At 41.7% G+C, this 143,416-nt stretch overlaps 2 protein-coding genes and 1 long non-coding RNA gene across 6 annotated transcripts; 2 read left to right on the top strand and 1 right to left on the bottom strand.

Moving 5' to 3' along the window:
• The first annotated feature begins 19,404 nt into the window (after window positions 1-19,404).
• Window positions 19,405-20,753, top strand: LOC115056773 (coxsackievirus and adenovirus receptor homolog). Its single transcript, XM_029523482.1, has one exon. The coding sequence runs from the start codon at window positions 19,584-19,586 to the stop codon at window positions 20,607-20,609; it is 1,026 nt and encodes a 341-aa protein (XP_029379342.1). The 5' UTR covers window positions 19,405-19,583; the 3' UTR covers window positions 20,610-20,753.
• Window positions 20,754-36,010: 15,257 nt separating this feature from the next.
• LOC115056047 (A disintegrin and metalloproteinase with thrombospondin motifs 20) lies at window positions 36,011-112,159 on the bottom strand. 3 transcript variants are annotated; one of them, XM_029522288.1, is made up of 39 exons: window positions 112,067-112,159; window positions 111,560-111,924; window positions 108,027-108,195; window positions 98,070-98,323; window positions 95,818-95,901; window positions 95,108-95,232; window positions 94,974-95,014; window positions 94,573-94,678; window positions 90,956-91,102; window positions 87,680-87,821; window positions 87,160-87,264; window positions 77,974-78,119; window positions 77,532-77,713; window positions 76,754-76,890; window positions 76,360-76,477; window positions 72,773-72,868; window positions 70,249-70,415; window positions 69,979-70,108; window positions 69,218-69,344; window positions 68,917-69,127; window positions 68,379-68,543; window positions 67,306-67,476; window positions 66,232-66,351; window positions 64,768-64,875; window positions 62,839-63,003; window positions 61,883-62,152; window positions 60,266-60,427; window positions 59,739-59,915; window positions 48,376-48,543; window positions 44,686-44,859; window positions 43,721-43,891; window positions 43,108-43,314; window positions 42,797-42,926; window positions 42,079-42,173; window positions 41,886-41,980; window positions 41,589-41,722; window positions 39,187-39,278; window positions 38,759-38,863; window positions 36,011-38,493 (listed from the first exon to the last, which is right to left on the bottom strand). In XM_029522288.1, exons 1-39 carry the CDS (start codon window positions 112,155-112,157, stop codon window positions 38,404-38,406), a joined length of 5,742 nt encoding a protein of 1,913 aa, XP_029378148.1. In that variant the 5' UTR covers window positions 112,158-112,159; the 3' UTR covers window positions 36,011-38,403. The 3 variants fall into 3 exon arrangements, with proteins under 3 accessions (XP_029378148.1, XP_029378150.1, XP_029378149.1); XM_029522290.1 differs by lacking the exons at window positions 108,027-108,195; window positions 111,560-111,924; window positions 112,067-112,159 and adding an exon at window positions 97,079-97,113 and having other exon boundaries at window positions 98,077-98,099; XM_029522289.1 differs by lacking the exons at window positions 108,027-108,195; window positions 111,560-111,924; window positions 112,067-112,159 and having other exon boundaries at window positions 98,077-98,114.
• Window positions 50,076-53,666, top strand: LOC115056049 (uncharacterized). 2 transcript variants are annotated; one of them, XR_003841756.1, is made up of 3 exons: window positions 50,076-50,363; window positions 50,654-50,704; window positions 51,176-53,666. It is a non-coding gene; the product is annotated as an uncharacterized LOC115056049 (long non-coding RNA). The 2 variants fall into 2 exon arrangements; XR_003841755.1 differs by having other exon boundaries at window positions 50,654-53,666.
• Window positions 112,160-143,416: the final 31,257 nt, after the last annotated feature.

Raw genomic sequence — 143,416 nt, forward strand, 5'->3', positions numbered from 1 at the left:
TACCTGCCTGAGGCAAAGTGTGGTCTATATCTAATGAGGAAAACTAACTAAAATGTTTCTTTGCCTGTGATATCTATCCCGCTCGCTTACCTTCCTCTCTTTGTATCTGACCTGGTCTTAGCTCACTTATTAATTTACATCAGTTGAAGTAATGGTGGATACTGCAGTACTGATTTGCTGTACTGTCCTATCATTTTTCACATGGTCCTTGAATACTAGCTGCGAACCCACTCTCTAAAAATTACAACCATGTTAATTTGTTTCTATTCATTTCTTTATCCATTGCAAGGTTGTTCTGAGTGGTTGCACTACAACAATTTGTACTTAGGTGGCTGGTGGCAGTACATTGTTTGTCGAGTATAAATCATGTTTTGACTCCAACAGGGGGGTATTGTATTACAGGCGCAGATATTGTAAGGAAACATAACCGTCATTGTCATCAGGCGATATGTTAGCCATGAACATCCTGTGACTCAGAAGAAAATAATTCACGAAAGGAGTACTTTTCTTTCTGCTGTTTTAGGTACATAAGCACAATTTGTATGAGGAGCTCAATCAAAATTAACTTCAACTGATTACTTTACCTCGGAAGTTTTAGAGTAATACATAAATGAGAAAGTCAGTTGATAGCTTTCCAGCATAAAGCCCTGTCCTGCCCTGAAGTCGTGATTTGCACAGCAAGAGGCCCCTCAGTAAACAGAGGGAGCAGACGTACAGCTCAAGGGCTCCTCATTCATCTCGTCATCCCAAGGACACTGACAGCTGGCCTCCGTGACGGGACAATGAGTCCGTGAGGAGCTCCAGCAGAGAGACGCTGGCCAAGGGCCCTTTCTGCTGCAGAATGGGACTCTCTCTCTGAAGGAGTTAAAGTCTTAATCCTCTTCTATTCTCTATGGCATAAGGATTAGCCAGACAAAGTTAATACGCACACCTTCAGGTTAGGGACCGGAGGAAGATCCCTGCTCTGTGGCTGCTCAGTCTGTCCACTGTTTGCAAATACCATGTGGCCCTCACTGACCAAAGCAAATACAAGAGAGTGACCACCCCTATTTCAAAGCTCTTTATGCAGATTGTTTGGTGTTTCCCTCTGCATTTTATGCATATGCATTTTGTCACCACTTAACCCCAAACTGAGGTCATATTTGAGATAGAATTTGCATTCATTTGCCATGAAAATATTGTAAGAGTTGTGTAAGCAAGTGCATAAATAGAGCGATTTCACAGCTCACACTGCTGACCCTCAAAAGGGGAGGTGGTTTGTTTGCGGCTGCTCAGCAGTATATAAATATTCAATTGCCTGTTAGCCACGGCTGCTGCTAATCCTCAGCAGAAGTAGCTGCCAAGCTGGAACATATTTGAGGGCAGCTGGATAATAAATCACGAGAACTCAAACACAGAAATATACCAAAGAGCTTGCTGTTTACGCCTTTTGTTCTGGAGCGATGATGGTTGTGACAGCAGGCTCATGAAACAGAAACAGAAACCTATCGTGAACCTCAGGCCCTGTGGAGACTGTCCATACTTTGAGGCAAGCAAGATGAAAGAAGAGCATCAAGCGCAGTCCAAAAAAACGACAGTTTTAAAATAATCTAAATTAGCTGGCTGATGCAGGCACTTCCACCCTACTACTGCTTTATCAGTTTCGTTCTGTTCTTTAAATCTATTAATCACGTTGTTCCTGCTGAAAACCACTTTCTAAGAGGTGTTGGCTATTTAGCAGATGCCCCCACTCAATTTAAATACACATTCAAAAACACTTTAGTATGCACATGCCTACATTGGTCTTGAAGAGCTTTAGGAAATAAATTTGGACTCCAGCGCTCAAAGCAGAGATGTTGAAAATTATTCCTACTCTCAGATGCTGAAGGGAAAATTTTAACAGTGCAATAATTCACTCAAACTGTTTATTGGCATAAGAAGGCTGATGCTGGTATGTTGTGTAAGTGAAAACAGGTGTCCAGTGCTGTGGCTGGTATGGAGACATTGTACGTCTACAGTAAGCCTGTATCTATACAAATGGTGTATTTCACATATCATCTCTTTGTCACTCTTTCCATCTATTGCTGCTAAGGTTCCTGTTCACATGCATACTTGAACAATAAAGCTTTTGAAATCGTTTGATGGCCCATAATCATAACCAGAGGTGGTGGCCTGTAGGTATCACAGGATATTTACAATGTCCCATTTGGTTTATGCAACAGACAGGCCAGATATTCCAGAGAAACACTGTGGCGACACTCAGAATTTTGTGACATACTTGTGTGATGTTCAGAGTTGTATCTTGGCGCCTGTGCTCACACCACCGCTGTCAATCACGTCGGATGGCCAGTGGGTGAATATGTGTTTGCCAAAGCGTTGTCTGCCACAAGAACATGTATACACCGATGAAAGGAAAATAAACCAGGGTTCTACAGAAACAAAAAAGCAACAAAAATAAATAAATACATGGGTCCTTTAAAAGGAAATGGTTTGTGGATGAATGTTAATGTGGCTTGTCGGTGCTGCTCTATTCATAATGTTGTATTACTCTGCTGAGGACACCTAATACTATGAGGACGGTGAGGGGTTAGAATAACACATAATTACAAACACTGCCAGCCATTGCCAAGCATGGAGCGAAAAGTCTAAGAGCAACAGTTAGAGTGCTCTTTAGTAGCTTTGGATTAATTTTTTGACTGCCCACTAGTTCTGGACGTAGGAAAATAGTTTGTTTAATAGATCCGCTTAATGGCAAAAGAAAGAAAACGAGCTCAGTCACTTGATCATAAACCAAGAGTTCTTACCCAAACTAATGAAAAAAAAAAATTCAGAGATTGAAATAATTAGGCTTTCCTCGTAGTTGGCGGTTTAAGCTGGAGCTGTAGATTTGCCAGCTTTGAATCCAGCTCAGCACCCTTCTAACATGTCAGTTCCCAAGCCTCTCCCTAGAGTTTCAATGAAAAAGCCATTGTTTCAGAAAGCCTCAATTATATCTTGTCAACTTGCACACGGACAGCTGTGGACACCAGGGCCGGTTCGGTCTGGTTATACTTTCCCGTCCACATAGATCTGGCCTTGAGTAAAAATGTACATTTGTTGCCCTTGTGGAGTGGTAACACAACAGTGAAGACAAAATAGATATCCTTTTGATAGACTCACCTCTCTCGGCCCTGTTTTTTGATGTTCTGCTTTTACCACCATTAACAAAAGCTGGTGCAGTGATTAAGGCATAATGCTGACATACTGCATGCCTGAAGACATGCAGTATAATGCTGGAAGTACAATAGAAGTGTGGTGACTGCAGAATACCTTGGTTTTCATTTTGGTGCCCATGTTAGCAGATTAAAGCAGGAGACTCGCATGTCACATCGGGGCTGTGTCAGGAGAGATTTGATGTCTGATCTATTTATTTTATACTTTTGACATCTTGATTTGCAGAAAAAATACAAAGAAAGGACCTGTTGACAGCAAATTATGTAAACAGGTCGAGCTAGCAGTAGAAGCAGCGACACAACCGAATGTGTCTCTGCCATGATGTTGATTGTGTGTGTTCAACAGCCAGACAACAAAAGTGGCTGCCAAGTTGAAAAAAGCCAGGTCCTGATTTTACCGATCACACTTCCCTAAATATCACTGCATTTGTCAGTACCCATAATTCCAACCAGACCGCTATTAAACACTTAGTTCAAAACGCCGGTTGTCTTTAAATAGACACAAGTCAGCATGAACATATTACTCCCATTTTCGCCGCAATCCTCCAGCTCCCTGACCATTTTAGAATCAATTTTAAGATTTTACTTTTTGTTTGGTCCTTAAAGTCGCTGGCACTTCAGTACATGTCAGATCTTATACATGTTTATACCCCTTCAAAGTCGCTGAGGTCAGCTGATCACCTGCGTCTTACTGTCACAGTAACAAGGATAAAACCGGGGGGGGGGGCGGGGGCGGGGGCTTTTCAGTAGTGAGCCCCACTCTTCCATCAAAAAAACAATTATATTCCTTGGCTTTCAATCTAGCGTGAAAGTTTTTTGGTCTCTGTCTGTCTTTTATTGTTTCTGAATCACCGATTTTATTTTGTCCAAGTTTTTTATGGGTTTTGTAGAGCTTTTATTTTTCAAATATATTGTGCTTTTATAGTTCCCTCCCCGACTTCTTCCAGCTCTGTGACTTGTGTGATTGATTTGGCCACAGTTTTTACACCGGATGCCCTTCCTGATGCAACCCTCCCAATTTATGTGGGCTTGGGGCTGGCACCAGCCTACCACTGGTTTCCCTTGTGGCTGGTTGAACCCGGGACCTCAACATCCAAAGCATGCGCTTTACCACTGAGCTACATCACCGGGCGTGCTTTTGTAGTTTCTATTACACGTTATTTATTCTTTCTGACGCTAGTTTGCAATCTTGCTGTTTTTAAATGTGATATAAATAAAGTGGATTGGATTGGATAATTCCTTGTAAATTAGGAGACATGAAGCAACATTTCAAAATAAAACCACTGAACTCCGAGCAATCAAAATACAGGGGTGCGTGCCTGACAAGAAAGAGCTGTGAATCAAAGCAAAGCAGAGTGTTTTTCTCTGGAAAAACATCTCTACATGCTGTACCTTTGATTTTACATGAGCGTGTTCCTCCAGGTATCGGTGGTATCTGTGGAATGGCTAAATGGCTTGTTGAAGATTTTATGAGACCAATCCGTAATCCTGCTCAGATAAGACATGCCCCACTATATCTCTGGTGATATAAGGAGCAGCACCACTGATCTCGCAGAAGAGCAGGATTCTGTATGAAAGCTCATCTAGTGAACAGAGGATTCACGACCACTCTTGAGTGGACGTGAATGGCAAACCATCAGCGCCAACATGGCTGTGATCCAGGTGGGACCGGTTTGTCGACTGGGTTAAGCAACTTAACCCTTAATTCCAGTGTTTGGTCCATTTAAAAGGCACAACACAGGATATAAATAAAAGAGGCTGGAGTTTTGGAGGGCTGCTTTAATCCGGAGTGAAACCAAAGCAGCCTCTGTCACCGAGCCTTGTTTATTACCAAGGGGATAAAGGTATTGCTAGGTTAAGAACGACTTTGATCATGACTGCTGGCTCCTGGAAAACACAAAGGCTTGAGCATAAGCCAAGGCAACAATTACCAGCCAACAGAGGGTCATTAGACAGAGGGTTGCTGCCCAAGCTCCAGACACCCTGACCCCCCCCCCCCCCCCAACCAACTAGGATCTTTGATAGCATCAAATTCACATCCAGTGCTTCACGTTTTGCCATAATCACACCAAGCAGAGCTGTGTAATGCCATCTACGCTGCCAGACCTCACTGAGCTCCCTCATTCCCCACGGCTGAAAAAAGAGGAGTGGCCCTACAGGAAGTGACCAGGGTGGGCCAAAGTGGGAGGCTGCAAGCCTCTGGGTGGTTAGCGCCATGGAGAGCTGCTCAAATCTGGTTCTAATGTGATACTATCGCTGCTGCGTTTTGCTTGATTTTTTTGCTCTTATTGATTCCCCCAGAGGACAGTCAGTTAACGTCCAATAGGTACAGACTGAGTTGGGCTTATTCTTTATGGGAGCTTATTGCTTTTCTACTGTAAATGTAAAAAATATACATATCCCTTCACATGCCAGAAATAATTATATAATTGAACTCTAATTGCATAATGGGCCACGGTCAACATTTGAGGGCTAAACCACATTACTGAAGCTAAACTAATACTTCACCCGAGGGAGGCCATGCAACTATAGCGCAATACGCTATACAATTTTTCATGTACACTTCAGTGTCCCATTTTCCCAGGTTAAAGCACATCACAAATTTATTGTATATATTGTCAATCTTCAAGTTGCTGATGCTCAGTTGTGACGGTGCAATACAAACAGAAGCTTTGCAGCGGGAATGGCTCCCTTTCTTCACCTTATTATTACTCTATTCAATATTGTATATACCTTAGAAAAGGTAGAAAACTCAAGCTGACCAATCACAGCTCCACCTACCCCAACATGTACCATTACTATCTTATAACCTTATAACCTTATAACCACTTAATTCACTGTTCATATCCAGAGAGAATATAATTTAAGTAATGTTACATGTACATACGCATGGACCAGTCGTCCCAGTTCAATGTACAGCTTGAAAGGTAAATGATCTAATATATCAAAAAACTTTCTGAAATGTGTGTAAAGTTTTAATTTAGCTCTTTTTCAGTGGTATTCTGCTGCAGCACCTTGGATGACTTGGTTGTTTTGCTCTTTTGTAAGCTTCAGTTACATGTATGATGACTTCACTTAAGGTCACAGGTAATGCTTTGATATTGAATAAGCCTTAAAGAATTAAAAAAAAAAAAAAAAATTCTGTCTCCAGTTGTAATGTGTGTGTGTATGTGTGTGTGTGTGTGACAGCCCAAATTAGAGCGTGAAATCAACAGGCTGACCTTTGACCCATCTGTTCCTTTTTGCCCTCCTGACCTCTTATCCGGAGGTGAACTAGGGTTATTTCAGCAAATGTCTGCAATGTCAGAGCAGGGTCAGTGTACCTGCAAACAGGGAAGTGAAAAGAACTCAGGGCAGAGCTTCTGTTAAGAGTCTGATAATATTTGGCATCTATCAGAGCAGTGACAATCAAAGTTGCTTCTAGACTCTTAATTGACTTGGTCAGGACAGTGAAAAGAGAAAATGAAAGCTCTGCTATCGGTTATGTCTATGGCTTTTAATTTAGTTTGTAAAAAGTAAACTGGATTGTAAACTGTCACCGGCTGTGTGGAGCTCCAGACATCCAGTCAATTTTGCTTGCTAGTCAACCAGCTCATAGCGCAAGCCTCTTCTGGCAAATATGCTTGTGTAAGATATATTTTCTCTCTTAAATCTGTAAGTCCTCTAGCAAACTTCAAACTCAGCAGTGTTTGTCAGTGAATAAGCAATACTGACATAATCAACAACACGCCTTTGGGTCTGATTTTGCCACAAAATTATTTAGTCCCAAAAATGTTTTCCACTCGCTCTGGAGTTATTACTTTCAGCTGGTTGAGCCTCATTGATCCCCGTCCTAAGCACTTCTATAGTGCATATCAACAGGATACAAATTGGCAGCAGGGGGACCCACAGTGTTGTGGTTAAACGCGCAACTGTGAGATGACTGGCAGGAAAAAATGTAAATAATAGCTTTATTTTTCCTGGGTCTTCCACAGAAGCCACAAAAAATGACAGACTGACAAAAGCGGATGTAAATAAATAAAATGTCATGTGACAGCAGTTTATCAGCAACTTCATGAGTCAACAGTCATATCTGAGGAAAGATGGGCAATTTTAAGTGTAACAACCCGACTTTCAATCACCCTGTGACAGGAGTCAACTTCCCTTTTATTTAGTGTGAATACTTTTATTAAAAGACGCCTATTATCCTCCTTTTGCACCCTTTTATTAGGATCCACCTTAAAGTGTGGCCGTGTCAGGCAGACACATCGACTGGAAACTTCCAAGTCCAACAGTGTGAACTTTGATGCTGCATCTCAAAGGCACTTCTGAGAAATTGTATTTCCAATTCCCTCCACTAACATTTTCTTGCAAAAAGGTTGATGTGCTTTTTGGAACTGGAGCAATTCCAAGTTATAAGTATTTTCAGGAATTCAAGTATTATCCTTTTTCTACTACCATATCTTGCAATCTCCCATGGTCAAAGTCAGTGAGTACAGAGGCATTTGCTTGCAGAACTAACAACAGATTGCAAGTCTTTTAAAACAAGCCAGATATGACTGCATTTTAGGATCCTGAGAGCTCAACTCTTTTACACCGTGCAAAGAAAAACACCAATTTCTTTCAATTACTTTACTTTCAATTGTTCAAGGCTGAACTGGAACTATTGACAATATTGTGCCAAGACTTTTGAGAATGTTATCACAAATACAGCAAGCTGAGAGTTTTTAAAACCTCTGGTATCCCCAGATTTTTCTTGAACTCTAAATTACCTGTGGATGGTAAGATGTGCTTTGTGAGAATGGCTGACGATGTGACAGGTCACATGACAGACATTGCTGGCCTCTCTTTCATTATTATTCCAGATTAGAGTGGGATTTTCATTCATTTACTATAATTTATTAGTTTTCACTATAAATGGCACGGAGATTTCCCATCCACGTTCTCATTTTAGATTCACGGCAGTGCTCTTGTGAATTGAATCCAAAATCTATTCCAAAATAAACTGAGGATCCTTCTGTAACTGTCTGAAACTATGCTACAATAACTCTGATGCCTTTAGGCATTTATTCTGTGTTGCTGTACTGCTGTTTCTCAATAACACTTCTCCAAAGTTTCTCTTTCACACATCCCTCCTCTCCCTTTCGTTCTTTCTTTCTTGGCAGACAAGCAAAGTAAAAGTGTAGCATATCATTAGACCAGCAGCGGTTCCAAGGCCTCTGCCCCCATGGCATGTTCGGGCTCTGCAGACAGACCTCACTCTTATCGGAGACAACGCTGCATTCCACCGCAGGGAGACAGAGTCACATTTTTCAGTTCTCCATCAACAAAGATTTACTATTGCGCCCGCTATCTCTGTGATTTCTGGTACAACCTGCCTTGAAATTTACCCAGTCTCCCTCTGGCATGAAATATGTTTAGGAATACATTTAGTGTTTACTCTTGCTCATCCCGCTCAGTAAAAATGTATTTGCCTTTGTCTTATAGACTGTCAGAGTCAAAGTTGTTATTCTTATACAAGAAGACAAATATTGAAGTAGACAATCCTCAGACAATTGACAGAGTAACATTTTCAAATTGTAATAAACCAGTCCATCCAACAGTCATCATATCATCATCATAATCATGATGAAATAGTGGCCGCACGTCAATTGATTGATCAGCATTAGTGACACCACTGACATCGGCAATATAGCGGACATAAGACGTATGGACAAAACATAATGGAGTTCTGAGCATAAAGTAGAGAAAGCCATCATTCTTTCATTGATCATCAATCTTTATGTAATTGTTATCAATGCCATTTTCTGTCATCAGTATCATCAATGATGCCATCATTCTGATGAATGTTTTAAAATCATATTTACAGTATAAGGAATATCTATATCACTATAATGATCATCTGAATATGACTATCTCTGTATTTTCATCCATTGATGTCCATCTACCAGCCCCAGTAGAATTCCTCATGGCAGTGTATCGGGTCATTGGATAATCAAAGGGAAACAGGAGATTCATAGAAGCTCCAGTATTTGAGTAATGCTTGGCAAATTAGTTGCTGCGGCCTGATTACAAGCCTTGAGCTGAGGAGCACAAGGATTATACGGAAATGACAGAATGGCCGTCTTCCTGCATTAAATTAAACCCCCTTTCTTTCCTTCTTTGTGTGCGCAGACAGCCAAGTCTGCGGTGTCGGGGGCAGAGCACCATACCAGGGTGCTGTAATGTGTTTAACCTGCATGAAAGTGTCGCAGCTGAATGGAGAAGATGACGCCTCCTTGCTGGTCACCATATCCTTCACAAAAATTATTTGAACTTAAGCTCTGCTCAATGGATCTCTGGTCCACAAAGATAAGACTTACACCACAGGAGACCTTTTGAAGACCTCTTTTTGCAACTTTGGTGATAAAAAAATGTAATGGAATATAACTATATTTAAAGCCAGAGCAGCTTTTACAGGAATATGCAGCATTGGAGAGTCATTTTTTTTGGAGGTTTGTGTGTATATTCAGGAGAAAGTACATAAAGGAAGATATCTTTTTCAACCAAGGTTACACAATGTCAGGCAGTAGTCAATTCATCTAAAATTTGTGAATATGTCAACTTTTAATGCCATCAGTCAGTTATAAAAAGTAATTTAAAATTTCAACCTAGTTAAATGACTCATTCTTGATAATGTGTTATCCAGTCAAGGTATTTTTCTCATTTTCTATATATACATAAATGCCTTGGGTGGAACGTAAAAACTAAATGTCCTTGAAAAGCTGCTGTGTTTCTCATCTTGATATTACATGGAAATGGATTAAAATATTAAATTTGTTTCTTGTCCGTTTGCCAGAAGATAAAGGGGGAAAAAAAGGCTCGGTGTGCTAAATCAGTACAACTGAGAAGGTCAGATGATGTTGAATCTGATACGGGCTAATCCCTGAAAGGCTCCATCCTCATACTGAATACATGAGACTGGCTGAACACTTCAAAGCACTGGGAGGAGAAGAGTCACTTTCACAATTATTGGTTTCCTCATAGCCTCTCTCTTTTGCGGAGGAATTCATCATATATAAATATCTGTTTGCACGTTCGTACGGTTTTCACCCACCCCCGATTGGTGGGCGTCCAGGCTCCTAGCAGCCCAGCCCTCAGCTCACCTGGGCTCCTGACTGGTTTCAACCTGTATGCAGCTGGCCAATCCCAGCCGCCCAATCAAGAGCCAGCAGCTACAAAACCCCTGCCAGCTGACTGTTAGTGGCAGCCCGCCTCTGTGATGTTAACTATGAGCATTCATTGCGAAGGCCATATTGTAGCTCCTGGCAGGTGGTTTCTTTATTAAATACAGGGGTGCTGATTCTGTTGTATTTTGGTTTTTAGTAAGCTTAGGTAGCCAGCATTTGTTTTCCATTTAATTTGAACTAGTTAGACTGTAAAAATGTTTAGCTCCATTTTTGGTTTGAACAGCACCCACTTCCTTATTTTGTTAACTATTACTGTCACTGTTTACCATTACTCAAAAAAATGTAAGTAACAATAAACTGCCATACTTTTAACAACTGTTTTCTCTGTGTCTTTTCCCTTGTGAACTGAGTTGTAACACACTGCTCAAACTAAACTGTCTATTCACACTTGCTGAGCGCATTGCCAACTTATCATCCAATCAAGAACGCAGCCTTTCTGTTGTGCCGTTAGACAGCTTTATCTCTTTTGGCTGTGAGTACATTTTTGATCTCTTGATCTTTTCTCACATTTGAACCCACATCAAAGGCTTTGAGATATATTCAAAGAAGGAGAATATAGCATCCTGTCTTCATATGAGCTAATACAAGCCAGGAGGAAGCAGGAGACCGAGGAATGGAGAATGATGGATGGCCCGATGTATATAGGTAGCTCGTGGCATTGCCAGACATAAAGCCTACTTAAGCCCTGCTCTCAGGGCCGTTGTTTAAGAATCTGTCACTGCGCTGCATTACAGCTACTTTTATGTTTGTCTTATGCCCCAAGTGTGCTGTTGTTAATTTGTGCATATCTAAGGTTTAAATAAATATTTGCCATTCTGTAAATTTGCCCTCTTTAGTTTACTGTTGGTTTACAGTGATTCAAAGCTCATAGATTTCCAAGTTTTATATTTATGAGTTAAAAAAGCAACTATAATCTGCAGCTCTATTGAGGTCAGGGAGATATTGGTGCTTGTAATAACCGTATCAACAGAATGCTGTCATCTGAATGACCACTGAGGCTGACTTTTAAATCACTACAAAGTTGACAACTCCACAACAAGGTGAGGGTTGGTCAGTGCCTGGCTGCCATTTGCCATTAAATGGTCAATGTAAGTGCAAGTTTTAACTTTATTTTTTCATTTTTTTTATGGATTAAAAAACACGAGTAGAAAGTGTTCATTATTTATTTTTCTTTATAGGAACAGTGCCAGCTCTCGTGCATATGTGCACAGTGATTGTCAAATCTTATTTATCATTTCTTGGTTTAGCTGGCATTTACCCAAAGTCCTTTTCTCCCTTACCCCTGACCCCATGAATAGGATAAATGCTGGCTTTATTTTCAGGCTGGTGCATGTTTTAACTGCAACACATGACAGACAGATCTGATACACTGTCAGGAATCATTAAGGTGGCCTTGGGTTTGGTTGTGGGTTGCTAATGTGTGCTGCATTGGTTTAGGAGTCTGTAGGCAACACAGTCAAACTATAGAGCAACCTGAGACTGAAACTGAGATCCCTAACAAATTCTTACAAACTTCTACCTCAGAGGCCTAAAATCCTCCTTCAAACAGCAACATCGTCGGACCTTTAGTCTTTCAGAAGTGAGGCTTGTGCTCTCAGAGCTCCTCCACAAAAGACAAGGCACCATCAAACTACCCTCTTTTATAAACTTGGCTTGTAATTAGTGGGCAGGTGTTGAAACGGCGCCATCAGGTGTGACTCATCACGTCAGTTTTTGCTCAATAGGAAACACAACATTTTTCTTATTGTTGCCTCTTAAAAATAAGGGAAAAGTCACAGGAGCCATAAACGTAAAGAAAATCAATTTTAACAATGAATCATTTCAAAGAATAAAAGGTTTCACAGGGTGTACACTTGAGCCCATCTAAATCACTTCAGCCTTTAATTACCTTACACTTTTAAAGAGCACTGACACCTGGACACAACTGTTTATAGAAATATCAACAGATGATATCATATTTCTAAACTTAACCACAATGGTATAAACTGTGCAAAGAAAGCTACTTAAATTTTGATGAGCTTTCTAAACTTGTCTGCCTGACAAAAAACTAGCCCCAGACTCTTGGACCAGTTCAATTATCAGCAAAAATGGTTTTAACAAAAGAAGTTATGGGGGAAATAAAGGCCCTTGAATGGATTGAATAAACTTAAAGAAAAAAAAAAAGGACTGAGGAATCTTTTCAAAGTTGAAGCAAAAAAAGGATAACGTATGTATCCGACATTAAAATCACTCCACAAAAGCATCTCCTTTGTTATGACAGTCACATTCACAGAGAAAAGAAAATGGAGAGGCCCTAAAACGAATGCAATGCTTCACCTGTGGATGATTAGCTGTTCATTAGTCATAAAAGCAGCATGCAGACCACAGGATTACTGTCAGGCAAGTACAAATGACATAATCTGTGGTGAAATCTCAGACAACAAGTGTTTGCTCATTCTTGCCAGCTGTCCAACAAACTTTGATTTAAACATAATCTCTTGAGTCGGCTTTGAAGCTAAGAATCTTGATTTGGTAAAAACAGACCTATCTATGGACAACTACAACCACTTAATAGGGAAGTGTCCATGTCCGGTGCCTGCGGTCAGTTACAAAACATCTGACTTAAAAATACCTCTCAGTTTTCATTGGCTAGTAAGGCAAGACAACAGAGAGCAGACGCCCTGGAGCCATTAGAAAAAAAAAAGGAAAAGGGGAACAAAAACAGTTCTTTTCAGTTGTTTAAACTTGAACTCCAGCAAGCTGACAGGAGGTGAGATTCGGGGTCATCGGTGCAAGAACGAGTCCTGCCAATGCAGTGCCTCCTTGTGCACATCAAAGATCCTCAGCATCAGGAGATAGATGGTCAACCAAATGAGCAAAAACAGCCGGGTCAGAGCAAAACAAAGATGATATAAGGAGCTTCCTCCTCAGTGGTGGCATCGGAGGAGTCAACAATGATAAGCTGCAGCCCATTTTTGTTTGAAGAGCAGTACCCCCCCGACCCCCCCAGTATCACCACCAGAATCTCAGAAACCATACAATTTACAGAGCCATGTAATGCAAAAGGAAATATAAACTCTGATCTATTGAACTCTGTCAAAGGAAAAGGTCTGGATTATGTCTATTCAACCATTTTGGGAAAGTAGTGGGAGTGACTTTAACTTTGTGGGACTGTGATTTGTGAAACCATTCGAACATGCCTTGGTGTCAGCGGAGGGGAATGAGAGAAGAATAGATGACTTACACGGGATATTATTGGACATAGAAATGATGTTCATGTGAAAAGGTTCCTCTCCAGTTAAAAGTCTGACAAATTGTTTCCCCATTCTTCTGTTGCACATGTGGAAGCTGTGGAGAGCTCCTTTAAAAATCAAACACAGTGACAATATTCTTGTGTCAATGAAAAACAGGTTTACAATGCAATAAGTACTTCCTAAAACAAATAAAACTCAACTGAGCTCTTAACATTTTGTCCCATTTTTAAATGCTCAACAGATTTGTCTAACACTGCTTAAAGCCTGAATGACTGAGTGTCAAAAAGACAGGAACAAAAGCTCTGATTTCTAAAGCTTTGGTAGCAAAGGGGGATGTTTACCTCTTCCAAACTGGACAAATATAAGTTCACCTTGTTCCCTGAAGTCAACACTCCTACACAAAAGACAAGGCACCATCAAACTTCCCTCTTTTATAAACTTGTAATTAGTGGGCAGGTGTTGCGTCAGTTTTTGCTGAAGGGAAAGCACAATATTTTTCTTATTGCCGCCTCTCAACTGAGTGTGCACATGGGAGATTTTTACTTCTTCCAAACTGGACAAATCTAAGTTTACCTTGTTCCCTGAAGTCAACACTTTCAGTCACAACAACCAGAATTCCAAGTAAATATAAAGTTTATGTCTCAAGAATAAAAAAAAAAAAAAAAACGCAACAAAGAAAATAGCAAGGTTAACAGGAGAAAGCAGTGGAAGGGATTATGCAGCATTATGTAAAAAGAGGGACTAATATGATTATTGTAGGCACATGCTGTTGGCTGATGAGATTACATTTGGTGCAGAATGGTGAATTAGTTTAACATTATGTAAATGTGTGTGTGTCAGTTAACTCGGGACCTTTGCCTAATGATTAATAACTCCCTCTACATTCAGAGTACTCCCTTCATACTATAAGACAAACCAAAGCAGTTATCTGTCAGGTTTTAGTCAGCCAGAGAGCATACACATTGCCTTTGCAGATAGCTGATGTCCAGTTACACCCTATACTTGCACAACATTATAGTTGAATAAATAAATGTGATGCGGTTGTTCTGTGAGCTGGAGTCAAACCATCAGCCTTTACGGCAAATAACGGCAAATAACCACCTGCCAGCAGAGTGGGCACTTTTAGATCCTACTGCTCACCAAGGAGGGTTGTAATACGACAAGCTGCAAAGGTTACATACTAGATAGCTAGCTGGTTTGCTTGGCTGCTAACTAGACAATACGATGAAAGGGGCCAGCTTGTTCTCCGCAGACAAGGGTTAACATGGGATAGTGTGACACACGTGATGTATGACTTTCATTCTTTAACCCTCTGGCTCTCAGAGCCCCAGATGTCCCCACTGCCAAGAGGGCTTGAAGTCAGCCACACAAATTTGTATGTCAAAGTTCACTAACATTACCCAAAAGCTCCCTGTGGATTTATATTTTTTTTATCTACTCATCACAGCAGTTCTTTTGCAATGAGCTGATTTTGGTCCAATATGAAATGTTCATGTGATGAAGGCCTCTTTGCCTCCTGTTCAAAGTACCAACACTTGCCTTGAAGTGACATCACTGTAGCTTAGATTACACAGATTTTTAAGAGTAGGAGGGGTCAATCAGACAACCCACCCCCCCCCACACACACACTTCCCAAGGCCATGGAGAGCCTCCCCCGCGTCTGGTGAAAGTGTGAATCAGGATCTCACAGCCAGGCTGTTATACCTCCATCTGGGCCTCTGAATTAAACATCAGCAGGGCAGACGGACTCCCTGCCTCAAAGCTTGAGGGACCAGGAACCGAGTCCAATTAACCCATGCCCAGTCTATTCAAACCTTACTTTGTAGGCAATTAAGAGGGCATATTACAGAGCAGGATCAAAAGGCGTGATAAAAAAGTGTTTGGTTTGATTTGACAGGCACGTAGAGGACTGTTTGCATAAAACAATCAAGACTAAAAGGAGCACTTTGTCTTTGGCATAAATTAAAAAGTAAACATCAAGAATGCTCCAGTCAATCATCAATAATAATCACTGGATCTATTGAATTTTTTTCCAGCCAAACTTCCAAGACCAATAACAGTATTTGCTTCCAGTAATTACAGAGCCTTTTTTTGTCAAGCAGTTGAATAATGGACTTGAAAGTATTGCCTTGGCTTAAGACATATGATGTCACTGTGCCACGAGACACTGTTTTGTCCTCACCGCAGCTCAGTTCCTCTTTTCTAAGTTTGGCATCCATCTAGTGTGAGGAAATACTGCGGATGACACAATGACATGAAACAGAGTTAATGTCAAGGGCAGAAGGGAAAAGAAATAGGACGGTTGTATTCTTCTACCATTGCACCAGATGGAAGTCATCACAGATGTGACGCGTTGTAACATCATTGTTACAGTGCGCAGTAAAAGAGGCAAAAATGAACAAATCATGTCGCTAAGGGAGCCTTATTATTTGGGAAGCAGACATGACTGTTAAGTCACTTGCTGTTAATGATTTAAATTTGACTTACATAAAGGAGCTATAGACCGATTTGGTCACTACATTGTGGTTGGCTATAAAAAAAAAATGCCCTTGTTGCTTAACAGGACACAGGCACAGCTTGGAACAATCCTATGAGTGTCCCAGCATAATACGTTGAAGATTTATCTTGACCCCGTGCAGATTGTAAGTATTAGGACAGTGATATGTTTTTTATTGTTCTGGCTCTGCTCCAACACAATGGATATGAAATGAAACACTTTCTTTTGGGTTAATGACGATTTTTATTTCTAAAGGGTGTTCATGGACGTTCGCATTGGTATCGGATGATGATGAGTGTTGGACCTTTTACCTTTGGTGGGAGGGGAGCAGGTTGAACTTTGTGAGACCAGATACAATTTTTAGATGGTTTCTCAAATGTGTACGTCATTTAAGAGTAGAGGTGACAATGCAATGCACTAAATCACAGACGCACAACTAGACTGTCCTGATACTAAAACTGCACCACATGTAAAACATTTAAGGGTGTGTTCAATTTCAACGGTCACAGTTAAGGATCTGAAAATGTCTACATGCCCATTAACAGGAACCAGATGGAATGATTTTTATTTAAAACTCCTTTTTTTGGGAGAAAATAAAAACAGATAAATGCTTAATTTTCCCTTTGCGCTGGTATTTTGCTGGTGATGCTGACAAATGGATTGAGTGCTGAAATGAGGAATGCAAAACCTTATGTGCATTTCTGTGGACGTTTGTTCTGCTGGATGGCAAGACTCATGTCACATACACATCACATGTCTGCTCACTTCTTCTTAACTGTGAACCTGCTGCCTATCAACTCTCACACACACACACACACGCACGCACACACACGCACGTACACACAAACAGCATGCACATATTCCTTTTTGAGCTAGCAGGGAATTTTCTCGAATAAAATAATCTTTAAAACATTTGAACCGAGGAATTCATTGCATTCAGCTCTGCGTACGCCCACTCTGAATAGCTAACGTTTTACATCAATATGTTCCCCCAGGAAAGGAAAACGTGTAATGATGGTGAAACCAAAAGAAACAGGTGTTCTTCTTGCGCTGAGCCCCTTTGAAGGTGTTGAGAGTTACAGAAAGATTGTGAATCACTGCTAATTGCATGAAATTATAGTCATGGGCTGCAAATTGAATCTGGTGGAGTTTTTCTTTTTTTTTTTTTTTTGCCAGAAACATTACAGTTGTACCTTGAAGGGTATGAATTATAGAATGATCCCCTCTGAAACGTGACTGTCTGGCTGGGAATGCAGTTGGGGGATTTGCAGGAAGATTTATTCGATTATGATGTTTCAGGTAAATTCAAAAGCAATTTATTCACTTAAAACAAGAAAGAAATCTCACCTCAGGTTCAAACCCACCAAATTAAAAACCAGAGGAAGATGAAAATTAACTAAAAAAATTTCCCACTTGGAGACTTTTCGGATTGAAACCACTGATCCAGATGGGGTCAGGATACAACTGGATTTGGCAGGAACCTCTGTTATTGTTTGCTGTGCAACTTTCTTTACAGGAAATCATTTAGTTGAAGTTTTAATTGACAGCATAGCCACAATCTCTAATTGTTAAATACACACACTTTACAGCTGCTCAGCCGAAGCCAGCAAAACGAAAACATTTGCGGCAGATATTCACATGGGCAGTGGCCTCTCATTATTCAGCTGCTTTATCATAAAATGCAGCTGTAACTAAACCAATTTACAGTCAACAAATACAAGTCATTTGTATTCTTTGGCAGACAAAAACCAATAACCAGGATAACGGAAAAGCCAACAGGGAAATATATGACTGCTAATACATCTCGGAACGTCTTTCATATTATTTCAATAATTTAATATACAATACTGTGTATATTGAATTGTTTGAAATATTGTTCTGAGAATTGCTGGCTGTGTCATTTTTGCAGAACACATATCAGACCAGTTATAACGTGACTGGGTTGCTCATGTTGCCTCTTTCCAATTTACATGTATTTAAAATACAGCACGTGAGTCATCTAAGCAGTTGGATGATAGATTTTTGGAAGAGAACAGGCTAAAAAGACACATCAAAGACTCAACACTGTATTAAAATTCAGGAATTAAAGCTACATTAAAAAAAGAGAACCAACAGTAACTTCTTTAAAACACCCAGCAGTTACAGAGCATCATGAGCTTGTGTTTTCTGTCCATCTGACAAATCTGCAACACTGACTTTTAATGTCCTTGCTTTGTTTTTTGGCTCTCCTTCAGCTCATGTTTGAATGACTAATTAATGAGTATAATATCTGTGTTTTGGCTGCCGGACTCCATCTGCCATTTACTTACTTTGGCTTCATTTCAACCTGGGCCCCACAGCACGTTGGAGCTGGTTTGATGGTTTTCGTTGGATATACTGGTGACATTTTCACAATACACTGATTTGATTGAAATGTAGCATCACGTCTTTAAGAGTCAACAGCCTTTTTATGGGCAGTGATTTCAGTTAAGGGTCTTTAGTTACTGATTAATTAAAGTCAACAGAAGGACAGGTAGGACTTTGGGGCCTGCCAGGAGTTAAAGGTTTGACTGGATCTGACAACAAAGCAGAAAGAATCATCAAGATTGATTTCAAAGAGTAATATTGTTTGATAAATATTTTTACTGGTTTGCTCTTAGTCATTAGTTACTTTGCAGACTATTAGGAAATATATTAAGACGTGATGTTTCATTATAGATTAGGAATCTGTTTGATCCAGTCCAGACCACACCAGAACAGAGATGCATGAGAATATGAGGTTGTTTTCCATATTTGTAATTTAAATAAATCAGTTATTATAAAAGGATACTGTATCTCTGGAGGGCAAAAGAGTTGTCACGCAACATAATTAATACTAAACTTAAGTGACTATACTTAAATTTGGTACTTGTGTGTGCTTCTAGTCTGTGATATTGCAACTTTTACCGAGGAAATGAAAGATTCATCCACTGCTGATGGATTGTAACAATTAATGGCCATGTAGGGCTAAAATCAGAGGTTTTCACTTTCTAAGTCATGAAACTCAATGTAGCTTTTAATAATTTGCTTAGCTATACTAAACTGCATTTGTTTTGTCATCAGGTCACACTTTGAATGGTTTCAGTGAATAACGTACATAATGCATCTTTCTAACATATTTTTCTGTGACACATTTGCAGGGGAGGAAAATGTGGTCTCCACATGACTGTGACAAAACATGTCAGCGTCTGAGAACTGAAAGTAGACTCTTGGCTAATAGTTTCCTTCTTACTGAGAACCCACTTCTCTTGAGGGGCTTGAACTTTGCTATTTAACTGGAGCTTAGCCGCATGTCAGATATAAGGACATATCTGCATCACAGCTTTAATAGATTACGTTTAGAGTAGATAATGAAATCTTCAAGTGATTACTGATTTGTTTTCGTCATCTTTCTTTACAAATTCAAAAGGGATAATCTTATCTCTACTTGTACACCATGGCGTGTTTTGCAGTAACACTCTGTGTCATCATTCTGTCAGGATTCATCAATCAGCTCTCAGCAGCAAACAAGGACACCTGCGACCTCTATTCTGCAGTTGGACAGAGTCTGATGCTGCCGTTCGTCTATGAGACACTTGGAAACACACATGTGCTGAAATGGACCCACAACAACACGCTCATTTTTTACAGACATCAAGGCAAAGTGTCTGTTGGGAAAGCGGAGGATGTTTCTGCATCCGGATCTCTTTTGTTGAAGAACCTACAATTCTCAAGCGCTGGGGCTTACCAAGCAAATGTGCTGCATCCGAACAATACGTTGGCTAAAACATGGAATGGTCAAGTCTGTGTGATGGACAAGGTACCGAAACCTCAAATCACCTATGTCTGTGATTTCAAATCTGGTGCTGTTAAACTAGATTGCAAAGTAGCCAAACCACAGGATTTGGCGTTCTCATGGACACTTGATGAAAAGACACTGACAAGTGAAACAAGTCAAACACTGAGCATATCTCTGGCACAGCTGAAAGGTGAGAGGAGCTTTGCATGTAGTGCCACAAACAAAGCTGGCAAGGAGAGGAGCGACACTGTTCGTCCAATCTGTAAAAGCCCGTCACCGTCACCACCTCCTTTGCTTTGTTTTACATCCAAAACAGTCGTGGCAGTGGCAGCAGGGGGAATAAGTCTGATTTTGTTTTTACTCATCTGTACCATCGTAATATGTTGCTGCCACCGACGGAGCAAAAGACAAGAGAGACTCAGAGAAAAAGGAGAACTCAGAATGATTTCACTAAACAAACGAGAGCCAGACTCCACCGGCCCAGTGTATGAGACTATGAAAAGCGAAGACTCTCCGCCGCCAAGTCCAAAGCCTTCGACCAGGGCCTGTTACCTGAATGTATCTGAGCCGGAAGATGAGATGGGAAACAGGCCTCCACAGCTAACTTTAGCCTCTGCTGAGGGACAACAGCCTTCACCTGTGCCGAAGCCGAGGACCAAGAATCCCCAGACGCCAAACATCTGAACCTGCCATTCTCTTCTGCCATCATAAGAACTTTACAAAAACAAATCAACGAATCAAACGAATCAAAAAAAAAAAAAAAAAAAAAAAACTTCCCAAGCGGACAGGTAAACCTACATAAAGTTGTCACTGTCACAGTTTGGTTTATGCAGTGTACTGACAATAGAAGAGCTAAGCAATCTTGTGTGCTGTGGAAGCGCTGGCTGGAAGGGGAAAACTTATGACAGCAAAGCTTTTCTCCCTGCTCATAAACAGTCACAACTTGGCTCATCTGTGTCGAACTTTTGTTTTGACTGTTTTAAAGTCAGCCTTTACAGGCTTGTGGCTTGGTAGAAGTATAAAGGAAGTGCCGTCTGAAGGTTAAGGCTACATGTTAGGGCAGCCAACTGCGCAGTTCACTTTTGATGCATCATTAAAATGTGTAAATGTTACTGATGAGCTGGTGTGTTTTATGATTAATTCCAAAACAATTGGAAGCAACATGGAAATAACAATTAAATATCAAGAAATGCCAGAGATGAACAGATATTTTTCTAAGAAATAGTTTGTGTGGAAGATTAAAGGGCGGTATTATTCAGCATTATTCCAAAAACAGTCAACAAATGCCAAAACCAACATTTATATATTCATATGCATGTATATTCAGATTCTATCAAAATCTCAAACTTTTCCACGTTGTCTGTGGCACTCAGCTGATTCAAACTGAAGATATCATTTAAAATGGGTCATAGACATAAATTCTGAAACTTACAAAAAGGCCAGAAAAATCTACTAAAACAGCAGAGCACTGTATTTTTTTAGCAACTGTACCTCAAACAAAAGTTCATAGTGTGGGACTATTTGCAGCGACGGCACTGTTGTTGCTTCAGTGTTTGTTTCAAACTGCAGGCCTGTGAATGTGGGACTGACTTAAAATAACCAACAGTTCATTGTAGTGAAGGGATATTTCACTCAAAGATTCTGAACTCACAGTGAGATAAATATTATATTATATATATTATAGCAGGAATTCTACTAACACTGATATTAGCTCACAGTGTTAGTTAATTCTTAGTTTTCATAGAACTTTACAATTAGAAGAATATGATTTGTTAGTTTTTTAAATTTTTCATAGTATCCCCCCCCAAATGCACAAAAAAATACCCAACAACATAGACATTAATCTGAGAAAAATAAAATAAAATAAACATGTCCACAACTGTTCTGTCTAACATTCAGCACTATATTAAGTAATCATTCATCGTTACATGTACTACAGTCACAGTGTATGTTTACTTTTATGGTTTGGAATAAAGATTGTTGTCAAGAAGGATCTTTTTATCTTGTGTGTATGGAAAACTACATTAAGCAGCTTATCTGTGCCAAATATGGCCCTTTGTTCAAGCTTCTTACATGTCAGCATTCTTGCACTTATTAAAATTTGCTTGTTTGCAAGAAGTTATTAAAGGGGAAAAAAATCAATAGAGGAATGGATTAGCTAAGGCAAATATCTATTATCTCCGATGGATGAATCGTAATCCACACATTAAAGTGTTTGCTGTCTCGCCTAATGCTGTGTGACAGCCACATAATGGAATCCCCTGGAGCATCATAGCCTAAAACTTACAAGCCAATGTCATCTTTTGTCAGGCCCTGCTCCACTACTGCTCTCTTTACATGGCTGAAACTTCAGTGCAGGCACCAGGGATTTGGCAGCAAAGCTGGCATCTGCTTATGGAACAATGTCATTTGTCTTTCTTGAGAAGCACTAAGACTTGGCTGGCAACACGCCACGTCACTTCCCCTCACTGGCTAAAATTGTACAGGATATACATAGACCGGCAGAGCAACAACACACACACACAAAGGCACGCAGTATTCTCACACACTGTTCGCACATAAAAGAGAGTGCATTTCATGATACAACTTAATGAAACACATCTTGTATGTCTTTGCCAGATCTGCACTGGAAATGGAAGGGAAATACTTCTGAAATGTGTTTAATCAGTGGCTGTTGGAGTCTAGAGGATACACCCTTTTGATCTCGGAGTGTGTGTGTCCAGGAAAAGGGTCAATTACCCATGGAAAGTATTTATACTCATGTCAGATCATTCTTATTGCAGTTCTCTAGATGTCACGGGCTGCCAAGTTTCGGGAAAGCACAAACCAAATCAGAAAATCAGAGTTCAGCCAGCGCAGTGGCCTTTTTCATCAGATTTGTCTGAAAATACAGAGATGATTATGACTCATTAGCATTCTTGAGCTAACATAACACTCCTTGACCTCAGCCTCTTTTTTTCTGAAACTTACAGCATACACCAATGTAAGATGAAGCCACAATCTCTCAATCAATTCCCAAATTATTGAAAGAGTAATATAGCCCACAACCCTTTAATGTCAAACAGAGACATTATTACTTGAAATACAGCACTGTTTGAAGTAATGGCCTTTAAAGTTATTACATGTGGAAAATGAGTAGAAGGCGTATGCTGTGGTCCTACTGAACAAATTGTAGGACCGCAGTAAAAGAGTGTTAAGTGTCTTTTCAAAAGTCTAATGAAGCACTAAGTACCCAGGACCTGTCTATACACCAGTCCTGTTTATTTTTTCTGTTCTTTCTACACCTCACGATTTTTCAGACGGTTCATAGTTGTCAGCCACGTGACTCGCGCTGAGCCTTGGAGGACAAAAAACCGGGTCCAAGATGTCGGCTAACATTAGAAACGCCGGAGAACAACAACGCAAACGGTTTCAAGCCATGAATATTTAGATCGTCTCTCTAAAGAAGAAAACACAAGATACAAGATTAAACTGCAGGTTTTGGGCACTTGCGATCCACATATGGCACCCGCCGCCGAAGTCCCTTCCGGTGATGTTTCCATTAATCTTGTGGAGAATCCCTCTCCTTACACTGCTGCCAGGATGGCAGACCACAAAAGTACGGACAGTTTTGAGTATTGGATGGGTCAATAATGCTGCCGTTTGGGAGGTGAAGGACAAGAAATTCTTAATTGTCAAAGCAAAGATGACTGCTAGAGTTAACTAATGCTGATATCGTTAGTATCAGTTCGCTTCTCGGGCAGTAGTGACAAAGCATGAATATTTTGGTCAAGTGGTCCCTTATAAATTAAATCTAATCCAAACTTTCTCCCTCCAACATGACAGGTAAACCGTTCCTACAGTTTAAATGACCCACAGCTGACAGCTTGAGTCGCTGTGGAGAAAGAAGGATTGGTGCGATTTGGCCACTGCACCTGTATGGCAGGTTTGGGGGAAGTGTGTTCACATGTAGGTGCCATATTCTTCGCTTTGCTAGCAGCTGTGAACAAACCTTACCTTTGATGAAATGTTCGCTGCGAAGACGTGCATACTTCGATGGTTGCCATTCTTTGCCCTTCCCGGGGATGGAGGCACGTCTTAAGGCACATATCCTCTCTGGGGTTTCTTCCTCAGGCGGGATTCTGTCAAAGCACAATCCAGGCTTGTCTCCTTGTCGATTTGTGTCTAATCTGGCATTTTGATAAAAGCTGAGCCAAAGCTAGTAAAACAAACAAAAAAAGGGCGGGCAGTGGCCAGGCAGAGGAAGTACAGTCTTTTGCCCTCCAGGGGGGCGCTCCCACAATGGGGTGACGTTACATGAAAACTGAATTTGTGGACTGGCTCGGCACAGGGTCTGCTGCTTCCTGCAACATACCAAATCAATTTCATAAATTTGCAAAGGAATCAGTCTGCACTGATTTTTAATGAAGGCAGAATGCTATCCAGACCTCACCAAGAATTAGCACCTCACAGACAATATAGGTTTGGGGCCAATGCTGAGCTGAGCTTTGTCCGTCAGTCCAGCTGATTAATCACATGGCAGTTAATAATGAATCATTTTTTTCTCAAGATCTGGTGAAATTGACATTTGAGATTTTTAGTATTTCTTTGATTCAGTTATCCTCTGGTATAAACTGTCAAATTAAACTAAATAGTCAAGGTCAGAGCTTGAGCAGATCCTTCGTGTTACATTACAGTAAAAATAAAAGTGCCAAGTAAAAAAAAAATACTACTGAGGACAGCTGTACCTTGTCTTCAACAGGCCAGACCTGTGGAATCACGGTAGATTATAGCCTGGCCCATCTGACTAGAGGACTTTTGGTATGAGTCCTGTAAGAACCTGAAAAAAAATTATATATTGCAGAAAAAAAAAATAAAAAATCAGGCATAGACTGATAATCTTCCCTCCATGACAGCATGTCCTTTCCTAGGAAACTTTGCTATGTGTGGTTCTTTATCATGATTACACAAGGATAGCATTTTGAATCTATTTAGAAATTTCTATTTACCAGATTTCCCAAGCAGAGTAGTTCCTCAGTCATTTCTGCCAAATACTCCTTCCTCATGTCCTGTGACACGGTGGAACAGACTCCGCAGGATATGATTGATTCCCTGGAAAGCTACGTTCAACTTCCAGCACATCTCTGATCTGCAGCCTAACAATTTTTCATGGATAATGTAAAGTTGCAACGGTACACAGTTTCAACAGGATGCTGGACGAGAATTAGGTTGGATTCCCTCCCTGCTCTCTTTTTTCCGCGGGGGCAAATTCACAGCAGTCACCTCAGAAGCAATGTCGTATGGGCCTAATGAGAAATTTCTGGTTCAGTCTCAAATTTGGCATCTGCAGCATTACATTTTTTTTTTTTTTCTATCTAGCCTATCACATCTCCAGGAAATACGTACGGGACAAAGATATGGACAGAATCGATGTTCAGACCATATCAGCGGCGAGTAGAGCAAATATTCGCATAATGTCATTGCACTGCCTCAGCAGCTGCTCTGAGCCAAAGGGCTTGGCGTGTGAAAAGAGAAAAGGCTGGGAAAACAACAGCCCTTTGTCAAGCTCAGACTTCAACAGGAGTGCTGCTGCCATATGAAGCCAGTGAAGGAATGTGACAGCACCAAGGTCTGCGGACATGAAGCAGAGCATCACTGCTCTCAGCAGATACTTTAAAAATAGTTCAGCACAACAAAGAGCCTCTGTAACATGGCGGACTGTTACACTGGTTACAGCACTTGAAATGCATGGGAATTCTGAACAATGCACTATTTTATTATTATTTTTTTTTTTTTGTCTCTTATTTCACACCATTAACTCCACTCTTGGTACGATGAGCATATAGAAAGCCATGTGCCCCGTCCAACACTGACGCCATCTTTCCACTTGTCAGCAAGGAGCTTCTTCGGGAGTTCGCACTGTAGGGGTGATTTATTTTATTTACCCCACATTCCAAACCACAGTGCTACAGCGAAAACGGACATGCAGTTTTCAATTGCCGGTGTATCATGGAAGTCACAAAGAAGCTGGAAAGCTCTCCAGCACTCATACAAAGACATTCAAAACAAGTCATTCTTGGAGTGAAATAACAACGCTCTTCTTTGAGGCAACATTTTGGGAAAAGTCATAACTATTCAGTCTATACCACAACTATAAATAATTCAGTGGTTGAGATAACAAGCAGCAAATCCAGAGGTGCTGCAACATGATAGGCCTGTCACTTTCCCAAAAAGTCAAGTTTGACTGAATTCTAATGAATTCAGGATTCACAAAGGCTGCATGCGGTGAAGAGCAGGCAGTCACCTGAGGTTGTATCATAGACTTTGCTCAAGTTGCTCCAGCAACTCACACAACGAACTGATGGCAAAGAGCTCTATCTTCGTTTGTAATTTTACCATCTACTTCCGCGCAATGCTTTTTCAAATTCTTTGCCGCCGTTGTTATCTGATCAGTACAGCTTTGCTCTATAGTCCTGCACAATTATTGTCTTATCTCACTTCATACAGTCATCTGTGCTTATATTTTGAATATGTACACTTCATTACAATATTCCATAGATTACGATTTCCCCGCTTTTGAATTTGAAATAAATAATGAGAGCCCCACAATTGGACTCACCTGAAATCATCCAGACGACTGCAATCCATTCTTCTCAGAGTCTATCTGTTCTACTTTTAATGATTGTAATCCGATATCTGAAACATTTGGTTGCAATTCAAGGCAGAAATAAACAGATTATTGGCAAACTCAAAATCTTGTGCGCACTGCCAGGTAAGAATGTGAAGAAATCCCACACAGTTATTTTTGCCTGATCTAAATCCTGTTGGTGTCACTTTCCCATTCATTCCTAAGTGTTTAATTGACTGTAAATGTTGTAATTGACATCCCCTCAAACACTGTCCAATCCGTCTTGTCTAATTATATTCATTTTGGGTTTATTTTAGAACAAGCACCAACTGGAAACTGCTGCCATTAGAAATCTCTTGTTTTATCATTTTCCACAAGATTAAAATGGGTTTACACAGCCAGACCAACTCAGGTTCTTCCCAGGTTCCCACAGTTTGTCTTTTAAGATTAACTCCTCATCCTTTATTTTATAATCAGGCTTAGGTATAGGATAACACAATCACGTCACTTTTAAGAAAACAAAGTCTCTTCTTTCACTTGTTGTAATGGTTTTTCTTCCAGTGCTCCCCTTAATGCTTCACTAGGAGTGATTGTGTTTAGATCATGTGGGAGATGTCTGCAGCGGTTGAAGGATGCGTTACAGGATGGTTAATCTCGTGTTGTCTGTTTGTTATCCCTCACCAGGTGCATTTTGCAGCTTGTCTCCATCTCGGGCGCTGCAGGAGATTCCAGGTGAAGCTCTGTACAGGGGATGAGTCTAAACAAACATTCCATCAGAATCAGCTGTAGACAAAAGAAAGGTGGTAAACTCCAGTCCGCAACTTCTGTCAAGCAGGCCTATCATTCTACCGCAACCACAGCTCTGTAATAAAAATGCTTCCATCAGCCAAATTGCCCATCCACAGTCTTGTACCTGATATAAATCAGATGGAGGAAAAATTCCATCTCCAGCTCTAATAAGCATCTTGTGTCCAATAAACTCAATGTTCATGTGGAGATCAAACATATCTATATAATGTATGTGTCTGTGTGTGCCAACACAAAATTACAACCTGACAAAAACCAAAAAAGGAAAAAAAAAAAAGACTCAACACCCTGCCTGCCACTTGTGAGGTAGATTTTGCACAATAAGACTTTTTTTTTTTTTTGCTTTGACATGGAGGGCAAGGACATTTAAGATGATTCACCCAGATAGCTAGAATACCTTTTGAGGAGAGCCAAGAAGAGATAATTTGGTTAGTTTGAAGGCATTGTCTCGGTCTACAGGTGTATCTCATCTGAGAGAAAATGATCCCCTCAGCCTTATTGTGTGTGTGTGGATCCATGCAGGGACGACAGCATGTCAGTGAAGGGCCGTGATACAATGGGTCAAGATGAGAGAGGTGTAAAGATGCGACAAAGGGGGCTAACAACACAAAGTTTTGCTTTGGCTATACCGTGTCTATCTAACAAAGCATCAACACAACACTCCAGTGGTCTCTCTGTGTGGCCTCGGTTTGTTCAAACATCTGAGTGGTACTCCGCTCTTTGCAGTGGCCTCGTAGTGCAAAAGTACTTTATCACCCAAATAGATAAGAGCTTTGGGAAAAATTAATGTTTGCAGGTTATTTATTGATGCCATGGAGAAATTGAGCCAGACAGGAATTAACTGCCGTCGCATGGGACATGTGCTGTTGTTAATCATTTTTATTCAGCCTTGAAAACAGCAATAACAGGAACAGCAGCAGAAGACTGGGCACAAAGTATAAGTCAAAGTGTAATTTAGCTGTCTGAAGTGAGAGTGGCCACAGAGAGTGAACTGCACAATAGAAGCGTAATAAATAAATAAATAATAAGAGAGTTTTATAAGGTAGCTATCTACTCTATCAGGATGAGTGATTGCCAGAAAGAAGCAGTACAAAGCTCCCTTACAAATGAGTAAATGGAAGAGTTAATCCTGACACATGACTCTCTAATTGGAATATATCTAATCATGTGTCTAACAAGTCTTCTGGGCCAATTAATCAGAGTCACATCCTTATGCCAACTGACAGACAGTCAGTCTGGTCAAAAATGGTCACTGATTGCTGCCAATAAATGTGTCACAAGCAGCTGGGCGGAGCACGTCGTTGACACAGAGTACCATATGGGGTGTTAAAATGGAATCAGAAATCCCCCTGCCAGCATGGCACGTGAAAAGTGAAAGGTTTTGTTTTGTTTTTTTATTCTCTTTGTATCTTGGTTCTTCATACTCAACTCAACAATGGACAATCCACGTGCAAAGCAGCGAGTGGAAGCCATGTGGCTGAAGAATTTTGGTGCGTTTGAAAACAACGCAGAGATGCATCAGCACAGAAAGTAGCCGCATGCCCATCAGCGCTGTTCTGAAATAACAATGAAGAGACCTCACTGATTACACTGCATATATGATGGCAGCCGCAAGTTTGATTTATTCCTTGTTTACACGGTAAACTATTTGCTTCTTTTTCCCTTAAGGAAAGATCCTATACCTCTCCCAGTCAACAGAGAGCATCAGCTTTTTTAGGGCGCCGATGATAATCATCTCAAAATGCGGGAGCAGCCAGAAGGTTGATACAGCAACCGATTCTGGGCCCTGGTCCATGCTCTACATCTTACTTTGTTTAATGTAGGACAAACCTTCACATATCCAGACATGCATTTAATCACATGTAAAACACATCCCCAGTTGAAATTACAGGTTTGAAGGCTATTTTTTTTCTTGTCTTAACAAGTAAAACTTGTCTCAAACTGTTTCATAAACATGAATTCATCCATCATCCCAGCGGGGGTGGTGTCCTATCCCAGCGCCTGTTAGGTAGGAGGCCAACAGGACACACCCTGGACTGGTTGCCAATCTATTGGATTGATAACACATACTAGACATAGTTGGATATCAATTCTCAGTCGCTCCTACGGGAGTCTGACCTAAACCAGACCATGAGCACATGTAAAATAAAGGTGGATCTTTTTTCACAGGCCATAGTGGTACAGATACTCCACGTCTAAAGTTTTAATATGTTTAGAGTATATTTGAATGTAGGTGTATTATGAAGCGGCCCAAATAGGGGCCTGAGAGTTCTTTTGAGAATATAATGTAATAATAGCTTGCCATTGGCTATTGTAATATCCTTATGAAGTGGCTTTGTGTTTGAGTAGCACTTCGTGGCCCACTGGGATGAGTGCTCTTCTTGCTAACACACTAGGAGTGGTGTGTAAGTGACCGAGAGAGTGTGTGTGTGAGAAAGAGAGAGAAGCAGGTTGTGGGCACAGAGTACAACACAAATACACAGAATAAAATGAACTTGAACAAAGAATTTAGACCGGCTCTTAATGCGAGCAGGTAGTCTGAGCGGTGGAGGTGTTTTGTGTAGGTGGGGTTGTTGGGGCCTTTTGTGGGATGCATAGCTTGACGTTGGAGCTTTCCTGTGTGTTAAATATGATCACCACCTTACACAAAGAAACAATGACTGACAATCATAACACAGGTTGTGTTAAACGAGTCTTGGTGACAGAATGCGCAAACAAATACTTAAGTGTTTAGGAATTTCCCATTTCTATTCCATCCTGAGATTTTATCATCTTTTTGACAGAGGAGGGCTAGCCTACATGTCTCTTGGTTACAAGAAACCAGAACCTATTATTTAGTCAGACATGGAGGAAAAAGTGGCTTATAAGAGCAGGGGACCTTCAGAGAAGTGATTGATATGAGTTAACCCTGTCAAACGTGGGGTTATGGATCAGTGCAAAATGAGACATAAATCATTTCCAAATGGTTTTAACTACCACTGTTAGATCAGACTGATACACTCTCCGCCATGCCATGTGAACGCCCTTGTGTCACTGTATTCAGCCATCTATGATATTTTTTAAGAGATTTTTTTTTTTATCAAATCTCATGAAATAAGAAAAACAGCAAAAGGAATCCAGATGATAAAATCAGTAAAGTGTAAGGCAGCCCAGGGTCTCAGGACCCCTAACAAAACATTTGTCTTCGGCTGTGTCTGCATCCTCTATAGTCTGCAAAAAAAATGTACTCTTCTTCAGCTGGAAAACAATTGAGGATGGAAAAACGGACATAATCTGTTCCTTGACAAGAATTCCCTCAAGACCACTAACCTCTTTTTCATAAGCTTTGCAAATGTTTCCACTGAATGCATGCAACATGTTGCTTCTTTTTCGCACTAGGTACAAAACCCCCAAAACGCTGAGGCTACAAGAAAGAAAATGTAGGGTGCTTTTTTTTTTTTTTTCAGGGGCTGGGGGAAGATTTCACTGTTGTCTGTGTCGTCACATGACAGGGACAGGATATATGAGAGTGACTGGGTTCTAGCACATAGGCCTCTTGATGTTTAAAAAAAAAAAAACAGAGAACAAAGCTGGCATTCTGTGAAGAGGTTTAATATGCCCAAGTGATGTAAGCCACAACAGTGTGTAAAAATCTCTAGAAAAGCTCATTTGATTGGAGTGCTAAGCTGTTAAAAATAATAAGCTTGCCCCCCCTCCCCGTTATCGGCCACGTCTGGCCTTTGCCTCATTGATTGTAACTACGATGACATGGGGCAAGATTTTCCAGGCTGCTTAACAGCCTTAAATTTTTACAGTGGGAAAGTATTTTCCTGCAATGAAAGCACTGCCACTGGTCATGATGCCTGCATTTCCTAAATGACTGTCAGCAGACCTCCATTGCTATTTTCACTTTGAGAAGCAAAGCTTGTGCAACAAATCAGAGCACTTAAAACTCAAGAAGGACAACAAAGCATGACTCATCAAACAATACCTTGCTGTAACTGCATGGAGTTTTCACAAAGATCCCTGAGCACTTCTGAAAATCCTCCAGTGTGTTCTGCTCTCTGCTCCCCTTAATGTGTGATTCACACCAGAGTCTCACATTCAGGGATCAAACAATGCAAGCCCATTTTTCACCACACAACATGTGCACATGGGCTATTGGCACATACTTGCGGGCCCCAGAGGTCTAACACCAACCCCTCACCCCCTTCATACCTCCTCCAGTTGCACGGTGCCCGTCTCTGACAGCATACCACCCAGCCCTGTGCAGCGAATAGGTGGTCAGCTTTGGACCAAGGCAGGCTACGGTCCCCCCACACATCGCATATGCAGCTGTTACAAAATGGACACTCTGGTCCTGTAACACAATACCTAAAAATGACCTCATTCAGTCTCAGCCAGTTAAAGTCAAAGCTGACACTGTTTCTTTCAAAAGTGCTGGCAGCCAAACTGACAGTGCAGACTGACATGCCTGTGAGGAAAAGTGCCAGCAGCTCCTATCCCCAAAACTACTGATAGCCCGGTTGGCAGTTGGCAGTAATCGTGTGTGGTTTTCATGGATTTTGCAGCAGACATGGTGCATCAAAAGATGAAACCGATACTATTCATGCCCAACTGTTCCACTATGGGATATAATGCGTGTGTGAGTGAGGTCTGGGAGGGGGTTATATGAGAGCATGTGTGAGGTATACAAGGGTTTGAGTTTGGTCTAGCAACCTCCTCCTACTGCAACAACTTCCAGTGTGAAATTCATTTCAAGGACAGCTGAGCTGCATTCCCGACACAAAACACGGTGATGCAACGGACAGCTTGGAGTGCATACTGGAAAAAACAAAAGCTCGCAAAGACCACAAATTGGATTCATATGTGACTCAATGCACAGCACGGACAATATCAAAAACATTTGTAGGAACATTTGTAAAAAGAGGAAGAAAAAAAGATGAGAAGATGAAAAATCCATGTCTGTGCTCACAGTTAACCTTCCTCAACTCCGTACAATCTTGTGACAATAACGGGGAGAGGCGGTATCTAATGTTTTACCACCATCTACTGGTCAATAATGAAGGTGCTTTATAATGAGCTTCACCACATTTCCCCACCAGTTCAGTTCCGATGAAGAGAAAGGTCAATGCTCGTGTTGAATTGTAAAGCATAGTAACAAAAAATCTGTGATACTGTGAACTATTATCATCCTAGATAACAGCCCACCCGTAAGATATCTCCCTGAAGAGATTTTAAAGCAAAAGGAATTTAAAACAATGATCTTTCCTTTAGCCCTTTAGCTGTCCTGCTTTCAGGCTCCTGGTCTCACTAGGCACGTTTACACGACACAGTTAGGTCTTCAGATGGCTCCAGGAGTGCACATGTACGCACTTGGGATGTGTGAACCTAAATTTATGGAAGCAGATAAATCGCCCAAAGTGCTGCATGGTTCTAAAAAAAAAAGCATATACCGTATTTTTCGCACTATAAGTCCCACTTAAAATCCTCAAATTTTCTCAAAAAGCGGCAGTGCGCCTTATGTATGAATTCTTGTTGTGCTTACTGACCTCGAACCAATTTTATGCTGTACACTCAAATCAAATCAGATTTATTTGTATCGCGCCAAGTCATAACAGAGTTACACCAAGGCACTTTACATATAGAGCAGGTCGAGAGCAAACTCTTCATAAAATTACACTGCGCTCAAAAATCTGTCTTGATGGATGGTCTGAGCATTTCCAGCTGACACAGGGGCGCTGTGTTAACGTTGGTCCTCGGTTGGATATGGGTTGCCAACATCACACAACGTTAGATAGCTAATTGTGTAGTGCTGGCAACCAACCACCATCCAACATTTAGTCAGCGTTACCTTACTATAATTAGACGTCAAGCCAACATTAGGTTTTTAACGTAAACCCAATTTTCAAATCCAAATCATAATCTAATTATAAGCAAATGTTGGGATACAACGTTGTTCCAACGTCACGCTAACTTCAGCTGTTTGCGATCGCTGGCAACGATAAACCAATCAGATAACAGCACGCGGCACACTTAACCTCCGCCACTTTTTGGAATTCCGGTACGTACTGTGCTTCATTTTATATGTTTTATCATGCGCCTTATGTATGAAAATAGACCCGTTCGTTGATATTGCGCCTTATAGTGCGGTGGGCCTTATGGTCTGCAAAATACGGTATATATAACACAACAACATATAACACACGCATACCATTCATGTACACATTAACGCAGCTCTATCAAGAAGAATATAAAACGTGTATGGCAATAAAACACTTCTAAAGAAATAAACTTGAACCATATTCAAAAATAAAAACACTATCAAATAAAAGCTCAAACTAAAAACTCAATGGCAGTTTTGCACAAGGCCACTCGAACATGGACTGCATAAGAAATAGCATTTATAATCATATCACAGATATTTACAGTTACAATTGCCCTGCAGTCCTGCGGCCCAACACCAGGACCTGTCGGTAGATGTTTGAAGCTTCCAGGAAGCATACCCGTCCCCCTGACCTGAGCGTTCTGGTGCTAATGGTGGTCCACCACATGCTTGCATTTACAAAAGAAAGGTGGCTAATTGTAGGCAGTTGAGTTGTAATATTTAAGCCAGCAGCCTTTTGGCTGTCCTCTGGGCATTATGGCAGGAATAAGAAAACTCTGGGTACAGTACAGTTTATGTCAACAAGCGCAGGTGTAGGGTCTAATTTGGTCCACTAGGGGTCAGTGTTTTCTCGTTTAATTTTTCTTTGGGCCACTTGGCAGACATTGTGGCAAATAAATCAGAAATACAATTAGAGTTTACAGTAAGTGTGTTTTAAATTATGCTGAATATTCATTAGTTTACTTATCGCTAATGTATTTTAGAGGCACATATGGCTACAATCTAATAGCACTAGTTAAATAACAGATATTTATACTGTAGATTCTACGGCACAGATAAAATATTGCATTGTTACCCAGATGGCTGTGCAAAACAGGGTGAGTTGTGAGATGAACGCTGCTCAGAGCAGGTTGCAGCTGCGTATTGTGAATGGATGTGCGTGTTGTTACCTCAAAGCAGAGTCTGCTACACGGTAAAGATCAATCATTAGTGTCTTTTATGAGTATTCTCTGTGCATGTTTGTGCTTTCCAGTCATTAAAGCCGTCTGGTTTATGCTCACAGCAGGCAGGCCGGGGAAACTTTTTCCTAACTTGTCCATATTCTGGAGAGCCCTGAAGGACCTCGGCACAGCTTGATTTGACTGGAAAACTACTTGCGAGGGGAGGTTGCTGTCGTGCTTCAGGACTCTTCCAAATCCTGAGATTAGATTTTAGGGACCAAGGCAGGCTTCTGGCGAGGAATCAAAGCAACTCTTGAGGGACCGCAGTATCTGTTTTCATTTACTGTACAAAGCTATCTCAGTGCAATGAGCCCTGGAAAAGTGGCTTGTACATAAACAGTTTGCCTGCACCTTTTTATTACAGCCAATTTGGTGACACAATTCCTCAAAAATTGTACTTTCCAGCACTCAGTAAAGTTTTCAAAGCTTAGCATTCTTTAATTTATCCAAACAATTTGATGAGTCAGGCAGTTGACAGTCTCAGCTCTTTGCAGAACTCAATAAGCGCATTTCAGTGGGAAGTGGATTTGCAGGTACTGGCTTTGTTTATGTGTCTCTTGAGTGGAACTGAACTCAGAAAGTCATGTAGTGGAAATGCAACATGCACCACTAAGTGAATCCGCATGGAGCCACAATCTGGCAAGCAGAAGAGCCGACATGCTGCCTTTCTTTATTGGTCTCTCTGTGGCCAAAAGAACAAATAAACAACAAAAAAAACAAACCTTCTTTTAATGGTGATTTGTGAAACTTTGGTTTGCTGTCACTGCATTTATTTGAAAATGTGTACAGCTATTGTTAATGTCTTGTAAATGCTTGACCTTCACTGCCCAGAGTGATGTATGTGCACAGTGAAAATGATCAGTGCTCACCCAGAGTCTGTATTTAAGAGCCACAAATTCACAACAAACAAGGAGACCAAATGAAAAATCATTTTTAAATGTTGATGTCATTAATTTTACTGAAGAGGTAATACTCAAATTTGAGGTGAAACATGTATAATCAACAGTTTGATGAGTCCATGGATGCATGAAAATGTCAATTGTTAGAGTGAAAAAACTAAAGCTAAACCAAAAGTGTATTTCAGTGTGGCACTTCCCTATGTCAGCCTCCCTTACAGAAGGAAAGAGGAACAAGAAACCCTCCTAGTACTCCAACTTCCTCCCACAGCCCACAGACATGACTCTAAGACAGTGAGTGTGAGCCTGAATGCTAGTTTGCCATTACCCAACGTCAGCCGGGATCGGCTCCAGCCTCCCAGCACTGATAAGGAGCTTAGATGATGGGTGGATGGTTTTACTGTGCTTATTCCAATTAGAGTGAAAGATTAGATATATTATTACATTTTTAATGAACATATTTGTGGAAAAGTCACATCATGGGGCCAAATTTTCATTCCAAGTAGCAAATTCTCATATGTACGTTCAGAGGGGATCTTTGTAGATTACTCAAGTGCAGGAATTCTGTTAGAAAGTCCCAAAAAATAAATATTTTTTGAACAAAAAAAAGAAAAAACAAAAAAAAAAAACATAATGAGTCAGCTGAAAAGCATGCTTTATTAATACTTACTTACTTTTTTTTTTTTTTCTTTTTTTTTACAGCGTTAGTATAATAGCATGACAGTATTGGTACGATTAGTAACCATAGCACCAGGATCAATCATTCATTTCTTTTATACAGGCTACATCCATACTGTAGGTACACATGATTCTCAAAAACATCTTTGGATAAAGCATGGCAAATAAGCACACTATTTCTCTATTCAGTACCAATGCCCATTAAATATTTAGCACGCTGTTTACAATTCAAGTATGAATATTAAAAATACACATATATCATAAGTTACAAATCTTAATGGTTATTACAAAAACAAACAAACAAACAAATACAACAAACAGGATTACATTTCTACAAATTTTATGGCACATAGTGCATCAAGTATTCTTTAAATTTCTGATACAGACCTCATAGAACAATTGACCATCATAAATATGAATAATAGTCAAAGGTTTTCTAGCTGCTCATTGACTTATTTTTCATTTATTTTTCAGCCATTCTTTAAATCAAAAGAAGCTGCATTGTCTGAGAAGAAAAACAAAAATACCTGCATCTATCTTCTAACTTTGGTTAAAGCTTAACATCAGAGTACCAGCATGTTAGGTTGCTTATAGTAGTGGTGATGGTGAAAGTCATTTGTGATGAGTTAAGTACAACTCGAGGCCCCGATTCCCTCATGCACTCTGGTATATCTGGCAACGTTGCAGCTAGTCAAGGGCATGCATTTCTGGATCATGCTACACCTGCTGAAGAGACGTTTGAGCCAAACCCTGTCAGTCAAAGTGAACTGAAGCTCTGCCACAGCAAAGTATTACTCCCAAATCCAGTGATTTCCTTCTCAGGATCAGAGGTAATTCCAGTAGTTCAAAGCACCATTCAAAAGATCCTCATTTAAGGTTACTGGTTATACACTACAAAGAGCAGGCTAATATCTTTTTTTTTTTTTGTTGTTGCTGTTTTTTAACAAAGCAAATGAAGGACAAACACATCAGACAATGGCTTCTCCGTCGGTAGTAGTCATTGTACCTTTAAACACAGACTCTATCTACAAGTCAATACAGTACAATAAATACGGTCAGACATAAATATATTACAACACATATCTCAGTAGAGTATGGGTGTTGGTGAGAGGTAGGGGTTGCAGGTACCTACAGCAGGCCCAACGGAGGGTGTGATGTGAGACATCGCACCTGATACTGTGTCACGCCGTAACAGACGAGAACTGATCAGTGTGACACAAATAATAATACTAATTTCTAAAATCACAGCAATGGGCTAAAAAAGCCATGGGACTTTTATACTGTTCTTATAGACTAGAAGATATTTGAAATCTTTCAGTTCTTTCCTCGCAGCACTGGCATTTCTTTTGCCTCTATGAGAGTTAGTGGTTTGACTACCCCGGTTTCAGCAGATTCACGTTATGACGCAAAGCAGACGACAGCAGACTGGGCCATACACCAATTAATTAATATTGAAATGAATGAAAATGAATTTTCTCTAGTGGCGTTCTCCTCAAGTTTCACCTCTGACATAAGGCAGGTCTGGAACTCTATCAGTAGTCATTACATTTGCTACATAACTTTTTTTCTTGAAACGCTTGCACACTAAAGGAACAATTACACATTTAGGGCAACAACTTAAGCCCCTGTGTTTGTGCTAAGCTAAGCTAACTAGGTGCAGCTGGTAACTTCATATTCAGCAGAGACAAGACTGGTATTGAACGTCTGAACTATCTAACTTTCATTTACAGAGTTAAAAAAAAAAAAATCATGCCAAAATGATGAATATGAAGGCCAAGATAGCCACAAAAAAGAATAATAATAATAATAATAATCCATGTTTTTTTTATGTTAGGCTAATACTGTGGATGTCATGCTGTAACACAATAACACAACCATCCCTCACATACTACCCCAATGTTTGTCTGTCACACTTCTTCATCATTAGTGATTGCAGTAATTATAACAAATATACAGTATACAAATTTTTTTTACACTATCCCACTGATTTAAAGTTAGATCAGTCTAAACTGGGGATGTCAAATTCTGGTAAATGCTCTTTAAGGCAAATTTCTTTTAGCTATATGCCTCTCTATGATCAGAACAAAGAGCATTTTAGGTTTTAAAGCGTCGATGTGTGTGATAGCCGTTATTACACCGAGAGCAATCAGATATACTGTAGCTGGCTCCTGTTCAGAGTTAGCAGTCTGGATGACAGACTTGCCTGCAGGACTGTACTGTAGTTAGTGTCTTGTATGTTTTAGCTGCCATTTGGGAACTGGGGATGTTACTATAGAAGCATTACTGTTAAATGTTTCACCACCACACTCACAGATCACTACAGACATAGACAAATCACTGCGGCTGCATGTTCCTGGGCCACTGACTTCAGGAGAGATTTAGGGTTTTGGTCGCTGCAAGAACCTCAGTGGACTTCAAGCAGTAGGCCATTGTGAGCCTGGGGAATGCACTTCCCACAGAAACCACCACAGCGACCGTAGATTCTTGTCCCATCCTACGGAGAGAAACAGATGAGGGAGAGAGGAGTGGGCAAAGGGCAGATTTTCACGCAGAGAATAAGAGCTTTAGAAATGTCAGTGGGGATTCCTCGTCAATTAATCAGACAGAAATACAACACGGGAATTCAGATGACATTTCAGAGCCGGTGCAAGACACAACATAATCATCCCAGTAAACTGACAACAATCCATTCAGTGGAAAACCCATCACACAAGTGTCAGAGAGAAATATAACATGAATCTTCTTCTTAAGCTTCTTACCTCTGATCTGTGGACTTTAACAGAAACATAGTTGCCCTGAGACGTCCACTTGGTGGCCTTAGTCACTTTGAGGCCAGTGCCAATCAGGTTGATACTGAACTGTCCCTGTGAGCATACACACACCAGAATAATCTCAGAGTTAGTGACCACTGAAGGTGAAGTGCTCTCATATTTGCAAAGATCTTCCAGACACACATTACTTGCACAGCATCCTGATGAACCCTTTAATTACTCCATCAGAGAAGCAGAAAGTTATAACCTGCTTCAAGTGCATACTCACCAAAACAGAATTATAGGAACACATTTGCAAAAAAACGTCCTTCCTTGACTTTTAAGTAGTTAACACATATGGCACAAAAAAAAAAAAAAAAACCCAAAAGACTAATGAAACACTGCTATGAGGCCATAGTGTACACTGTTTCACTAACCTGTGGGCACTTGGCTGCACTATAACAATCTCCTGCTGTAGCAAAGGGCACAGGTCGACCAAGAAGAGTCTGGGAAAACTGGAGGTCTGTGACTGGTAAATAGAAAAAGATACAGATCTAGAGTCATAGGGTCTGACAGCCAAGGTAAACATGGAGTGGAGCCAGCTGCTGTGGAGTAAATAACCGCACGGATAGTCACAGAATATCAGCAACTACAGTTTATGCAATTAAACTTCATTGCAGTGTTGAGGTCACTTTCCTATTCATATTGATAGATGTCTTCATTTAAAAAAAAAAAAAAAAAACTAACTAAAACAAACCTTAAAATACAGTCCTCATGAAATCTAATTTGATGAATTTAATTCTTTTTCAGGTCCCTTTAAACTCAGTGTTTTAAACCCCCAATAATTTTTAAGAATTAAAACCCAAATTATGACCTTCAAAGAACTGTTGTTGCTGTGCTATGCTATGCTAACTGGTCCTGGAATGACTGCATGTATGGTCTGACCATTGATGAAAAAAGAGACTTGATAAGAGTCTTATTATTTTGGAAAACCTTTGAATCCAAATAATTAGCTACAGGTAACCAGATTGACAATCAAAGTGGTCATGTGTCCCCTGCATGAATGAATTTATCTTTATCGTCAAATGTACCCTACACGCTCACACATTACAGACAACATGACTGCTTTATCCTGCCCTCCCTTCGCAGTGCCTCTATAAAATGATGATCAAGCTCCTGAGATGCGTGAGGCCTCGTTATAATCTTCTCTTCATCTTGAACTGATTAACCCCCTCCAGCTTTCTTCAAGCTGCCTGAGAGCCAAATGAGTACCATGCAGAGGGAGGGCTGGGGACATGTGCTGTCAGGACCTGGTCTAGATGAAGAGGATGGGAGGATGGCTGCGTAAATTCTAATCCAACTTCCCCTCTAAGAACACGCCCTTACAGACACACACGCTACGCTAATCCACACACCTTAATCAAAGGCATACTTGGACACAACAGGGAAGGTGGAGCTGGCCTTTATAATGAGCCGAGGAAGATGGCCTGAAGGTTTGTGTGTGACTAAGTGTTTGATATTGATGCAACTGCACGCATGGGTGTGTTCTTCTTGTATCTTCACATCTCCTTGTGCGTGCTCACTGCAATAAGGCTGTACGAGGCGCAGCATCCGATATTGTGCGTCTGTACTTGAAAGCAGACACGCACACATTCCCTTCCTCTCACGCTCATGTGTCGTGTGTGCTGAGAGGCCCGGTGATGCGAACGTGGAGTGCTGAAAGGTCATTATTTTGATTTCAGAGGAGAGATTGTACTCCCAGCAGCACTTACACACAGACAAACTCCACATGTGTTTTTCTTACACATCTGATCTGTTATTGAGTCGCTGTTATGGTCCAAGTTCCATCTGGGAGAACGACCGGCTAGTCTCCCTCCTGTGTTTGCGGATATTTCTGCTTACCTACACTGTTTCCTTGCACTTTGCTGCGGAAAAAGGATCGCAAAAAACGCTTCAGAAAATGAGGAAAGCGAGGTGGCGTGCTTGTGAAACTCAAGGCCGAGTTTCGGGCCTCTCCCGGTGTATTGGATTCTCACTTCCTCTACAATAGTCTCAGTTTCCCAGCAGTGAAGCGCTCACTGCACCTCAGGAGCTGCTGGATCCGACCTGCCTTCTCTGAGCCATTGCCTCTGCTGTTGGGTTCAATTCCCGAGGACCTGACGCCGCCCAATCTGGGCCCTGAATTGCTGTTGGTTCCCGCTGTTCCCTTGGCCACAAAAGATCCATACTGACGCCTCAAGCTCCAGGCCCACAGATGGAGCATTAACAACTGACCTGCCCAGGCCACTGGGTTGTGCTGTGCCACCGGATAGTGTGGAACTGGCTCTTTGCGTCACGTTACTAAAAGCTAGGTCGCTAACAAATGTTTTTACTGAATGACGTTTTAACCACTCGGGATCTGGACTCCTTGTTACTGACAGAAACTTTGGGAGAGTCTGCTATAGCACATCAGATCGGCTGACTCCATAAAGGTTTTTAAATCCTCTTTAAAAACGCACCTCCTCTCTGTGGCTTTTAACTGAGCTGGGACTTTCTTTGTTTTATCTGAATATTTATTCCATATTTGTGTTTTATTGCACTACACTTTGTTTTATGTATGCATTTCATGGCAAGTTCAGTATTTTATTACTCTTACCTTAGGTTGACCTTATTTTTTTTACACTATTTCCTAGTTCTTTACTGTTTTACTGACCTGTGCAGCACCTTTGTCAGCTTCAGTGGTTTTTAAGGGGCTTTACAAATAAAGTTTGCACTGAGTTGAGTGTGGGGGTTAAAACAGCACTGATGTATGGCCTCAATAGAGTAGACAGTGGAAGACAATCACACAGTAATTACGCACTCATTATCCTCAGGGAGCTCAGGTCCAGCCGAACTTTGTGGAAGAGTGTGTATCCTGCTGCTGAGTAGTCATTCCTACAGTCGCAGTCTTGTCTTCGGCTGCCATTATACGGACATTCAAACGGGTTCAGCAGCCTTTGCATTAAGGACAATGAGTGTTAGGTTTAATTTCAGACAAACACAGATATATTAAAATGCTTAATAAATGCCACATCTCCTACGTTTCTCCTACAATAATTCTGGCTGATATGTAACATGATACTATACAAAGCTACTCGGACCAGGGCTTTATACCCACCTGTGTCCATAAACCTCCGAGAAGTTATCGGTCTGACCGCTGCGTAAGGTCACATACTCCTTAGGGAAATCCGTCTGCATCTCGGCACAGTAAATCTGAAGGCAACATATTGAGACGACACATGAGGGCCTGTGAGGAAGCTGCTGGTTGAGTCCTCATGTGTCTGACACCAATTCTGACAGAGCAGACACACCTGCAGGATCCGGGACTTGACTTTGAGATAGTATTCCCCATCTATCCTCACACCCTGCCGCATCTGGACTTCTCGACAGGAAGAGAACAACTGGCCTGAAAGAAGAAGGCGGCAGGAAACCTTGACATGAAACACTGCCGCAGTTCTTGAAAGTCTTCATATTAAGCCTCTCCGATTTTAAAAGTCCATCAATTCAAAGAGAAAGCAAAAGATGCTAAAAAAAAATTGCAACCTTGTTTTATTAATTGAGAGCTCTTGCAAACGTCTCATTCTTTGGGTGGCCTCCTCTGTTGTCCCAGAGTGCAGTTGAGTTCGTATCATGCTGATTAGCTGATTAGCATTAATACTTGACCGCGAGGCTGGCTGTCACTCGAGCATATCATTTTAATTTCACGAGTGCCTGGCTTGGCAGAAGCCAAGCAGGGAATGAACGGCCCAGCACGCCATTATTGAAAAGTCTAAAATTCTATTCTGAGCTGTGGCTGTTCTGACTAATGTGTTAAAACAAAGCAAAAAGCCGAGTTTGTATGAACACCATCAGATACAGGGCTGGCTGCCATGAACAGTAAAGTCAGTTTAATACCATCACTCTGCACATGCCAAGTTTGTTGGCAGCAAAGCTCTGCATGGATCACAGAAGTTCAATGAGATGGTATAGCAATTATGTACTTATCAGATAAACCAACTAGAAGAGAAGAGACAAGAAGAGAAGACTCACATTCTCTGTCTTGACATGTGGCTTGAGACTCAGGTCTTTCTGATGTACGGCAATGTTTGGACAGTTGACCTTTGGAGGTCATACACTCCACTCTGCGCTCAATCACTCCCGCGCCGCAGGTCTGCGAGCACTGGCACACAGACAAATACACACACACAGAAAGTAATTCCCATAAGCAGCAAGAAAGCATTCAACAAACAAGTTGCAACTAAATCCAAATCCACAAACGAGCTTGATCAGCATGGCTGTGAAATGCAACAGTCATCAAAATATTTCGTGAAAAAGGCAATTAACTGGAAATTCTGTTTCACCTTGCTCCACGGGCCAACTTTCCAGTAGGTTGTGTGTGGGCAGTCCCTGAGGAGGCACGGCTGGGTGCCAGGCGGGTGAGGCTCAGGGCAGTGGGTGCTGGCAGAGGAGGACTGCGCAGCAGTGTATGGGCGCAGAGCCTGGGAGGAGGGAATCACGGAGCAGGAGACAATACGCTGCTGGTAGCCAACACCACAGCTGGCAGAGCACTGAGCCACACAGATAGAGACACAGACATGCTGACTGTTACTAATACTGACACGACTAAGTGTTTGCACAAAGCAGCAACATCAAATACAGAAGTCCCCTTCTGCATCTGGGCCCCTGCAGCACTAATAAAAACCGAGTCACTGTACACGCCTTCTTCCTTTTATTAAGCATTTTCCATTTAAAAATAGACCGAAATTAGTTAATTAAATAAAATGTAGTTGTATATTTAACTTATATATGAAGTACATTAGTGGACGTGTTTTTAACCTCTTTGAGAGCTTTTTTCAACATTTTTTTTTTTTTGTGGGAAAGCAATTTCAATCAAAAAATAGTCATAGCCGAGCATTTTTACACATTTTATATTTTTGGGTCAGGGGGTCTTTAAATCTGTAAATGTATCCCTACCTGTGACCATTCCCCTGTGATCCATGAATAGTGGCAGGGAGTGGCCTTGCAGTGCTGGTGTGACACAGGCTGCGTCGATGGCTCACAGTAATCCACCTGGACGGGTGTCATTCCTGGGCCAATACAACCCACCTTCCTCCTCCTCATGCCCTCTCCACAGGTTACGTTACACTGCAAGATTAAAAAAAAAATGCTGATAAGAATGGAGAAGAGCTGGCAGAGGGGGGGCAGTGTTGTACTTTCAGCAACCGCACCAATGACTTCACAGACTGCGGCCTGACTTTTTAGCTGCGCAGGTGGCCAGATGCATTTATTATGTAAAGGTTTGCAATGTGACAATGGTCGCACATGCTCTGAAGAAACACAATGTCAAACATTTCCTCCAACGTTACTATTAGAAAGAAGAAGTAAGATGGTTTCTCTCAGGCCAGGTGATGATATGGACAAGAATCTTAAAATGAATGTACTCACATGAAAAGTAGGTTATTAATATTTTATTTGCATTGCAGTAGAACTGAGAAAGTTTCAGGGGCCTAACGGTGAAAGAAAGGACTCTGTAAGTTCGCAGGGCAACACAGACAGGAATCTGCACACTGCAAACATTCCAGCAGTAGGAAGATACACAGGGCTATGTCCCCACATGGTGCCCCGCTTTTATGCTTCGCTTTCAAGGATAAAGCAAGGGACATTAAAGAGAGATCCAAGAAAAGCCAGCATGACAGAGAACACTAATATTCAACAGGGCCATTGCTACTTTGACGTCTGATACCGTATGATGGCCTGACTTATTTCCAGACTGACACAAGATAGCACGGGTGCCTGCACGTCAGCTATTTAATGATGCGGAGAAAGAAAGAACAAAGAGATCTGAGCAAATAAAAACCTTAAAAAGATGGTTAAACATCTGCACATCTGTCTCATACTGAGAGAAAGGAGGAGCGGAAAGAAAGAACGCCTCTACTTACCTCTTCCCATTCACCAGCAACCCAGGAATAATGTGTGCATTCTGCAGTTTGGCATGGACGAGCAGCAGCAGGTCGCTGGTGAGCATCACAGAGATCCTCTCGGATCCATCCCGTGCCTTTTAGTCTGCAGTAAACATCTCGTTTCTGAACTCCAACTCCACAGGTGACAGAGCACTGATGACATAGAAACCGAGAAAGGGTTAGGGTTAGGGTTAGGGTTGTGAAAAAGCAGAAAATCGACTTATAGCCTGTTGGTTCTTTGTTTTCACATAAAGTAAAGCTGTAATGGTATAATACAGTCTGAGTGTGACACTCATTTTCAGTACATTCCAGCCTAATTTCCCTGATTGAGTTGACTTTGAAGATTTTAAATGGAAAGTTCAAATTTCTTGTCAGGAGTTGTCTGGTAAGCTTGTAAAGTATGCATGATATTGTCTGTGTCTATGGAGGAGAAGCAATAACCCTTACGATGCCACTGGGGTAACTCTGGACACGTGAAGAATTTTAATCTGCAATAAAAGTGGTTTTAAGAAAAGAAGAGCCTTTAGGGGGCTCTACTGAGAGCAACTGGAGGTAATTCACTTCCTATAAATGTATTCCAATGGGCAAATTTGGTACTCCAATTACTTATGCACCCCTGAGTAAGAAACTTCATTCCTATACAACCCTTATCAAGACATTTTATGACAGTAAAACTGTTTAAAGGGCACCTCAAACTATAAAATTTCAATGGTGTCATCTCAATGTGGATTTAGGGCCTAAGAGGATCAGTAAAAAAGATGTGACGCTCCATTTGCACTCAGGGCACGAAGCAGAAACAAATCAAGGGGGGAAACTGTTTTGGCCTATTCATGGAGTGAGCAACTGCTTTCGCAATTCCTGGGTGACATCTTAACACACGTGGCGTTCAGCTCACTTAACACACACACACAGCAAGTCCAGTCTTCTGTTTTTATTTTTGTAATGTTTCAAATTTCTACCTGTGAGTAGGGCAACATTGGATGCACTGTGGAAGCTGCAAAGACAGCTCGTTGATCCAAATAATCTGAAAATTAATTAAGAAATATTTACTAACTGTTGCTAACGCTCGACAACTTGTCACCACACAGTAAAACTCCCATCTGATGATTATATATATGATATAAGATATAAGATGCACGCAGCTCCTTGAAAGTGAAAACAAATCTGGACTGCCTCTGCTGTTGTATCGATTATAAACACCTCTTCTAGCTCAGCTACTGGGCTGCTTCACAAGATGATCACTGCTCCACAGACTCTGGCTCAAAATGACATCACCACCTTGATCCAAAATCCAAAATGTTTGGGTTTGTCGTCATTCGGCCGGAGGAACGTGTGTCATCCATCTTTACGGGCAGTCACCGGTCAAACCAGACCGACATCATTAGGTTGTTATTTGCATAGGGAAGATTTAGGTATTTCTTCTTTAAAAAGTTTATTAGACTTTAGTTAATGTGGAAATGTTTGTTTGGTCTGTGTGCAAAGCTGCTGCTTTGATGCTCCTGTGCAATGCACTTAATTAATCCAAAACCAGTTTGTCGCCTCTTTGTGAGCTGTATATCTTGGGTCACACAAAGGTCTATCTCGCACATCTCTTTGATGCGCTTTGAGAGGCATACCTGCATACTGAGGCGTACTGAGGAAGCACTCTGTCGGGCTTGAGCTGATCAGGCTGATTTCTTTGTAACCCCCCGCACCCCAAGCCTCAAAGAACAGTGCCAGGCTCCAGCAATTTCACACAGTCAGAAAATCTGCACATTATACAGCTGGTATCAAATTTCCCAAAAACTTCCAGATGTATTGGTGTTGTTCTTTTCTCACAGCAATTGTGTGTTATCATAGCAGAGAGCGTGGTTAAAATGTGAAGGGTCAAGTCCCTGAGTCTGGAAAGGGAACAAAAAGCACCCTAGGAAATCTGACCTTCAAATCAAAAGAATGGCTTTTTAAAAATCTTCCAAAGCATGAAAATAGAACCTGCTGTCAATGTGATTTTAGTCACTGTTAACTGCTTCAGCTACAGAAAGCCTTTCTGCATTCAGCACGTCATGAAACTATAGACGAAAAATGAGGAGATTGTTTTGTGATTTCATGATAGCATTGAGTGAGCAGCTCCAGACTTAAAAGGACCATTTCACCCAAATTACAAAACATATTGTCTCACTTATCTGTAGGGGCCACGCAGATAATTTTAGTTTGCCCAAACTGTGAGACGTCACCCCTGAGATTCCTACCACTGCTATAGTACAAATGAATTTAAAGGAATTTAATTTATTTGCGAAAAGATAAAAGCATAACTCAAACACTAAAGATATATGTACACAGTATTATAAATAGGAAGCTAAAAAATGACAACAATTCTTGTGTCTTTGGAAAGTGGTAAAAGGCCAAAAGGGCAGCCCACACCTCCTCAGCTCCGCTCTCATGCTGCCCATTATACACCCCCAGTCAGAGTTGACTGAGAGGGCTGGGCATCTGTGGAAAAACTCAAACAGTGGGCGCTGAGGTTTCAAAGTTGTCACAGGCATGGATATTAAGATATAAAACATGTCTTTATGCTCTAGTTGAGGATTTCATGGTTACTGGTGGTATGTGGAGGAAGATGATTGCTTCCAGACACCAGTGCGGGAGAGAGTGAGTGGGGAGGAGGACACCCTCAAAGAGTGGGGAGTGGCGGGGGGGGAGGCAGACATGGGCCCTTGTGGACTTTTTGTGATTTTACACTAAATGCGGAAAGCAGTTAGATTCCCATTAGATTCGGGGAAAAGGGGAGATTTGTAACAATATATAAAACAAACAGTGTCAGAAGACCAGCGGGACAAGCGTGTAAGGGGCCGACGAATGGTGATCTGACAAAGAGTATGACTCGTTTCAGTGAGGGCTATGACTTGAGATAAATTTGGCTTTGAACATTTTCCTCCCTCTCCAGGAGCTCTGCATGAGGAAAACGCTGCTCAAAGTGCCCTTCGGTAGCAGATACTAGGCCGTGGGGTCGGGCCCACGATAAGCGTGACCTAAACATCACACCCCAGTCCGCTATGCACTGGCCATCCAGGCGTTTGATACGTTACAGAAACCAGCAGCGCTTCAGGATGTCATTCTGAACACAACGCTTTCATCTGCATGGGAGGCCCAGTTAGGTTGCATCAGCTGCACCTCTGGGTATCCACGTTTATGGCTTTAGTGAGATAGCTCATTATGTATTTCAGCCACAAACAAATCTTTAAAAAGATTTAGTGTATAGGTTGGAATTTGCATGAACAAGCTTTAGTCAGTCGTGCAACACTGGCGCAGACGAGTGTGTGGTCTGAAGCTTCCAAAGAAAAAGCTGCTCTGCGTAAAGCTGCACACTGCACTGCACAGCCTTTTCAACATTTCTTTTGAATGTTTTAACATGAAATATACATTTCCACTGGACTAGATAAACAGTTTTGCAAATCCACCCTGTGGTGGTTAGTCCCCACTTACAGGAAATGACACATTACATTGGAGAAGAACAAACGGAGCGGTGATTGGACAGGTGCTCTGTGTGTACATGTCCTACATCTGCAACCTCTGGGAAGCCCTCAGCTGTGTTTGTGCTTGTGTCTCAGCCACGAGAAGCAGTCGCGGTTATCGGGCTTCCTTAGACACTAGTTTGTGAGCCAGAGGAGAGAGCGAATAGAGCTAACATACCTCCCTCCACCTGTTGGCTTTCCAGCTGGGGCAACCCCGCGCTCGGCAGGCCTTCTGTGTTCGTGGCCGTGGAAGATGACTGCAGTGTTCCTCCTCTATTTTGGTTTGGTTCTGGAGAACGCAGGCTATTTCCCGCTTCTTGGTCCCCGGACCACAAGTCACTGAACACTGTGGAGCAAAAAGGAAAGAAAGAGAGAAGAAGGGCATATTAGAAAAAGCTGCATATCTCACGCTCATGGTTACAGAAGTAAGAACAATGTAGTCAACAACAAATCAAATTGTATTCTGTAGCATTGATTTTGAGTTAATATTGTATCATCCTATTTAATTTCCCAGCCAGTTTCATTGAGTGTTTAATGCAAAAGGTACATTATATAGTGGCTCCAATGACAGGTGTTTAAGCTGTGACACTTTTTGGAGTTTTTTTCATTTGAATGAACTAAGAGACCCAAAATTGACAGAACCATGAATGTAAACATTGGCATACAACAAAATGTTCCTGTCAGCGCTACTTACACAGGATTTAGGCCTCAACACAAAGTGCCAAACTTCCTTGTAGCATATCAAGGCCAAGTGAACACTCTGCAAACACATTTCAGCTCAACAACCCAAATGGAGTGCAGCCAGCTATTTAACCTGTAAACAGCGGAATTACTTTTAGAGCTGCTGCAGATGGCAGAGTTCGGGTCAAGAGGAAGACAAGATGCAGAGTGAAACATGGATGCACGCACTTGTGCTGTGACAATCACCTGGTACCAACAAGGAACCTAGATATTATTCAGAAAAGCTACAGATATTAAAACGGAGAAAAAGTCAAAGAAAATATTTACGATGAATAAAAAGCAGACACCCTGATGAAAGCCCTGAAAAAGGCCTGAGATAATAGTTGAAAATATTCTACAGTCTTCGGTCCCCGTGAGGCCAGACAGCAATTAGGGTGCCGCAATTTCTGCTTGATGAGTGAGCCCCTATACAAAGCCACTCCAAAAATGGGGTGCTGGAATCAAATACACAAGACAAGGAGAGTTTAGAGCGTATTTTCCAGTCCAGAAAATAAACATAATATTGCATTGTTCTCTAATTATGATCTCAGAATGTTGCATAACATTGAATGCATGATTCCCCCCCCCCGTACTCATGGCACTGATCATACTACAGAAGATGCACCACAAAAAGAAGCATCTCAATCATATCTTTACATGAATTGAATAACTTGTTTCTGCCTGAAGACTTTATTTGTTTTTTTTTTAACCCCTCATGTTAAAAAAAAAAAAATCAACTAAAGTTTGGAATATCTATTTGAAGCCAGCAAACAAATCCACCTCCTTCTTTTTTGTTCCCAAGTGTGGTGTGGGCAGCGGTTGACACTGCACACACATGCATCATACACATTGTAATTACCGAGGCATTTTAAACACAGGGCAGGCTCAGCTGACAGAGAACATCAAAGCCCAGGCCAAAGCTTGAGTGACTAGTCCTGAGCACGGCTGATCCACATACCCTGCTGCACGCTCACTCAAAAATGATAACAGAACTCCCTCCACCTTAGACAAGCGCAGAGACAGGCAAACATGTTGGAGGGGGGAGGGTGAACGGGTGAGTTTGGGGAGGCAGTGGGGGTGGTAGCCCCTCCTTTCTGCTGTAAAAGCAGGAGGGGAAGAAAAAGAGAAAGAAAAAAAAAAAAAGTAAGAGAGGAAGAAAGGAAATCGTAGCCATACGGGCTACGCTCGCCCAGCTGAACTCTATCCGCATTTTAACGGTGGGAGAAAAAGACACTGTATGGCGACGTGCTCCTCCCTCCATCCCCGCCAACCTCATCTGTCAGCCATTAGTTAATCAGGGCTGGTAACACAGAGCACAGAGAGCTGGCACAACGCGTGGGACCGGAGGATAGCTTCACCTCTGAGAGTAAGAAGAGGGCAAGGACTCAGGGACCTCTGTTTCTCTGATCTACAGCTGGGCTGCTTCACTCACCAGGACCCACTCAGGTAAGACCAGTCCACTTATCACCGCGTCTCAGCTGTAACAAGTGTGACAAGTCCTTCTCTGGCTGCTATTCTTCATTTTACTTGAGACTATACTTGTGCCAATCTTTGGAAAAGCGTCAGATTAGAATACGGATGCAACGTTTTTTTTTTTAAAAGTTGCGCATTATGACAGTATTTGGCACTTTCTACTTTATATTAATAAATATATAAATATTGCAGGTACTTTATATTATGTTGGATTTAAACAAGTTGGTGCCCTGGTATTATCTGAATGTCTGTCTTTGCTCCAGGTCTTTCTGCCCTAAAGGAGAAAAACAGCACATAAATGAAGGGGTCACATGGTAAATCAAACACTCTTGCGACAGACTTGCCCTCCCACGTTGTCCAAGCAATTAATTTCACATGATTAGGTGGGTTAAATCTAGTATAATCCAGTGAGGTTCATCTGGGCATAATGGGGATTATTATAGACTGTTTGGCACAACGCTGAAAACCAGCCAAGTAAAACAGCTTTTGTATTAAAAAAATAAATAAATAAATAAAAACGACAAGCTTTTTAAGCAGAAAAGCGCTTTTGGCGACTACACAGTAGGATTCTTGAGTTGAGACTTTCAGAGTTCTGTCGAAAGCTAAACCAATCACAAATTCATGCCTTTTCGGTCGAACATGAAACTATAAACCAGCCCGAGGAGTTTTGATCATCAATGTTTGAGTTTGACTGAATTTCGGAATTACGATTTCTTACGTGTATACCTCTTACAAATAGCTTCTGATATTACGAATGCTTTCTGGGCACCTATTTCTTTGTCTAGGGCTGGCAGGCAGCAACCTCAAGATGACCCCACCCACTGCTCTACTGTGAACAGGTAAGCCAAGAGGACACATGGAAACTGTTAGCCATCAAAAAGGAACTCACCCAGAGTTTAAATATCTGTCACTCAGCCAATATGGCAATCAAAGCAGCTAATACTGCACGGTACCTCACAGAGAGAAGATGGCTTCCACAAAACCAACAGCCCACTGTGGCTCAAATCAAACCTGATTTGCATGTGAATGTGCTCAGTGATCAGTGTGTGTGATCAAAGAGTGCATAAAAATATTTATTACTCTGACAACTATAATTACACTATAAACATCACATAAACAGCAGTGTTCTGAAAAGAATAATTTATGTTGCTGTTTTAACATCCTAATGGGGGATTTGAGATCAGAGGAAAACCAACAAGCTTATTTGTTCATCTTATTTTTTCTTTAACCACAATCATGTATCAAAATGTAATGACTCATAAGTACTATTAATATAAGAGTAGTGTAAGAATGGTGAATATAGCTTCAAAGTTTCAAGATTATGAGAGCTTTTATACATAAATCTCAAAAGAAGTAATGAATAATTCAGTTTGGAGGAAAAACTGCTGCAGGGCATTTTAAACCACAAATGAGAGCTTCTTTTTTTTTTCTTGTTATATGTTTAGTGTTTCTAAACAAGACCATATCTTTAAATGGAAGAGCCAAGGTTGCATTCCAATCACATTGCAGCACACTCGCAATGCAAGAGGATGGTAATACCAAGCATATGGTAACTGCAGTTACATGGTCTCTTCAAAGGAGTTCAGTGCTGACCTGGAGCAAGAACAAACTTGCAAGTGTAGACTGCATGACGGGGGTGTAGGATTATACCGTAGGCTACATGTTGTCAAGGTCGCGAGATACAGTATTGTCAAACAAAATGTGTCTGCTCTGCATGGTTGACAACGTCTGTGCAAAGCCGCAACCAAAACCGCCATCAGCATGGCAAATCAAGCAAAGGGCAAATGATTGTTGGGAACTGAGTGTACTTCAAGATAATCATGTGGTGTCTCTTGTTACAGCTTTATCAGTATTGCTGTGTCCTCCGCTGCAGAGATGAAACTGCAGATGAGAGGGAGCAAGACTGACAGTCCTGAAACATTCAGGCGGCTCTCCTGCTCATGTTCTCGGTTAGCAGGGTGGTTTCAAAGACAGAAGTCAAAACAACATATGTTGTCAAAAGCGGCAACAGCTGGTAAGAGCGGCGTCATGGGGCAGAGGAATGTCAAAAGTCATAGATCTTTTATTCACCAGGCCAAATTTGTTTGAAGCTACGAACAGACACAGTGTGAAATCCCAGCATTGATGTGCGTGTGCGACCCCGTCTCTTTGCTCGTAATCAATCCAATGAGACTTTTTTGAGCTTCAGGAAGCACACGAGCAAATCCAACAAAAACAATTATATGCAAATGCATCCAAATGCAAAATACTGGCATATTGTGTTTCAGAGTAAAAATACACTAACGCAATGCATTTCAGATGTTATCATTAGCACATTATTCATTCCAATATGCAGTTGATTATATGATGTGGAAATAATTTCCTTCCTGTGTCTGCAGCTCCTGACAGACTGTCAGCTTCTAGAGCTGCAGTTACATTTGATGAGCTAAAAGTAAACAGCGTATTCTGTTCTCCATGCCCAAGTATGACTTTGCCATCTCCAAAGACTTAAATAAACACCCAGTTGAGGAGGTATATACAATTTCTTCAACACAGTTTCCTTTTTAAGTCAGCACCACTCAGAGAAGATACACCAAGCAACCATAAGTCAAATCGAAATGACAAAACAGCCGAAGTTTTCCGTTTGTCTAAACATTCCACGGGGAGCTTTTTCCATTACCAAACATCCAGTAGTGCTCAGATGAAAACTTAGCTGCAGATGGCCGAAAAAATGACAAATGAGCACGTATAAGATGAAAAAACAGACCAGCCGTAAAATTATAAAGCATTGACCTTTGACACAGGACATCCAAGTCTAACTCTCCCTTCCTGTTAAATGTTAAGCAGCTGCTTTTCTAATCTGTCATAGCGACCGGTTTACCACGGCTTGCAAACAGAGAAGTATGGAAAAGCTCAGAAAAGTGGAAGATTCTGACTTTGGATTTACATTTAGGGGAAAAAGGGGGCGGAAAAAGCCCAGCAAGTTATGCCAGTCAAAGAGAGTAGCATAGTTTTACAATGGCTTACTAATGGAAAAGAATCTACAGGGAATGAAGGAAAATGTCCCCATTTGCTTTGTGGGTGTGTGTGTGTTATAACGCCATATGCACAAGCAGAACAATATTTTGCAGGATTATAGAAGTGACTGAGAGTTTTGGTATTTACATGCAAATCACAGTGTTCCCCAAAATGGCTGCTGAAGCTCTGCAAACCTTCTGGCTGTTCTTAGCCAAGTACATGGGGGGCAGCAAGTCTTAGCAAAGGAAATATGCCTCAATTAGAGGAACCCCCCCCCCCCCCCCCCCCCCCGAGAAAAAAAAAAAAAAAAAAAAACAAGACATTATATCAAAACAACTGTCTGCAACAACAAAACTGAACATCAGGATTTGGTTTTAAGCTGTCAGTTTCAACAAATTGGGTCCTCTTGTAGATTCGCCATTTTCCAGCAATTTGCCTCGGCAGAGCCAATGCAGAGGTCACCTCTTTTTAACACCTCTTTTTTTAACTAAAAGAGTAACTTCCCACACCAAATTATGAATTATTACTGTGCACAATTACTGGAGAGCAGATTCATTCTCTCAATATTTGAGTCGTTTTGAAACAAAAATCAGAAGGCACAGGCGAAATCATTTCGACGACTCATGCACCAGGACGCCCACACTGGAATTTCCTTACATCTGTGGACCAGTGGCCCTGCTAGCACAGACGAATAGAAACAGACAAGTAGAAGACAAGTAGAAACAGACCGGACAAGTATCAAAATCATGCAAAGAGCCCAGAACACATGGTCAAATAGTATATTACAAGTAGAGCTAAGTCTTTACGAAAATCACTCTCTCTCTGTCTCTGTCATCAGAAATAAAAAGCTTTTTGAAAGAGATGTTAAGTCCCACAAAACTCAGTTCAGGCCCAAAACAGGACCGGACCCAGTCAGGTCCGAGATGGTGTCCTAGAGTTGTGTGTCCACGAGGCTTAAAACTACTTCATAATCCTTGACAAACAAAGTTGAGGGAAAGCAGACACTCTCTACCTGTGTCAAAGCCTGGCCATGTTCCATGTCATTCAATGGGCTCGGCGTAGACCACCTTAAATGCTTCCAGACCTTCACGCCCCGTCTGCTCTCATTTCATCTCACTGCATCTCCGACAGCTCAAATCACCCACTCAATAACATCGACCCTTCCTACATGGGCTCCTCTCATAATGTCTTCCAATGACTTTTACGAATGCATTGCAGTTAAGAGTCGGCTCTCATTTCATCAGATGGAGCTTTGCTCCTGCATGGACACCATCACTTGACTGCCGTCTAAGATACGATGGACTGTGATTGTGTTTACGCAAATTCTATGTTGCATTGCGCAGTATGTTTATCACCCATTACCAATATAAGAAGCCTGGCTGTGATCCAAATGTTTAAAATCTTCGGGTAACGTCTCAGCCTTTGGTTTTCTGTTTCAAAATCTTTAACAGTTTGTGGGCACTTGTCTTGTGAGCCATTTTGCTTTCTTTCAAAGACTGACATGAAACATAATCTCCTGACTGAGATTTAGCCACCGCTTCAACTGCTCACCCTAGACTGAAGCATGGGCAGGCTCAGGAAACACAAGCTCAATGATGTCATGACCGACTGACCCCAGGGTGACAGGTTAGGGGAATGTTCCTGCCCAGCACCCTCAGGCCAAAGTCAAGTATTTCAATGTTGTGCATGTGGATTTCATCTGAAGCGGCATGATTAGTTCGCAGATGCTCAACCCATAACCCTCCACCCCCTCCATGGGAAACCCACTCTTGACAGGAAACAGTATGTTTTTGTTAGCAACAACATAAATTACTAAAAATGATGCCTTGGTCCCCAATTCATCACACACAGCCTTATTGTTATTCCTCGAACGCACTGGACTTCAACATTGCTTTTAAGGTAATTACAATTAGTTAATGACATTTATATTTGTGGTAGTTTATGTTAAACTATGTCACTGCTATTCTAACTTTGTGCAATAAATACGATAATTGTTTTGTGTCGTTTCTTTTTTCTACATGATATTTGTGCACTGATGACCTGCATTTATGAGCGTAGATTTAGTTAAGTTACAAATGGTTTCAGAAATTTGAGAGCATCAAACGTTGAGGTAGAAAAAAAGGAAGATTATTTGGGGGTGATAATTTCAAGAAACAGAAGCAAAGATTAGAAAGCTTGGAAAACTGTCCAAATGTAGGAGTGCTTCTCTTTGATTAAATGTTATTCAGAAATTTTGGCATATTTATGAATATAAAACGATAAATTGACCATCATTTAAAATCTTTCTATGTATTGTTTTATATTTAGGCTTATATTATTTACATAGAGATATATCGTTTTAATCATAAAATTTAAATATTAAATAAATGTCTTGACTACAATCCCTTTACAGTTGGTGCTAATTCTTATTAGATCTAATTACATATTTGCTTTACATTGATTTATTTACAAGTCAAAATATACATGGATTTTATTTATGAGCTACTTTTAATGACACTTTTGTTTAGCATTGAAAAATATTTTGGGGATCCAACCGACAATGGAGGCCATTACAGGTAAGACGCTCTTTAAAGCCACAAGAAATATTTTTGACAATGTTATGTAATACAGACAACCCGCTAGTTTACAAGCCATGTTGTTTTTTCTCCCACCAGCCTCTAAAAAAATAATAACTCCTATAAATTTTACTGGGATATTTGATTTTTGGTTTCTATACCAACTGACAGAAGTCAAACAGCAGACATTTTATATTTGATGTCAGGCTGGTATTTATTTTAACACTGGCTGCTGCAGGCAGGCTACAGTATTGTTTAGTTTCAACATGTTTTCCATCGATGAATAACGGCTTCTTATGAAAACAATATTATAATGTAGAATACATAATTTAATCAGCAACATTCTGTAAACGCTGACTTTTTCTAGGTCTTTCCTTTGGATTTTTCCAACTACACAACCCTTGCCAGCATAAATTAATACCAATTATTGTTGTAGTAAAAGTAATATACAGTCAAGCTCCTGCCAAATGCATTACAGAGAGCTCCATTAATACAATGGTAAACAGATGTACCACCCAGTGCCAGAATTTGATTTGGCCTGTGCATGTTTTCACAGGGGAGATTACAAAATAAAATGTTAAAACACACACAAGGGAAAACGCCTGCAGTTTTTTTTTTTACACTACATTATACCAAGGTATGTGAAATACTACAGATACAGGTTTCAAATCCCAAAGGCTGACTTATTACAAGGATTACTTAAAAAGACCACTAACAGGACAAAGTCAATTGAAGGTCAAAAACCATAATACCACATAATGGCCTACGAGTCAAGTCTTTTGGGTGAGCTGTTTACAATAACTCACCTACGCACTGCATGATGTGCATGAATACACTTTACATGTACGGAATCCACATTGTTTATTAGAGGATCTAAATGTACAAGGAAGTTTATGTCTGAACTGATGAAAAACTGTTTCCTTGTTAATAAGTAATAAGTAATAAACCATACATTTCAAATACTACAATGTTGCATTATACTATGTCTGTGTATTTTATCTTCCCACCCTGATGCAGCTCCTTAGTAAGAGTTTTGTTGTTGATAAATTACGCTGTAACAAAAGCTCAGTCCTCTGTTCTGCTTTACGGTAAAATGTTGCATTGAGAAACAACACAAATTTCACAGTTATGTTTCTTTAATATTCTTTACAGTGGGCAAAAAGCTAATTCAACATATATAACTTTGCATGAGAATGAAATAAATAGCAAAAAGAACAAAAACAAACCAAAACAGGCTAAATAAAATAGCGTTGCCCCTGCCTCCCATGAGTTTGGTAACTTTGCACCACAGGTTAAAAAAACTGAGTTGCGGTGAAATTGTGGCGGCTGAGGAGTCTTGGTTGTGAATGACATAGTAAGAGGGGAGCAAAGAAACAAAAGGGGAGTTCAGACATCCTCTTTGCGAAGGTTACCAACATAAATCCCGACACGTGCAATACTTCACCTGAAATATGCGTCATGATCATTTTATGTTGCCTTAACCAAAAAGTCATTCAGATTGCTCACGTGTCACATTTTAAAACTGGACAAAAATTGTTTGCAGGAGCCTGAAGCTGCTAAGCTGCACAACCACAAGACTCACAAGACTGTCTAAATCCCTGACTCAAAGCCAAACACATGCTCAGACTGTAAACTGCACCAGTACAGTGGATCCTGCACTGAGTGAGTTATTGAATAGCTTCCAAACATACTGAAGTTAGAAAGCAACCTCTGCTCTCACTGTGTCTGTGTCTGTGATGCACATCTTCAGGTTGGGTGTGGTGCCCAACGGTGATGTTACTACTGACTACTGCCACAACTTTGAGTATACCTCGACACAACGGCAGCAAACCATTGAAAAAACAAGATTCCTAGCTTTTGTTTCGTTTTCTTTTGAGGCTATAGCAAAATAATTATATTATATTATATTGATGGGCCCTATTGGAAGCCACAGAGATTTATTTGATGAAGCGATGTGGCAGACTAGTAAAAAAAAAAAAAAAAAAAAAGCCTGAAATTCTGGATGCTGGAAGCACGAGAAAGATGAATAAAACTTGCTGATACTGCTCACTGAGTTTTATCGCCCCTGAGTTGCCATCAGAGCAGCAGCGTGGATCCTGCATCACCAGTCCGGTCACCTGACTGCAAAGAAGGCTACCGGACTGGAATTGTTCAGGTGGCGTGTATATCATGACAAATAATTCAAGTGTTACATCACTCTAAAGTGGGATAAAACATTAAAGCTGCAACAACTAATAAGCTATTGTAAGCTATTAAAATAAATAAGATTCATTTGAAAAAAAAAAATCCTTCAGAAATAAACAAACAAACAAAAAAAAAAAAAAATGGCCAAAGGAATGAAGAAACCTGGCAGCACCAGACCATAATGATATAAAGAGGAGGTATCTGTGTTTGCTTTATGGATACTGATGAAAGCTGAGGAAGAACGGCTCAAAGTCAGTCTCCATTCACTGCACTTTTTTGTTCATTTTTATATTCTGCACTGCTGCTGCCATCTCTGGATTCACCCGAAGCCGAAAGATATGATAAACCTCTATCTCCCAGCAGTGCATCAGTATGTAAAGTAAGATGTAATAGTGCCTTATCATGACACTGACTTTCTTTTACAGATAGGAAGAGTCCAAAGTGCCCACTGTTTCATCAACACAAAGGATGAATCATTTACCCAAGCGCTTCATTGCATTTAAAGTAAAACTCAAGTGAAGACAAATGTTTAAATGTTAATTACAGTGTAGTTTATCAGCATCTATGCCTGTTTTCTTATGTGATATAGACTACATCATATACCAGACGATATACTTCCTTTTAACTAAAATAACAATTAATACTCTATCAGAAAAATCTTTCCTACACTGTTTATTTCGTTTTTGCAATTCAAGGCACTTTTAAAATAGCTAGATATTATTTGTAAGTTTAATTAGTATTTTTTTTGTTTCATAGTTCAAAGATGGCACCAGTCTAATCAGTATTAAGATGTTTGTAAAAACAAAAAAAAAAAAAAAAAAAAAACAGCTGAAAAAAAGCCAACAAACCCCCCCCCCACACACACACACACACAAAAAAAAAAAAAACACATTATCAAAAATAATGAAACATGATTTGAAAATATTTTCCTCTGTACAAACCGTATTTACTCATAGAGAGATACGAGGGGTCTGAACAAGAGCACCAGCAAAAATATTAAATATAATAATCAGCAATGAAAACTAAATAATTGGAAAACAAAATCGTACTGTACAAAGATACATATACAAAACACAGTCACAGTCATCTGTTGCTGTTCGATAAAAGTCATAATATTACTCTTATACACAAATATACACTTGTGTACTTCAGATACAGGGTGAAGACAGCAATAACAACAAAGAACATTTACTTCACGCCTCATATATGAAATAAATATTTTCTTGAGTTATACCTCCACAAATATATGGCAATGTTGGGCAACACTGTCCTGACTTATAGGTTTTAATTTGGAGCCTTAGCTCAAAAAGAGATCCATGTGTTTTTCATGATCCCCCTAAGTGGAGCAGCATTGTGTTTTTGTGTATTTATCCCTTTTTTTTTTTATGTATTTATTTATTTTTTTATTTTTATTCTAATCAGCACCATGCCACTGCAGGGCACATCTGGGTGGGCTGGAGCAGCCCAGCCAACAGTAGCGTTCAGTACTCAGACCTCACCTCAGACTCTCCTACAGTCTTAGGCATAAAAAGAACTCCTCACTCATGTACACTGAAGCACACGCAATGAGGAAGGTAAGCGTTGGAGAAAGACAAAGTTAGTGCTATCATACCGGCTTCCATGGTCGGCGGTGCCAGGAGGCAGAGCCTGGGCAGGGCTGCAGGTTGCATTGCTCCATGTCGGGCGGTTTGTCCAGGATGTCACAGTTGTATTCGTTGAGTCTCTGACCATTGGGTCTTTGACACACCACCAGGCGAGTCTTCCTTCCTCCACCGCAGGTCTGGGTGCACTAGATTGGCAAAAAAAAAAGAAAGAAAGAAATATATATATATATAGTTATATAAACACACAACAAATTAATTATATAAAAATGAATCCTATATTTCTTCAGGTGGACATATCTCTGTAAATGACCAAAAGCTTTAGACCTCACTAATTCAGTTTCTTTGAGGCTGAGGCTGGACAAACATGTGTAAAGTAACTGCTAAGAGAGAGTCTCAACAGAGTCTGAGAAGACATAACACGTGATAAGGATGAAACACGAATTGTGTGTGGGAAAAGTAATAATGTTTACATTGTCAGTAGAAGTAAGTAGAAAATTAAATAGAAATTGTGGTTGGACTCCAAATGTAACCTCACCTCTCCCCAGACGCCGTAGTTCCACAGCGGACAGGGCCCAGAGTCGCAGCTCTTGGACTCGGCAGGTTTGACTCTCTCATCACAGTAGCTGTTGCTGCGTCCGTCAGCGTCCTGACAGACCACCACTCGCCTCTGGAAGCCTCCTGCACACGTACTGGAACACTGCAGGGCACACGTGGTTTTGCCATTAAAGACTACAGCACAAGTACACGCAAAATGGGACTGAAACGTAGAAAATTACTGGGAAACAATCAGCCTCCAATAAACAGTCCAAGCAATTGATGCGCTAACCAGCTAGAGAGGCTTCTAGGGGCCTATTGACACAACACACAAGATGTGATGCAGAACTTATCTTAGTCTAATAAAGACCAGCTGAACAACTCCAAAATGGTCTCTTAAGGTGGAAAACATCAGCCCGTGAAGTCTAAGAGACTTAATAACAACCTTGAATGGAGAAGCGGATACACTCTGCATCCAATTAACATGACACATCTCCCCGCTGTCAATAGCAGTGAGTACATTCAGAGCTCTCTTTTATATGTGAGGGAGGACAGCACAGGGTGAGCCTGGACAACAGTGTTTCCAGTCCCAAATGAACTGAGTCCTCGGATGAATTCCTCAGCTGTGAGGGGCAGGGGTTGGCTTAGCGTTTGTGAAAACAACCCACACAAAATGCCAATTTCCCTCATAAAACCATCAAAGCGATCTCTGAAGTTTCACAGTAAAACAACTGAGTCTATTGGAAACCTTTAAGCAGCCATAATTCAAGTGTTAATTGATATGGGTTAATTTGATAAAACTCGGAAAACTGTTAAACTGGGCTCACTAGTAAACAACACATTGCACTCTGTTTTCATGCAAATGGGGATATGCTCAAGTGAAAGCCCAAACACGCATTCAAACTTGCCAGATAATGGCCGCAGGAATTAATCAACCAAACTGAGGTTTGTGGGCGACGTTGCAAGTACAACTCTGCCATCAATCTAACCCTTGCTTTTAAAGTCTGTTTTCCAGCCAAACAAAAATAAATTGACAAAAATAGCTCTTGTGATAATGATGAGGTCGGCCTGGGTGCACAAGACCAATTTCAAAACTGATTCCAAAACAGAGCTATGCAAACTAAACGACACATATGACACATAAACACAACTGTTCCAGACTAAAGTCTGCACAGCTCCAATCCCTCTGGGGTTTGTTTGTGCCCAATCGATTTCAGCCTTTGAATTAAGTCTCTACCAAGAGGAAACCTGCTAATTTTCCTGGTTTCATGGCCATAGTATAGAAGACTGATGCCTATATTTACACTGACCCCCATTTGTATACCATATATACACTCTGCAGTCCGTAAGATATATTACAATCTGTCCCTTGGTGCAGGTTGTAAGGCCCTTTACCATGTACGGCTCTCTGGCATCTACTACTTAAGGACATGTTTACAGACAACCAACACAGGCCTTCATAGCTATACGCTACACTACAACATATCAGACATTTATAAAATAATGGCTTCTTTTTTTTTTTCTTTTTTTTTCCCTCTATGTGGCAAGAAAATTGTGCAAATTCTTGCTGAACTAAATTGTGTTAATTCGCCAAAGATCACATGCTGAGCGAACATACTGCGCCCCACGGTCCCGTCCTCCACTGGTTGTCTGCTGAGGGCACATTCCAGCTGCTGTGCCCAGGATGGCGGCCCGGGTCCTGGGGGTAACCATAGGGCTGGTCGTTGATGCGCTGGCGGTGGTAGATGGATGAACAGGGTGTCGCGGTACACTCCTGTTCTGTTGCAGGCTTTTCATCTTGGTCACAGAAAGACTGGTCCACGGTCTGGTGGTAGTTAGAGCAAACCACCTGTCTCGTGGTTCTTCCCACGCCGCATGTTACCGAACACTGCAGCAGGAAGCGAGAGAGTGAAGTGGTGTTAAAATGCATGCAAATTTGAAGTGAAATACACATTCACAGACAATGAAAACATTCACTTCATTAAGACATCTCGACTTGAATACATAGTCCACACGTTTTGAGAGCCCTGTGTATGTAACGACATGATGTGGCCTGGTGACTTAAGGCAAAAAAAAAAAAAATTATCGCTTTGCAGTTCCTGACTAACCCAACCTGACCTTTTCCACTCATTTTTTCCATTTGCTTCTCTATTAAGACTGTTGCTGGAGATTTTCCATCTTCTAAATCTGCCTTGAGTTTGGGAAGTGTTTTCATTTATTGTTATAATGTATTGCTTCATGATGTGAAGCTCTGGCATGTAACTGAGAGTACGACAAAAGCAGAAATCAGCTTAATATAATGAACTTAAGACTTTGTCCTCAGAGAAATTTAATTTGGGTTTTTATATCTTAAAGGATTTTCATTTCACATGACCAGATGATGAAAAGATCAGGAGGGAATCACTGTAAACCATCTCTGGCTCCATTAGTCCCATTTAAAGACACAGACAAATCAGGGCTTCAGTGTCATAGATCACAGCTGCACCAAATGCCCCGAGTGATAAAATAATTACGGCACCGAAAAATATCTGTATTGACGGGACTCATTCAATGGTGGTGGATGTTGTTACTCACAGGAGACCACTCTCCGGCACGCCATTGACCGCAGGGGCTGAAGCAGGCGGAGGACTCCGGGGGTCGCGGCAGGTGGGCGCAGTATGATTCGTCTGCCACTCCTCCCTGGGCATCTCTGCAGCTGACATAGCGCTCCCGCTTCCCTTTGCCACAGGACACAGAGCACTGGAGGACATGCAGATACAGACGGAGCTGAGATAAATATTTATCTTTTGGGGGGAATTCCAAAAATGTTCAAAAACTGTATTGTGGGTTTTAAAGTGATGTTGTTAACTTTATTATACTTTAACCATCCCAAAAGGGCCATAAGGTACCACGCTGTTTAGATGACGCACCACAAAACTGGCTGGTTTAAAGTGATACGCGAGCTGCGCTATACAAGCTTTACAAACTGACAGCCACAAATGGTCATGACAACACAATATATACTGCATACAATACATTTCATGGAAGTCCACATCTACAGATATAATGACTCAGTGATTACATAGTGTGACACAGGCGGGCTGCAATCATGCTCAATTTGAGGAAAATGAAAGGACACAAAAATGGGTTTAGATTTTCAATCACGAACTGTGAGATAAAGCTCCTTGGAGAGGATTTTCAATTTACTGTTTAAATCTAAAATTCTTGATGATGCAATATAAAAAGTTACATTGTGACACTTGCTTCAAAGTAGAGTTTTGATCTTTCTTGTCTTTTTCTATCTTAGGCTGATAAGTGCGTGAGAACTGGGTTCAAGTTAGTTTCTTTGATAATACTGAATTTCTTGTGTATATGTTTTTTTTTTTTGTTTTGTTTTTTTACAATATGTGAATGTGTAATTGCACACAAATAGCTGTTCTAAAGACATTTCTTCGATGTGTATTTCCTACATTATAAATGACACATCAACATTTTTTTCATGAAAATGATATATAGTGGATACTTCACCTGTTGCTTGAAAAAAAAAAAAAAGCAAAAAAAAAAACCCCAAAAAAAACAAAATTTTATGTGGAGTTTGTTTTTTTTTTTTTGTATTGCTGGTGTCCTGACATGACTCCCTGGTCAGCTTTCACCTGCTTAAAATCTATAGCTACACCCAGGTCATCTCCACAAGACATCATAGTGAACATTTTTGAGGTGGTGAATAGCTAATGCAATCAAATGGCTCCAGCTCAAATAGGCACGCTAACAGCCTGAGCATATCAATGACACGGGAGACGATGGCAGTTCCGCTGCACAGGGGAATTTTTGTGTGCGGATGTATACGTGCATGTGTGTGCATATGTGCATGAGTGCGTCTGTGTATGCGTGTGTGTCTGAAGGACCACACTGGTGCTGGTAACTTTAACATGTGAGCTCCCAGCAACGCTCAGATTGACAGACAGGGTTCAATCTTCGAAACCGTAGACTTGTGGTTAGATGAAATCTGGTTTTCATTTGCAACCAGTAACAATGCAAAGTATCAGAGAGACGGGGGCCTCTGAGCCCAGACAGTGGAGCCTGTGTGTGTGTGTGTGTGTGCGTAAATGCAGCAGGAGGTAAAATAGACAATGCCAAAGAAGATCATGGTCCTGTACAGTATGTACTATCTGAAGGAATGTTGGGATATACAATAAAATTTAATATGTCATTCTAATATTTGTACACACATAGAGGAGATCTGTCATTACTGGAGTGTGGTTTCTTTATATCCAACACACACAAACACACACGGACACAAACTACTTCATCAAAATTCCCATAGGTCATTCTTTGTCAAAGACAGAGGTAAGCCTGATTTTAGAGCCCAGCAGATCATTTTCCCTCGAGCGACAGGGAGCGAGAGAGTCTGTTTACCATTTAACAAAAACCACATTGCTTTGGTATATTCTCTGGACCATAGAAGGTAAACCTACAGACTGTAATGTGCTCTGATGCATCCAGTAAATCCTGTTTGCCCCTTACCGCAGTCCAGGAGCCGAATCTCCACTGAGTCAGCAGCTGAGCTGAACTGTTGGGACGGGGTGTGCTTTGTGCCGGAGAGGCCCAGGGACACGCTGGCATCTCACAGTCCTAAACGTGCAAACATGCACACATAGTACAATGAGCTATTAGTCATCAGACAACAGATTGACGTTTTGCCACAGAAATATAATTCTGCATGCTTTAAACTGGAGGTTGTTTACACATCGGTTCCAATAGTCATTTCCTATTCCCCACAGCTTGATGAGCTGCCTGACACATTGCCTGGCCTGGTGCACGCAAATTCAGGAGCCGAAGCAGAACAGCTATCTGGAGACTGAGAGGTCATCAGTTCAACACTCGGTCTTCAGTGTCTAAGAGCCCTTAAGCAGTACACTTATAGTAAACGCTGCAGCCTTATGTTCTGTGTCCACCTTGACACTAACTTGGACTTTTTTGGGGTAAAGCATAGAAGAGCAGGTAAACATTGAAAAAACGCTGCCGACGTTAACTGGGTCATAACCTTTGCTTCGGTGGGGTCTGTAGTAAAGCTGATGGAGCATCTTACAAAAATGAAGACTTTGTCTTGAAGACCTCCGGTGGCTGGGTCATCTCAGCATGATTGCACTTGGTTTAAGAGGCGGAGATGGCACCACATGTTCCTCTCCCAAATAGCTATACACTTCCCAACCCCTGTCTGCGGTAAAGCCTTGCTGGGATGATTGTTTGTGTTCTCTAAATTTGTTGGGCTATTTTTTGCGACTTTCCTAGTTTGTGTCTTGTTTGTTGTTTGCTCCTTGCCAGTGCTGAGGTTACCACCAGCTCCATGCTTATTTGTCTATATCACACCATGCCAGTCATGGAAATCTCACTCTGTGGTTGCTTTGGACTTTGATGTCTCGAGCACCACGAGTTGCATAACACTCTGGCAAATTTCTGACAGACTGACAAAAGTTCTGCAACTCGCTGAGGACAATAGCAGAAAGTATAACTACAGTAAAGTACAGTAAATGGATGCTTCCGTTAATCCGTTTATCTGTTTGTCAATGCCTAAGGTCTGGACTCAAAGATTAAAATAACACAGGTAGCATTAGAGCCTGACTCCTGACACAAAGCCTGGTTGAAAGATTCACAATAATAATCAGCAGACTTTCCAAAGGAGAGGTGGTTAACATAAACTGCAGCCTCTGAACTTACTGGAAACATTAAGTCAGGGTAAAAACCACTTTAAACCAATATTCTTCTAAAAAGCATTTTGTATTACTGTTTTTTTCGTTGTCCTCAGATCATGCATAAAACATCTGCTAAGTATTGCCCACATTATTTAATTCTGGTGTACTTTTATGAGTTGGATTTTACAGTAAACCATCAACTCTAGGACAAATAAGGGTCAACCCTGTTCATCAAGTAGTATTTTTGGCGGTGTGAGATCAAATATTGCGAGTTTCTTTTTTTATTTTTTATTACCTGACTGTCTCTGGGCCTTGCTGCAGCATTGCACTCTCTGTCATCTACTGTCTCACCGTAGCCCCCTGACACACACCTCACAGCTCTCATCTGGTAGCCATGACCACAGGTCACCGCACACTGAAAGACAAAATCACACACTTAGATTTACACAAGCACATAAACAAAGACGAGTGAAGCCGTCCGCAACTTATCTCAAACTCTATCTTAGTATGTTAAAGTTGATATCTTAGAAGGGGCCTCAGTCAAGGTCCAGCTCAGCAGAGCCAGGAGAAGACCCTGACATGTACACACATACACACCCAACACATATATAAGGACACATGCATCCACATACACACCCACAGTCTCAACTTGACCCTTTACCTAATTCTAAACTCACATACGAGGCGATCCGACCACGTTTAGTAACAAGACGAGAGCGGAGGAAGCACCAAAGGATACGTTTATTTGAGCAGCAAATTATAATTACACGGACATTAACAAGACGATTTATTCCAGCTCTGTAAATACAACTATCTGACTTCACACAAACACGTGTGGGAGGCCATTTAAGCTGAGTGTAGAAACCAAATCATGAATGGCCAAAGACGCCCATTCATAGGTTTTCATTCAGGCAGTGCTTTATCCTAACAAAGCTGTGAAAAAGTTGACTACCTATAAATTTAAATGCATAGGGAGATTTGGGTTTGTGTATGTGATTGTGTGTGTGTATGCATGCATGAGTGCACTGTGGGTCAGGTTTAGTCTGACAGGATATGAGGGCAAAGTGAAAGCACCTAGGAGGAAATGGCAGCTGGAGTCGGAGCACACTCCTCCATAACTCGCTGGTTTATCAGGTTACACACAATCACACACACAAACCTGAAATGTACAACTCTCCTACACACCACATTCTCTCTCTGTGACCACTCACACATGCGTGCGCACATACACAGTGTAAAAGCTATGAGTCAACAGTCCGAGACAACAAGCCACACACATGAAACCTATTTGCTCAGTCAAACACTGCACAAGTCACTTCGCCCCATTGCCTCTATGTCTTATCAGCATGTGTGTGTCTGCAGTGCTCACCGCTCCCCAGACGCCGACCTGCCAAGATGCACATTCAGGCAGCTCACAATTCCCCACTGTTTGAGGTTTGCCGGACGGGTCACAGAAGTGCTCGCTCAGCTTTTCCTCCCCGGCTCCTGTGCTGCAGGACACTTGCCTGTGTCTCATCCCTTTACCACAAGTCACCAGGCACTGGCAGTGGGAAGTGAGAAAAAAAGAAAGGGCTCACATGCTAACATCCAAAAGACATTCCACGTGACACAAAGAAGTTCATTTCTACCATAATTTGTCCCCCCACCTTTGGCCCATCGGAGTGGTTGGAGATACCTCTCAGTTTTACGCAATAAAATTCAACAGCTTCAACGGATTCTCTCCGTTACATCTGTCTATGACTCACTCTTGACGCATGTCAAGACGTCTCGGTCACATGATACGTTACTGCTAAAATTAATCCCACAAGTTAGCGAAATTATTAAAAAAGGAAAGTTTCTTTGTGAAGGGGAAAAGGCCCGGTGAGGAGACACAAGAAGCCCCTGCGACTTCCATGAAAAAGAAAGCTGCATTTCGGTTCGGGGTTAGGGGGCAGATAGGATGTTACTCAAGTTATGTTACGAGGACGCTGCTAATAAAGTTGCATACGAGTGCACAGTGAATTCACGTTTATTATGAAATTTAGAAAATAGCACAATTTTTATGCCGATGATATCATTTTATTTTGTTGCATTTATCCGCCATACCTTAAAGGCCGGTCCATGGAAATATTGTCTGACATTAAGCCTGTCCGTGGCGCAAAAAAGTTTGGGGACAGCTGGTCTACAGCCTCTGAAATGACCTTAACAAAGCATTCAGTACCTCATTTCAAGAAAACCTGAATGTGAGCTTCCTGACTTACTGCTGATTTGTCTTTCTGCATTCAACAGCAGCAATTTGTTCCAATGCCTGTATTATATTACATTACATACACACCCATTAACCTCTGTAAGCAGGTGGCTGCGACACACTGTTTTTAGTGTTTGGGGAGTCAAGTATTTATACTGTCTGGCTGCATTTGTTAGTCTGCATGTGGCCTTGTCTTGGTGTGTGATGAGGCCCACCTCACTCCACTCGCTAACGGTCCACTTTGGACACAGCTGGTCGTTACAGCTCTCAGTCACCACCCTCTGGTATTCGCTGCATTCCCTGTCGATCAGCCGTCTGCCCAGGTTGTTCATGCAGTATGACTCCCTGTTACGGCTGCCGCGTCCACATGTCTTAGAGCACTGTGAGAAAAAAAAATAATAAAAAATCAACCATGTTTAAGTCTGTGTAGGTCCTTGGTCATCCAGGTCATGATCGTCTTAAATACTCAGAACTGAAGAGGCGCTCCAGATGAGAGGTGAAACGTCTACTAAAAGAAGTCCAGTTGTGACCATGTTTAACTCATTAATATGTTTTCATCTCTTTCATATCCCTTCATGTATGAAAAAAAATTATGGGAATTAAATCGTAGCACAAATCTGTATTGTCAGTGTTAAATTATATGGAAGGGAAGAACGTTTTTTTGGTTTTGATTAAAGTGAAAAAGCACCATAGATTTCTTGAAAAATATTTCAATGAATCGGAACAAGGTCTCCTCTTTTCATTTGGCTGTACCTGCGACCAGGCGCTGTACTGCCAGTTCTTCAGCAGACAGTCCCCGTGGCAGGGCTCTCTGGTCTGAGGTTTTGCAATATCTCCACACATGCTGGCCTCCATCCTCTCACTCTGTCTCTTCATCAGGTTGTACTTCATGCACTGGACATCCAGGCTGCGGTAGCCTGGACCACATTTAGCTGAGCATTCGCTCTTTCCAGCAACATGCCACCTGTTTGAGAGGAGTTGGAGGAAATTGTCTGGCGCTCTGCAGGAATTCATACTGTGGGTGATGTATGTTTGTGTGTGTCTCAATGCACACCTGACTTCACATTCTGTGTTGCAGGGCTCAGTGACAGCAACAGGACGAGGTAAATGTTCACAGCGTTGGTCAGATACCTCAAGATGGTCGCTCTTACGCACGCATATTGACTTCCGCCTCCTTTCTCCTACAGAGACACACATGAGGAGAAGCTTGGTTCAAATCAGACATCAGACGTATATCACAATTCTACACCTTTAACTTGTCCTTTATCTTACAGCCGTAGGGGCTTCATGTTGGGCCAAAACTCCAAAGGCACATCTCTTTACTGGATCCCATTGTGCACTCTGACTCAAAGCCTTACTGGTTTGCTTCTAAAAAGGGAATTTTGAGGGGTTACTTCAGTTGAGGGCCAGGCCAAAGGAAGGTGTTGGTGGGTGTGTTTGGCTGTGGCCACAATAGAGTTGCCAGGAGGGAGATTTATGGAAGAATGGATTGAAAAACTACGATTGTTTCTGTGGGCGATGCAAAAGAAAGTGGGGTTCTGATGCATACTGACATTTAATAAGAGCTGTAAGATGCATCATGGTTCCTATATACTTCACACACTTAAAGATCTTCAGTGGTATATTAAGTAAGCCATGAAATTTGACTCCCACTTAGACCACCTGGCTTTACCGCGATAAACTTTTTTTTCCCAACTGCACAAGCGGTCTCTGATACCTTGAGTAATAGCAAAGCCTTTTAGGATTCACAGAAGCCAAAGACAAGGAATGATATTCTTCACATGTGGAAATTTAGGAGTCAAGCTGAAACCTTACCCTGACAGATTCGGTTGCATTCGAGCCAGGAGCCCGAAGGATCCCACACAAACTGTTCCCTGTGTTCCTCGATGGGTATGTTAAAGGAGTAACGGACATCTGGGTTGTACAGATTTCCTACACACAAGACCTGCAGAGGAAAAAAATGGTGGGAAGAGTAGGAGCACTTAACAGTGTTTTCTGTACTCAGTATTTTAAGTGGTGAGGAAGAAGGAGATGCAGAGAAAAAGACTAACGACAACTGACACAGATATTAGATTTGACATGAACCTGCAGAACGAGCTCCTCCTCGATGCGGTCAGTGCAGTTGATACGCTCTACTTTTGTATCCGAGCCGCTGTACTCAATGACAGTCCCCTTGAAGGTGATCTCCCTTTTGAACATGGCCACTACAAAGTTCCCATTTAAAAGGAAGTTGGACTGGCTGTCAGATAATGCTGGAATGACAAACAAACAAGACCAGATAAGAACAACACATTCAAACTCTCAACAATGCAAAACTCCAAATGTGAAATCATTTCAGCTCAAGTGAAGGAATGCTTGCCTACTAAAATGAGCATGTCTCTTGTGGAATTGATGTTTTGGAAACATTTCCACCACGTGCCATTTATCATTTTGGCCAACATGTTAACTAAACAGTCTTTGCCCACCCAACTTATTGTTCTGTAAAGCTGATGGGGGGTTCTGAAACACTGGTAACACTAAATTGCAGCTATTTGAAGTCAAACTGCATGACTTTTCTTAATGGCTGACATTGTAATGCAAACAAAAGTGGCTGCTAATACAAATAAGCACATAAACACACACACTCAAATGGCACACACAGGAATGTCTGGATAGGCACTCACACTTGGCAAAATAACATATAAACACAAAATACACACCCACCATGTTTGCGTGTTTGTTTTTCATGACCTAAACACTATGGTTCCAATAAACACACAATCAATTCCAATCTAAAAGTTCATTGTGAAACAAGTTGATCAAGACGAGAAGAAACTTTGTTTGTACTTAAGTCTGCCCATTGTTGGATGCCAGATGTCATCTCTTTAGCCTAAAGATAACTCTGAGATCTGTGGGGTCTTGACTGTAGTCTACTGACTCATCACTGATGCTTTGCATCAATGGAAATGAAAAAACAAAACCCTAACCCTGCTTAGAGCATCTCTCCAGCCAGTACACATTATCTTAATAAATACCTGAATGTTTCCATATAAACAGTTCAGATAAATAAGAAATCAATATGAGGAGCAGTCAAGGACATTATTTTGAATAAATGCGTATACATACTGTACCTGAAACCAAACTCATTCACATATACTGAAAATCTCACAGATAGAAGTGAAAAGCTTTTACACAAACTAGTGTGTGTAAAAACCTCTCACTTGCGTGTATGTGGGATTTATAGTATTTTATGTGTGATATATATGCATGGTAATTCTAAACAATGTCCCTTATGGTTCGTTGTAAACCAACATGAAGTGCCCCAATGAGGAAAAGCTTCAGATTCTCTGAGTCGACAGGAGGAATGTCACACCCAATTGTTTTGGTCTGAGCATGGTGTCGGGGTGTGGAACCAATTTCTCTCTAGAAAGATAATCATGAAATAATCACAAACTGCTTTTCTTGTATGACAAAGCACAGGTGTGCTCTGGTTGATGTCTATATAAGATCAAAGATTCTCCTTGGTGAGGCATTTTCTGAAGCTTGAGACTGAAAAGCATATGCACTGTGGCTTTTATTTGATTTTTTTTTTTTCTCGTCAATTCCCACCAAAGCATTATAAGAAGGTAAATCGAATATATTTCTTTTTTTGTTGCTCAGAACCCACAAAGCACCTGATATTGGGAGACAAAAAAACTGTACTGCTGAGCCCTGATTTGTCCTAAAGTCAAGTCCTACAGAAAAAGAGCCATGATCCCTGTCCTCAGAAGCATTTCTATCTGACGAGTACAGTGATCCTCTCAAAACAATTTTAATGTACTGCAGTGGGCCAGTGGCAACATTGGCAGGGCAAATATAGACCATGTTTAACACAGCAGGACTGTGGCAGGCAGCAGCAGTTGGGGGCAACCTTCCAGCCTTCTAACAGCAGCATAGCAATGTGGCGAGATGGCAGAATAGTTTGACTGAAAATGTCTTGAGCCTGACGTGAACCATCAGACAATTTGCAGCCACCCGTACGACATCGGGAAAATTAATTTTTCCAGTTTTTTTTTTTTTTTTTTTTTATACTTTTTTTTCCTCTGGGTCTCTGTCTCACTTGCAAGCACACACACACATAGACTCTGAGCCCAGTGGGTCCATCTAACCCGAAACGCCTATATCTACTTTCATGCTGCCTGTGCTCCACATGCGTCTAATTAGCACCTATTGCTGCCTCATTTATCTTTTTTGGGGCCTGACACTCCATTTGCTTTCCAAACTAACCGTCTTTGCCTTGACCAGATGGGCCAACGCCCTTACACATTTCCTCAATAAATACACTCAGTATTATTGACAGTTTCCTTTCCTTGGTGAAAACAGTTTGACAACAGTTTAGCCCATGTCTCTTTACGCTCCTTCACTGAACGCCCGCCTGTGCAGCTGTGGGTCACCAAGTCTGGGTGGTTTATAGTCATGTTAGGGGATAATGGCATTGACCTACCAGATGAGAAGTGAAGGGGTGCCGTAAATACATCTTATTAGGTTGGACTGCTTCCATTTTGGACCGTTTCTCCCAAGTAAAACAGCAATTCAATACGACGTTTATTCAAACCCCATCCTTGAACTGACACACTTGCAGCACACTCACCGAGGTAGTTGTCGTCTTCTGGCTTTCCAGAATAGCTGACTTGTTTGATATCAATGTTGGTGGCTCCAGCCGGGATCCGGACCACTGTGTTGTAACCTGAAGATGATGGGGGGGCGAACAAAACAAGTGAATGAGACAGAACACATGGAAAGTTACACAATTTTTAAAAAGACCTTAAGGGAACACAGTGGCTATAATAACAGCAGTGAGGAGTCCCACCTTGAATTTCATAATAGCTTCACTATGCTACAGCAACACCCTGGTCAAGGAAGTCCGGTTCCAACCACTGGGGATTTAAATGTCACACTTGGAATAATAAAAAAAAAAGGTCTAGTCCTCTCAAATAACCTGCAGAAGGCCTTGTTTTAGTCTCAGAGGCCTGACCGTGAAATGATATGTAATTATTCCCTGGACCTACCTTTGACCTGTAATTACTACACCAGGACTGTTGTCCCATGATAAACTAACATAGACACTGAGTGAGAGAGAGAAAGAGGGAGAGAGAGTATGTGAGAGTCAAGAGGTGATGACAAAAAGGTACAACTGGAGAATTAAATATGCACAATATAAATAAAAGGGAGCAATTAGAGGAAAACAGAGAAGAAACCATTTTTTAAATCGACATATCGCTTGTAATATGCTGCTAACTCTGTAGGTTTTGATCTGTCCTCCCCTATATCACCCATTTTGGCTGCTTGTATTTCAGAAATTGTGTTTGGGGTTTTTTATTGACTAAACACAAAAAGAGTTTGGCACAAAATAAATATATATTACAGAAACTGATGTTAATTGTCAATACAGGCTTTTTTTTTTGTTTGTTTGTTTGTTTTTTGCTGTTTTAAAACAGACTTATTGTATTGGTATTCTTAACAATTCCACATTGTTCCAGCTTCCAGCTTCCTATTTTTGAAAGAAGACTCTACAGATAACAAGGACCTTGTGAGCAATAAATGTTACCTTGGACTGTCCAACATAAGGCAGAGCAGTTGAGAAAAAGCTCAAACACACTGGTATTTTCTCAGCTCTTATCTAATCACTCGGCTAGGAACAAGTTCTTGCAACTGTAGGTTGAAAAAACAGCTTTATACTTTTGGTGACGAAACTTCCTAGAAGATGGAAGTGATCAGAGTGTGATAATGGCCAATAGATGCTGTCTTGTACAGCAAGGGACTGATAGATTTGGTCAGCTGTCATCCAGCCTTAGTGTAGCCTTCAAAATAAAGTAAACTTGGACAGAATGAGAGGAAAGGCATGAGCTGGTGTCACATGATGCCACTCGGGGGCAGCACTTCATCTCATCAGCCATGTGGTTTTTAATACATCCACAAATGCGCACAAACAAACACACATATCCAGCGGGTTGCCCACGCAAACCATTACCGAAAAATGTTTCCACTTCTGATTCATCAACATCAATGTGGAACGAACTCAATGTTGTATATTTCTTCACAATAAAACCCAAGCTTTCATCCAGCCGCTCTGCTACTATAGTTCCATTTAATCGTTTTTTAAGTTTTATGTCAAATTCTCTCCCCTAACCACTGGGGACAGGATAAGCTTCTGAAAATACAGGGGTGGAAGAACTTTAGAAACCACCAGCACAGTCCCCCTTTGGGGGAAACACTGTATCCACAAACCAACGGAGGCCTCGGAGATCTCGGAGCTTAGCGACTGACCGTGCACACAATCCACCACCACCACAGTGTGACCCAGAAATGAACAGTAAACACAATTCATTTCTCCCTGGGATGAAAAACAAAACAAAAAAAAAAAATACATCACACACACAACCATGCTACACTTAGGGAATGCTAGGGTTAGCCTCAAACATGCTTCTCCCTGTCAGTGAGAAAGAAAACGATGTTGTATTTATGCAGAAAATTAGAAGGCATCCCAAGCTGATTCTGGTACAAAATCTCAGAGGATACAGGCTGATGTGTGGGCAAAAATGTGCTTGTTTTGTAAATACAGTCATGATTTTATTTCTCCATTTTAAGACAGAACACATTCAATCTTCACTGTAGTCTTTCAGCCATTTCCCATTTTCCTGATTCATCCCGCTTCGACATCTTATATCCACCGTTGAGGCCCATTTATTCATTGTAACTGTTAATCAGATGGCTTGTCTTGACACTTGGATTCAAGTCTCTAGTCAGACTTAATTTAGATGACCTTAGACAATATTTCAGTCGAATTCAATGATTACTGAGTCATACACTTTTTTAAGTCACTTGTTTGACATGGAAGCAGACACCAACCCTCTACAGAGCTATTTTTTACGAGTAGGATAGGTCACCAATAAGGTGCCAGAGACCAACTTTACTGTTCCATCAAGAACAAATGTTTATATATGTAAAATTTTATGACTGAAAGTGAACCTAGAAACTCACATCCCCATCTTGAGACAATCTAGATCCCACAAAACAAGGAACTGTTGAGACCAACGGTCCTTTTCATTTTGAACGTCACAAATCTGCCAGGCCCAGCCACTGAATTGATATTGTGAAGTTTGAACAAGGAGTTAAACTTACTTACTTGAGATTTGACAGTCATACCAAATATATGCAAAAGGCGCATGCACTAAAGGGACTTGGTCTCGCTTATGTTAAAAGAAAGAAAGAAAGAATTAACTTGTTTAAATGTTATGACATCTCGGCGGTCAACACTAAGAAACTTAACCTGCAATTTGCTTTCCCCACAAGACCATAAGAAGGTTCTGGTTTTACCTCAGAATTGACTTTGTCTGCTCTCACAGAGGAATGAAAGATAGATTAACACAAGGGAAAGACTGAAAAGAAGAAGAAGAAGCAAAAAAGGACAAAAGGGGGGAAGACAGACAGACAGGCCCAGACTTAGGAGCAGGAGGATATCCGGCCTAGGCTGCACTTCTTCTTGTGTTCTCTTTCTTAAGTTTAAGCCAAATTTTCAGGGCTGGGCTCAGTGTGTGGTTTGGTTCAATACAGTCCTCAAAATCTTTACTATTTACAGCCAACAGCCTTGAGAAAGAAAGTAGATGGATAGAGACGCTAAAGTTTAGCGCCAAACTGATACAGGGTAAACATGATGGAGGCCACACCCAGAGCTTTTATGCTAATGTTTCTGCTGTTTTGCTGCGCTGAAGAAAAAAAAATAAAAGGGGAGTTTTGGATAAAGTCAACAGTTGGCATGCAATGAAACACTGCATTAAGCAGAACGGTTCAAAAGGGGTGATGTCAGGTTTGTGTTTGCCATCGCATGACCTGACAGAGTGCGATCACTATGTTATTCAGTTTCTAAAGCTTTAGAGAAGATTACTGTTCGGCATTTTTTCCAAATGTTGCAGAGGCACATTTTGTTTGTATATCAGGCTTAATAAGTTTAAACATAACCAGACATGACATCAGTCCCTAATATGAGCATAAAGCATGTCAGCGTTGCAGCAATGTGAAACTTAAGTCTTTCTTAGCTGCTCTATGCTTACGGCGTATCAGATATGTCATACCTAATCTGCAGGGGCGGCTGATATGCAGCACGTTCACTAGCAACAACTTTTTGTGGCCAGGCAGCTATTAGCGTACTATGTGTATATTCGGAGCAGCAGGACTCACCATACTGTGCATCATTGAAGGTGCCTGCCAGGGTTTTACATGACGAGTTGTCGCCACCACACACGCCGCACTTGTCATTCCTAGCCTTTGAGTTGAGTACATGGTCGCAACCTGCTTGCTGAAAGGGTAAAAATGAAGTGAAGGTCGAAATATATGGCTTAGAATGATTTGAGAGTTATGAAGAATGCAGCTGTTTCAGCAAACATTTCCCTCACAATTCAATATATAGCTTTTCCAATAATTACAAAATATGAATCAAGTCAAAATATGTTGATGAAGTTTTTAAGTTAGCACCTCTAACCCATTATCAACTCTCATCAGCAAAAATAAAGTTTAGATGCAGATAAACAATATTGGAGCACATTGGAAAAAAAGAGGATAAAGACAATTATACCCTGCAGAGGCCTTGGACACAGATGTCGTAAGTGTCTGGCCCACACGGTGTGCCATCGATGACGCGGTCTTTCAGCTGATAATATGCCATAGTCCCAGCAACACGGCAAAACAGTTTACAGCGGTCCTTCATCAGTACTGGATGGAAAGAGAACTTATTTACATTACATCTTGTTGCCAAAACTGCCTTCCTTTGAGAAATAGACCTTGATATCGTAGTGCCTGCAGGGTTTGGCCTGTTTGTTTGTGAAGCATCAATTTAATGAACGAATCACTTGCAGTAACTTAGACATGGTGGTCCTTGCCAGATGGTAATCTTGTGTAGCTGGGCAAGGAATGAGATGTGGCTGCAGGCTGCCAGGAGATTCATATGGAGGAGCTGCATGCTGTTTTAATGTTGCTGTTGTTTAGTGTTGACTAAATGTTTACCCCAGGGTATCGCCTGTCATTTATGTTAACGATGATAAAGACTCACACACAGATGTGCACTCTGCCTTACATACCCACCTATTTGCCAACAAGCATTTTCTGTCTTCTCACTCCGTGTGCTAATGCTTTTACATTAGATTGGAAATGCCTTAGATACCAAGATGTCTTAAAGAATGTTTTGGATTTCACCAATAATAACACCTCACACCAGCATTTGGGTGCAGACAATGTGGCGACACTGGCGTTAGACTACACTGTATAGTTGGATGTAAATAGTATCCATCTCTCATGTAGCAGCCCGACAGTGGGCAGTGGGATGACATTCTTTAGGATGGCACTGGTGTACTCACTGCCACTGTACTTGGGCACCCAGCGGACAGTTGGAGGTAGACCGTTGATGTTGAAGTGCTTGCCATCAAACTGCGAGCATTGCTCCTCGCGGAAATCTTTCCGCCCTCGTGGGCATGGCTCAGTGTTGCAAGAGCGAAACTTCATCCTGCGCCCCACACAGAATTTACCCCCATTCCTGGGCCTGGTGGAAGAGAAGATCACTGTCACTCACTCTTTCATTCACTATAATCCAAACATTCTGTTTGCTTTCAACTGTTGCTTTCTGACTTTAAACATAATGTACACTGAGGTTCACACCAAGGAATTTTTTTGTGCTTAAAATCAAACTGGGACTCACTGAGTCTGACCCAGGCTTGTTACTCACTTGAGCTTCTTTGCAGCTCTCTACTACTACAGCTCTTTACAGCCTGTAATGATTTTAAGTAAGGTCTTCTTCCTTACTCAGGTTTGTTGCAGTCTCGCATGGTGCTCCGTGTTCCTCCACCACAGGACCTGGAGCAAACACTGTAGGGCCCCCAGGGACCCCACTCCCCATGAACCGGCTGCAGGTCCAACTCCTTGTTTACACACATGCCATGTCTGCAATACTGCATGTGAGCACACAAACAAACACACACAGATAAATAGATCCTGTTAAAACCAATGACTACAACTCCTGCGGTCCAGAGGACAAACTGTGTGGAGCTGGAGTACAGGCACTTTGCACGCACAGCTGGGTGTGGGGATCTTCTTTGCCTTCTTAAGCCTCGGTTTAGATCAATGGCTATATTTTAAAAGAAATTCTGATTCAGCTTTTGTTTACCCTCAGGGAATGTGTCCAACTCCTCCAGCTGTCAAAAGAGAAAAGGGAGCACGGGAGAATCATGGATACAGTCAGAAACAGACAAAGAGGAAGACAAGAAAAGACGTGTCAATGAGAGAAACCTGAAACTGATATATAACCTACCATTTTGTCTTTCTTGGTCACATTTCAAATGCATTTGTGGTGTGGGGTGTGATTTAGACTATCTACACTGCTGTCACTACCTTAAGTCTCAAACTGACTCAAGGAATTGCATTTGATCAATACAATATATCTACAGTGCATTTAATCAAAAAATGGTAGCTTGAGACTCACAGAAGTATTCATCTGTACAGTATTGCTACCTGGCAAAACATTGTCATTCTGTTGAATATTACTGTTGAATTTCACACAGTCTCTTTGTTTTCACCCAAACCTGATTCAAAAGAATAGCAAAGTGAAAGTATACGAAAATATAAAAACTAATTCTTATGCTTCTTATTTCTTATTAAGAGGATGGAGCAGTACAGCAACACAAAATTATGCAGCAGGGATCTTTCATACAGGTGACCCAATGTGACATAGAAAATAGGGTGCCTGGCATCAGTAGAACACTTTTTACCCACTAGCCAACCTTTGCCAAGAAGCGCTAACACTAGTTTCATAAGAAAAACACGGCAGGCCCATTTCCCTTTGTGCGTAACCAAATCCCCTTCCCAGTGACTAAGATATCGGAGGGTCCTGTTCACTGAAAGAATGCAGGACAAGATGGCATCTGCCTAGGTAACCCATCATCCGGGAACACAGGGACAGGGGGAGCAGTGGCACCATGATAATGAAACTCTAGAGTCATGATAACAAGAGGAACCAAGTTCATTATGGACCTAAAATCAGGGAACACATATCTTTACTCCCAATACATGCATAGGAGGCTGCTCTCATCTCACTCCTACTGTGTCTCAGAGTTTGGTTTGTGAGGTTGATGTGCAAATTGTTATTCCTTCAGAATACAAGAAACACAACTGATATAATTTCAACTGGTACAACGCCGACATATTCAATCCCTGAATTCAAATTAAAAAAAAAAAGAAAAGAAAAAAAAAACTTAATCTCTTGGGAGTCTTGAGAACAGGACCATATGAGCTTCAGTGGACTTTCATAATCACAGTAACGAACTAGAGGATATCAATCAAAGTCATCTCCTGGACCATAGCTAATCTGGCCTGTATCTGCTTTGTAATATATTCTTATATTTTCAGTCATCACCTCAGGTGAACACCTGCAAAAAATGCAAAGTCATACAAACACGTGCAAACGTACACAGAATTTGGCACAGTTGTTTCCATTACCCTGGGCTAGTTCGCATTTAATGATGGAGTGTAAAGCGTGTGGACAATAACAGACAGGTGTTAACAGCTGCAGGATCTGGGCTGAACAGGCCACAAACATTTCCATAATCCAGACCTGGTGTGAGTAATGGCCTGGATCTGTCTTCCTGTCTGAGTCCAAAGTAAATTTAAAGTGAAGACACTGATAAATTTGTTTCTCTGGAGCGCTAACAGTGGATTCAAAAAAAGGCAGTCAAAAATGTGATAAAACATCCGTGAGTGGAAATCTCTTCCACACTGTGAAAAAGCAAACAGGGTTTGGTTGGTTAAACAATTTCCTAAAGTGAAAGAAAAGCTAAACAATTGAAATTCACGGAAATGAAACACACAAAGTAAATTTGCAACAAAGTTTTCCTTTGTTGCAACAAAGAGTTTCCCTCTCTTTATAGCAATCACATCCCCTTCCCCCATTTCAACTCAAGGACTGACAAGACAGACCTGGGCATCCCCTCCATACGTCCTCTGCACCGCCACCCATCCCCCTTATCCCCTTATGGGAAATTGCAAGGGCCACGCAGGGACCACCACAGTGCAACCAGGAGGCGGGACCCAAGGAGCTGTCAAGCACAAGGCGGACTGTCTGTCAGAGAGGACCAAAGCCTGTGTAAGCCTCTGAGGCATTCCACTCCTCCCGCTGGCACTCTGTGTTTACAACCGTTTTGTTTGGCTTGAAAAGGTGATGTGGGTGAAAAGAAGAAAGAAGGAAAGGGGGGCAGTGCAAGGAAAAAAAAAAACATCTGTGTGAGATGATGTGTGTGTGTGTGTGTGTCCAAATCTGAGCATGCTCATGACTGTGTATGCATTTGTGTGTCTGTGTGCACATATGTGAATGTGTGTTAGTGGGAGAGTGATAGCTCAGAGAGCATCTGGGAGCCATGCTCATTTCCAATTAGCCCCCTTTCCCAAAGGGCACAAACACCCCCTTAGAAATCACTGAGGTGAAAAGTAGTCTTGGCAAATCTCAAACAAGCAATAAGGACACCATAAGACCCTCTCCGGAAAGACTGACAAAATCTGCCCTCAGTTGGGAATGTGGTGAGAGATTTGAAGCTCTTGTGAGAGAAACCTGTCCAGCTGTGACCAGCACGTGTTTCAAATTAGGAATTTCACAAAGACACACGCTGACTCACTAAGCCGCATCACGACATACATACTGGTATCGCGCACACAAATACGCAAAATGCATTTGACTTTTTGCTCTCTACAACAACATACTAAGTTGAGATTCCCGAACTCCACACAATCACAGATAGTAGTCACAAGCCAGCTAACCCCCGGCAGTGGTTAGCTCAGGACAGCAGCATCTGCTCTGAGCTCTTAGGCTGGCTGCTTTAGAGGTTAGCACCCTGTAATTGCGGGGGAACTGTTGCACAGAGCACCTCATTTCTGAACCCAAGCCATACATCACTGCAGGAATGAGAAGGCAGAGGACTGATTTAAAAAGCCCCCCGCTCTTTCATTTTAACGCGGCCATTTCCAAAAGGAATCACCTTTCATGTTGTGGTATCTTTCTCATGGCTCTGGCTTCGGAGTTTGGCCTTGGCCAATATGGGGCCTGTGTCTTTTTCTCTGACGCATTGTAGAAAAGCACGCTCTCTATAAAACGCATGCACAAAACAGACAGCAATCCAGAACCTGTTGGTTTTCGACTAGTCATTATTATCTATAACTTGATAATTTGACATGGAGGGGTGTGGTGAAAAACAGCTGATGAAGCTACACAAGTTATCAGTTGTAGTCTTTGCAGAGATCTCTGTGCTGGTAAGTGACTGCAATATAAATCAAGTAATTTCAGGAGCTCCATATTTCTTTTTTTCCATTGTGTTGCAAGGATGTGGAGACAGGAGGACGAAAATTATGAGAGGGCGGAGAAGGTGTGAAAGAGAGACCACATGATGCAACTGTGACCCCAACCAACTTCTCCTTTCACTGTATATCCTCTCTGTGCTTCCCAAACTGTTTATCCTCTCTATGATCGCTCTTTTCCTCACACCGTTCCCAGAAGAGTAAGGGCTGTCATTAAAGTGAATGACTAGTTTGGCCCCCTCAGCTGTTCCATTCACCTGCACTTCTGCACTTAATGCTGCTCTTTCTCACTTATGAACATCTCTATAGGGTCACACCTATAGAGCAGTCGGGATATTACTAGTACTGCTACAACTAATACTAATAAATTCACGCTACACTCCTTTGCGTTATTAATATTATTCTTAATGAAATATTGTCTTTTACCTCGATGTTGATGCACCATGTGGAAAATGGCGGCTGATTCAATCGTTGCGCAAACACAAGGATCAATACGTTGTTTGTGTCAAACTGATGAGTGTATGTCCAATATACACTCACTTGTGTATACACCACTATGTTCACCAACGTATTATCAGCCTTTGCAATCTTGCGCAGGTGTAGCAAAGTGGCTTTTGTCGATGGCAGCAATAAATCAAAGCAGTAAAGCAGCAGGTCCTATATTAAAGGGTGATGGCTGTGTCAGTTTAGTACCTTTCATGCTATTTGCACAGCAGTTATTTCAACCATTGTTAACCTAAAAATATTAATTATAATAGTTACCCGAAAGAGTCCTCCCCATCAGCAGGATGTTCCCAGAGACTTCTTTAATACCTAAGTTACCAACCTGTTGCTAAGCTGGTTGTCAGATTAGATGAAAGAGTCAGATGGACTTTTCTCTCTCTAAGAAATGGACTCTATTACACATGAATGTTATTGTTGTTTCTTGTGTGTTCTATGTGTAATTGTTAACTAACACATTAGCCCTAATTTCCCATGGTACTGTAAATGATTGTCATTAGTGCTCATTCATTTATGCTTTGAAACCACCCTACAATCATGCAAATGCATCCTCTTCCCTCTGCACAGCCAGCGATGACAGGCCTCTCAGGCGACCGGACGCAGTAATTCCACCAGCAAACTACATGAATACTAAAACAACAATCCTCTTGTTAGCCCAAATCCACAGATATGTCTGCGACGATGGCAAATCAAAGTGGCAACATCCTGCAAATATCCAGAGATTAGCTGGGCCTGACACTGATACCAGTCGCACAATCCCAAGCTCCGATGCAGACACATGCACCCACAAACACACACACACACACACCCCGGCCCAGCATCGTACGACAAGTCTGTCAGGCTGCCAGCGAGCTCCAGCCAACACTCACCGCCTCAGCCAGCAGACTCCATTCTGCCTTGCCTTCACTTTTCAAGACCTCACTATCTCAATCTAATTGGCTGAAACCAGAGCAGGTCGTCATTCTTTTCTGAGGAATGTTCTGGAAATCGAAAACAACTTCCCGTTTTTTCACTTACACTAACCACTCAATTAAGTCCCAACTAAGAGTACCTGAGGGAGCCTTTTGTGTTTTACACGTATTCAAAGAAAAGCTAAGCAACCAGTCATTGTGCTGAAAATGCGTCTTCTTGCAACCAATTCCCTTGAAAACTCCTCTAGACAATACTGAGGTTGATGATAAAATAAACAAAAGTGAGGAACTAAAAAAACTTCAACAACAAAACCTCACAGTTTATTCAAGCCCAGTCAGATGTCTCCGCCACCCACTGAGCAATGACATGGTGAGAAGCTGCACACATGGATTCGGGGATGTGGACAGAGGGCCAAGCGGTCCCTAACATTGGCTTGACAGGCCCTTATTGATCATGCTAGCTGGCAACTAACTACACACACTCATGCATGCACACAAATATTTGTGTGTGTGTGTGTGTGCATGTTTAAAGGTTAGGGTTAGGGTAGTCCTGAAAGATAATAAATGAGACACATGCAAAAGAATCCACATTGTGTTCTTGCACACAAAATCAAAGTGCGCACCCGCAAACAGTCACACTACAAACGGACACAGGCAGGGTCCTTTTGAAGAAACAGAGGGACCGAAAAGGGGCGGGAGGGAAAGGGAGGGTTAAGGGGGAAAAGAGCAGGAGAAGAGAGGATGGAGGGGGGTGGTGGCAGCATGGGGGGTGGGGTTGGTGGTGGCAGTATTTATAGACAACAAGTGATGGGATGCCCTCATTAGTGCATGGCCCACTGAGCTAGATGACATACGCCGCCAAGAGGTCATGTGACCGCATTACTCACTCTGGCACCCTGTGAGAGGGCCCGTTGAGCAACAGAGAGGGAGCGAGGGAGCAAGGGGAGGAAAAAAGAGGTGGAGAGGCAGAGGAAGTCAGAGGAGAAGGGAACACAGGGGGAGAAAACTACCCTTGAACCCTGCAGTGCCCGTTGTCCTATTTCAACTGGGCTGTATACAAACAAACATTTTTTCTCTCTTGATTTGGGGGACGTGCCTCGATCCCACTTTCTGTGCGCTGACCTCAATTAGCCAATGTGGTCACAGCTTTGTTTCATAACCTAATTGAACAAAAACCTCCTCCCAAACGCACAGACAATAGGTGACGGCAGTTCAGAAAGTGTGTTTTTATGAAGTATGACGCTTCCTCTGTAGTCCTTTCAAATGGCGCGGCATGCTATGTGCTAATGATTAACCTAGAAAAAGACCTTTAAAAGTGAGCTTTGGTTGTTGGAACAATACCTGCTGCTAGTTTTTCCCCAAAGAGGACATAGCTGTAATCCTCCCCATTTTAGACTCCCCTTCCCCCCCGACACACACACACACACACACAAACATATATATGTACACACACACGCCCTCTCATTGGTCTGCAGTCATCTCAGAGCCAGGAGTTTGACCCAAGAGCTTGTAACCTCAAACCTGAACCTCACGACTTCTTTGAGAAAAGAATGAAAAAAGGGTCAGCAGAAGTGGCGGGAAGATGTAATCGATGTGTTGCATTGAGAAAATGCAGAAGGAGAGGCAGGGCGAGAGAGACAGTGGTAGGGAGGTACTAAGAGATAGATGGAGCAGAACAACAATGACACCAGAGGGTCAAGAAGAATCATCTGGGTTTGCAGATTAGCAGACGTTTTTAGGCCAGCATAATAATGAACACACACAGAGACACACAACACAGAAATACCACATAAAAGCAGTCTTGTATGGACAGGTGAGGGTTAGCGCAGGGTCCCCCTCTCTTTCAACTCACACTACTTCAAATAGCCCCCTTGCACGAAGATGAAACCGGTGCCTCGTCACCACAAACAAAGGTGGTGCCACAACTCATGCACACAAAGAAATGAAAGAAAACTGTTTGTGTATTTGCTCAGGCTGAAAATAACTGCCACCTCTGAGACATCAGACATGGTTTTTAGCCCTGCTGGTGAAGTAGCTTTAGGGTCGCGACCCACTATGTCCCTCTTTCAGATCCCAACTATAATATCTCAACAGCTATTGGATGCAATGGCATGAATTTTGAGAACATTTATTAAAGTTAATAATAAATTAAGAGTTCCTTTAACAACCATGAGGTTGACATTTGTATTTCTGACTGATACCAATCAAAAGTTATTAGATGCAACCCCTGCAATAATCTGGAGGAGAAATCCAAGTGTCTTCTAATAAATTCACTTATAGTTTGATTTCTCATTTTGTTCAGGTCAAAATTTTCCATCCCACCAGCCTCATCTAAACTTTTTGTTCACTGTCCACTTGCAATATTACGATGCTAATGCTAACACAATCACCTATGATCACAGTAAAAACCAGTAAGTGTAACATAACTTCATAGTCAGCACGTTAGCATGCTTATGTTATCATTTAGCTAAAAAACACACAAACTAAAAAAAAAAGAAGTATATAATTTGTGGATTGAAATGAAGAAGCTAATATTCGCTACACTGTTCACATTATTTCAGTGCGTGAAGCAGGTTCTGATTATAAATGTCCCTTTTAAATGTCTCGGCCTCCTTTCAACCTGCAAATTACCAAATGAGTGTTTACATAGTCCCAATGGAGAGCATCCATGGGGATCAGTATTAGTTGGGTTAAGGGTTTGGAGCTTATTAAAGCAAACCACTTGCTGTGATTAAACTGAGACCTTGTCTCCTTAACCGTTTCTCCCACATAAGGGCTGGGAGCGGTGTGGGAGTCCCAGTCCCAGGACCATTACTTTTTAGTCCAGTTGTTGTAGTTGGATTAAGACGTTTGCTATCCCCTGTTAACCTCTCTTTGCTAGACGGAGCAGATCCAGGACCCAACATGATGAGGTGGGTGATGGAGTCAGATGAAAGGATATAAGGGATATAAGACTTACTTGGGCCCACACCGTAAAGGACTTCTGGAGGGCAGGAGGTTAAGGAAAGAAGAGAACCCTCCTTCTCTCTCTCCCTCTTTTTCTCATGCATGTTCCGAATGTTAAACACCAGCCCACCACATCCTCTTCCCCCTGTACCTCCTCCTTGCTCTCCTCCTCCTCCCTCCTCCTCTCCCGCCTCCTGCTCTTCAGAATCACTGATGTGAGGTCTTTTGTGAGAGCGCTGGCTGGCCTCAGCCTGGGCTCTGTTACGGCCTGATCACTGACCCACTCACCCGCCTTTTAAAGAGGTTTTGGGGTCATGGGTTCACAACAAGGTGACTCAACTGTGAACGGCAGGCGGCATCCCCTTTCAAAGGGACTACGTCTTCACCTTTCCCTCCTAAGACTCCCTCTCCCTCTTTTCTTCAAGCTCTGTCTCTCTTTGCTTTCCTCTTTCTCTTTCTGCCCCCCCCAGCACTTCTTTCCACGTATCCTCAGAGAATGACCCGCCGTCTCAGCCCTAATTAGCATAGCATCCCAGAGCGAGGAGAACATGAAGGCTAATGGGGGTTGGGGCCCCGGAACAACATTGAGGGTAAAGCTTCAAGTTTCTACATAGGACCATCACCTGACCACATTTACTTGGCGTTCTGCAACTAGAATGCAGGCAGGAGAGTAATGCATGATAAATTATTCCCTTTTCTTGGTAGAGGAAGTGAACTCGAAGGAAAAGGCATCAGGATTCAAAGCAGAGCTGCATGCATAAAAGGCGTATTTTTGCCTAAAATGCAATAACAGTGCAGATTAAGGAACAGACTGAAGCACATTCAGTGTTGGAACATGATCTGAGACAAACATTTAAAATCAACTCCTTTTTGGGTTCAGCAGTTATCAAACTAGTTTCATGGTTGCTGAATTTACATAATTTAGATAGTTACACAGCCTAAGATATCATATGGGTGGGCTTTACTGCATCAATATATTTAATTGCATCAATTTACTCCATAAAAAGGAGAATAAGGAGTTTCTTTTGTGAGACACATATGCACTTTAAAGGGATCTGTTTTTTATATGAACCACAACAGCTTCGCATTATCATCATACAAAATGGGATTTGGCCACTCAGTGTCGTGAAGCTGTATCGACACCCACAGGTGCACTCCCCCACCCCAGACCTCATACATCAATCTACTGTCAGCCTACTTAATTAAACATGTCAATAAAAAGGAGTTAGCAAATGAGATTAGTGCGATCTGTTCATTAAGCAACACAATTCGACATGAGGACTCGGCAGCTCACCATTCCATGTCCACAATCAGTCCCATCGGCCAGTGGCATGTGCTGTGTGCGGCATCCTTTGTGGTCCCCCTCTGCACTTGTACACCACAACCTCTTGCACTGTTTCTGTGTGTGGGGGGAGGGGAGAATGCACTTGGAGTTAATAATTTTATCTGAAAAAAGGTAGGGAAAAGAGTTTGTCATTGCAAACTATACCGTAATTATAGATAGTAGCTGCACATTCAACTATAGGCCAATAAAAATATAATCTATAATAATAGTATAATCTGCCCCCTTTGTGTCTGCAGGAATCAGACATGGGAATGTACAGATTAAACTACTACGCTTCACTTTACAATAACAAGACTAAATATAATCAACCAACTTCAGTGTTGTATTTGCTGACATACAGTACATAAATGACTGCTCTGCTCAACTTCATAATGATTTCTGGAAACAATGTTCTTCACACCTGAGAGCAAGAAATAAATGGCACACCTACTTCCACCCGCTCTTTGGCTTTGATAACAAGCCAACTTACCATGTAGGGGCAAATTTGGGATCCAGGTCCAAACATCAGTTCACACTGTCTGTTAGCATTGTAGATTTGACCAGGGAGGAGGGTGGGAAGCTCATATGTCCTGCCCACAGGCTCATCAAGGAGGCACTCTCCATAACCAGTGCTAGGGGAAAAAAAGAGTAGATGTGTACAGTAAATACAAAGTAAGTATAAAACCATATGCGTCTGTTTACAAACAGATAAATGCTCAAATGCGCACGCATTTCCTTGTGTTATGAACATTTTCAGCATGAGCCAATATTTTCTGACCCTAAAAAGCATCAACATGTGCCATTTCTTTCATAAGAGCAAAGTAAACATCTCTGCGTTGTTGCGTTTGATCATCTTCAGATGTGTTTTCCCCTGTGGGTGGTCTGTAAAGTTACCTAACATAGAGACTGATACCACTTCCCCCTCAATGGCCTGTTAGGAAGTGCTGTGCTGTTTCATCCTATGAAACTGGAGTCAGGCGCCAGTGAATAAAATGGCATTTTGAGTCAGACTGAGGAGGATCTGCAGGCTGACCACATTTTTATCCGAGGTGTATTCCCCTGTGCTTAATGCAAACAAGATCATTTGGAATCATAAAGCACCTTGATTATATTACACGTTGGAGGCAGCACCAGCACTGCAGTATAATGAAAGATTTTGCTGTACATCAGCCACACCCTGACTCACAACACAATAACAGAGACAACAAAAGCACAGCTGGACTGAACATATGCACCACACAAAAAACACACCAGCAGTCTGCATTTAAATTCATCAACCTTTACATTCGTTAAAAGGTGCCAGACAAACATGTCAGCTGGATGTCCTGAGGCTCAAAGGAGCTCTTCTTCTTTGTTTACTTTTTAAAACAGGAGAGGCAGATGAAGCAGGAATGTATAGATGTGTCATTGCACAACACGTCTGCACCGCACCGACAGATTTTGTCCTGGATCGAGCTGCCGAGGCACCTGCTCCATACAGCACCAGCTGATGGTGCAGGCCAATAATTACAAAGGATTATCCCGAGTTACCATCACTTTGTTTCTCCCCTCTTTCATTTCCAGCCATAATGGAAGAAACGGGAGCAAGCAGAGCTGGGTGGCAGGGGAATGATTGCACAAACCGCACATATCAGCTGAGAATGAAAACTAAAGAGAAACCTGCCAAGGAAATCATGCAGACACAGTCCCATATAACAGCGTCTTTCAGCAGTTGGCCATCTGTCTAATCAGCGTCCTGAAACCAATGGAATGATTATTAAGACCTAGACGGTCATATGTAGGGGGAGGGCGGGGGGGTCACTGCGGTCATTTTTTAAATGAAATGTCTAGTTTGAAAAAATAAATATATACGTATATCAGCTGTGTGAGTTAACAAAGCAGCTCCTCTCTGGCACCACACGAGAATGCACACCTGGCAGGCGTTGGGAGGCTTGAAAGTGAGTTTATATTAATATGATGGCTTATAGTTGGCTGTTGAGTGCTTGTCATGAGAGACTTCCATGTACACCATGACACACCGGGCTTCCCTCAGAAGATCCAGTTTAAGGACCCTACACAGATATCACACTTGTGGTTTTTGCAGAATGCTGAATGACATGGAGCATCACAGCATTATGTCTGATCAAACAGCATCAGCTAAACTGCAACAACGCTGAGTTTGTCCCTGACAGCTTGTACTGATTACCGTACATGGAGAAACAGAAGAAGATTATGATGGAGGGTTTATTTCAATGCGGAGAAACTAGCAGATCTACGTTAATCCAGCTTAATGTCATACACAACAAACGTCTGTATTCAAAAAATGATTATAAATGATTTTTTTAAGAATGACTGCAAGTATTTAAGATGTTTAAAGGAAAATGTTAATGTGTATTCAAAACCCCAGCAAACACAACCATTAGTGGATGGCAACAGTCACAAAATTAGCATTTCACTTTTAGATTTGGATTTTGAGGCTTAAATCAAATGGGCTCAAAGCCAGGGAGGGAATGAATGGTTGCTTTATGTTGCAGTTGACACATAATAATGCTACACAACAGCAGGACGCTTTTCATCAGCCCTCAGGTGCGGGAGTTCAGCACACATTATTGCAACGACAGTGAGATAAAGGGGGAGAAGGAGGGGAATCTTTCACCTTTGTTTTTTTTTTTAAACTGCTAGAAGAGTGGTGCAGATTGAATTTGCTCTTCAGGGAAAATAGGCAGTCAAAACACTGATGTACTTGACCAGGGCAGTCCACTGAGCAGGAGTGGTATTGTAAAAGTGCTACTTTGAATCAATGCTCCTCATTGTTGGCTGGAGACAAACTTCAAAAGTACTTGGACTATGGTCTCAAGGGCCTTTCCCACCGCTCTGGCTCCCACACTTGAACCAAGTGCTGTTTTGCTCTCCATACCTGCATTGTTGGTTAAATATCCCATATGATTAACAAATGGTAAAATCCTATAGCAGACGCGTTTGGTATTTACATCACACTCTTCCTGGTTTTTGTGCAGGAATAAGCCATATACACCAACACAAGAGATGACATGGCCCAGTCCAAATAATAAAGAGATTCATGAAGATCCTCCTCGTCTCCAACTCAATGTTCTGATTGTTCGATGTTGAGGTCAACGCTGACTGGAAACTATGTGAAGCACAACCTTAAAACTCCATACGAGGCGTCGCCCAACACTGAGCTCTCGAGATGCATCTGGTCAACAAGGGGGCCCTTTGTGAAGGCCCCCACAATTAACAGAGGAAAGGAGGCAAAGATTAAAGGGTCATGTCCAGGGAAGATCTAATTATAACTGACATTTCCCATTTTGAAGGAAAGCCCTTCACCGGCGATCAGTGGCCGCGGTGTGGGTTAGGTGGTGGTGAATGAGCTGTTGCCCCGCGTTACTAGTTCTAATGTAAAGAGCAGACAAGTGACGAGATTACAATTTGCGCAGCAGCCTGAGAGCAGGAGTCTCGCAGCAGAAGATCCATCACTCAGGTCATGGGGAAGACCCCCGGAACAGGAAATACTCTTTCAACGCCAGGCAATAACAGTTCCTACATAGTTTACATTGTGCTGAGCTGTCTACAGAACCCCGCGAGACATGCAAAAAACAGCTTGTTTAACTGGCCATGTCACAACAAGTAAAAGTTACATGTGGATGTGATAATATGAGAGCGGAAAAGAACAGAAAGCAGAGAGGTATTGTTTTCCCTTTCAGGTAATCACTGATTTACTTTGATTATAAATCAGTAGAGAATTGCAAAGAGTAGTGGTGAGACTCACTCTAAAAACTCAGTGATGTACTTGCGACTGCACTTAGACCAAGACCAGGGATTGGTGTCATAATTGAGAGTGGGAGCCATGACGTGATACTGGTGCTTCATGCCTGCCTCACGACACTTTGGGTTGTCATCGTGAGGCATGTTGAACCTGCAGCAGAAAAGGAGAAAAAAAGATGAGAGACCAATATGAGAAAAACCAAACACACACAGTGTGATGAATAGTCCCGTCACAGCAAGAAGGATAAATATCACAAGATTCAGCCACTTTTAACAGGGAATCTCCACTCACCGTCACTGTTGGCTGCCACACATAGATGCAGCTCCAGAGACATCTGAGATTGAGACCGCACACCTTTATATCCACTTATATGTTTCTGTTTGCATCTCTTTTCACATGCACCTACCTCCTCTAAATATTTATTCAGGGAAATCTTCAAAAGGCTTCAATAAACCTCCTACTGGTGAGATTGTTGTTTGGCTGTCTCTATCTGTAAGCATCTCTCCTTTCCACCATCACGGCCAAAAAAACGGTGAGAATCATCTCCAGCTCACCACTTAGACGGCAAAGGGTCACAGTCTCACATTCTCAAAGAGCTTAAAGCTGAGGGAGACGTGGGGACAGCAACACCACACACACAAGTATGTACACCTTTGGATGTTGCTCCAGTGTTAAACACGTGAGAAAATAATTGTCTTTAAAGTTGCAACAGATGATTATTCCAATTATCATTTATCAAGATGACATCTACTTATCCTTTGTGCCATCTAAGAAAACTGCGAAACTTTCAACTGAGCAGAAACTGTAATGAAAGATTAGCATTTTTGCTTTATAAATGGTGAAGAGCTTAAATGTTTGTCAAAATAATGTTTTGGAATTGGTCAGAGTAAAGGGAATGTTTTCATCAGAGAACATCTGTATAAAGTGACGCGCACAGCGTGGCATCTGCACAGTCATGTGCATTCATTCACATTCTGTCTGCGGTTGGCAGTCTCATAAAGCACTTTTCTTGATCATGTCCGATGGGGATGTCCTGTTTTGTGCCGCGGCTTGGCACGTGTTCATTAATACTGTTAGAGCATGCACAAATGCAAGCAAAAGTATTTATACACACAGGAACTCATGCAGCTGTATCATGTCCTAGATGTTTATAACAGGAAATGAACCAGAGCTGGACTCCTGGCTGTGGTTAAGGGTCAATTCATACCGCCACAAAAAAAAAAAAAAAAAGACCTAAGACCTAACACGACTGGCATGAGGCCGAGGGCCTGAAGAAAAAACTCCCAGGGGATAATTAAGGTTCTGGCACAGTAATACACAGACACACAAATTCAAGCTGCTGACTAATGCTGACAGCATTGAATATGGTGCATTGAGTTGATGCAGATATAAATGGAAACTGCAGCAAAGAAGATTTTTTATATTCAAAGTTATGGATTTTTGTATGAAGCCCAAATTATTGGAACTCTTAAAACATTATGCTGCATTAGTTCAGGTTTAAAGACCACCGATGAGAGCGCTGACTCAAAATCTTGAGATGAGAGCCTTTTAGTATAATTAGGTCATAAATCAGGCCGTTTTTTGGATCTTCGTAACTGAGTCGAATCAATGGACGAGTCAATGCTTGAGGGAGGGTACCACGTGCAGCACTAAATTATAAGAGACAAGAAGGTCATATATTTTGAAATGTACCTTCTTCATCATCACACCCCCATACTGCCACGCTGCCATCACTGAACTGATCTTTAGCAAGGCTGATAACTACGAGGAAGACATACATGCGGGAACGATGACTGCCTGAATTCCTGCAGATTGACTAGACGTAAACAAGAATCACAGCAAACAGAGCAGTCTGCAGAAACTGGGAAGCTCAACTGGGACCGAGTTCGACGATGTCAGTGAGCACCAAAAATTAAGAAGTGGATTCCTCCACTGTGATTAGCTCACACACCGTGTATTTCCCCACAAACTGCGTCATTTTATCCACTTAGCCAGCTGGCTGAGATTATGTCATCCTTAAAGTCTAGAAGTGTAGCTTTTCATATTCTTTGAGATGATGAAGTCCATTGGCAGCTAAATACCAATCAAAATGACAGGAAGATCAATTTGGGATTCAAGACATTTGCAGCCTTGGAAACTAATGCTGAGCTTGACAAATCCTTGTATGTGTCTTCTTTCAACAGATATCAAGTGATACTGCTTTGCCTGAAAATCCCCATTTTGGCTATTAGCAATCACACATCCTCCCAGTCATCCGAGAAAGGCCTGCTAGCCATTAGTCTAAGTCTTTCTTTAATCTGTAATGATCCTGAGTGGCTCCCACTACCTGACACTGCCTTTCCCAGAGCTCTAAACACTCTGGAGTGCTCGTGCCTGCGAACACAGCGATTAACCACGCCAAGAGGTAGAGCCAACTGGGCCCCCAGCTGCTTAAACTTTAGCATAAACATATCCACACGAGATGCAAGGCAAAGAAAGGAGGGGGAGCGTAGACTCGTCCATCTGGCTGCAGCGCTGGTCCGATCTCACCAATGGAAGAATGTGTGACAGGGACAGAGGAGGTTGAAGAATATCGTTCATTCTTACCCCGTGGCTCATAAGCTCAGACTGACACTGGTCCTTCTTACTCAAAAGGACACACAAAAATGGACAGGCAGACTCTCCCTCTCACTCATTTACACAGTTACACTCTGGGAGGGAGGTGGCCAAAATTCAGAACAAAGCAGATGATGGCAGCCATTTCTTTCTCTGAAATGAACAAAGACGCCCCAGACTGATCGAGGATTGACAGAAAAAGAAAGCACAACCAGCGTGTTGAACCCCCACGGCTAATAGTGCTTCTAAAATTACACCATTTTGAAATCATCTTAAAAGAAGTAGGTGGTAAAGAGTGATTTACTATAATTTTACCTCAGGTGGATGTTTAGAATAAACAAAGCCTCATAGGACAGATAAAGTCATGTGTTTTGACTCGGCCATTTGGATAAAGATTGCGTGTACAGGTCCCTTTTTTTACTCTTTACATGTGGTAATATTTGCTTGTTGTGAAAACACCCCGTGGCACACAGGCATGTTATGAAAACACTTCTTTACTCACACATTGTGACATCTTAAGGCTCTTGTATCAGTGTTTAGGGGGCTGATATTTCAAAGCCAGGTAAGAGCAAGTCTCTTCAGATATTAAAGATCTCTCAAACAATAGACAGGGTATTTAAACATGTCCTCTAATAAAGTGCTGCATTCCACTTCTAAGTGTATTTCCTTAATTTAAAGAACAAAGAACCTAAAATAAATAAGAAAATTACCTCGTCCATTTTTTTCCCACCACATCAATAATGAATTTGCTCCAAACTTGTTGAGCTCTGAACATTAAAGGGTTAACTTCTTTAGCTGTATAAGATATTATAGGCTGGCTGGCTTTCAAAAGTCAAGTTTTCAGTTCATTATATTTTCCACCTGTGCCTGCTGTGCCCTGTGTGTCTTGATAAGAGGGCTTTTGTTAGTCAGGTTTGGCTGTGAGCGGTGTGTGGCGTGTGTATGTGTGCGTTGGGTTAAGAGTGAGGTGGGGGGGGGGGTGGGGTTGGGTTAGGGTATGTTCCAAGTTCTGTGTTGCAACTTACACATGGCCCAGCTCATGAGCGATGGTGAAAGAGGCACTAATTCCATTTTCCTCGCTGATGGAGCAGCTCCGGTACAGGTCGCACATGGTTCCCAGCTCCGCCAGGCCTAAAGGGTCACGCACACATACACACACACACACACACACACATAAACACACACACTGATGCACATCAACATATACAGCATAGTGCATTCTGAAAAATGGTGCTTGAGTGTTCAAGGCGATAAGAGAGATTAGCCACAAACCCCTCCTCCTCCTCCTTTCTCTACCATTCTGCTCTGTCACTATAATATTACTAACTGACTCATTAACACTCAGTTAATGAGCTGCAGCTAATGGATTGGAAGGGTAATTGAATTCGACCTGAGAGGGAGAAATCTTTGCAGAGTGAGTGTTTACCTAATGTGTCACATTTATCTTTTGCACGGCAGATGTCTTCTCTGAAAGACAAAACAAAAAGGGTAGAGTGAGGACAGTTTTTCCTGAGTAATTTAAATTGGTTTCGAAAAGCGAGGGCAGCGGCAAGTGGCTACCTGGTGATGAGAAGTGCTGTGTCATGGTGAGAGGGATGGCTGTCATCCTGGACGTTTTGGCTTTGCTGCCAAACACAGAAGTTGTGCAGAGTTGTGGCAGCATTGAAGCTCACTGTGGGCCCTTCCTGTTTGGGATGTGACCAAAAAAAATGGGCATTCATATTATTGAGCAGTTAGTGACACAGTAAGGGGAAAAAGCTTTCCAAATGGCCTTACTTTAACAAAGCCAGTCTGTATGATGTAGTCCCCTAGCATCTTTGGCGCACTAGGCCTTTCTACTGTAAGAGGCCTTCTGTTATTTCTATCTGACCTGGTGGGTAATCATCCATTTTCAAATGGTCGCATGCACAATATTCATCTGTCAAATGTTAGCATTTCACAGAGCTGCTCTTTTTCCTGTTCATGTGAAACACATACATAAAAAAAAAAAAAAAAAATCTAACAAACAAACATATGAACGTCACTGCAATTTGGGAAATAAAGTTTTTATGAATCAATCCCAGTGACCAAATAACAGCTGTGAGTCTCTGATTTGCAGGTGGCGAGCTGTCTCACTGTAGTCCCGTTTGTTTTCCAAAGAGACCTCTCTGGAGACTTGAGACTGACAAGGAAGGCAGTGTCCTTTCATATAGGCCAGGCCAGGGACACCTGCGCTGACATCAGCCATGTTGGAGACCTGGATACAGGTAGCATTCAGTGACTGCACTCACCTGTTCATTGTGGATGATGACTAGTTTGACAATCATGATGTTGATGAGGTTTCCTACGCTGGGATCCCTGTACACTGCTGCCACCTGTAACAAAGACAAAACACACAGACAAAAAATGCAAACCTCCACTAACCTGAACCACATCATAGATGGAAACAATATCACGGCTAGTCTACCTCTCTGAAATCAATACTTGCAGAAAAACATACAGCTGCCACTTTTTTTTAGTGTAGCTCCATGGTGTTTTATCAAAATAGTAACAGTTCTTTGAGGTCAAACTAGAGAAAAAAAAAGTCTCCTTCTGGGAAAGTTTAATCAACAGGGTATTAAAAATAATTACAATTCCCCGACAGCTCTTAGTAAAGAGAAAAATAAACCAAAACCTGGACCCAGCTACATTGTGAAACTTCAGCAAAGCTGGAGCTCAGAGCCCCTCTGTGAGGACAGCAAAACATTCCCTCTGTAGTTTTTACTTGTCTTGCTTTTCTCGTGCACCACTGTCACGGTCAGCCAGAGATCTCCTTAGGCTGTGTGCAGCCTCCTGACAGGAACTCATTAGTCCACTATAAACATTTAGCTTGTTTTAGCCTGGGGTGGGGTGGTGGGGTGGTGGTGGTGGTGGGGGGGGGCCTGGGCAAATATGGCCCAGGCCTGTCTACAGTGGGCAAAGAGAGCCTGTCTTTACTTGCTCTTGGCACAACTCAAATGTACAACCTTGTTGTGTATGCACTTGCCCAATGTATGTTATGGCATGATCAATGCATGAACCAGAGATGATGGGAACTTTAGCCAGTTTGCCAAAAATATGCCCTGGAGGCAAAAAGAAATGCCAGAAGCACTGAGGGAACCATTGAGGACAATTTCCCTGTCATAGTCAGCAGACCTTTCCTGATTCATAATACACATATGTTTTTTAAAGCTACAGGAGCCTGCTGTAGGCAAGCAAACAAAGCAAACAATTTAAGTGTATATAACGAAATACATATTTATCCATATGCAACTCGACAAAAAATTTGTTGGTGGCTTCTCAAGAATTCCCTCTGTCGTGGGCTTCAAATCTTACAATTTATCAGTATTTGTTATTGTCAAAATACTTTGTAAATTTGTTACAATCCTTTGCACAAAAATGTAGGTACTTGCTCTCTAAATCGTCACAGCATTGATATACGGACACACATACCTTCTATCAATATCTATAAACACCCCTTAATCAATACATGTGGCAGATTTCTCTGTTCTGCCTGAAACTGTCTTATCTTACTGTGACCGTGAGACTGGTTCCCCACCACCAACAGTCTGCAAAGACAAGCATGGGAGAAGCAATCTTTTGACTTGGTCGTAAAACTGGTCTGGCACTGACTGTACCCTCTCAACTTCACCTAAGGACAACACTCCACTGACAATCATTACTCCTTCCTAAGTTAATGAGTGTTGTTGAAACATTCGGCCTGTCACACTGCTGAGGGAAAGCAGAGGGTACACACAGGTCAGTACAGCTGATAACCTATCCTGCTCCGGGTGCCCTGCAGCGATCCCCCAATACCGTTAGTCCACATGGATGGTTGATGGTTGATCGGCAATCAGCTCTCCCAGTCAGACATGGGACTCATAAAGAGATCACTGTGCTGCGTCAGGATTTTACCAATTAACGGGGCAGTGGCAAGCTGGGTCACACCAGGGTTTACAACCAAAAGTTCAAACTGTTAAATCTGAGGGTACAGACACACAGACCTGGATTGGGAGGTTCAAACTACAAATGGTTTTGGTTTTGTTTGGCCCAGTTTTTTAGGTCAGTCTCTTTGATATCTGTCACCATCGCAATGAGGCTAAATAAGGTGTTTCATGTCATATTCCCATCACTGAAATTTGGATTGGTAAATCACCAAAGTCTCTTTTTTCAGTTATCCTATTTTCATTTAGATGATTTATTCAATGTAGTCTGTGGACTATTCGTAAGAAGTGCTATATTTAAGGGGCTATTAGTAAGTTTTCTCTGGCAGGTAGTGGTGACTTGCACGTGATGGCTTTGGTCATGGTTGTGTATAAGAAGTTATAGTATGCCTTCCTTCATGGCATAATTTTGGATAGCCAGATTGCATGATAGACTGATGAATTTGGGTCAGAAAAGGTGGCTAAAACCTTTATTTATATCATTGTAAACTGTATGATAACCCAAACCAAATCTCATGATACTGACCAGAATAAAAGTATTGGGACGAAATGATAATTTTTAAAAACATTATTTTACTTACTACTGACATGATTGTTAGGATGTAGTGCTCAAGGTTGCGTCCATGGTGACGCGCCATTTTTGCATCCGCTGTCACCATCAGCTCGACGTACCGAGGGTAGGACAGGAAACGCTTGTGTCTGCGAGGGGGACTGCGATGTGCGTTGGTGGGGTTGTTCTCATGAAGGTGTTGATCATCTATTCTTAATATGAGAGAGTCCAGCTCCTCTCCCATGTTACCTCTGCTCTCAAAAGATGCCGACCTCTTGGTGTTCCCTGTTTTGAGAGAGAAAACACACATAAGTGCGGCGGTGGATTGCTAAAAATTTTTGCAACTGATTCATCATCATTTGAGCTCATTTAACCATTGTACGTACCAGTTTATATCCATAAAGTATTTCATGAGAGAGCATACTACATCCACAGTGCAGAGCCAAAGGTTTTAGTTTAGCCGGATTCCAGTGACATAACAAAAACATGCTGGGCTGCCATAAATTATTATGTCATTCGAGTGCTCAGGAGAAAAGTTGTACCAAGAGACACAGGTCACTGTTGAGCTTTGAGGCTAAGAGTTTTTGTCAGGTAATCTGCTCTGCCTCCTGCCTGAGCGCAACCCACACACACAGAAAAAAATCCCATGGTAGCATTTTACTGACTTATAGAGGATCTGGCTTCAGTATGTACTCTACAAAGTGATGAGAAAAATAAAAAAACCTTTCCCACTTTGTTATAATAAATCTACCGGGATACAAAAATATATACACGTTTAATATCAGATTGAAATGACTCCATTTATGAACCCCGGGCGAGAGTCTTCAGCAGCAACAGCCTCAGATGGTATAAAGAACCAGCCATAGACTGTTCATACCACTTTCTCTCAGCTGAACTCCACGTGTTGCGCTGGCTATGAGTTATAGATTCCTTCACCATGACCGAGTGAAGTTAAAAGAGGCAGAGAGACACGGCCTAAGAAAGTGCAAAGAGCGACCTGCAGAATCTAAGGCTAATCTAAACATTTGTTCACAGGGATGCCTCAGGACTTACACCCTGACAGAGTTTGGAAAAGAGAGGCACAGACCAAGGCAGGCACTTCAACCAATTTTAGAGTGTTGTTATATTTCTCAACATATGCAATATTTTGCATAGTAGTAGTATTTGTTGTTTTCATGTTTTTCTGCAGTTTTATTCAGTATATGTCATGAGACATAAGATAAGATGCTGTAATGATGTTTTTCCAAAGAATATAAAATATGATACTATAACCATCCCACCATATGAGCTCAATAATTTTTACTTTACATTTGGAGACTGCATAGCATATTTGTTTTAGAATCTAAACTCACACACTTGCAAACTTCCAAACTCTAAAACTTTGAGACATTGCAGCTGCAGAGTGTTGCTGTGACTGACCACAAAATCACCGCATTCTGATGATGGAGCTTTGATTAAGAACAGAAGATTTTCTCAGCTAAAATGAGCCATTTATTAGCTCTGGGTGGATTTTCATTGCTTTTTTTTTTAGGTGGGGGGGGGGGGGGGGCGTCAAAACAAGTGGCTAACATTAGCCAGTCAGAATGATTCTGTAATATTATGTGGACTTTGATTCTGATCCAAATATTTGAGACAGTTTTAATTACTCAAAATAGCCACCCAAAAGTTCTGTGCAGCCAGGACAATTTACTGCATACGGTTCATTATGCTGTGTAGATTTGCCCTGAGCAGGGGAAGAAGCTTTTTAAGCAGTGACAAGATTAAATGCCAGACAAATGTAAGAGTGAATGGTGAGACGGTAAAATCTAAGGGTACTAACAAACAGACCTGGATTGTGAAGTTTAAAGGACTATTCATCACAGATGCAGCAGTTCAGTCTTTGCTATGAAGATTCTTTCGACAATGTGATTTTCAGTCATTGCTATTATGAATCAAATGAAAAGGCTACACTACCAAATATTGCCATTTACAGTGTTTTCTTTGGGGGAACCTGCAGACTTATAAAAAATGTAAATTTTTGATAAAATACTTGAAATTAAAATGAATAAGCATCAAATAACAATGGCTGAATGCATGACTTTCAGTGGTAATAAGACTCACAGAGTTTACAAGCCAAGCATAGTTTGGAGTGTGTCACCCTAAACAATGTCCTCAACTTTAGATAACTCGATTATGGTGAAGAGTTCCTTTGTCTCCTAAACATTCAATCTTTCCAGACAGTTGGACAGAGAGAGATTGTGTGTAAGTGTTAAGTCAGAGAAAAGCAACAAAAAAAAAAAAAAAAAAAAAAAAAAGGAAGGAAAACTTGCAGAGCATGCTGAGATTATTCAAGCAATGCCCTCAGTGAGGACACGAGGCGGTGCGTGACTCCCTGGCACAATGGCACACAACTCTTGACGCCATGAGGCCCTGCCCCAGCGCCAGCGCCAGCATCCAAGTCACAGCCAAGCCCGTCTGTGCCCGTGCACACAGCCCAGGCTGCTGGGCCAGAACAGAGCTTTGTATTTTCCAGGAAGAACCTCTCTGAGTCCAAGCCCGCTACACTAAACCCCTTAAACAGAGTCGTCACTGCAGACTGTCTGACCTCAGAGGGATTACCAAAGCACAGAAGAGTATGTACTGTACGTACATCCACAGGAAGAGGTGATCAGGCAAGTGTGAGATGAAAAAAAGAAGAGGAGGAGGAGGTGAAAATATGGTCTTTGGTATAATAGCCTTTGAATCAGTGCAGATTAGCCACACACAACCTTTCCCAAATCGCCTTAGGTTCAAATCCCCCTCTCACTAGGCAGTGAGCCGCTACTTACACCATGAGAAGACAGGGGCGACTGGCCTGACCTACCAGAAACACAAAGACATGACATCACTCTTGGCTCCAAATCAGCATCACCTACACATCCACATCCCTGGAACTGATTACCGAACATCAAATGTGATGTAGAAATTCTTTTTTTTTTTCTTTTTTGATGTAAACAAAAATGTAATCACCATGAGTCTATAAAACTGAACTCCAGCGGTTCTTGATTACAGAGTCAAATAAAGTGATAGTGAGCTTTTATAAGCAGTGTACTTTTGCCAGCACGAGAATTGGTCAAGGGTAAAACAGACCCACACTTTTCTGCTCAAATGCCTACTTCACTTGTTAACTTGCCTAAGGATAATCAAACACAAAGCAATGTCAGGAATAAAGTTAACCTATTTAATGACAAGTTTAATTGTGAATCAAGCTTCTCACAGGTTGTGACTTCCACGCAGACTCACACACAATGTTTCATTTTGTCTCCAAGCACACATGTTTACACTTAAGCATTCATTCTAATTCATCCATAAACATCAAAATATGGAAGCATTTTGTTGCTTGTGTACTACACTTGACGTTGGAGTCGAATTCAAGTCAAACCCAGATCAAAGACCTGCTCTTTGACTTTACTTTAGTTCTCTGTCAAAAGTATCAATGCCAAGAGCCCAACAATGGGGAACACACATCTCATTGTTGAACTAATTAGCATTCTTTTACAATGGCCTGCTGAGAGTTGAAGCGCCCGTTTCCCTCAGGTTCCAGTTATGTAGACGGCGTGCCTTAGATCGAGTAAAGGTAATGACTTGGTTGCATACATAGGTCAGACACTGGTTACTGCAGTGTAACCACCAGTAGAGCTGGAGTGGGGAAAAATGTTGAACAGACGCACAATTAAGTGCAATTCTGCGGCTAGACAGGGAGAAGCACAGGCAGCTAATTGTTGCTGCTGAAGAAGGATTTTAAAAGAGAAGTGTCGTGGCTTTTGACCTCACTGGAAGACGAGGGGGATTCGTACATTTACAATGCTCTTGGGGTTTGGTTTGGTTTTGGTTATTTTCAGTTCAGAGACATGCTAAACACAGCATGGTGGTCAGCTGAAGAATGTGTTTGGAGGAGTAGACCTCCTTTGAGGAGACAAAATTCAGATTCCAGAAAGTGGATCTAATGAATCTGGAGCCCTAATGATGGTCAGGAGACAAGGAGTGTTTTCTTTTTTCAGAATCAGACTCCTGCATTGAATTTTAGAGGAGGTCATCTTCCACACACCTGCCTGATCAGTTGACTAAAGAGCTACAATACAGTGGACAGTTCAGTTGGGTGCCTGGGGTCTTCTGGGACCTCATGCCTGGGCTTTGTCTCCTGGCACTGTGTGGTGATGGCTCTGTTCCCTGGCGGCCTCTGTGGGTCAGACGCTGGCTCGCTGCATCCTCTCTCTTTTAATTTGCTTTAAATGACAATGCCAACAAGTGTAAACTATACCTTAATATAAATATTTTAATATTAAAATGGTTAACAGCTGGTGAGTTAATAGGACTGTTGAGTAATACTTTTCCAACTCCCGCGTTTTCAAACATGTCAAAAACCCATTTAATTACAGATTTGCTTTGACAAAGCTAAGGCAGGTCTGCAGCTTTGAGTGACTATCTGGCCTCAAATGATAAACAGCCAAAGCTGCAGGCGATGACACTGATGTTTCAATGGCCACCACCTCTCCCCAGTCCACCTCAGTGGGGAAGTGTCGCTCACCTGTCACCCCCTCTCACCTCTGACTGCTACCCGTGCCACGACGCAGTCAGTCACTGTCACTCAACTTGCACTAACCATTCCAATCAGCGTCCATCTGCTAAGAATGCCCAGACAGTAGACAGTGGCAAAAAATAGCCCCAGCTGGAATCTGTCATGGGAACTCCCGAGACAACACAACACATCGGGTTCAACGGGGCTAAGGCCTCAGGCAGGCAAACACATGGCGGCTATTAAAGTTATAGACTGTCTATAGCTGCCCGACCCTGTTCTGCCCTGTCCAGAATATCTGTTATCTTAAAATCAGGTGACAGTCAGTGCGAAGGACCATATTATTAGCTGCTTGCACTATCTGTCATCTAGTGTTATGAAATATGAGGCAATAACGGGTAAGGGCATCTAGCTTGAAGGGAAACTTAGACATTATCCAAAACTAATGCACATCTTGCCTAAAGACAAGCCACTGCATAGCAAACCTCATTTCTCAACTAATTTGACAGTAAAGACAAACATTATCATGTATATCTTTTCCAAGAGAAAGTGCTACAAACGGAAAACTGAAAAACATACGAAACCCTGCTTCTCTTTCTATCTGGGCCTACAGCAAGGCAATGAGTGAGAAAACTACTTTGGAGAAGCAGGTGTAAAAGCAGAAAGACAGACAGTGGGAGCTTGAGAAAAAGCTGGGGCCTCTGCCAAACTCTGGAGGCAGACCGACAGGCACATGCAGCGCAGGCCAGGACTGCTCAAACACACGAAGAAAGAAACTCCTTTCTCAATTCCTCTGCACAGCTCAGTCAGCAATTCCCAATACTCAGTGGGACACTTGGTCCACTGACTGGCCAGAGACAAGCTCTTCTGACAGATGCAAACACACACTCACAAGCAAGCCACATCTATGCAAACGCACAAAAGCCCAAAACAAACTTTTTTGCCAAGTAACAATAGGTGCTTCCTGGAATGGGGGAGGCTCAGTCAGTCCAGGGGGCACGAGGGCAGAGAGCGAACCTAAGCCTTTTGGAGCCATCTGACATTCATAAGAGTCACACCATCTAAAGGCAGACCCGAAAGGTGAGAGGGATTGTCTGAGTGATCAGCGCCCGCCCATCACACCCCGGCTGGCCACCTTTCCTGACCCCTGTCAAGAGTCACAGTTAAGAGTAAAGCAAAGAACTTAATGCATGCATAGGCCCTACTGTGTCCAAGCAAACAAGCCGGCAAGCCTACTAACCACGTACCTCTAGGAGGAGAAAATCTCAAGGTCACATCCACCCATCCAGTGAGTGACTCCAAACAAAGAGGGAAGTGAGGTCACAATCAACAAGTGCTTCTATTCACATACATGAAAGCGCAAAAGGGAGAGCGGGCAGCAATTCAAGTCGGCTAGTTCAAACCCCAGGCGGGGGAGGGCATTTTTCCATGTAAATGAACCCATTGACCAAAAACCTGATGCTAGCATTTGAACTACCATGTATACACAGTGGGCACCAAGGGGGGAATCCTCAACAATGATTGTGTTGAGGGTCAGGGGTCACTGATGCCATGCGTGCCAAGTATTGCCGCATCAAGGGAAGTCGCTTCGCAGCTGTCCTCAGTTAGCAGTCGAGAAATCAGGTGAAAAGCTTGGGACTCAACTGTGGAACAACGCTGTTTGGAGTTTCAGCTGGTAGCATTTTCTGTTTAGCTCTCTGTATTCACTAAAGTGTTTCTAATTCAGACAAAACATGACTCCCCACAGCCCGAGACTCGCAGCCAACCCATGTTAGAAAGAGATACTGCGCGGCTGCTTTTCCCTCCGTCTCTCGCTCGTCTTCACATGCGTTTCAGCAAGCAAAGGGAAGAGAAGGGAAGAAGAATCTGCCCCTATCTGTAGTCACCCTCATCATTGCAGCTATCTCTGCTGAAGTATGATACAGGGATTCACATGCAAGCTCCGAGTCAGATACCCCTATAGAATATGTCATTAACAGTCGGCGCTTTGTTGTGATCTGGCCCCACTAAGCTTCTTCCCCAAAGGCTTTGAAGAGCCAGAACCAGGCACAACAAGCCACTCTGTGACTTTAACACATTAATCACCCACTCAACAACGATCTACACCAGAGGTATTCTAAAGGGCAGCGAAGCCACCCAGGTTGGCTGACAGAGAAAAGAAGGATGACACAGTTGGTACCAATGTCAGTCAATGAGGCCCTAAATTCAGGATGTTCAGATTAGTTGATTGACTCTCATCCTGCTGACCTGCAGTGTTCATCACTTCACACCGAAAACATACTTAAAAGTCATGTCCCTTCAACAGCACATCGAACTGTGCAACATTGAGCGATCAACTGGACACGAACACACACAAGTGTGGAAAAGCGGCTGAAGACAGGTATAGAGCCATGTCATGACTGCTGAAATAACAAACCATCAGTTTCCATCAAGGTAACACTTTAAAAGCCCTCATCATCGCACTTCTGCTTCTGACACTTCACAGGTAGTCATGGCTCATGTGCGAAAAAGGGAAGTATTTGTACATGTCATTGAAGACAAGTGAAAAACTTCATCATTGTGAATTTCATCTTTGTGGAAACATAGAGCTGCTCTCTTTTCAACACATTTTTGGTGTGAGGAGACTGTGCAAACTTTGGAAACTCTTGCAGCCTTACTTCAGATAGAAAATTCCCAGTTGTTGCTTTTTGTATCTGTGGTGCGCTGGAGCAGAGCAGTAGGTCAACACATGCAAGCTTATCTCACCACAGCTATCTTTCCACTGATACACATTCTGTTTCCTAGAGATCGCTTGATAAAACACATCTTGTTTCATCTTTTGTCATATTCAAAAAGATTTGTACTCTCAGGGCACAGCAAAGAGAAAGGAAAGAAAGAAAAAAAAAAATCACCAAAGTGAGTAAAAACCAAAGGGAGAGGCTGTCGGGCCGCCAAATCGGAGGCACAATTGGCCATTCTCGTGGCATTTTCATGTTTTTGAACCCACAAGGCCTCTCAACCTGCAAACCTCTTCAAAGTCTCAACACTGCCAAACCCTTCAACCCAATTTTGATTTAAGACAAGAGTCCTCTTCACAGGAATATAAAGTGGAGAAAGAAAGAGAGAGAGGAAAGAGAAAAAGCGAAAGGGCCATAAGATGACTGACCCTGACAAAGAGTGCTTTTATAGTTGCTCACACAGAGAAGATACTGGGAAGGGAATCTCCCCTCCACCTCTCTGCTAATAATACAGATTTGTGAGTCTATCATGTTAGCAGTGAGATAAATCACAAATCTCTTTTTGACTTGCAATGATTGAGGTTCTGTGTGAGTTATACTGAGCGCTGAACCCTGGTTGAAAAAAAAAATTGACCTTTTCTGTTAAACCCTAAATACCTTGCTGGAATGAATACAACAGATGCACACTTAATTGTATTCTTATCAATTTTTATTTTTGAGAGCTGTCGATTGAACTCTCTGATCAATACTTGATATTGTGTTGAATTATAATGTTTTAGAAGTTGATGTTGGAAAGACCTGTATTGCTAAATGACTAGCAACTATCTACCTAACTACTATATCCAGTGTCGTATAATAAGGTTTCTGCCTCGCAAAGGTAGTTTTTCTTTACCACTGTCGCCAAGTGCTTGCACATGGGGGGATCTGTTTGGTCTCTTTAAATCATTTTATGAAGAGTTTGGTCTAGACCTGATCTATATGTAAAGTGATATTTATTATGATTTGGCACTATAAAATAAATATAATAAATCTGATTTGATATATACATATCATTGCCTCCAGTTAAGAGTTTCGCACCAATGCATTAATTACAGAGAGAAAATCTCTTCTCACAATGTTCACACAAAATATCACTTCTTGCTGGAACATATATATGGAAAGGTACAGAGTTCAATGCTGGAAGGCCGGCGTCAAAAAAATACTGATCCTACAAGATCTGGGTCTTAATTCCTTCACTAACAAGGATTCTACTTGGTGGTCCTCTCTTTCTTGACACTTCTTTTTCTGTCTCAGCAATTAGTCTGTGGTTAGTAGCCCCGTACTTAAAGGTTGATTTAGTCTGATGAGGAACATAAAGAAGGAGCCTGTAGAGACATGTGAAGAGTGAAGACAGAAGACCGACAGGGATAAGAGACAAATGAGTGTGTGCACAAATGGAGTTAACCCATACGTCCAAAACCAAAAGGTAACTAAAGTCATACCCAGGGGTAGTAAGTACAAGTGTTTGGGAAGCAGAACGACACGCGTTAAGTCAGTGTTTGTATCTAATGTGCTAGTAGCTGCGTGTACTACACTCCCATAAAACAGACAGGACAGGCCTGTTAATCTTGGCTCGGGGAGGCCTTCAAAGAGCCCATTTATCACAGCATCTGGAGAGGGGCCTATCTGATAAAGCTGAGGAGCTGCAGCCTAGGATGGGACACATTATATTCCTGACCCAACCTGCTGCGTTCTTTTAATCCTCCTGCTTATTGTTTACCTGCTGCCCTTTGATGAAGCCCTACAGGTGTCACTACCATACACTAATCGTCTTCCCAAAGAATATAACTTCTACAAGGATTACTCCGGTTTATAGTTGAGATTAAGGAGATGGAAAAGTAAATATTAAAATGATAACTAATGAAAACATAACTAAAGGCCATTGGATATTCCTAGGACATGAGAAGTCAAGGGTCATTCCTGGAGCCTGCACTCAGCCAGCTCTTTGGGGAGAGTATATTTAAAAGTGCCTCAGAGTGGGGGCTGAGAGACCCTCCAGATTTCTCAGTCTCTTTTTACCACACACAGGCTGAATGAGTGAAAGGGCAGAGCATATGAAGGAGGTACTGGCCTGGCCCATCAGGTCAGTTCCAAGTTCTTTAAACTGCCGCCTCACACAATGGTCGCCACCAGGCGACAATGATGGGGTTCAGACAACAAGCAAATCAAGCTGCCTGTATATAAAAGATTTATTGCACCTCACAACAAAGGCCGCCCATGGAGCTCGCTACAAGGACAACTCCGAGGCCTTCCATCGCTGTGGACTCCGCTTGCTCATCCTACTTTCTCTTGAGGCCCTCTTCACAATCCAAAGACCTTTTACATAAAAATTCAAATGAAACTGGGGGAACTTTCAAGCAGGCTCCCAAGCGGAAAACCTCTCAATCCCTTTTCATCGCCACTGAAGACTAAAAACATATTACTCCCTCTCTCTGAGCTCCAGACTTGGGTTTGAATACTGTGGTGTAACACAAAGTAAAAGTGCTGTAGCTTAATGGAGATGAGGAGTTTTCAGTAGCAGCCCTTCATCAAAGCTGAAATCTTTCGAAATATCCCGAGGACTGAGGATAATTTACATTTGAGGCAGCATTTATTGCCGTGGCTGAGAAAGTGAATACAGGTCATCAAGAGGTAAGTGTTTGTGGGTGAAAGTTAGACAGACAGCAGTTACAGGCAGTGTAGTTAGGCAGTCTGTTACCTGAGGCAGCACAGGGCTCCGTGTTGTTGTCGGTATTTGAGATGTTCCCCTTCCTCTCATGTCGATAGACCAGATGAGGTTTATTGTGCTCCTCGTCATATTCCTCCCCCGCAGCATTTAATAGAGGTTCTAAGAAATATTCACCATGTTGTGTTGTAAAAGTCCCAATCTGGAGTGAGAAAAAAGCAGAGATGTGACTGATGGCTTTGATATGAAGCGTGTGCTTGCATGTGTGAATGCAGGTATAGTTTACTGATAGTTTCATTTGAAGAGATTGTGATCTAATTGTAGTCATTCTGTTTCACCCTTGAGCACATTTGCGTACAACATTTCCATGCCCTTAAAAAAAAGCAGTTTTTTTGGCAGCTTGCTAGGGAAAAAACAAACTGATTCAGGAAGGTCAGAATAAAAACCTATTGTAATGAGAAATGAGGACAATTTGTAGCTGTCTATATATTTTTTGATGTGAAGGTAAGTGATTATTTCGCCATTTCAGACCTTTAGGGTTTGGCCGTGATAAGGAGGGCCTGCTATAAGGGAAAAAAAGGCATTTCCCCTCGCAAGCTGACACTGGGAGGAGTGACATCATCATACATGGACAAAGCTGCTGACAGAGGAATGCTAATATTGATTTGGCAGCTCAGTCCCCCACAAAGCTTCTTAGCTCACTCGGCCATGAGGCACAATGGTGTTTGTATGGTAATTTCATGCGCACACTTTAACAGGATATAGGACACTGGAATGTTATCTTAAAGGCAGCATTACCCCATAACCATCCCCACGAGTGATGGACGCTTGACAATGAAGAAAACATACAAATCGGATGTGGAAAACGTGTCAAAACTTTTTGTGTATGTTTCCGCTCTGTCTTTCAAAAAGCGAAGGATTAGTCGGCTTGCACGTGCACACTGTACTTCTCGACATGTTCATCGCTGCAATGTAATGAACTTTAAGCAGAGCAAAAACAACATACACAAGAACCTACAGCCTCAAAGTGGCACGCTATACTCAACCTCAAATGCTGTCCTGGGATTTAACCATCTCTCAAACAGGAAAGAATTAAGGCATTGAAAAAATTCAATTACATGGAATCATTGAGGAGTTGTGAATGCATTAATCTTGATCCTAGTCCAAAGACAACTGGAATAGATGTGCGGACGCTGTACTGAATGCCCCTCACTCAGATACTTTCCCAAAGGAGATTTCAAAATAAGTACTCACAGTTGAAGATTTTTTGTTTTAGCTTAGAATGCACCTACAGATTGCTGGCCCCGTGTCGCTAAATAGAACATTAGAAATTATCCAACGGTAGAGTGTCTTAACTATCAATCACTGACAATGACAAAATCTAGTCATGTGAATCATCCTATGTGTCAAACTATCATTCTGTTTGGGATATTCAAATTAACCTACAGGCTCAAAAGACTTTTGGTCTGTGTCGGTTTAAATCTAATATCACATACATTTTATCTGAGATTTTGACTGTTGGAGTGACGAGATGCAATGAATGATTTAAAAAGTGCAGCAAATGATAGGTGTTTACCTGTAGCTTGTACGTCACTATCTATCATGAGCTAAATTTAATAAGATGGTTAGGCCTGAGCCTTTCTGAAGTTCTCATGTGGTGTTAACGAAAGGCAGTACAGACAAATGCTCTGTTTAGTCAATGGAGGGGGCAGAGTTTTGGGTTTTCCCAGCATTAGCTCAGCAGCAACTCTGGCAAAAGTCTGAACGGGCGCAATTGTTGCTGTTCAATAGCGGGTGCTGAACTGGACCTTAGAAGTGAGGGACCCCTTTCTGAAACAAGGTTAGACTCATGACATGGATGGAGTGACTGTTTGTACCCGTCTGTTTGATTAAACTTCACTAAGATCCAATCTGGGTGCTGAGTCACAGCTTCCTCAGCAGTCAATCTATGAAGTTAAAGAGGACATAAAGGTGTCCTGAGCTGATCTTTGCACGGAGGGATCAGACAGAGTCACAGGCCAAAAACTTCTATTGTGCCAGTGAACTATGGTTTCCCACAGAGTGAGCAACCCTTAAGTTCCCTCACAACCTTCGTTGGCAGTTGTCTCCTCTTCGCACCGTTTCTCCTCTTTTCTGCCCGTCACAGCTCACTTTGAAAAGGCCAAAAGCTCCAAAAAGCGCCCCCCCCCCACCCTTCACCAAAATCCCCCCATGGGGACGGCTCTGAGCAACTCTGGACAAAAGGGGAACCTGCTTTTTCTAGAACGACCTCTTTGTTTTAGGGCTTAATTATTCCTTAATGATCTCATCCCAACAAAATGTGCCTGGCCATTAAGCTGCAGTGATCAGATTCGGACACATTTATGACCCGATAGCCTCTGGTGCTGTCTCCATTGTGCTGTCATTCTCAATGAGTGATGATGCGGATAAGCCACAAAGATTGCTTGTAAAAGGATGCAAACATGTTTGGATAAGTGAGTCATACATCAAAGTTGGGCAGAGGGGCAATTAAAAGTTTATTACCCCGATAATTCCGGCATACCTCGTGTCTTAAACTGCTGTACAAACGTGACAACGCTTCAAGTGGTGGCCTCTCATCTCAAAAGTCACACCGACTGGAAGGTGATACCCCGTAATAGATAATCCACTAATATTTTTCAATCATTATGTCGGGATTCAACAGCAGGACAGTCACTGCATGCGTTGTGAACACAGCAGTACACAAAGTGCAGCTGACACCTATTCTCTGGAATGCTTTCCTGGTACTGTACATGGTGTACCTATCTAAAATATGGATCATGTCACTGATGGGAGTTACGACACGGAGGGAGACTCCGAGGCTATGGTCCTCCCATTTATGCTGCAGGGGCCAGTCAAACACCCCCAACCACGCACAATCCTGGCTGGCACTACTGAGGTCAACCCCCCCTGTCTCCGGACCGGTAACCTTAAGTGACCCATGAAGTCATCCCCTTCAACGCCTATCAGCTTCTCACACACAGGAGTCAGCAAAATGAATGGCGTGTGATCTTCATATGCTACAATGTGGCTCTAAACTTATTGGTAACCAATAACTAAATCAGAGTCCAACAAGATGGAAAAGATTAAATGAAGAGCAAAGGGCTGCCTCAGGATGAATGACAGTGACTGCCCGAGGCAGCAACTAACAATCGCTTTCACTTACAACCTGTCAAGTCCAAATATATGAACAGTGATGTGACTTAGAGGAACAAGGGAAGAGCAAATGGCTGAATGTTATTATTGATGACTTAGAGGAATAACCTATTGATTATCATTGATTATCACTGATCTCCTGGCAGGATGGCCTGTTGGAGCTGATCTCCTGCTGAGCTGCTGTAGAGCAGAGTGGATGCTCCGTTCATTTGCACAGCAGCATCAGCCCGCAGCAGGCAGCAGAGGTGCGGGGCCGTGCGTGCTCCGCCTCTGGGACGTGAGTTCCACCAACTTTTTTTTTTTTTTTTTTTTTTTTTTTTGGGGGGGGGGGGGGGGTTGGAAGGCCTGTCGTCAGCAATAACCATTCAAAGCAGTTAAAATTCAGTACTCACAAGGCCAGTGCACAGGCTGAATACCGCCGGGAACTCACTCCTGGCGTTGACGTGTCCGCGGAAAAAGCAGTGGCGCATATCGCCCGGGTCCTGGACGGACTGGTCCTGGTCCGTCCCGTTCCCCCGATCCACTCCCAGGTGTGTGACCGTGTAAGAGGGAGCGATGAAGCCGGAGTCCGCGGTCAGGTTGAGATGAAAGCGCTCCCCGAACGCATCGATCGTGTAGTGAACCCGTAATCCCGACAGGTCATTTAAACTCCTCCGTCTCCTCCTGTAGTGCAACGCGCGGGGGAACGACTCTCCGAAGTCATTCACACGGACCGGGGTGATGATCTCGTACGATGACAGCTGCTTGATGAAGCTTTCTGCAAAGAGAAGTCAGAGACATAAAGTGGGAAATCGTGGGAAACGTGTCGCGGTGACAATAAAAGCGGCTGCAGACGTCGCAGCGGGCATCAACGCTGCCGGTAGAATAAAAACAGCTCATGGATCAAAACAAAACGATACCTTGCTTTGGATGCAATCGGTACTGCAGAGTGTCCCGGACAAGCGCTGACAGATGACACATGAGTCCAACCAGCCAGATTGCAAACTGCATGATTTGCTCCGCTGAATAATGATAATAATAATAACAAACAAACAAACAAAAAACCCTACAACGCAGTACCTTCCCCCCCCCTCCCGCCAGTCTCTCCGGAGCGGCTCCCCGGGCTCCCGCTCCCTTTCCCCGGCTTGTCAGCAGCAACAAGTCGTGGGATCCGCTGAGGCTCTCTGCAGCTCAAGTCTTGCAAAGTGCACTGGCCTCATCGCATTGCTAAACATGCATCCACTGCCCCTCAGTAAACACCAACTCTTTATGACTCATTCATCCTGCTGGCAAAAAAAAAAAAAAAAAAAAAAAAAAGAAGTAAAGAAAAAAAAAATACAGCTTAATGTAAACTAGCCTATACTGAAAGGAGGGATCAGTGCCAAGTACTCTTTCCCTTAGCCATCCCTAAAACACCCCTTGCACCCAAAGCGCTCACCAACTGCGAAGCTACGCCCCTACCGGCTGCCGAGCCAATGGAGAGCGCGTCTGGACCCCCACACATGGGCCAGGCTGCAGTGCTGCAGTGCCGAGAAATCAACTCCAGCGTCAGTCACTATGAGAAGATCAAGTAGAACAACAGAAAGCCTCCCTGAGGAATTCAGCAAGCTCCTTCGTCAGCACTGACATTATATCAAAATAGTAAACTGAGCTTCTCTTTATTTTTTCCTACTTTTTTATTTATTTATTTATTTTTTGCACTTTTTGCACAAATTTAGCACCAGAGCTTTCAAATAAGGAGCTCCTATAAAAGCTGAATTACTGGCCAGGCCTGCGTTGGTCGCAGGGTTCAATGCATCAGGTGATATGAACTTATTGATAATATCTGAATGGGTTAAATGGCACAAAAAAAGAGTAAAGATGTAAAGTCTACCACTATATTGTGTCCACCAGAGAGCACTGACACAGGGTGCTGGTCGCTAACGCATGAAGCAGTGATGTGTTATTGACACAGAGATGGAGTGGTATCAGAACGATGAACCCCAACCCTGTTCCAGAACTGAAAAATTTCTCCTTTAAATCAACATCCTTGGGACTTTCCCTACAGTATGTTCAAAGTCTATGTTCCGCTTAGATTTCTTGAAAAACAATCGAGTTTTTTCAGCAGCTTTTAACAAACACCATTTCCCATGAGAGTCTGTGTTTACTATTTCTATGCTTCAATGCTCAACAGAAGAAGGGAGATCATGGACAAAGCAAGGGGTCGTGATTAGCTCAGACATGTTCAGGTTTACATTTGGATGAAACTAACAACAATGTTCTGTCGTGGAGGCAGAGCTATATGTGAGTACATCAAAGCATGATGTCAAACGTAGTCATCTCAATTACAGTGCTTTTGGAGGTTGCAATTAATTAATTAATTTATTTATTTTTTCCGAGCGTTTGAGAAATAACAAATCAGTTGTATCCATTCAGAATTGGAGATTGTGTGAACCCTTTGGCCTCACTATGAAGATGGAATATGCAACTTTTTCTCCCCCTTACACTTCGTGATAATGAGCCTTTAGTGAAACTGTCAGGGAGGTATTAGGTCAAATCTTTGAGTCACTATTATTTCTGTTTGAGTAGTAAAACAGATCAAGCATGGCTGTACTATAATTAGTTTCCTAAAGGAAGGATTTGTTTGAAAACGGATGTCTTAGATCGCACCGCGTGCATTTACTTGGTGTAGCTAGTAAATAGTGACCTCAGTGTGTAGAAGCCACTCACATTCTTATGTATCTACACATGCATGTCAATACTGGCTACATACTGGACAATGATACAAGTGTGCCTGGATTAACTACACATTTCAATTAAATGCTAATCTTTTCACTTAGGCTTGCCCTGTAATTAAAGTTGCATGCATTTTGATTTTTATTTATTTATTTGCATATTCAAGTATGTAATTGTAACTGACAGGAAAATATTAAGCACTCAAAGCACAAAATAATTACCACAGAGGGCATTATGGGCCATTCTTCACTGTCATGCATTGGCCTAGAGGAAGTAGACTTCTTTGGCCATAATGTGGCCAGCTTCTCGTTAATCATTTGGGCACGTAAAGTCTTACACAAAGTTGATGGACGTGTGAAAGGAGTCTTGTTTTTCATGTCCTTTGAAGACTGATGTCACAGCATTGTGAGTAATTAGACTCGGTGGGCTCACCGGAAACACTTTTGGCTCCTGTAAGCTCTTTGACACAAAACATCTAGTCTCCTAGTCATGGCTATTACGGTTTTTTTTTTTTTTTTAATCTCACTCTCACTCCTCTTTTTCTCCTTCAAGGTTTCATGGAGACATTACAGCTAAAGTCACAAAGTTGTTAGTGAGTTACTAAACACTGGTGAACCACATCCAGTGGATATAAGATATTTTCCTCCACTACACTTCTTCCATTTTCTTTTGTTTCATTGTTTATTTATATTTATATCTCATGGAGTCTTGCACAGAGAGATCAGTTGAGTTTTCCTCTCAATGCTCAGTGACGTACAGTTCTCAGTTTGGAGTAACTGTGTAAACATCTGCTATGAGGTGAAGTTCCAATGAAGCAACAAAGAGACAAAATAAAAAGTACATCTGGAAGCAGTTCAAACTAATAAAACAACAAGATTCGCAGATTCCATTTCAGTTGGCAACATGTAGAAACAAAAAAAAAAAGGATGGGTGGACCGACTGTCAATGTTCGGTGGGCTCAGTGTTCCAGTCAGGCGGGCTAAGCTGCGTCTGAATTTTGGAGCTCCTGAGACGAAGTTATTGTTATTTCGAGTAAAATCTCTTCTCTGTAAGTCGTCTGATGCCTCCCTGATGTGTTATTCATCCAATCTCCGAGCCTCCTGTGAGGCTATTCATCATACTAAAACCGCTCACTGTTCTTTCATCATTACGATCCAAGAGTAACTGTTCAAATATAGATGAATTTGAATTTGATGTGAAAAAGTCAAACTTCCGTAAATCTTACAGAAAGTATTGTTACTGATAAAAGTTGGGTGCCAGTAGCGACTGTGAAGATATACAGTTTAATAACGTCTGATCTGACGCTTGGAGGTGCATCTTATAAATCACTCTGTGGCTGCAAGAACTCACTGAAATGATCTTAGCTTTTTTGGGTGAAAGTAATGATGAGCCCCAGAGGTTGACTTGATGAGGTTACTTGATGTCGCGCTGCTTGGCACTCAGGTGCTAAGGCCTCTTGCTGTTACTTTAACTTCACCCCAGTCAGCCAACATGCTTTTATCACCTACAGCACAATTTAAAGTGAGCAAAATGACTGTGTCGGATAGCTCATTTAGGAGTGAGTGTTGCTACCCACATACCCATTAATGCTCCACAGATGCGATGGTTAATGGATGAAACATCCCAAATTTCTGCCAGATGTACAAAATCTGGTCTCTGCTCTTGGTTTCTGCCTTAGGGCTCGATATGACGTGGAATTCTTGAATTTGGAGCATGCTCCCACCGCAAAAGGTTCAATCCATCTTGTTCATGTGGATTAATGATTATAGAGAGCACTGACATTCACCAGCCCCCATTTAGCCAGTGACACTTCCAATTCTTACATGTCTCACCCAAAATGCGGCAGGAAGTTATGCCCTCAATAGCCCCTAATTGTGCACATATTGAGGTCATTCCTTCATAGATCAAATGTCAATTTCTTAATAACAAAGTGCTGGTGAGAGGTTTGCTGATTTCCACATTTTAACTGTCTCATTGTCTTCAGTAAGCAATATTGTATCCTGGCCTGGCCCTCCCTCTGGTTTGGCCCTTGGCCACAGTTGACCCTGTGGGGTCAGGGAAAGGGGAAATTGAGGTTTGGTAAAATGAGGAGTAATAACTGAGGACCTGGCTCTTTCCCAGGGTTAACCAGATTAACAATAACCCTTTACATAAAATTTTGAGATGTATTCTGGCACTAATACTTGCACATTTCATTCATCTCATATACTAACTTTGTAGTCGGCGTTTTATAATAATTTTGCACCTCATCATTTAAGATTAAAGCATCAGCAGGGTGTCTGTTTTACTTGCTTGCACGTGTTTCTGTGCTCTGACAATGTGTTCATGTGGAAAATTTAGCCAAGGGTTGTCCCCTTATGGGAGGAATCAATAGCGGTGAACCAGACATCTGTGAAAATCATGCATGCCACATTTGATTTGATGGGTTTTGGTGGTTTGTAGCACAGACCATAAAAGATATAAAGACATTTAACTCTATTGTCCTTATTGATAGTTTTACCACACACAACGTGGCTCATTTCTTTGCTTTTGCTGTTTGTATATATGTGGACAGTAAAACATTTAATTTATTCTTAGTTTCCATTGTTTGGACTTTCTGCACTAGGGTCAATCATTTACTCAACTCTATTTTAAATAATTCAAAGAAATGCAAGGAAAAAATAATTTGATTTGACAGATGAGTTAAATAAGATGGCTGATATGTTTGAATTCAGATGAAACAAGACTACAATTTCATGGCATGAACTTATCATATGACACTGAATGTGTTTGAGGCCCAGCAAGAATCAATGTGCAAAGCTCAGCTCCGTCATTCTTGCTGTATACTAACCGATGGCAGCAGTGGAAGGCCCGAGAGCTCAAACTGCCTAAGAGTCACTCTCCCTCTCACAGTTCAGTGGGTTTGAACTCCCCAGTCATAACAGTGATCTATACCTGCTGATATATATCAGGGCCTTGTCTTTACCAGCCACTCCTCGCAGTGTCGCAACCTCTGCTTTCTCCAATGCTTGTCTGCACGTGGAGAATGGCTCCTCCGAGGGCGGCCCTCCAAAAACTGCAGGACTTCACAGTGTATTGTTGTGCCTCCGGTTGACAGCTAGTTCATTATGACAATCCACAGACCTTGGGGAACACTCTGAATGTGCCATAGCATTAGATAGATGGTATTGTGTTGCAACACGTCAAGTACTGGTGTTGACCTCTTAATGGTGTACTTTAATCTTCATGGCGCAATTGGCCTTGAATCCTCCGAGGAGAAATTAAAAAAAATCACTGGGGTGTAAATGGCAGGTTACTGTGTCACTGAAAGAGTTACCATAACATCGCGGCCACACCCCCCTCTCTGTCCTATCTCTTGCTCCCGCCCTTTCCCTTCTCTGACCATTCAGGTGGTTCTCATGGTGCAGTGATCAAGGGGCTCGGCCAGCTGAGACTTGTGTTGGCTTGCACTGCAGATTAAGCCCACCCCCCCCCCACACCCTCAATTGCCACAACGAAGCTTCATAAACTGTTGAATTCCAAAGTGCCCTTTAAACACAGTGGTCTGTCAACCTCTTTCCTGCTCCCATTGAGTGGGGCATTGTCTGTTTTAGCCCTGCAGGCAGCTGGAAAACAATGTCAAAGCAGCACTCGCTCACCACTCTTCAGAGTACTCTCTCACTGATGAATCATCGCATTCTGCCGAAATAACAAGATAAGATTGACAGAAAATTTAAAAGAGAAAAAAATCTAGCTTCCATTTTGATGGCTGTGGTGAACACTGTTCAGTAAATAAAGAGATCCCACTGTTTTCACAGCCACAGATCCTGTATTTTGACATCCTCTTTTCCTGCTAGGTGAATTGTTAACCATATTATTATTATCATACAGCTGACGTCACTACACCACAGGAAAAAGCAAGTCAGTTTTGTAAAAGGCAATCACTCATTACAATAAAGAACACATAATGTGTATTATGTGTATTCAGCTGTAAAAGTGAAAATTAGCACACTTAATGGCAGATGTGTTCAATGGACTAAAGCTTTATTATAAATGTCCGAATTCTCCTGTGCGTCTACATAAAAGAAGTAATCTCTGATGATGATGATGATGATGATGATCTCTGAAGTTTTAATGGTATGGTGCATTTACATTTCATCAGAAGTGGCTCATTAAACGCATGCTCAGTATGTAGATTGGATAATCAATTAATAAATTATACATGCTTCTTTAAGTGATTTATCTTAATGTCCAAAATATGATCTGGACACAAATTCAGAGACCCAGAAGATGGTGAGCGATCAGTCTGATCCTTTTGGTAAGGAGTCTGTGTTTCATTTTCGAATTGTTAAGTGTTACTTGCAATATTTTAAAACCATTTTCAAATGGCTTCTCACAAACACAGAGACTTTAAGTGGCCTAATTTTTTTTTTTTTTTTGTTCTCTGGTGTGTGTCTTTTCCTGTCCAGATTTCTACCACATGTGAGCGCTGCCAGTCAGTTGAGTAGGTTTGAGCTTAGAGGCAACGGCCTCATTTCAAACACGCAGAACATTATAAACTCCCTCATCTGTAGTTTGTGACCACTCAGCTGATCCCCTCCAGGGCTGAATGCATGTTGGATTCTGTAACTGTATACACTTTCACAGCTAATAAGGACCGTGGGGATACAGATGAGGGCTGCGTGTGTGTGTGTGTGTGTGTGTCTGGGATAGGCAAGGGAAACTACTGGACTGGTGTCATAAAGACCAAATTTAATGCATCACATGATGGTATCAATTACTCTAAGTTGGGGAGAGAACTCATACAGTCAAGTGAAGTGAGATCATGTTTAATGCTGAAATTTACTTTAAAAAGCTCACACACCATAAGGAGCGAAGGCTGGGTCATAAACCATAATAAGACATCACACTCAAATGTTACACAGAGAGGGTGATGATCTAAACAGAAGGTATGCAAACACTTCACACCTAGGACGTATCCACCAGGACTCCGCTCACAACATGTCGCCTGCTACGCAAGACATGTGACCGTGTCTGAGTGATCAGGTTTCACTCAGTAACATTACCTTTCTGTAGTTGTTGGCAGGTAATCGTCAGTCCACCCCACGGTCAGAATTAGTGGGTGCTGAGTTCTATTGAAGTTTTTCACACGTTCTTCATGAGTATTGTTTTGTTTTTTTTTCCTGCAACAGTTTTTGTCTTCTTGTCCAGAGACAATTGTTTTTACAAAGTTTGATTCCCTCACTGAATCACCATGAAATCAAGCCTCCAAACCAGCGTTTCAATCACTTTGTCATCAAATGACAGAACGTACAAGACAGACGTCAATCTGCTACCATACTTTAATGTGAAGGCTCCACATCTCACTAGTACTTAGCATGTTTCACTCAAAGTATGACCAGAAGGCAAATTGCTGACCATTTCACTTTGCAGGGCTTTGCGTTTTCCCATGCCACATAGTGGACTTATCCAGAAGTGATAAGTGGCACTGACCATGCCAGAGACAGCTGGCTAGTGTTTGGGATATTAACAGCTGTGAACTCTAAGGGAGCTGTGACTCATGAGATTTGATGACAGTCCAGCAGGGTATCCTTGGATCTTTTCTCTGCTCTTCTTATAGTATACACATAACACGCTGGAGATGTACCATGTGTGAGGTCATGGGTAAAGACGGCTCTGAATTCGCTTTGAATTCTTATTCACCTTTTTACTTCTTAAGTGTTATTACTGACCAGTATGCAGTTGTAGGGAAAACAAACCATGTAAGGGTTTACAGTATGAAATTACTAATCACTTGGTAAATTTAAACATTTAGGGGACTGAACTGTTTGTCTGCTGACACAATATAAACCCTCCTTCAAACTAAACTCCTGACCAGACTGGAGTTGTAGCTCCAAACCGAACCACTCAAAGTCTGTTAAATTATATAGCTGTGGTAGCTCAAGGGGAAAATGGCTAAACTAGCCATTCACCACAATTGCTAAATGATATGCTGATCGTTTTGTCATCACTCACAGACCATTATTTTCATATGTGAGGAGTGTTGAGTAATTTTGCCAATTAATAATAATATAGGCGAATTAAACATAAGTCTACAGACATTATATTTGTTAAAGAATAATGCCAATTATTTTTGCATGTTTAGGCCCATTAAGAATAAATTACATTACACCGAACCATGCGACTTCTAAAATCTATTTCTGTTCATTCCTGTGCAATATGAACACAAATTTAATGCTTAAAAGATGCAAAAATGTGTTTACTTCACCTATATTATTTGCCAACTCAAGCTGATACGGGTGTCCCATCACTTTAAACTATGATTTAAAATCTAAGTTAAATAAATCCCCTACTGCTTGGAAAAATACATATCCACTGTCTATCCATAGAGGGAGAGCCTACATTAACCAACACTGAATGCTGGGAAAACAGCTAGTTTGGATATGAAGATCACTTACTGACATGTTTGTGTAACAAACATAAAGTGGTCAGTTCGTCTTCTTAAGTGCAGTAATACAGTTGGTGTAAATACAGTCCATCCATCCTGCACTTTCAAGTCCTCACTTCGTTGAGTTACAGTTGCCAAAAGCAACAAATTGATGGATGTTCATAATTGTCTGCATTAAGATTTAACATGTGAGATACAGCACATTCATTTTTTAGTTTTTAAGGCACTAACAGGAGGATTGTTAAACTTGTGGAAGCTAGCTGTTTTATTTTTTTCTTTCAGTGGCGAGCTCTATCTCTGTACTTAACATTCAGAAATAACTGTAGCATTGAGCTCCTATTAAACTCTGGAGAGACGCAAATACAGCTTGTTTCCCAGGAAGAACAACAGCCTTGCGTTGCCCTTCTCGTTCTCTCTTGTCTGTCAGACTAAATACAGATATGTTCAAACTTGCGAGTTCTTTCTCTCACTCCACCAACCTCTCATTTTAGTTTCCACGGGTCAAGGTTAACAGGTGTAGTTTGGATATCTTAGAGCTCAGGGGGAAATTACTTTACTCCATTTGCTTCCTACTCGATGGCTTCATGCCTCACAATGACACCCATTCTGTTTAGACACAAAACACGCACACACACACACACACACACACACGTCATTAAATTTCCTCTTCCCCTGTCCCATTAACACTCGTGGTTTGGCATCAATTAGCCTGTGGTGGGAGTCAGTTTTCATTCACACCAACACTTCACAAATCAGGTAAAGTTTCTGTATACAGTAAGTCCACACTTTTGAATATAACCTTTACACTTGCTCCTGTGCTTTCAGACATGCTGTGTTGATTAACGCTTGTTGATTTTCATGCTTTTGAAAAGAGGAGGAGAATTTAGAGGATAAAGTAATAAATCCCCATGGACCACAGGCAGGACAACTGCTGTACTATTTGTGACCTGTAACCAAAATAAGGATGAGGTCACATGGGGTAGAAATAGATAATGCCGCCCAATGAGAGTTTGGCATGAGGGGTTTCTGCTTCCTGTCACAGAGACAGAGAAGAAGATGAATCTGTGACTATTTTTGACAAATTGGTACTGTATTTCTCAGTATTTTGGGAAAAAACATTGGCTGCTTAAGTGACCACAGATTAAACATCTTTAAAGCAGATGCATCAAAAATGTTTCAACTTGTGATAAATTTCCATTGACTGGTTGGATTGGGGTCCTTCCTGGACAACAGCTGGATGGCAGCAGCCTAATCATCAAATGGTAAGAGTTTAAACATATCCTGAATGTGAACCTTAATGAGCAACTGCCCAATTATGAGAACTTTGTAATCTAAAGGTTACATCTGACCTCAGTCTGGGTCAGATGGGGTCCGTTTCCTGCTTTGACGTTCCCTTCATGTTGGGAAACAAGCTGTAGCGGCCTCTCTCAGGTCTTGACAAAGCCAACAGACTGCCCCACTCATTGTTGCTGCCTGATGTGAGAGATCTTGAGGCTGATAACAGGCACTATGATTCTCAGTACCTGGTCTTGGAGCCAGCCCCTCTTCAAGGGCTTCAGGGGCAGCAGCTCATAATATGATCCTCCTCTCTGCAACAGTGGACATTTTTATGTTTCTGCCAAGCCTGAGGAGAAGAGATTGGCTGGTCTGGAGAAGACATTGTAAACTGATTGGACCAGAAACCATATCTGATGTGAATCAGCTTTCAAGACTTTTGACCTCGATAGCTTCCGTTCCTGCTGCCATCGATTCCAAATATATCACAGAAGCAGGCTTCTTCCACGCTGAGACCTGTCCTGAACCAGGGGGTGTCGTTCCTTCCCCTGGGGTCTTACACCAGTAATACACTGCCGGGGGGGGGGCATGTGTGGCACTTTTGTTGCTGTGTGAAAACCAACTACACAACTTACAGATAGTACACAACTATATAGGTGATGCCAATTTTATGGAATGTTGCACATCGCAGTAAAAGTGGAGACATAAAAAAAATGCATGAGCTGCATTGTCTCTGGATCATGTGTTCGTGTCATGAGAAAGAGTAACCAATCTAAGAAATTAACTTGGACTGCAGCTGCTGCGCACAAGCAGTCAAACGCACTATCAGCGTTGCATCTGTGTGGCAGCTACGTTGATGAATGGCTGCAGGTAGATCACTTCATTTTCAGAAACACATACGTACACCTGCTCAACTGATCATAATTCAGATATCAGCCAATCATATGGCTGCGACGCAGTGCATTCAGGGATGTCAAAAGCGGCTGATCTTTGGGGATTTCCATGCACAACCTACTCTAGGGTTTACAGAAATGTTACAAAAAAGAGGAAACACATTGAACCTTGGAGCAGATGAGCAACAGCAGCAGAACAAAACACCAGGTGTCAGACCTGTCAGCTAAGAATGGGAAACTGGGGTGACAATTTGCACATGCCCCGCAAATTTGGACAACACAAGATTAAAGAGCGGTGTCTAGTTGGTGGAATCTGATTTCATTTCAATGATAATGTCAGAATTTGGCAAAAACAACATAAAAACATAGCTCCATCCAGCCTTGTATGGTTCAACCTGCTGGTGGTGTGATGATATAGGGGATATTTTTGCACACACTTTGGACTCCTTAATAACAACTGAGCATTGTTTATATCCCATTGGTCATGGAAAACTGGTTTCCCACTGCAGGGATGTGATAGACTGGGAGATCTCCATCATGGAAGTACAGCAAGCAAATCTACTGCAAGAGTGTGATGCTATGATGACTATATGGATGAAAAATTCTTCACAAAGCTTCCAGCAACATACTGAATCTATGCCTATGTAGAGTTAAAGCAGTTGAATGCAAAATCTGGGTCTGCGTATGCCCAAGCTCCAGGTGGACGTAACATAACTAAAAATTCTGACAAAAATGACAATAAGTTACTTTTAAGTAGAATAATTAATCCGTTTTCACTGACTGTGAAGGCACTGTCAGAATGAAGAGACGGGGCAGGGCTAGCTTGTTGGCATGCTAATTACAGTTAAAGAAAGGGTCAACCTTGGTTTTGCTTTTTGTTTGTTTCCTTAACATTTAGAATTTTCTCCTTTCCAGTGTTGTTGGTAAAACTCTTCACTCTGACAGTGAGCGGACACTGAACAGTCATGTCAGAAGGGTGGGATTGATGGTGTCGAAATGGTATTTCAAAAAAGTGCTTCTGGGGAAGGTGTGAATACTTTTTTAATAAAAAGAATGAGTCATTTAATGGTGAATAACCTCCAGTCAAATCACATGGCATAAAAAAAATCCTGGGCTGTGGTTCAACTCAAAACAGTCAAACCAGCCAAAATGCCCAAACTAAGGCAAAAGGAATCACATGCTTTACTATATTTACATCAGTAAAAGGAGATATTGTTTTCTAAAACAAAATCCCTTATGGCTGATGCACCTCTGGTGATGAGAGATTATTTGAATGATAAAAGCAGAAATTTTTACCTGTCAAACGTTGTACACGGCGATGAGGCTTAATGGAGGTCACCAGCTTTACATGAGGCATGGCAGATCATTTGTAGGCTTTAACAGTGTCAGTCTGTCTAAAGCAGCGCTCATCCTTTTACACACCCACTGAGCTCTCTGCTATTCTAAAATCTCACAAAGGAGCCCTGTGCTTTTCGCCTCATTTCATTTCTTTACAGCAGGATTAGGGCCTTATAGCACAAAGGTGTTGTGCACAGATACACACATGTACGCACTCTTTTTTGCCCCCTTTCTTAGTGAAGATTCTCATTTTAGCAAGATAGTTTCTTTAAGTGTTGCTGAAAAGAGTGACGTCAGAATAATGTCCGTTTGTTAATCTGAGCAATAAAGACCTAAAACAGATTGTGCGGCTGTGTCCTGAGGCAAAAAAATCTAACCAACATGTCGAAAACATGTTAGCTTTTTTAGCAATAAAAAAAAAATCTTTCCATTTGAACTTTGAACTGTTCCTTTAGTGATGTGCATAACGTTACCTTTAACACTGACCTACCACCTCCTACTTTTGCTGTGTGTATATACGGTCCTTACAAAGACACACAAAACTGCACTGTGTTTACTCTCTGCTTGAGCTGATTGTCAAAGGAAGGTTTCAACATCCTAAGGCGTCCGTTGATGAAGACCTGCTTCCCTTTGGGTAAGGGATGGCAGCTCTCAGGGCACCGAGGGAACTTTCAGCAACAGATAACCTGACTTAACAGATAGTGGGATGTCTAAAATTAGTGTTATCAGAATGCTAAATGATAAGAAAGCCTGAGATTTCACACAGTGCAGTGGTAGTCACTCCTGCTTTGTTGAGTGTAGTGTATGTACATATAAGCAAGCAATGCAGAGACAGAAACACAGCGACTGAAAACAGAGTGTAAGGTATTGCGCTGTGCATCTGTGTGTGTGTAGCCTTGTGCGTAAACCACAGTACAGCAACTGTGCACATATGAACAAGCAGTTTCCTCTAATCCTCTCATTACATGTGTGAAAGCACACAAACGCATACTACACTCACCCTCACATATGCACTATACTAAAATCATGCACACACTGAAGCACAATGCAATGATTCAGTGAAATCTTGTACAGACAAAGTAGATATATTGGTCACAAACAATTAAAAACAACCCCAGAATTGTAAAAAAAAAAAAAATATATATATATATATATATATCCACCACATGTTTCTACCATCTGTTTGGAGAAAACAATCGAAGTGCATGGCTGTCAAATTTATAAAGATGCATTTGAAGCTAGATATTTTAAACTGTGTATATTTTAGTAATTCAAGTCTTAGCCTGATGACAGTTTTATTTAAGAAGTAGAAAAATAGAACCATATTTCAAGGAGGCAGTATCAATATCACATTTTTGTTGCAACACTAAGGCTTCATCATATGATTTATGAATCCGTGGTCTAACTACAGGCACAGCTTGACTCTGAAATGTAAGCGGATCTATACTTTAGTATCATGTCTGACAATCTATCAATACCTCATGTGCAGAAACTGGATTTCACAGTTTAATAGTCAGTTTTGACACAGCAGGGTGTAACGCTACAGATTCTCGCAGCACAGAATCTCTCAGTTCATTCCAACGGAGGCACTGCATACAAAGGTTTTGCTCAAGGAGTTAATCAAAACTTCGGCATGCAAATTTGCACCTTTGGTGGTGCTGAACTTTTTGGAGAGGGTAGGATAGTGGAAGCCTATTAGCTGCATGGTGAGCAGAAATTTATAGGACAAAGTTATAGTATAGATGGAACATGGAGTATACAGGCTGACTGATAGCAAGCCTGTTAGCCCAAAGAGCTTTACTTGCCCTTCATGATAATGTTGAACAAAATATCAGAGTTGCAGAGACAACAGAAAAAGGCTCCAGGTGCTATCATGTCTGAGAAACCTGATTGCCTGGGCTGGCCAACAGGTTAGCAGTTGTGACTGTTAATGCAGAGATGCGACCACTGCTTTACACAGATTTACATTTTCTTTTCCTACTGAAGTAAACACAATTTCACTTTATACTAATAAACAGTTCTCTACAATGTTTCATTAAGAGGCTCACTTAAAAAATCCAAAACTAAACACATCACAAAAAAAAACCCCAACAAAAAACCGTCAACATTTGGTAATCAGCTGTCCTCTTTGACCTTATCTTGAGTAGACAACCAGTCTCCTGAACTTATTTAATTATGTTATCTGCGTATGTGTATGTGCGTTTGTGAGTGCAGTTCCTGTGCAGTGCAGATGTATGTGATTTAAGTTTGGTGAAACAAAGTCAAATCTGATGCCAGATTATTGTTTGAGGCTACAATCTTATGCACAACTTCAAAAGTTCCTGTATTCACAAATCTAATCTTAATTAAATAACACCACAATCAAGACCTCAACTCTCTAAGCATTCATTTTGTGTTGCAATTGAATAAAGTAGTCCCGTGATTTGATAACAGCTATGATTTGGCAAGAACTAAACCGATATGAATATGAAACTTCTGTATTTAAATTAAAGAAAGTGCATCCACTGCTAATGAGAATATATATATTTTTTTTACTTTGGGGATTAAAAATATCTAATATAAAAGAGGCACAAGGTTTTGAAAGTTTATAATGACATGTCCTGCAGTATGCATGAGCAGTGCCCTTTGGCTGTTCATGACATTAGAGCCTCACAAGAAAAGGTTCGGGGGGGGGAATAATGGGCCTATTTCAAATCCCGAACTGTGTAAATCCTGTGTCATAAGTGCATGAAGCAGTCCTGGGAGGAGGATAGTGTTTGGAGGATTAGTCCCAGCCCAGGTGGTCTTCATTTCGCTCTCCACCCCCATCGGGGGCCTGTGGGCTGCTGCAAGAGCTCAGCACGTGGTCATCACAGCTTCCACCCGGTTCTGATTGTCTATCCATCCACCTTGGCTCTGGTTTCGTCATCTCAGTGGTGTCTACCTCAACACTGCGGTTCATAAAACATGGCTGAATTTCTATTAAGTGCGCCAAGACCCTCTCATCGTGCTGCCTCTCTTTTGCAGCTGTGGCACCAGATTATTGCTACAAAATTAGACTGATGTATGAAAGCAAGCAGTGGAGGTGTGGAATGTAATGTGAATCAAGTAACTTTGTATGGAGACTGGCATCTATGTGTGTATTTTGTCTGGATCTTTGGCGAATGTGAACAGATGTTACATAGAAATACAGAACAAATCAGAAAGAACCATTAGAGTACCAATAACAGGAAGAAAAGGAGGAAGAGCAGCATGAAAACAATCCTGATGACAGCTGTGATAATGATGAGCTGAAAATTGAACAAGACGAACCTATTATCAAGACTTATTCAAACATTTCCTCCACTATACAACTTCCTCAGCTCCTCCAATGGGTGTTTCAGCTATTGTTCCTGAGCAACTGCTCAACTGCAAAAGCTGCTGAAGATCTGAGGGAAACTCTGATCAAAGGCATCTTTACATGCAGCCGGTGTCAGGAGTGTGCATTTGTGTGTGTGTCCCACAGTGAGATGACAGACATAGATCTTTCCGGTGTGGTTCCTCCAGAGAGGCCCTGCTGCATTTCCACAGCCTCTGTTTGCACAACACAAGCTATGGAAAGCGTGCTCACCTGCACTCGGCTTCACGTGGACTCCTCCTGCCGGACTCCAATATGTTTAAAAGAGCTGATCTGATTCTGACATTTTAAAGAAACGCCGGAAACAAATCAATAGGAGCGTTGAAGGTACAAATTACTTGGCCTCAGCATAATGGACTACTGGCATGTGAGTGACAGAAAAAATTCTCAGGTAAAAGCTTTGTGAGTTAAAGACACCTTTATCCTTGACACCTCTTAAGCAAACAAAGAGAAGGAGAGAAAAGAAAGAGGCAGGGTGAGAGAGAGAGAAAAGCCGTGGGGGCTGAGTTCAAGGCAGCTTCCCTGCTCAGCAAGAGCTGCCTTTCGAAAATCCCTTTAACAAAAAGAAATGGGGGAAAGTAAAGAGAATGTCTTTCCAGGAAGTCCAAACTCAGGAGCGTTTTTGCTGATTATTGTTCGAGGTGACATTGCATGAGAGCTCTTTTGGCTAGGCTGCTTCCATGCAGTCCAATCCCAAGGTAAAGGGACCACCCATTAGCCTTGTCTGAAGAAATGCCCATTCAGTCTCGGCGCCTATTCACAGATCTGCCTGTCTCTCTGGGCTTGCTCCTGGCCGGGAAATGTGGCCGGGGAGTTAGAGGGGGGGCGGGGAGGGGTGGCATGGATCCTAAGAGCAGAGATATGGGGAAAGAAGTCTGGTTGCTGTGGGCTGCCGAAGGGGCAAGTGCAAGCCGGAGTCGAGGGGGTGTCCTGCTGAGGGAGAGCAGGGCTTTGATTCACCACTCAGCTCCGCGGCCATGTCCCAGAACAATCGACAGCTAAAACCCCAGGGGCTAGACTTGGTGAAAGGAAAGGTTAGCAGTAGGGTGGGCGCATGTTGTGCATGGTGGTGACAGTGACATTGACAATGATGGGGGGACAATGTGGCGGCAAGCAGCTGTGTGGGAGGTGACAGGGGTGAGGAAAGAGGTTGATTTTCGAGTGAAAGCAGGCCTCGTTTGTGGGCCAGCCTTGATTTGCGCTGTAAAGAACTACATAAGCATCAAGAGTGTGTAGAGAGTGTAATTTCTGGTGCCTTTGTAGGCTTTGAGTTTTGCTTGTGATGTGTGTAACTGCAGGAACCAGGAAAGTCAAGCTAAACGTATCGTTGTGTATGTCTACGACTTGGATATCGAGGGAAAGGTTATCATTTGATGAAAATCTGTGTTTGACTTTGTCATTGTGTATTATATAAACCATGGGGCTGAAGGGCAGACATGACAGAGCCTTCATGGCTCAGACAGATGGGATCAGACCCACCTGAGGTCAGCGTCACGTGTCTGCTTCACATTACTGTTCTCAGCATCTGACAATGTGGCTCACATTATGGGGAGCTGCGCAGCACTGCGGTCAGGTCGGAAATTGATTCAGATAGTGTGAATCGAAGGTAATGAACGAATTACTTGGCAGTTCATCAGATGCAACAAACTCCCCAAAAGCTGCTCACACGTGCACCCTCCCCTGAATTCTTTAAGTTGATTTATTTGGTGCCCGCGAAATTTAATTTCCTCTGACGGATTAGAGAATGTTGTGAGGTCTCCTTTCCTTTGATGCCTCACATGAAGCTGAATCGCCCCGTGGGCTTGCATTACAGCACAGACGCCAAACCTTCTGTCCATCTGAAATGACCATCAATGCACCAGAGAAAGGCCCTAACTGTGAGCAGGCTTATAAACTGAACTCTACCTGCAGCGACTGAAATAGAAAGTACACAAACCTTTGAACTGATGCAGCATGGGCCATAATTGTGTCTGACAGGGACAACTCAGGCTGATTGAGCGTGTGTGAGGACTGTCCAACACTGTTATCGTACATATTGTAGTATAAGTTCACAAGGTAAACAACGGCACACAGTCTATATGTTTACCGAAATCAGTCTCAAAGAGTCACAAAACTATTTGTTGCTGTTGAGAGAATATGCTGCTCAGCACGTCAGAAGCTCAAGAATGACTTCACTGACCTGCAGGGTCAGCAAGTGCGTGTGAAATTGGGTTTTGTGTGTTGTCGTTAATGCTTCATGCCAACACAGCAGAAATGCTTTGTTTTAAAATAAAATCTCATCCCAAAAGAGACTCCCAACTCAGAACACCTCCCTTCTCCTTGAGCTTGATGGGGCCCAGAGAAGGAGCCCTCAGAATGCTGATAACTCCCCCCACCATTCACCATCACTCCGGTTCATATTTTTGTGGAGGTCCATTGACTTTCTCCTTTTCAGTCTCCCTTTAATCCCTGGGTCTGTGTCCTCAGTGGCTCTCTACAGAGGGGCTATTATTCAGAGCCTTATTACTGCGCCCCTCGCGGCTTATCTCCTTCCTGGTGACAGTCTTTTCAAGCCTCTCCCTAATGACCTGGGGAAGCTCACATGCTCAACTTCCCAGGGCTGCGGGGGCTGGCTGATGTCAGAGGGGTGGCCCCCACGCAGGGGCTCCTGGTGCAGCAAAAGCAAAAGAGAGAGGCACGGCAAGGTCCTTCCACATGCATCAACCTTCCAAATGTCCCTTACTTCCTTCCTCCTCTCGTGCAGGTGACAACCCGAAGCCAAGCGTCCTCAATGGGACCAGGACGCAGAGGATCTTGGCCCATTCTGATTAAAATGGGCTCAGAAACTCTGCTCCTCAAACATGGTGTCAGAGTCTGTTTGGCCTCTGAGACCATGATGTGGCACCTTTGTGATTTTGTGCTTTCTGTGATGATAGAATGAATGTTTACTGTTCCATATCATGGTGAGAGCAGCAAAGTTCAGATAAAATGAAAAAACTACAAAAAAAACAACTGATGAAATTTTGTCAGTTTAATGATCCAGACCTCATGTTGATATTCAGAAGTGGTTTGCTGGCTGTGCTGCAATCTTTATTGCTAAACCCTGATTAAAATTCTGCTATGGCCAACTATTCATCTTCGTCAAGACAAGTGAGGGAGCTGAATTGTGTTTATAGGGGTGGAAGCTTTTCATTCTAACATGGAATTTCTTGTCCCAGTAAATCAAAAGAATGGATCCCCAGATGGGCCCTCAGTTTCCAATTCAATTAGTCTGAACTGCCTCCAACCTGTCCAAAACATCGCATTACAATGTACAGCAATATGGTGTGTAGAGGCTATTGAAGCATGGAAACCTCCAGCTGTTTGCAACCCAGCATTCTCTTTCACATGCAATTTCAGATCACATGAACACTATAGGAATCAGTGAGGAGGAATGAATTCTCTTAGGTGATTGTGAATGAACATGATGTCCTACTGGTGCACCTTCCAATTATCATCTCCGTCTCCCTGCTAAACCCCGTGGTGTCTTTGGAGAGGTTAGAAAAGGACATTGCTGTCCATTATGCTTTCAACATGTGAGCTTGGACCCTTGGGAAACAATAGGTAGACTGAAGTTGGGCCATCAGAGGAGGGACACTGTTATCTGCTGAGTACAGGGATCATGGGAAATGTGACACAGGTGTCTTCCTGCTTCCTCATTTGGTATGTGCCCTGAGGCCCGGAGGTAACGACTGCCCTTACTGCTTGCGTCTCCGAATCATAAACTACTTAAGACTTTGGGAAAACATGCTGAACTGGTCCAATTAAGAAGGTAATGACTTTAGTGAAGCCATTTACGGAACAAAAGGCTGGAGACATGCAGGGTGAGCCCTGGAGGAGATAATCTTGTCTTCTGCTTGGTTTTGCCCGTGTCTCTCCTTTTCCTCTTCCTTCCTATATCATCTTGTCAATCTTTAGAACTATTGGAAACTGCACAGCAATGCACTGGTGAAAATGAGTCCTAAAATATGGAAATTAGTCAGGATTATAGCAATTCCTCATCCCCTGCCTGAAGGGGACATGGGATTTTTGAACATTTTTTTCCTAAGAGGACTGTTAAAAAGACAAGTCAGTTATTGACTTGTAAGTAAATGAGATCAGAGGTGTTGTCAGGGACATTTTACAAAATACTTCATACCAGGAGCAAGCAAATCAAACTGCAAAATTGTCATTTTGGAGTGGTGACATTGAATTTGCACAACTGCTCCGTTTTAGCCGAAAATTATTTTCACATTTCTGCCGCTTGTATTTGAGCATAGACCTTTTTAGTCACAACTAATATTTTATGCAGTAATTTAAAAGGGTGATGCAAAAATACTTAGCAGCTTACTTTATTCAGTGAGTCTCATGTTTGATATCTGAATGAGAAGAGGCACTTTTTTTGGCATATTTACCCAACAGTGTTGGATGTTACTGCGCAGTGTATAAGCAATGAGACAGCCTGCTAAAAGGCTAATGGTTGTACCATATTTACAACATTTAGTGTGAATAACTTCAATTTTTACTAACAAATTAAGGTGGTTCTGACATTTGAATAATGGTGCCAGATTGGAAAGATGATGAACATTAACATCTAGAAATGATGCTCAAAAGCATAATAAAGTTTATACATTATTACAATAACTTTCTACATTACTTGATAACCAGTTTAAAAGATTTTCAAATGTATAAGATTGTACAGTTTGTCTTTGCTCCAACCAAACCAGAGTGCTCCCGTTCCTTCAAATGAAGCCATCTTTGAAGCCACTGAAAAGTTCCTGTCAGCAGAACTTGCGGAATCTGCAAAGCCTTTTGGAGCAGAGCCGCCTTTAACCATTTGCTTTGAGTATTTGTTGGTGCTTCTAGCAACACCTAAGCCCACTATTAATCACCCCAAAACACTGCTCCCCTCTGCCTGCTTCAACTGGGTTTTCGAGGGGACCCCAGAATGTGCAGGCACGGTGCCAGAGTAATATGAAAAAGAAAAAAAAAGCATTGCATCAAGACCTATGCATCTGAAGTACAGCTAGCAGATTGAAACATAATCAGCAGAAACTCAAGCCAACCACACACCCAGTACAACACAGCATTTCTGCCCTGATGAAGAGAGAAGGATTACGCTCCGAGGCCAAAAGGGCCATCAAATTAGGGCCTCCATTTACTGAGAGAGGGATTGTGGTGCTTTCCTTTCCAAATGTGTTAGTGTCCCATTTAATGACATTACTTCAGGCCTATCCATCAGAAATTGGCATTGAGACACAAGAAAGGGTATAAAGGTAGGCGACTTATTTTTCTATCATGTTTTACACCATATGCAATGATAGTTACATGCGTTGTTCATACGCTGCAAATAATAATGTTTTACAGACAAAAGATCCACATGGTCCATTTAATCAAAAACAAGCGTTAGGTCTGTAGAAAGTGTCTCTTTTATATATGCTTTATATTTATATACTGAGTTTTTCCCCCTCACTTTATTTATAACTCAAGAACATGCTTTCTCTAATTTGGGACATCTTAAAACTGATCATAAAAAAAAAAGAAATATGTGAGCTATATGGTGCTGTCTTGATCCTGACAAGTCAGCAGTACCTCCAGAGATCACACACATGGCCGTTCTATACCCTGAGACAGACATCACTGTTGTGGTTATGCATCCTGACAACTAAGTTGAGCTAAAAAAGACCAAGGGACTGTGTTCCTTCACAGCAACAACTGGCATCAAAGGAAAAGGGGGGAAAGGGGCTCTGATAATAATGGAAAGTGTTTTGACATCCAGGTTTAAGTAATTATTGGATTTAGATAAGAGGGGAATTCCATCCAATGTGAGGTAAAACAAACAAAACAGGAGATTGCAAACTATTCCACCAACAGCAGAAGTCCCACTGTGGCCTCGGGGCGAGTGCAGCTCACTCGCATTACATCATGGATGTAATGGAACAATGGAAAAATGCGTGTTGGTGCAGTGCTATAGAACCTTGTAGCCTCCATGCAGGGTCAGCATCAGGGCACAAGGAAAGACACCACTGCACAGAAGAAAAGTCTAAAATTGAATTAATAATATTTTCAGCATTTTTCCCAGAATAAAAAGTTTAAATATAATGCAAGTAAACTAATTTATTGCAAGTGGATGAGTACTGGTTGAGTGAAATGCTGTGTTCCTGAGACCAAACGAACTGTGACTCAACTTGTTCCACATCCTCTGCGTCTGTGTGTTCTCTAATTAGAAATGTTACAGCTAAATGTAACATGTAATCATGGTTTGGAAGCCACTGGTCTTTTTCCCAGATGCAGGTGGAGACAAATACATTTTCTGTTTGAGCAAAACGTGGGTTTTAACATTGCGCATGCACAAACTGCACATTAGCAAAAACAAATAAGTGTCGGAAAAACTCTTTGGCTGTTTGGTTTTGCTATTAGCATTTATATTATTATTTTTATATTTATATATTATTATTTATTTGAACTTTTTCTGAAGCACACAATCTATGTCCAATCCAAGTACAGTGTCTTATACACAGAAAAAAGTGAGCGATGATGTAGTTGATTGGTGTCCAGTATGTCAGATTTCTATTCTTAAGGATAGAGATAGCATCACGTTACAGACCGAATAATAATTCAACAATAACCACATTCTTCCTGGACCATAAACCTTCCTCAATTGATTCGAACCACTTGCGGCCCCCGAAGCTGTAAACATAACACACAGTCATTTTATTAAGTTTGCACGTCAAACGTCAAATAGAGCCGCCAAAGCGCAACATCAGAAATCATTCTGAGTCAATCTTCCAGCCACTTGACACATGAGACGCTTGGTTCCCTCTCTTCTCGATGCACTCTAGTACAGTTGTTAGCCAACCATGCACAATTTTAGTGGAAATAAAAAAAAAAAAAAAAAAAAAAAGATACAGAAACATGTTGCTAGGTCTAGTGATGAAGCTGCTAAGAGACATTGATGTCAGAAACGTAATCAGCTTTTTTGGTTAGGATCAACGAGTGCTGTGTGTGTAAAGCTGAAGGAGAATTTTAAGCAAGCATCAAGTAATTTCCTCCACGCCACTTTTTTTTTTTTTTTTTTTAATCTTAAATAATACCATTATTTTCTTTCCTTTTCTGTTCATACTTGCCACACATAATCTTTCCTCCAACAACAGATGAGCATGTACCTCCAGTCTGGCACAGAGGGAGGCAAAGTGAACTTGCTGCCCTTTGACCTGGTGCTTACCGTCTGAAGGGACATTAGAGGTAATAACTACTTTTCTGGCATCAAAAGAAATCACAGTGCTTTTACCCACAGACGTTATTCCTCACATTCCAACCAGCCCTCGAAACTCATTTCACTCCATCCCACCTCCCGAAACATGCAGTAAGCAAACGTGCTAACTGCCTTCTCCCATCACAGTTAAAATATATGAACCATAAAGGCCCTGCAGTGAGTATCTCTCTCCATCAGTTAACTTTGGCATCCGTCTGAAACACCTCAATTTGTCTCCCTTATCCCTAAAGAGTTGTGTTGTGGTTTGTCTTTAGGGAGAGAATAGAGCTTTATAACTGCCAGTAAGCATTCCCAGGTTTAGTGTCGGTCATCAATCAGATTTACGGTGCCAGGCTGTGGGTGTATGCTGATGGAATCTCAACATATACACCCTGCAAAAACATTTCATTTTCATCTAGTCGAATGTTCGATAGTCCACTCCCCTTCAAAGTATTGCCCACAAGGGCCTATAATAGCAAAATAGGCTGCAAAAGTTAGCATGTCTTAGCATGTGTTCAAGGCCAAGAAGCGAATCATTGCACAGAAACTAACAAGATATTATTTGTGAGGTTGTGAAACGTGCAACGTAAATAAAAACTACTGTACTGAAGCCATTTGTGAGTTTTATTGATGCCGTATGGAGAAGGGCCACTTCACAGCACTGTCCTGCTCTTTCTTGGATTTTCGTTTTTATTGTATTTTTTATTTCCACACTGCAGCAGCAACTCTAACCAAACTTCCCCCCGTCTCACATTTAAAGTCTTTTCTTTTTATGATATGGCATAAATCTAACACTGTTTGCTTGTCCAAGGGACGGGAGGTCCCTCTTCACAAGAAAAGTGTTGTTTTCAAAGTTCTCAGTGTTAAAACATTCAGTTAGAGACGACTCACTGACTTAGTATGCATTTCCAAGAAAGCTACAGCTGTTCAAGATTTGCTTGTCGCAACCGCCAGTAATACTGATGGTTAATAGTTTGGAAATGAGAAGCCTATTTTTGTCCTCATCTGGATAAAATCAGAGAACCTTTATTTAAGAGATTACTGATAATTTCAAGGGATACAACTGCCAAAGATACCATCGCAAACTGCAACACGCAATGCCATTGGAAAGCCAGAGGTTAGCATAGTCAACTGTCCTGGTGGTCGGTTGAAACATAAAATTATCTGGAGCTCGATCTCACTCTCCCTTCTTCCATCTTTGCTCTTCTTCTGGCTATTCGAGATGAGATGCAGTGAAAAGTAGGTGACCAGTGCATTACAGGGAGAGCAAACAGTGTTACCCAGCCTCCTCCAAACCTGGCGGCAGGCCTCCTTGATAACATCTGTGCTCTGTCAATGACAGACAGGGTGTGGCATGGCGCATTCAAGGCTTTGGGACCTATGTGAGTGTGTGTACATGCGTGTCTGTTTTGATGGGTGGGGGTCAGCTGGTGGTGGAATATAAAGGAATCTGCTGCGCAAACACTCAAGGTGATCTATCAAGAATGGAATGGATATAAATGGCCATAACCTTAGTTAACCTATCCTAAGGAATTTTTCTGAATGGGACTACCTAGACGTCTAAGAGTAAGTTCTCAAATAAAGTCAGTTGCAAAACTGACTACAAAGAATCATAATAAAGAATAATACTAGTGTATTACTAGAATTTAAGACACCAATACATTTGAAAACATTCTAATTTATAGATTCGGGGTATGTTTTTACAGGTTTAATGCATATTCACTCATGCAGTACTAAGGCAGAACACATTTTTAAAGATCTTATTTAAAAACAAAGAAACCGAAGTATTCTCAGATTCCATGTGGCGCCCTATGTCTTTATCAGTATCCCAAAAAAACCAAGGCCGTTCCATGCAGGGTGGCCCAGTCTTTGTATGTTGCTAGCATCGTTCACAGATCATTTGACCCTGGGAATGATGACTGTCATAATGATAATCTCAGGCCTGTAATCTGTGGGACTGAGTTTCCCAGCAGTGCCACAGTCTGCACACGCAGCTCTCTCCATGGACTTGGCCTGACACTTGTCTCTAGCAAGCCCTTCTGCCTTGGCTTTTGATCTACTCTTCAATTACACCGTGTAGCAATCATCTCCACATCCCAAAGATGGTGATTGAAGTTGAAAGGATTCACACTGATAATTTTCCGACACACTCAGCTATGTAAGGAAGCCACATTTTCAGAGAGCTGAGTTTTAAGGGAATTTGTCACTTTTGATCCTTTAATCTAAAGTTGTAGATATATTTATTTTTGTATTTCCACTTGATATCCATTTCCGCTAACTGCACTGGGATGCAGACAGACGTCACTGTGTGTTGTGGTTTATGATGACACGCTCGGGTTAACATCACACCTAAGTACTCGGAAATGGGGCCCTTAGTTTGAACATCCAGAAAACTTTCTTTGTGTGACAGGTTCTTCCAAAAGGTGCAAAGGTGAGACATGAAGTCTACTGAAAAACTCAGTTTCTAGATGGAACACTACAAGATTCGACCTACAGACATGCACACAACTCATTACAGGATTAGCACCTATGCAGTTGGTGCACAAGGATTATAGAATTTGTGATCCTGCCAAAGGTTTGCATGCGCCACATCAAAGAAAAATGTGTTCTACTTTCGGGGTTTGGTCGGTTGTTAAAATGTTTGGAAACCAAATTCAAATTATTCCCGAGGGGGAAGGCCAAATTACATGGACGTGTAAAAAAAAAACAAAAACTACCAAAGTCCTTCTTTCAAAAGGTTTTGAGAAATCTGGCCATCATTTAACACAAGTCTACACAACTTTTGCATCTTTCATATAGTTATACTACTAATGTTGTGATCAAAATATCAAGAACATTCGATTCCTCATATGTCATGATGGAGAAAAGCATTTACAGAAGACCATTTATTTCCATACCTCTCACACACATAACCATTGTGTCTACCATTGTTGCAGTGTTTGATGGATATGCTCAATCATCCATATCATCCTTTGCCACCATTATTCAGAGGTTTTCTTATTTAGAGTGAACTCAACATTGCCACCAACAGTTTTCACTTGGGGTAAAAGATAAAAGTTTGGGATTAGGAGGACTCAGCATCTTTGGTGTGCTTTATAAGTACTTGCTGGGCGTTAACTCCAAGTGTGATTACTGCACAAGACAAAAAGGGCTTGGTTTTGAACATAGGGAGAGATGAATTCACATTAACTTTGCTGCATTGAATAGAAACTCAATGATTAAGCTTCTTAGGTGCAATTATAAGATTTATGACTTGACCACAAGGAGAACATGATCATGGGCTCTGACTTGATAAATTATATTTTCCTTTGTAAACCTTTTATTTACTGCAGTGAGTTAAGCAAGTTTTAACCCCAAACCTAACCCGACAAGACTAATGTATTCCACTCTTTACTCATATTACATGTTATCTTAGCCACTAAAGGACACATAGGTGAACCATACCAAAATGTTACAGTGCATGTGTATGCTCCATTGTGTGGTCGTTAACCTCATCCATCAATGTGTCCCGACAGGTTTTCTAGGAGAAAGGGACAAATAATGCAGAGAATTGTTTTATAGTTTAAAGAATAAACCACCTGTGGCGGTCTTTTGTCATTTTTTGAGCTGAGCGTATTCTCAAGACCTCAAAGCTGAGGTCTAGACCTGCTTTGAAGTTTCTGAGAAGCTTATTGTGAGTGATAGGAGCAACCACTCTAATCCGCCTTGGGTTATTTATCCAACTAAGGACAGGTATTTTCAGGAAAATTACAGAATGACAAAACAAGGGGAAAACTTAGAAAGGAGAGATCAGAAAACCTTAAACAAATTGGGAATTTGTAAACCATTAAAAAAAAAAATCTGCTTTTGTATGTAAAGACAGCAGATTAGTGGTTCAGCCCACCTGCAGTTAAAGCCCTTTTCACATCTTTAAACATCTCAAAGAAAGTTCCTCCCAAGTGTTTTGGCATTCCTCATGGAAACTTGCATGGTACAAGAGAGAATGAAAGGAGACCAACTCAGATGTCAGCAACTTGACCCTTGACTCTTCCCTGGCCAAGGGCAACCAATAAGTGTCTGTCAGCGTCAAAGAGAAAACCTGTAATTTTCCTCTCAGGATTGAGAGACAAATTAATTATCCAGCCTGCTGTTTTTCCTCCAATCATCTGTGTTATGACGTAACAATTTGCTGCTTTATGTCAACGGAATGTTGCCAATTGCAGCACATGTGCTGCTCGTCTCTTTGCAGCTGTGAAGCGATGGATTAGCACTGACGAGCGTTGGATTACAGGTTCCCCGCTGCGATGTCAAAGGGCCTCGCTGGCTCCTTTCACTTCTGCCCTCAGTGGAGCAAAGCATCGGTTGCAGGGGGTTACCAACCATCAATGATTTGCTTCAAGAAGATCAGAAGACCTTTTCAGCATTCAGGGTCACTATTGACCTGCAGCAGCCCCCCCATTCCCACAAATTACGCCCCAGTTATATCTTGGCCAGCTCATACAAAAGGATCCCCCATAGAAATCTGGGTCCAAACAATGGAGGTTATAGGCTCAGTGAGAGCCACTGTGCACTCAAGAGCTGTGACCAGAGTGAAGTGAGGCATTGTGTGCATACAATACAAAGTGGCAGCTCTTAATAGAAAACAGATACATCCTTGAAACAGCAACACATAACATTGATAAAGGAAACTACTAAAAATGGGAATAATAATTTGAAGTAATGTAATAACTTGGTTTGGAATAGCTAAATTTTGATTTCATCCAACGCTATTATTCACTACAACTTCCTATATGGCTGATCTGGGAGGCAAACCAGGAGAGTAAGATACAGACAACATGTCCACATTAAAAAGTCGAAACAAGGACTCACCATAAGCTATGGCCACCCACTTGAGCCCCTGAAGATAGCGTGACCTTAGAGAGACTAAATAGCCAAATTTTTTATATCCTATAGATCCACTGCCTATTTCACAAGTAAAGATGCAAACAAGATAAAACTAAACTGGAATCCATATTTAAACGTTGAAACTAAAATCAGACAAGTGAAAAATAAAAACAAAAAACAACAAGTGTAAATAGTCCTAGTTTAAAGGCCTACTGGAAATAGCTGCATATACGAACACTGCCATGTTTGTTTCAGCTTTGTTTAATTGGCACATGCCAAAAACACGTTAAATGTTCATTCAAGTGGATCTGCCTGCGAAATGGTTTATCTGTCTTCTTTGCCATTTTTTGCCTTTAGTATTTCACAGCACAGTGTAGAGAAAAAGGTGGAAAGGGACATAGAAGAGATTAAAAGCAGGACACAAATCAAGTTTCTCAGAGCACTAATATTCACTCAAGTATGACTTTAAAATTTCAGAACTTATGTATAATTTCCAACCTCCCTTCACATACTAAAGACTTTGAAATGAATGAAATCAAACTTGATTATATTAAAATCGAAGAGATATACCAAAAGGCTTGTGTCCAGTTGTGCTGTGTTAAATTCATGTCTTTGTGTGCATGGTTTAGCGTTGCAAGATTAGTGGCTTTTTGCCAGATATCCCATAATTCACCCGGGTAGCAAGTAGCCTTCAAGCAGAGGAGATGCCAGGGGACAGAGGAGGCTTTTTTTCCTCATGCTGGTGCACTCGGCCAGACAGATCATTTTGGGACTGCGGCCAGAGATTTTTGAGGAAATATGAGAGGGCAACCTCCTGCAATCAGGCAGTGTCGGTGAGCACTCGAGTGCAACGCAACAGTGAGCTGCCACTCAAGATGCCGCCAGATCATTCCTTAGAACTAGAGTGCTGATGAGCTGTGTGCACGTGTGTGTGTGTGTGTGTGTGTGTGTCTCCTCGGCCCAGGAAAGAGACAGAACAGGAAAACAGCTGCTACAAATATTTTCCTGGATGTTGTACAACCCTCGGACAAAGAAACAAGGAAGCAATTAAAACGTATTCTTCATCATTTTGAATTTTTTAAACACTAATATGGCTTTTAATTTCAACTTGCTGGTTGGCTAGAGTCAAATTGCCACAAGTTATGTGGAAGCTTGCCATCTGCAAGGCCACAAAATTTCATTTGTTTTCTAGAATTGGCATCATTTCATTTGTATGTGATTTCATGTTCATGTGCACATATCAAGGTTTGTGCGCATGAAAACATCTGCTCAGACTGACCACTTTACTCAGTCATAAAGTTGCAGGCCACTACTGCCCTCTTTGTGTTACACAGGTAATTACAGTGCTCTAGTGGACTCATTGAAGCAAAACAGCATCATTAAACCAAGCTCCATTGTGGCAGGGCTCTTCAGTGAACCAATAAATGTTAAGAAATCAAAGCATATAAACACATTGTCGTACAAAAGCCAATGAAGTGCTGTACCCTCCCATGGGGTTTTCCCTAAAAACAACTTCAAAAAAAAAAAAAAAAAACTACATTAAACATGCTCAAAGGTGTTCCAGTTGGAGAAGAGACATCCTGCAGGGAACTCTCAATGTCCATCAGGGACACACAGCTAAAGCCTTGTATGGACAGGCAGCGGAGACATACATTAAGGCTCCTCTATTCGACCCTGATGCTGTGCCCATACCCCCCGTTGCTCCCCTCTGTCTCACCAAGCGGGTCCTCCCATTCATTTGGCTCATTTGAATTCCAACATGGGAGACCTCTGATGCGCCGGGTGAACTGTTACACTACACGACAAGACTGCTAATTCATCACAGCGACTGGACACATGGACTCTGCGGTGTTGACTTATGAAGGAAATCATAGTTTGTTTGTTTTTTCAACCTAATGAATCAGATGCACCTGTCTGATGGCAGTACTTGCACAGGTTTTCTTTCCATTGCCATCTCATTGTAGCTGCACATCTAATTATGAAAGTGTTCAGGCTGACAAGCTGGATACACAGAGAAGAGGCAAAAATAAACAAACTCAACTTTGCCATTTGTTAGCTCTTTTGTACAGCATCATTCAAGTCACTGAGATAAGACACTATAATTATCTATCTATATTTTCATGCATTTTCTTTTTCTCCACTCTACTGCATAGTTTAAACTGGACTAAAAAAGATCCCAATGGGGCTATCTTGGTTAAAAGAAGACAGGATGTAGCAATCTCTTGATTGTATAATGAATTAAAAATATTTTATGACACGATTGATTATACTGTATTGTCATGCACAGCAACACCTTATTTCTTTTCCTTGAGTTGTGTTATAAAATGTGCAAGGCGATTTAATGATTTTTGGCAGAGTTCAAAAGAGTCATCACTTCTTAAGCTTGCCGAAAAAACAGGCTCAGCTCTCTGACACAAATGTAATGATAAATGAGAGGCATAAACTTTTGAGAGCAGCTGCTTTGTCTCACCGACCCCCAGCTCTCATCTCATCTGTCCTTGTTAACCACCAAGGTTTCCTGGACATCTTTCGCCTTCCTCTGATAATTTCCTCCACCTGCAGAGTTTCTCCCTGTTGATTTAAGCCACTCTGGCACTTCTCCTGCCTCTGCCCTTGTTCCCAAACAGTAGGGGACCTCCCCTTTTTGCGCTCCCTGGAGACGTTCGTCCGTCCTTCACTCCCATCGTCATTGTGTGCCCTCTCTTCTCTTTTACTCATTCATCTTTCTGACTGTCACGCTCTCCCTCACTCTTTCTGTTCTCTCCCACATCATCTCTCTCCATCTCCCGGCTTGCCTCAGCAGAGCCCAGAGTCTGGCCTTGCCTCCTGTGTCTGTGTGCGTGCTGTCGGGATCCTGCCACTAAGGTTACAGCAGGCATGCTGCAGATGATGAGGCACTTCAAAAGGTGCACAGGTGTGAGGGCCATCACACACCAGCGGTTGCAGTGACACATGCACACATTGCATTAATCTGAGAGCTTGTATTTGCAGGCACCAAATGTGGAGTGGGTTTGAAGCTCCCCCAGGCCCCAGGTGAGATCCAGACTTTACTGATATTACACCTAAATGTGCATCACCTCAGGCAAAATAGCAACCACAGAAACACACAGCACACAGTCAAAAACTGTGGTGGGGATACATTCCATCAAACACACACAAATCGTTACATCATTTGTTGCACTTTTTATATTGTATCTCGTGCAGAACCTTAAAACTATTTTAACTGTTTTGTTTTTATTTTTCATCCTGAACTTAATCAATTAAGGAAATGCACTTTGTGACTCTGTTTAAAAAAAAAAAAAAAATGATGATCATGATCACTGTCTTTCTCAGGAATTCCCACAAATACACACAAATGGACTACATTTACACAAATAATTTCAGATGCCTCTAACGAAACACCACCATACTCGTGCGCGCGCACACACACACAAATACAGCACAATCACTGACAAGTAACTATAAATTTTATAAATTCGGAATCATGTGTTTGTGAAAGACAACATGAAACATCAGGAATAAAGGGAATGCATGCTCTTGGCCACCGCAATTGCAGTAATGGCTCTCATTATGCTGTGGCCTTGAAAATAACTGAATTGCAGTTTCTTCACACATGTGGTATGTCTCCTTTTCATAGAGACCACGTGCATGCATTTTCATGAGATATATGTATGTCTATTAAAGATGAATAGCCCCTTAGTTCATGACTCACTGGGCATGATAAATGAGTTTTCATTATAAAGAGTATCATTACTTTTTTCATTCAGTTTGTCTTGAAATATAATAAACTGCTCTGCGTGTGACGGTGGACCCTCTCAGCTCAGATCATGTGCTGTGTGTTGTCTTTCGTGAGGGTGGACTGGTCACGATGCTCAGCTGTGAAAAATCATGTAAAACGTACATGTCATCGTCAGAACTCAATCAAATCAAACATGACATTAAAAGATTGTTTTTGAGTACGTTGGGGGTGATGTCAGTTGCTGCTGCATTAGAAAAGCACATATGCTTTGGGTCCATGTTCCGTGTTTTTCATTGTGTAAAAGAAAGCAAATAAATAAAAAAACAATAAATAACAAAAAAACAATCACGCATATGAATATTATTCAGAGCTTTCATCAGTTTTTAATTACA

Source organism: Echeneis naucrates, chromosome 16 (genome assembly GCF_900963305.1).
Source record: "Echeneis naucrates chromosome 16, fEcheNa1.1, whole genome shotgun sequence".
Taxonomy (NCBI): Eukaryota; Metazoa; Chordata; class Actinopteri; order Carangiformes; family Echeneidae; genus Echeneis; species Echeneis naucrates.

Excerpts from the sequence above, each read along its gene's own strand:
- LOC115056773 (XM_029523482.1), top strand. The coding sequence starts at position 19,584 with ATGGCGTGTTTTGCAGTAACACTCTGTGTCATCATTCTGTCAGGATTC.
- LOC115056047 (XM_029522288.1), bottom strand. The coding sequence starts at position 112,157 with ATGCAGTTTGCAATCTGGCTGGTTGGACTCATGTGTCATCTGTCAGCG. Across the intron at positions 95,015-95,107 it reads ACAGCACTTCTCATCACCAG|AGAAGACATCTGCCGTGCAA; the intron begins GTAGCCACTTGC and ends TTTGTCTTTCAG. Across the intron at positions 43,315-43,720 it reads TCACAGGGGAATGGTCACAG|TGCTCTGCCAGCTGTGGTGT; the intron begins GTAGGGATACAT and ends TGTGTGGCTCAG.